At 33.3% G+C, this 127,098-nt stretch overlaps 1 protein-coding gene across 1 annotated transcript; it reads left to right on the top strand.

The window, feature by feature from the left end:
* Positions 1-30,215: 30,215 nt before the first annotated feature.
* LOC143228890 (DENN domain-containing protein 1A-like) lies at positions 30,216-103,658 on the top strand. The gene is made up of 21 exons (XM_076460322.1): positions 30,216-30,422; positions 37,590-37,654; positions 39,982-40,025; positions 43,101-43,150; positions 46,552-46,659; positions 51,439-51,508; positions 55,286-55,378; positions 61,793-61,843; positions 64,518-64,579; positions 67,978-68,076; positions 70,759-70,809; positions 71,503-71,548; positions 73,348-73,449; positions 74,174-74,398; positions 80,331-80,468; positions 81,175-81,213; positions 92,992-93,057; positions 93,482-93,583; positions 94,526-94,608; positions 102,233-102,449; positions 102,706-103,658. The coding sequence occupies exons 1-21, from the start codon at positions 30,406-30,408 to the stop codon at positions 103,513-103,515; spliced, it is 2,538 nt and encodes an 845-aa protein (XP_076316437.1). The 5' UTR covers positions 30,216-30,405; the 3' UTR covers positions 103,516-103,658.
* Positions 103,659-127,098: the final 23,440 nt, after the last annotated feature.

Below are 127,098 nucleotides of genomic sequence, written 5' to 3'. Positions count from 1 at the left end.
TAAAGAGAGCTCGTTTGGGTTGAGAAATTTTTTATGTAGAGGAGCGAACAACGTTTCGACTACTTCGGTCATCGTCAGGTTCACAAAGAAAGAAAGAGGTAACTGACCGATAACTGACCACATGTTTGAACTACACTGACAAACACCACACCAATATTATTTATAAAATACAACGTGATAACAACACTGACAAACACCACACCAACATTATTTATAAAATACAACGTGATAACAACACTGACAAACACCACATCAACATTATTTATAAAATACAACGTGATAACTGCCACGACTTCTATATTAGAGAAACAAGTAGAAAATGGAAACCAGATTCAAAGAACACAAAAAGTCACCTTCACACGTTTTCGAACACTTCAAATCAAATAAACACAACATAACGATAGAGAACCCCAAATACTAAATAAATAAAGAAACGCAAACTTAAAGTAGCCTTACTTATACAACAACTCAAGCCCAAAATAAACCAATACAAAGGAACACCTTTATACCTTTATTAATAAATATAATCAAACATCTAAGCATGCTCTCTACATTTTTACACTTAGTTACACAACCGCCTTCAAACATGTGGTCAGCTTCCGGTCAGTTACCTCTTTCTTTCTTTGTAAACATCGCCCACAAAAAAAAAATTTTCTCAACCCAAACCAGCCGTTTTTACATATATATTTGGTTGGAACTTTGTTATACAATCAAGTGCACATGGTGGGTATGTTTCAATCCTGTGCTGATATACAAGTCAAAGTCCACTGAGTTGCCAGATTTCTTAAAATAAATGCTGTATTCTGAAATTGGTCTATTTATTTACTATAAACATATAATAAATACAAATGCATCGCGTTTAGTAATTTCATGTTTTTATCTATTACAGCATATTGTATTTGTACTTTATGGTAAAACCGCTAAGGCTGTCTGTCTACCGTCGTCCATAAATTTTGAATTCCTGACAAGAAAGAAGGCAGTCCTACCACTAACCACCCACGTTAATACATAGAAATCCAATTCTCTACCACAAGGCCAATCTGCGCCCTTCTGTTACGGCACTAATTGTGAAACGATGACCAAAAAATTTTAAACATTCAAGAGACCCTAGCGGTAATTAACAGAATTAATTACAACATTAGTGGCATGTTTTTAATATTTTGTATGACCCGTATGTTATTAGAGATCTTATAACCATAAACTCATCAATCCGAAAGCAATTTGGTACAAAAATAGTTTTATAAAAATGGGTTTTAAAAACATTGTGCAGTTTAAAAATCCGTCATTACTAAAATAAATGTGGAATATAGTTTTTAAATTTTCTTAACAAATTGGCGTATATACATTTCAGTAAGTATATTCTACAAACAGCCTCAATCAAAGGAGAACTGCATAATGTGTCGTGATAGTAACAATAATACGTTTCGGTAAAGGTATTCATACAGCCTTAACCAAGAAAGAACTGCATAATGTAGCATTATAGTAACAATAATACGTTTCGGTAAAGGTATTCATACAGCCTTAATCAAGAAAGAACTGCATAATGTAGCATTATAGTAACAATAATACATTTCGGTAAAGGTATTCATACAGCCTTAATCAAGAAAGAACTGCATAATGTAGCATTATAGTAACAATAATACGTTTCGGTAAAGGTATTCATACAGCCTTAATCAAGAAAGAACTGCATAATGTAGCATTATAGTAACAATAATACATTTCGGTAAAGGTATTCATACAGCCTTAATCAAGGAAGAACTGCATAATGTAGCATTATAGTAACAATAATACATTTCGGTAAAGGTATTCATACAGCCTTAATCAAGAAAGAACTGCATAATGTAGCATTATAGTAACAATAATACATTTCGGTAAAGGTATTCATACAGCCTTAATCAAGGAAGAACTGCATAATGTAGCATTATAGTAATAATAATACGTTTCGGTAAAGGTATTCATACAGCCTTAATCAAGGAAGAACTGCATAATGTTTTAGCACTGTGTTCATTACATATTGCTATCTGAAGAAAGTAAATATTGGAGAACAATAGAATAATAAAAGTGAATACAATTTACAAGGAAATTCTCACATGTAAATTCAGAACTTGAACTAAAAAACAAATCATTACAAAAAGAAATAACAATATGAAAGTGTATTATTATCTTAGTTTAAAATAAGTTCATTACAATATCCTTCTCTGCCAATTCATCATATCAGTCGTCAAGAGTAATCAGTATAGCTTCAACTGATATGCAACAGACCCATATCCGTGTATGCAGGCTACTAACATTAATTGGGCTGTGAGGGAGAGTAGTAAGCCGACCAATGTGTCTGTCTGTTCGTTTGTTTACGGGATAAAGAGATGCGGACACAGCTCAGGGTCATAGATTAAAATTAGCACATAGGCTTTCCTTGTTATGCCCCGGAAGGCGGCTAGATTGAAGTTCAGACTTATATGAGACTACAGGTTTACAGACGTTAATATCAAGAGAGACCGAATCGGTAGAAAGACAACAAACTTGATACGTCGATCATTTTTCACGAGCAAAGCAAGGTGCTCTGGGACAGACTTGATGACGTAAAGCATATGTCAGTAGCTATAACACATTCGCGTTGTGGACAAAATATTGGTACGCGGATAAAAATTAAAAATTCGATTATACTTTTCTGCCCTGGACGGGAAATAGAAATGTTATGACTTGGAGGTACCCGGCCTGTGGTACTTCAATTATGACCGGGCTGCGATCATATCCACCCAGATGTTATAGTAGCATCAGAAGAGGAATCACTCGAGACACAATCATCACCCACGAAAGGGAAGTGGTAGGGAAATCGGCTTAACAGAAACGTATTATAATCTACTGTTTCTTATTAGCGAGATCAACCGTTTGATCTTCCACCAGACGGTTCTCGTGGAATTTCGTGATTTGGAGAAAAGTGAGGCACCAGACATAATCTCTCTCATTAGAAACAAAGCGTAAGTGGAAGGAAGAGAGTATTTCTCTATGATGTCATCACTGCCATCAGCCCTACGAACCCAAGTTTAACGAATTCTCAGAATTCATGAATGAAAGTATAGAAGAACATACTACAATATATCCCTCACACTACCCTTGTCATACCCAGTGTTAACAAGGCCTTTGTTCAGTATCAGGCGGGGCTCATCAGGCCTGCTGAGACAGGAAAGACATAGTGGTAGTCCATATAAATAAAAAGATAGGGTAGTCCATATAAATAAAAAACCTAGTGGTAGTATATATAAATAAAAGACATAGCGGTAGTCTATATAACTAAAAGACATAGAGGTAGTCTATGTAAATAAAAGACATAGTTGTAGTCCATATTAATAAAAACAGTAGTAATCTGACCGGTAGCTGGCCATATGTTTGAAGGCGGTTGTTTAATTGAGTGTAGGAATATAGAGGTTGAAACGTTGTTCGCTCCTCTACAAGTGCCTTCTCTATCCATACCAGCCGTTTTTAAATATATAGTGGTAGTCTATATAAATGAAAAACGTAGTGGTAGTCTATATAAATGAAAAACATAGTTGTAGTCTATATAATAAAAACATAGTTGTTGTCTATATAATATCAACTGGTGTGACGTAGTTAAACAAACGGACTGCAGTTATTAAGAGTTTTATTGATCTGATAGTTTAATGTTTTGACTTCCTCTAAATCTCTCCAGTTTTGTTGATGTCCGTAACGTTATCGAATCTTTGACAGATTGTTTAGACAGACTATTCATAATGAGTAAACTGAAATGGACGACAACAACTGGTTGTTTTGAAAAAGACACTTTTTTTCTCTCTTTAAATAACCAGTTGTCGTTCATTTCAGTTCGATCTTCAGAATCGTTTGAGTGCAAATGTTTCCAAACGATATAACCTTTTGTTTTTTGCTTTTTCGAATAAAGCTACACGAGTGCCATTTGCGTTAGCTATCCCCTTTATAGTAATATAAGATCAGAGGGAAGGTAGATACCCATCACCGTCCACCGCCAGCACTTGGGCTACTCTTTTGCCAACAAATAGTGGGATTGACCAACCATTATAATGCCCCCACGGCTGAAAGGACGAGTATGTTCGGACCCGTGACCCTCAGACTATGAGTCGAGCGCCCTAACCATCTGGCCATGCGACGCCTGTCACTACCCTTTCTTGGAAACTTACTATGGAACTAAAGTTGTATTCTCGCTCTGAAATCATTTGCTTTGTTGTAACTTTTTATAAAACCGATTAACTGTAACCTTGTCAGCATCAAGAACTACGTATAGCGTTCGTATTGGATAAAATTAATAGTAATAACAGACATGTGTCTAGTTAACGATTTACCTATGTGAATCAATACTATTGTTTGGCAACCAATACTTTCAGAGGAAAACTCTAACAACGTTTTTCAGAAAGTTCTAGAAATGGTACTCGAACATGAGACGAGCATGATGAATTATTAATGCAATACTGTAATGAATCAGTGTAGAGTCAACTATTCATAGGTTTCAATTTACAGTTTAAATCGATGGCATTTTGTAATGACTTTCACATCATTTTTAATGTGATCAGCGTAACAGAGAACACATTCTTAAATCACTCATGTTACACGCTTGTCAACATCATTTGATGGAAAAAGTACAGCTTTCCAATATCGCTCACACAAAACAGTTGTCTTTTTCTTAGAGCTGTTTGCTCAGAAAATTCTAGGTTCTATACGATCGTGTTTGTGACATCTTATGCAATATCAACATACAAAAAATCGAATGGTTCTTTAGGGCGTTCACTTGTTCCAAACTTGGCTTAATATCGTCCAACTGTTTCAAAGTTGCCTGGCATGCCCTGGTTATCAGTGCACACAACTCACAATTTGAGGGTCGGGGGCTCGAATCTCTTCACCGAACATGTTCTCCGTTTCGGGCGTAAGGACGTTATAATATGATAGTCAGCCCTCCACCCCTATTCGTTAGTAAAGAGTAGCGGTGGGTGATGTTCACTAGCTACTTTGTCTCTAGAATATCGCTTAAAAATTAGGGACAAATGGAGTATCTTTGCCCGAAATTCAAAATAAACAAACAATAACTCTCCCAGGCTCCCTACTAACGAAGAAATAAATGTTAATTTTTAGTTTTAAATAACGGGCTCACTTTATTAACTCATTCACTTATCATAAAATTGCGTTTTTGTGGCTTTGTTTGTTTATGTAACAATTTGACTAGAATGTGGTTGAAAGTATTCTTACAAAGTAATTCAGATTAACCTGTTGACTGCCAAGTATTTCAGCTGCTACAATACAACTCTAATGCTTCTTCATTTTGTAACTTTTTTCGTGACGCCATTTTGGATCGAAAGTGAAACAATTTGTACGTAGGTTAAATGCATGTATGGTGTTGACATCTAGCGTTGAAGTTAGGTATTATTGAGAACGAATTAACTCGTCCGTGGCACTGAACAGGTTAAAGAGCTCCCAGTGGCACAGCGGTATGTCTGCAGAGTCACATTGCTAGAAACCGTGTTTTGATACCCGTGGTGGCCAGAGCACAGATAGCCCATTTTGGAGCTTTGTTCTTTATTCCAAACAATCAATCAGATTAAAGTACGTCGAGACAATTGTAACAGCTATTCTGAGGTTGTTTTTTAAATTACATAAAGATTTTTTTTTATATTTATCTGGTATTTGTTTGTTTCTTTGACAACTTTTGGCGTTAGCCGTCCCCGATTTTGAAGAGATGGTCAAATCTTACTATACGATAGTCTAAAAATAGTCCAAGAGTTGACCATTAGTACTGTTAAGTAGCTGCCTTATTTAGTCTATAGGAGTGACTATGTGAAGACAGCATTTCTCTGTGGTTTCAATTGGGGTCCCCACACATACTGACTCAGCAATAAGTCCATTGGCATATAACACTAAAAAAAAAACAAATAAACAAAAAAACCTTTGATTGAAAATTCTGAAACAAACAATCGGACGAACATATTTGTAAGTAAAGTGCAATGTTCCAAGAACACTAAGTGTCTGAGGAATAATTATAGCCAGGTGTTTCGAGGTCAGTTGCTAGGTCAGTTCTGTCAACATTTGACTTAGTTTCATTAGTTCGATGTTACACCACAACTTATTCTAAACACGATGGTGCTATACCTTTTTGAATTGTTTGAAAGTCATATAAGAATCCAATAGTGTAAATGTAATCGCGAAACAACTCAAATCCTTCTCCAAAATTCATAAAGCACAGCCCATCACAATGTGAAAAAAGTGTCAAATTTGAGTTATTGTAATGCACTACTAGTTGGTAGCAGAAACACTACTGTTAGCGAGAATTATTCTTCGTCTGACGCGAATATCCTAAATTAACGGAATAATTTATAATCTTGCTGTCAGCTCTTTAATGATTCTCTATGTTGGAACATGTTTGTTCTGTGCCATTGACTAAATTACTAATGATATAAATTTTCGTAATTGAGCTTAGCGTCTACTTCCTGACCAGATTTATTTGTACAAGCACATTAAATCGAGATACTAAATAAGTTCGAAATTAGCATATACTAGCTCATCTACTATACAGCTTTAGAACTGACTTCACTATCCTTTGTTGTTTCCTTTGTTTTTATTAATGATACAATATATCTCTCGTTTGATGTATTACTGCGTTTAAGACTTTCAATTTTACGCTGACACCTAGCGTCTGAAAGAGATATAACGTGATATTAACCACGGGCCTTAAAATATCACATCCATTAGTTAATTTCGCAAAAATAGTTTATGTTCTTGAAACAAAATCGGCAAAGATTTTTGACAAGTTTCATGAACAACGATGTCCGAGGAGTGTCAAAATGTCCAATTTGTTTAATTGTTACATCCTAGAATGCCTACCTTGTGTTGACCTCTAGTACTGGCGCTGTTTTCATCTCTCTGACCTCTGCAGTATTCAAACAGCATTCCGTTCTTCTCAAGGTCTTCAAGAATGACTTCTGTGAGAGCAGGACCTCTGGTCTCCTCGACATTAGTAAAGGAAGCAAAACTTTGTAGATGTCCCTTGAATATTCTGTTCTTGAAACTACCAACAGCTGCTCTTGATAACTTGATGGTTCTACAATGTGCGAACTCTTGTCAGAGACGTGTGACGTAGTTGGCTCGCGCCTGCGATAAAAAAATAAAAGTATTTAATGTGAGCCGAGCTAGCTGTCAGAGCTTAGTATAAAACAAATTAAATAAAATAATTATCTCATATCTTATACGACAATTATACAAGTCCTAAATTGAATAATTCCTTATTAAAATATTTTTCAGCAATTGAAAAAAAAAATATTAATGGTTATTTCTATTGTACTCTATTAAATCAATGAATTAGGCATAATAGGCATAATAAAGAATGAATATTTCACTTGAAATACGTTTACACTGAGTCAAATAACTCAAAGCCTTTGACATAGTAGAATGTCTTGAAAGCTAGGATCACCCTGTGATTGTTTGTTTGTATAACGTTAAGCACAAAACTACACACAATTGGTTATCTGTGCTTTCCCCATCACGGGTATTAAAACTCGGTTTCCAACGATGCTAGTTTACAAGACATACCGCTGAGCAACAGAGGAACCCCTGTGCTACGAGGACGCTGACAACGGTTCTGATAAATTAACACAAACGGAGCTATGACTGAGGCTCTCTGACGTTTAAACTCGAAGAAATAGAAAGATTTTCAATTAAGGCCTAACAGATGGGAAAAAAAGAAATTATAAAAACTGCAACTTTGTACATTAAGAGAAAAAGAAATCTCAGTAACTACATAGCACAAGATTCTGTTTTACGTTTTCCATTCTTAACGCCCTCTGGGAAGCATTTTGTTTAGTTCATTATAAAACTACGGCTAGGCCCTCATAGGCTGATTTTGTTTTTTTTTCAATTTTGCGCAAAGCTACTCGAGGGCTATCTGCGATAGCCGTCCCTAATTTAGCAGTGTAATACCAGAGGGAAGACAGCTATTCATCACCACTCACCGCCAACTCTTGGGCTACTCTTTTGCCAACGAATAGTGGGATTGACCGTCACATTATAACACCCCCACGGCTGAAAGGGCGAGCATGTTTGGTGCGACGGGGATGCGAACCCGCGACCCTCAGATTACAAGTCGCACGCCTTAACACGCTTGGCCATGCCGAGCGCGAAGGCCACCATAGGCTGATCTCCACTTGACATTATTTAAAAATTGATACTTGGCGTTTCAACCTCGTTTGATACATGGGCTAAGTGATCGGAAAAAGATACATCAAAGTTTAAGCATAGTGTTTCATAATTTAGAACTGCCTGAACAAAAACAGAACAACTACTCATTAACCCCCACCGCTTACATGGCTGCTATTAAGGGGATAGCGCCTCACCTCCAAGTTAAAAGTGTGGAATATGTTCAGCAGCGTATCGAAGCTCGAACCTTGGATCTTATAATGCGCAGTCAGGCACTCTAATCAACAAATCATGTTTGTCTATTATTGACGAGTTAATTAACATGTATTACACATAAAATAATAAATTTTGGTCATAAACACGTAACAGGGTTTTTAACCTTAGAATGCAGAGATATATTTGTGTTTTTTTTTTTTTCATAAAGCTTTCTGAACGGCTTGTTAATAAGCTTTACTCTACTGAATCAACATAAATAAATATTAAATTTCTTATGCCTTCGAAAACCATTAATCTCTTTTGTTATTTTGTTTTTAGGCATAGTCTACTAAAACTTCGTAATTTATAGAGCTTTTACAGAAACATTTTATAAACCAAATTATCCATCCTGAGCTAAGCGATTATAGGTGTCGCTGTAGTCGAAAAATAAGATTGACTTAGGGCATTATCTCCATTAATTTCTACGTTTTATACAGAGGAAAGTTATCAAGATATGAATTATGTTTAACAAGTAAGATTACTTCAACGTGTGATTTGCACATTTGGCTTCTAAGTGGCCGATTAATTTGTTTCTTTAACGCTTAACATGACATTGGAATAGGCCGTTACGAAGGGCGGCACTTACTGAAGTTTTGAATGACATCTTTATGAAAATATAGTTTATTACAATGTTAGTTTTCCCAGGAGGCGTTTAATTTAACCCTGTCATGTCCATGAGCCTCTTCTGGGTCTTATTTCACTCGAGAGCTATCTGCAATTTTCTCTTTTTTTATTTTTTATTATATAACGGAATGACACAAAAATGGCGCATGTTGTGTACTGTAACCGCATTTCCATGTTCTAACGAAGATCTTGCTTGGTATATGTGAATTATAGCTTTAAGGTTTCTCCTGTTTTTCTAAAAATAATTGTTATATATTTGAAATTATTTGACTATAGACTGGAATATCTGTCAACTGGTGGAGAATGTTTAAAACTTAATTAAAACAGTGTTAGTTTAACATCTGTCTGAAAGTAATAAATTTCAATTCAAAAATCCAAAAATAACTTTCTGTTAATATTGTAATTTAACGCAATGAACAAACTGCGTTCTGTTCGAAAGCGAGAGGTTAATTTTTAATATAATCCGTACAGTTAGTTAGCTTAGTAGGTTTTGTTTGTTTGAAGTTACGCACAAAGTTACACGATGGTCTATACGTGCTTTGCCAACCACAGATATCAAAACTCGATTTCTAACGTTGTAAGTCCAAACATGTACTGCTGTGCCACTGCGGACAGCGTGGTAGGAAGTTTCAAATTAACACAGTAGCTCGTAGTGTGAGAAATTTCCTACAAACGCTAATAAATATCCGACTTTCACAGTTCAAACAATACACAAAATGTGAGTTAAAGGAATACAAACATTACTTGAAACGTGTGAAACACTTAAGTGTGAAAAGTGTGAAACACTTAAGTGTGAAAAGTGTGAAATACTTAAGTGTGAAACACTTAAGTGCTAAATGGACTTGAAAAATAATGAATACATTAAACTAGATAAAGTTCACAATAATCTATGTGATGTTATTTCAATTAGGGTTTTTAAATTCAAGACCTGTGTAAGTTTATTTGTATACAGCCTACAGAGGGCCAAATAGTAAAATAAATTGTTGGAAGTTTATTAAGCACAGAAGTAATTTCTTTGTCATATTTCAGATTGATGATGAGATCGATTTGTTTGTTTGTTTTGAATTTCGCGCAAAACTACTCGAGGGCTATCTGCGCCAGCCGTCCCTAATTTAAAGCTACCCGAGGGCTATATGCGCCAGCCGTCCCTAATTTAAAGCTACCCGAGGGCTATCTGCACCAGCCGTCCCTAATTTAGCAGTGTAAGACTAGAGGGAAGGCAGCTAGTCATCATCACCCACCGCCAACTCTTGACTACTCTTTTACCAACGAATAGTAGGATTGGCTGTCACATTATAACACCCCCACGGCTAAAAGGGCGAGCATGTTTGGCGCGACCGGGATTCGAACCCGCGACCCTCAGATTACGAGTCGCACGCCTTAGCCCACCTGGCCATGCCGGGGCCCGAGAGAGATCGAAACGTTGTTGCTTCTTAAGTGTTTTAAAATAAAAGGTTTTTTAGTGTGAGGTGTCTCTATCACACATACACACACACACACATATATACTTCAAGTGTGTTTGTCGTTATCATGAATAACCATGTTCCGGTGATAATCGGTTTCAATCATTCCTGTTTGAAACTCGCCCTCTAGCTATTATTGGAATTTCCTCTGAAATCAAAGTAACAAACAAACTATTCTAGCTGAGCTAAAGAAATGTTATATGAAATATTTTCTTTCTTATTCTTATAAACATAGCTATAATACTAGTATCAATTGACCTTTATGTAATATTTATAAGTATCTGCTTTTGCGTAAGTCTCACGTGATCTTATTTTTAAGGGCAGGTTGATTTATAATTGTGTCTTTCTATTATGCCTCAAAACTGTTCCCTGTGTTTGATTTCACTTTGGTAAGAAACGTTGAATATTTATGTTCGTAGTTAGATACAAAGGTACACAATAGGCTATTTGTGTTATGCTCACCACGGTGACGAAACCTTGTTTTTAGTGTTATAAGTGTGCAGACTTACTGATATGCAACTGAGGAGGGGTTTGAGAGTAGCTTTGAATAAATCAAACCGAAATATATATTTTCCTCAACGATACTTCATTACAGGGTTTTCAATTTCAAAAAAAAAAAAAAAATTACGAACCGCTAAATAATATGCGTTTTTGTGTTTTGTGTTCTACATGCTCAAAAGAGCCAATTAGAGAAAACCCTAAACTACTTTTTATTTATATTCGTGAAAGTAAACTAGGAAAGTGACTTTAAATAGATTTTGAACACGGAAACAATTTTATTTTAAAATGTTCATTTTCGGTATCTTTTTTTTTAAGTTAAGAGATATATATATATTATTTATTATGCTTGTTAAGATACGTATAAGATTTGGTAATGTCAGTATATAATAGGTTCGAATGTTGGAGCAAAAATGTCGTAATAATTAATTCCAATGAGTAACACCAGTCGCTAGAAGTCTTGAGCGTTGTCATTAGTCGCTACAAATTCCTAAGACTCGACAGAATAAAAAATAAACTTTGTTATATCCATTAAGTAAGACAGCCAGTAGTTAATAAAAAAGACACACTCTATTATTTTCTGTCAAATTCCATGAGACGAAACCACCTTTTGATTTTTTATAAAAGTTACTAGTGAAAGTTTAAATCTACGTCGTATCTTTGCTTTGTACACTTGTAACAGTCTTTATACAAATATTATTTACGTTTATCTCAAGTCGTAATCAAACACCACAAACAAGAAATTAGTTGTAACAAAATCTGAGAAAAACATAATTTAATTTGAATCTACATTTATATATATTATGTATAGTCACGTGGGTTTACGCGTTCGACTCCCCATCCTACCAAACATGCACGACCTTTTAGCCGTGGGGAAGTTGTAAAGTTACGGTCAATCCCACTATTCGTTGGTAAAAGAGTAGCCCAAGAGTTGGCGGTGGGTAATGATGACTAGCTGCCTTCCCTCTAGTCTTACACTGCTAAATTATGGACGGCTAGCGCAGATAGCCCTCGAGTAGTTTTGGGCAAACTTCAAAAACCAAACAAGCAAACACTTTTAACATCACTTCTGCGATGGGAGAACGGTAAGTCTGCGGGTTTACATCCCTAAACTTAGGGTTTCATTTGTCTTCGGTGGACAAAAACAATATTATTTGCAATGATAAAAATTTATGTGTCAACATTTCACTGCACTGTACAAACAGATAGCCTGATGTGGCTTTGCTATAAGAAAACATCTTGTCGTTTTTCTTTAATTTCGCACAAAACTACTTCGAGGGCTATCTGCACTAGCCGTCCATAATTTAGCAGTGTAAAACTAGATAGAAGGCAGCTAGTCATCATCACCCACCGCCAACTCTTGGGCTACTCTTTTACCAATGAATAGTGGTATTGACCCTCACGTTATAACGCCTCCACGGCTGAAAGGGCGAGCATGTTTGGTGTGACGGGGATTCGACCTTGCGACCCTCAGGTTACGAGTCGAGTAAGTTAACCACCTGGCCATGCAGAGCCCGAAAACAGATACATACTTAGATAGATACATACATATACTGTACAGGTGATGTCACCTATTGTGAACTCTTTATATTACATGCATATTCACCAGGGCTAAACTTGCATTTCATTCGTGTAAACATGAAGTGATACAAAGTTTTGTTTTATACACAAACGTTAAAAACAGGTATATGCTCGGTAACAACGTTAGAAATAAATACTTGCCACAGGGTGTTGTTAGCTGCCTTGCTAAATCTGTATGTAAAGAGAGATAGGCGAAAAAAAAAATTGTTTGTTTTGATATTATTCACAAAGTTCTACAAAGGGCTATCCGCGCTCTGCCTACTACGGGTGTCGAAACCAGGTTCATAGTAGTTTAATAAATCTGAAGGCATACCACTGTGCCACTGGGGGGCCAAAATTATAGTAATTTGTATCCAGGAATTTTGACAAATAGAAGCCACGAGCGGTTTTGAATAGATTTCATTGGTCCGGAATGATTGGTGACGTTTTATTTATGTTGAGAGCTTCGTAGGGCGTTACTAATTTTGTTTTCAATTAAACAACAGCTTTTACTAGTAAACTCACTCCTTTAATGGTTGGTTAATATGGTCAGATCTTAGCTAAAAACGATGTTTCGTGACCGTGAATAAACCTCTTTTTTTATTTTGTTGTTAAACACGAAGCTAAACATTATAGTGTGCCACCTGAAATACTGAACCCAGACCTGTAGTTGTAAACACCCCCTCAGGCTTACCGCTGAGTCCCTGGGGGTTCGTGAATGAAACAAAATGCCTATTCAAAATTGAACAAGCTTTATATAAGCGTGTGTGTTTTCAATGCAAGGCTATAGAACAAGCTATCTATCTTCACTTTGTCCACCGCGAGAAATCAAATCCTGGAATTTTGTGTACGAGTTTGTAAATCTACCGCTGATCCACTAGGGGCACACGAGAAGTAAAAATTGATGAAATAACAAATTGAAGCGTTAATTTACCAAATATTTAGATATTGTAATTTTCAATTAATTTATAAGGTTTTTTGCAATGGTGTACTTTATTAAATTTGAAAACACAAAAACTATCAAATTTTTAATTTATAATTAACTTTTGTTTGTTTAATTCGGTAAATAAATAAAAAAATTAGGAAATTTAAAAAACGTTATGAGTTGTTCTTGCTGTTAGCATTTAATAAACATCAAGATGTTTAACAGAAACAGTAGTTTGTCTTTCAATTTTACACCCACAGTTCGTAATTTTGGCAGAATGGGCAAGCATGGCATGCGATAACCAGATCTCTCGCCGTTCTATAGAGTTGGCTTGGTTTGCTTTGGCGCCTAATTTCATAAGCATATTTCCATTTTTTGCTTTTAGATACTAAAACTAGCAGGATGCGTCTGTTGCTTGTCTGTCAACGCTATCTGCTGCAGTCTTTAACTCCAAACACACCGAAGCTCAAGAATTAGGCCTAACCAGCCAGGCCTTTGGCTGTCGATACTTTAGCAGTTTCCCTCCAGCATAGAACTACTTTAGGTCGAGGTCATGATTTAAGATCTTTCCCATGAACCGAACAAAAACAACGAATCATTAAGCCTAATTTGATGGAATGTTTTGATCTTGGCTTAAGTTTGGAGGTAACATTATTCAGTTGTTAAGTGAAATAAAATTCTTCTGGAGTTTGTAAGAACTTTATGATGAGATAGGGTATAAAGTTCAACTATATTGAAAACAATAAATTAGTTAATAAGCCTAATCAGGTGAAGACCGTAATAAATCAAACATTCGATAACTTAATAATGATTATGCCCCCCATTGACAAGTTGAGTAGTTGTGTATAATATTCGGTTTCTGTTTCAGGATTAACAAATCCATTTCATTATTATCTTGGGGTTCTACTGCTGTAAGAGCCCTCTTTATATTTCAATGGTACAAATATTACATTTGGAAAAAAAAATCTAATATATTAAAAACGATATTATTTTCAGTATCGAAATAAACTGATAGCGTAATAATTGAACACCCTGAAAAAACGTAACTCTAATTTGTAAATGCTTCACTACTTTATTATTTTATCTCGGTTTATTTTTGAAAAAAATATATATCTTTTCAATTCACTACCATTAAAAAAGTGTCTGATTCTTTCGGAATAAGAACTAAAGTTAAAAGAGCACTCGAGATTTGTTACAGCGCCATCTATGAACATCACTGTAATAAGTTTATCGTATAATAGCTGTAATTCAAAAACTTTGCACAATTATGTTATGAGGCTAAAATGCTTTAATCAAATTGGTAATCAAATGCAATTAATGGCGCCACCTATAGAGTGTTTTATCTGAGCAACTACTCTGATTTATTAAATATTTTGAACATCTCAATATATATTTATATACACATATTTAATTAATTCAAAAGCATTATTTCAATTCCGGATTGTAATAACTAAAAACGCCTTAAATACAAAATTGTAAACATAAAGTTTTCAATTTATTCTTGTCTTCTTCTAGTCGTTAAAATGAACAAATTTTAAAGTATCCATTTTATCAATATCGCACTCCATCCTCAGTATTTTGGTGAAATCACTTTGTCTTTTTCAAAATGCGTATTGCATTCACAAAAACGTGTATGGCGTGAATAATGCACACCCGCAGAATTTTCAAATGACATCTCACTCAAGTACTGCAGGGTGTGTTTGTTTTTCACATTCCACTTAAAGGAAATGCTATTTTTTCACAAATTTGATTTAAAATCCGAAATGGACAAGTTTAGAAAAAAACTCGAAGAAAAACATTTTCGTTTTACGTGATTTATAGCCAACGGTCAGGCCCCCCATTTATTAACAATGCTACGCCGACTTTGGGTGTTTAAACTGTATCCTTTAAAGTCGAAAATGTATGTAGTGTTTCAGATACACACTTTGGTTTTTTAAGAGTCCGGTCGAACCAACGAGTTTTGGTAATGCTCGAAAGTACTCTTGGGCAATGACTTGTATAAGACGAAACACAGGTCTGAAATTCTGCTTTTACACGTTTATACAACTCTGATTGGAACTCTGAAATGAAAAAAAAACGAAGATAAATGTGAAAACAAGTTTCAACATTTCATCAAAAAGTGTAATTGTTTCCAAATGTTGGTCAGCCTTCAACGTTTAAATTGTAATTTAAATATATATATACAATTTTCGATTTGTTTCAATCAGATTTTTCTGTCTAATCTATCTTCATTTTTCTAACTTCACCAGATCAGTGTCTAACTCATTTTTTACATGACAAATTTCCGTTTCTCTTGTCAAAAAATGGTATTTCACAGGAAACTTTGCATCCTAAAACACAACTAAAATCATTGTTTTACAAATTGGAGCGAAGAATATGAGTACCGCCTTTTTAAGTAGAACTCCTCCATGTGTGGACGGACAATCTCCGCACGGCCCATTACCGAGACTTTCGTCGCCAGTCTGCCGGGAATGCAGACAGAAGGAAGCCGGAAAACTCGGTCTTACCGCTGACCTGACTGACATTTTTCATAGTTTGTCTGCTAGGTTTACACACATTACGACAGCTGAATTTTTTTTTATTATTAAATTATCTTTTCTTCAAGCACGAAGAGTAGAAATCCGGCAGATAGCTTGAGAAGAAATTAAAAGAAATGTGTGAGTTTTACTGTCTCTCTCTACACCTTTATTCCATCAACAGCCCTAGCGTATTTCAGAGTTCTACTTAGGTTTCCGTTTCGTAACGGTTTGAATATTCTAAGTACCTTTTAATATATGCGCCAATTACACACATGCGCAATACATTTGGTCTTGTTTATTCTTTGAAACGTTTCCCTCATGTGATCTCCCAGTGAGACAGCAGTAAATCTAAGGACTTACAACACTAAACTTCGGGGCTCGATTCCCGACGATAAACACAGTAGATGGCGCAATTTAGCTATGATGTAGAATAAAGCAAACTCACATGAACAGTGCGATTAGTTCGGCTTTGTTATTAACGTTTCATTTAACTTCGAAATGTTCTAATATTATGATAAGTTCCAGTATTAGTTAGTAAAACAGTAGCCCAATAAGAGTTGGCGGTGGGTGTTGATGACTAGCTACCTTCCCGCTATAGTCTTTCACTGCTAAATTAGGGACGACTAGCACAAATAGATCTCGTGTAGCTTTGCACAAAATTCAAAACAAACCACGACCACTCCCAGTATCAAGGACTGAAAATAACATGTTTCGGTAAAATGTGTTTAAAATATCGTGTGTCATACTCAACAAAACTCTTATGAACATTATATCAAAATAGTGTTTGTTTCGGTCTTCCTCCATGGATTACCGAAATTCTGTCGAAGACAACTGGTAATATAAGTTTTAAAACACTTAGTAGTTCGTTATTTCGTCTATAATATACACAATGAGAGAATGGTACGCTTTTTTCTTCACATATATAACGTTATTAACTGTCGCATCCTGAGAGAAGAAAAAACTCATAAATATAAATTTTAAAAGATAACCTACATAGAAAAAAAAAACATAAAAAGGATTGTCCGTCGTTGGGGTAACGCTGTACTCAACTCAGTTTCGTCAAATAAATTGTGGGTCCCTGCTAGTTAACCTTTGACGCGGTACATCAAGAACCACAGATGGAAGCACTTTAGACAGTCGGTTGTTCTCCGTTCAACATCGAATGATATTGTTAGAATAATAAAAGTCTGTAGCAAGCCGACATGTTACTCATTATTCATAATATAACGTCTCCGCGTGATGTTTCAATCAGGAATAAGAAACAGCAACATTTGTGGGCCTCAAGGAATCGAATTTAGCTGACATGTCAACCACTACTAGACCCTTATCTCATACTTCTGGGTCACGGGAAGACTACAAAGTGTGACATGTTACCATATAAGTTTTTGTTCTTTATGTTAGAAACAAGGGAAGCTACGTCCATCTATCGTAGACATCTAGTTGTTTGTGTGTTTGTACTAAAAATAATAGAACAAAGATGTGGCTCTGATAACATGACGAAGAAAATTATGTTCATAGAGCGTGAAGTATTTTCCCTTGTCCATGCATCATCTATAATAAAAATAACTAATTTTCAATTTTCTTTTATTAGTAAATTTAAAAACTGTACAGTTTATTGATTTAATTGTACTAAAAGGCAACAAACAGTTTCAGACGTGTAAAAAGTATCTTGGTATTGTTCTTCAAGTGAACAATATATTTGTATTGTTCTTCAAGTGAACAATATATTTGTATTTTTCTTCAAGTACACAATGTCTTGGTATTTTTCTTCAAGTAAACAGTATTTTGGTATTGTTCTTCAAGTAAAAAAATCTTAATAATGTTCTTCAAGTAAACAATATCTTGGTATTGTGCTTCATGTAAACAATATCTTGGTATTGTGCTTCAAGTAAACAATATCTTGGTATTGTTCTTCAAGTAAACAATATATTTGTATTGTTCTTCAAGTGAACAATATCTTGGTATTTTTCTTCAAGTACACAATATCTTGGTATTTTTCTTCAAGTACACAATATCTTGGTATTTTTCTTCAAGTACACAATATCTTGGTATTTTTCTTCAAGTAAACAGTATTTTGGTATTGTTCTTCAAGTAAAAAAATCTTAATAATGTTCTTCAAGTAAACAATATCTTGGTATTGTGCTTCATGTAAACAATATCTTGGTATTGTGCTTCAAGTAAACAATATCTTGGTATTGTTCTTCAAGTAAACAATATATTTGTATTGTTCTTCAAGTGAACAATATCTTGGTATTTTTCTTCAAGTACACAATATCTTGGTATTTTTCTTCAAGTACACAATATCTTGGTATTGTTCTTCAAGTAAACAATATATTTGTATTGTTCTTCAAGTGAACAATATCTTGGTATTTTTCTTCAAGTACACAATATCTTGGTATTTTTCTTCAAGTAAACAATATTTTGGGATTGTTCTTCAAGTAAACAATATTTTGGGATTGTTCTTCAAGTAAACAATATATTTCTATTGTTCTTCAAGTGAACGATATTTTGGGATTGTTCTTCAAGTAAACAATATATTTCTATTGTTCTTCAAGTGAACAATATCTTGGTATTTTTCTTCAAGTAAACAATATATTTGTATTGTTCTTCAAGTAAACAATATTTTGGGATTGTTCTTCAAGTAAACAATATATTTGTATTGTTCTTCAAGTGAACAATATCTTGGTATTTTTCTTCAAGTACACAATATCTTGGTATTTTTCTTCAAGTAAACAGTATTTTGGTATTGTTCTTCAAGTAAAAAAATCTTAATAATGTTCTTCAAGTAAACAGTATTTTGGTATTGTTCTTCAAGTAAACAATATATTTGTATTGTTCTTCAAGTGAACAATATCTTGGTATTGTTCTTCAAGTAAACAATATATTTGTATTGTTCTTCAAGTGAACAATATCTTGGTATTTTTCTTCAAGTAAACAATATTTTGGGATTGTTCTTCAAGTAAACAATATTTTGGGATTGTTCTTCAAGTAAACAATATATTTCTATTGTTCTTCAAGTGAACAATATCTTGGTATTTTTCTTCAAGTAAACAATATATTTGTATTGTTCTTCAAGTGAACAATATTTTGGGATTGTTCTTCAAGTAAACAATATATTTGTATTGTTCTTCAAGTGAACAATATCTTGGTATTTTTCTTCAAGTAAACAATATATTTGTATTGTTCTTCAAGTGAACAATATTTTGGGATTGTTCTTCAAGTAAACAATATATTTCTATTGTTCTTCAAGTGAACAATATCTTGGTATTTTTCTTCAAGTAAACAATATATTTGTATTGTTCTTCAAGTGAACAATATTTTGGGATTGTTCTTCAAGTAAACAATATATTTGTATTGTTCTTCAAGTGAACAATATCTTGGTATTTTTCTTCAAGTAAACAATATATTTGTATTGTTCTTCAAGTGAACAATATTTTGGGATTGTTCTTCAAGTAAACAATATATTTGTATTGTTCTTCAAGTAAACAATATTTTGGGATTGTTCTTCAAGTAAACAATATATTTCTATTGTTCTTCAAGTAAACAATATACTGATGTTGTTCTTGGATAATATAATACGAAAACCAAATATTTACATCCGTTTTTTCCACCTTTTCTTGATGGTGTAAATTTCGTAAACGTATTAATTTTTTTTTTTTTTTTCTGAGTACATACTCAAAATAACTTTAGTGCCGTTTTGAAAACATTATAATTACTTTCACTGTTTTCGAGTTTATTACTATTGGAAAGTTATGTGATTAACCTATATAGATGTTAGATTTGTTTGTTTGATTTAGAATTTTGCGCAAAGCTACACGAGGGGTATCTGCGCTACCCGTCCATAATTCAGCAGTGTGAGACTAAAAGGAAGGCAGCTGGTCATCACTACTCACAGATAACTTTTAGGCTACTCTTTTACCAACGAATAGTAGAATTGACCGTCATATTATAGCGTCCCCACGGCTGAATGTGCGAGCATGTTTGGTGTGACGGGAATTCGAACCCGCGACCTTTAAATTACGAGTCGATCGCCCTAACCACCTGGCCATACCGGGTATGGCCCGGTATGGCCTATGGATTTTAGAATATTTGAAAGATGTATATTTATCATCGGTTCCACAGTTCAAGTTTATTATCTTATTCTAGAAAATCGCCTTCTAACTCAGATACGCATTACCGGCCATGTTCTGGTAGTTGTCGTGCCCGGAATATAAATCCAGAAGTTCATGTTTCTCGTCCCTTTGGGATACAAAGGAGCTTCCCACTTTGTTGCTGTGGATACGCTTTAAGAATGGCATTCAAATCCCACTACTTGTTTAAAGTCGCTCGAGCGTTCGTGATAAACGCTTTAAACTAGCTGTCACATCTCTGGTCGATCGGTTCAAAATTACGAATGCTCTTAAACTTTGTGTAGCTCTGCACAATCTCCCCAGTGGTTCAGTAGTACGTTTGTGGACTTATAACACTAAAATTTAGTTTTCAATGTACGTGTTTTGAAAAGTAAAGATAGTCCATTGTGTAGCTTTATCAAACAACCGATCAAACCCTTTGATCTCAACTCTGAAATGTAATTTCCTCGGCAGTTCTTTGACATATTTTTAAAAACTTAAGTTTACTTTCATTCATTTTCTTCGTTGCAATATTTTGTAAATCGTATTGCTAGAAATGTACTACGAGTGATGAAACCAAACTTAAAAAAAAAAAATCTACATTACCCCCACTGATTGCTAAGCATTTTTCTTACAGACTATTGCCATCTATTAGTTGTAACTAGAACTACATTTAAACTGCTTATGAAAAAAAAAATCAGGTCTGGAATATTATGTGATTTTTGTTTTGAGTGTAATGAGCCCAATAGTTAACCAATAAATCATTGGTTGCCAAGCATTTATATTACAGACTATTGCCATCTATTAGTTGTAACTAGAACTACATTTAAACTGCTTATGAAAAAAAAAATCAGGTCTGGAATATTATGTGATTTTTGTTTTGAGTGTAATGAGCCCAATAGTTAACCAATAAATCATATCAAGATAAATGCGCTGTGTTAATATTTTCATATATTAATCCATTCATATTTCGTTTAAAAGAATTATTGCATTATTAATCATCATACAACCAGTTATTTTGGGGCTCTTTCAAGTCTTAGAGTTAAATCTCTAGTCGTATAAATAATCTGAAATTCTAATTATACCAAATAATACATTTATCAAATATGATTCTATAGAATCGTTTCCTAATATCATATTTTTAAAAAAATGAGAGATTGAAATTTTTCTCAGTTCATTTACTCCAATTTTTATAAAAAATGTTTTTCGTTGTTTAAAAGTTTAAAACTAAAATTATTTTAAAATATCTAAAGAATTAAACAGCTCATTTTTAGAAATTCTCCTATTTTCAAATTAAATGTAATTTGCTTTTATTTATTTAATTATTAGTAAAAACTGATAACTTGTATAGATATAACAGTGTAGATTAGTAGTTAAGATATTCTTATTGTTAGAACGTATTTGCAGACTCTAGTTTAATAAGCCAATTCGCGCACCGTTACCACAAAACCAATAATGAATGATAAATTACATTCTCACGTTAAGGGACCATGGATTTGTTATAAGAATTGAGACAAATACCAGTATTCTATTTTAATAGTCCACGAGTTGTTAATAGGTGCTGTTGACTAGATGCCTTCTTTCTAGTCTAGCATTTCAAAGCTATAAAAAGGTATCGCAAATAGGCCTTGAATAAACAACAACATGAAGCGATAGAAATCGGGGCTATTAAAATAATTAATCCCTTTTTTGCTTCTTTTTTTATTGTGGGGGGGGGGAGAAATTTAAAATATTCATTTCTTTACTTTTGTTTATTTTTCTATCTGGTTTCCTCCGTCCAAATAACACGTTTTTGTGTGTGTGTGTTGTTGTTGTTGTTGTTTTTTTCGTTTACTGAGCGTGAAATAATTTTATCCCACACTATCCACAGTACTGATATTTTGGAACGTGTTTGGTATTATATAATTCTGTTATTGATAATAGGTGGCGCGACATCTCAATAATAATCTATATGCAAATTAAAATCGTAATGTTTTCTTTCATAAAAATTGCAACTGCAATCTGGAAGCAACAAGTTCATTAAAAATTACTCGTCAGACGATCCACTAAAAGAGAGTCTCACATTATTAAAATACTTTACATTAAAAAAAATCGAGTTAGATGAAAGCGTGTTTTTTGTGTCTTATATCTAAATAAAAAATAACGAACTAGAAAAAAGAATTTTTTTTAAGTAGCAGCTGCTATTTAGTCATTTTAATTCGTGCTTCTGTTTTTCTCTGTTTAATTATACTACGTTTTTAAATGGCTTCGGTCTCCCAAACTTTTCATGAACTTTTTCCAGCTATTGAACAACTAGTACCGAACAGTTTACAACATACAAACTTAATCGATTGCTAAATAAGTTCCGTATTGTTTAGAACGTACGTAAATAAACCATTGTTAAATAACCAACGAAATATTTACAACATACAAACGTAATCGATTGCTAAATAAGTTCCGTATTGTTTAGAACGTACGTAAATAAACCATTGTTAAATAATCAACGAAATATTTACAACATACAAACTTAATCCACTATTAAATAAGTTCCTATTGTTTAGAACATACGCAAATAAACCATTGTTAAATAAGCTCCTATTGTTTAGAACAGACGTAAATAAACCATTGTTAAATAAGTTCATATTGTTTAGAACATACATAAATAAACCATTGTTAAATAAGTTTCTATTGTTTTGAACATACGTAAATAAACCATTGTTAAATAGTCAACATACAAATTTAATCCATTGCTAAATAAGCACTATACTCTTTGCAACATACGTAAAATACGTGACCCCTGTTAAATGGGCAACGAAACGTTTACAACATACAAACACAACGTATTCTTAAATATGTACCACATTATTTAGAACATACAAACACAACGTATTGTTAAATATGTACCACATTATTTAGAACATACAAACACAACGTATTGTTAAATGTGTACCACATTATTTAGAACATACAAACACAACAAACCACATTATTTAGAACATACAAACACAACGTATTGTTAAATATGTACCACATTATTTACAACATACAAACACAACGTATTGTTAAATATGTACCACATTATTCACAACATACATATGTCACTCATTGTTAAATATGTAACACATTATTTACAACATACAAACACAACGTATTGTTAAATATGTACCACATTATTCACAACATACATATGTCACTCATTGTTAAATATGTAACACATTATTTAGAACATACAAACACAACGTATTGTTAAATATGTACCACATTATTTACAACATACAAACACAACGTATTGTTAAATATGTATCACATTATTTACAACATACAAACACAACGTATTGTTAAATATGTACCACATTATTTACAACATACAAACACAACGTATTGTTAAATATGTACCACATTATTTACAACATACAAACACAACGTATTGTTAAATATGTACCACATTATTCACAACATACAAACACAATGTATTGTTAAATATGTACCACATTATTTACAACATACAAACACAACGTATTGTTAAATATGTACCACATTATTTACAACATACAAACACAACGTATTGTTAAATATGTACCACATTATTCACAACATACAAACACAATGTATTGTTAAATATGTACCACATTATTTACAACATACAAACACAACGTATTGTTAAATATGTACCACATTATTTAGAACATACAAACACAACGTATTGTTAAATATGTACTGGATTATTCACAACATTAAATAAATGTACAGAGTTCTACCTACAGAGGAAGGAAGTTAGGGTAATTGGGTTACCTCCTGGGTCCGGGCATTCAAGGAGGCGTAAACAGCTTTGGCTATTCGGCGAACACCAACATGTTATGTATTCTTGTATATAAAACACACTAATTCAATCTATGTTGCCATTCTGATCATGTCTGTGTGTACACATGTTCTGATAAAATATTTTTCTGTTAAACAACTCTATGATACGCGAAAAAAATTAAAGATACGTGTTTCGTGTGCGTTTTCTTATTGCGAAGCCACATCGGGCTATCTGCTGAGCCCATCGTGAGGAATGGAAGCCCGAATTTTAGCTTTGTAAATCCGTAGATTTACCTCTGTACGAGCGGAGAGCGCGTGTTTTGTCAAAACACGAAATAGAATTTGATAATAGTTCACGACTACGTACGAATCAAAGGACAATTAATTATTGTCGAACTGATGTTTAAAACAACTGTCACACGTGTGTAATCACCATGTTTCTTGTTTTAGAAACGTAATAGCATGTTTAATATACAACAACCACACGTCTACCAGCTTTAGTAAAGCTATTCTACTCGATTCACTGGGTCTATACGATGTGTTGCAGTGTCATAACATGACACCCTATTACTATTACAGAAGCATACCTTATTTCATATATGTCATGATATACCGATATTAAGATTTATAAATCCATTCTTGAACAGAACGTTTATAATATATATATATATATATATATATATACCCGAGAATATATATTACTAGAAAGAAAATATGGACTCTTTGTCTTCTGTCATGTTGTCACATACACTGCTGGCCAAAATCTTAAGGCCAATGAACATAAAGAAAAAATATGCATTTTGCGTTGTTAGACTCAACCACTTATTTGAGTAGAGCTTCGGAAGATGAAAATAAGAAAAGGGAAAATAAAAATAAAAAAACATTATGTTATCACTAATGAATATAGTATGGAGAACTTGGAAGACTGTTTGTTTGGTTTTCAATTTCACGTGAAGCCACTCTAGGGCTAGATGTCTATAATTTATCAGTGATAAACTGGAGGGAAGACGGCAACTGATGGATTACTATTACTCTTTTACTAACGAATAGTGAGATTGACTGTCACACTATAACGTACCCCATGGCTGAAAGACCATGTTTGATGGGACGTGGATTCGAGCCGTGACCTTCAGATTGCGAATCGAACACTCTACCACCAGGCCATGCTCAAGAGAATACCCATCTAAAAACCTTGTGTGTGTGTTTTCTTATAGCAAAGCCTCATCGAGCTATGTGCTGTGTTCATCGAGGGGAATCGAAGCCTTAATTTTAACGTTGTAAATCCGTAGACTTACCGTTGCACCAGCGGGGTACTCTAAAAACTTGTACCTGATATTTCCGTAGAAGGGATTTGTATTTTTATAGTTGTGAGAGCTAAATATGTTTTTATAATTTTAATCTATCAATTTTAGTGATACACAATTTCAACATATAAACATACATATACATTGATTGTATATTTAATTTTATTATACAACAAAATTTTAATACTTCTTGTAATTAAGGAGTTTTGATAAACAATGTTAATTTATATTACTTTATCGTCCTTTATATTAAAAAAAATTAAAGTAAATAAATCCATCATTAATGTCCCACCCCCAATGGCAAGGCGGAATGTCTGGGGACTTGCATTCATAGAAACAAGGTTGCGATACCTGTGATGGGCAAAGAACTTAACTACAAACAAACGAGCCGTCATTAAATTTATCAATACGCTCTGTTGGTGGAGGAAGTTCATTAGAACCTGCAACCCCAGTTCTCAAGAATTAGAGGATAAATTTTTTCTCTCTTGTGAGAGGTGAAGCGGTGTAAGTAAAAGGTCTTTTGTGGGTAACATTGCATACGCATACACTATTTATTCTATTATTTCCTGGTACCAGTTTTAACTGGTATACGGAACAATGCGTATACTGTTCCGTAACAATTAACCATTTGATTGTTTTTGTATCCAGTGTATCTTTTCGAAAGAAATACAAAAAGTGCAAGATTGTATTTTATGTCACTTCACAAAAAGTTTGCATTATTCACGTATTATAATTATTATTATTATTATTAAGAAAAAAGTTTCGATGGTCTTCTTGCAGCGAATTATTGACACCCGAATATTAAATAAAGATTTAATACAATCGTTCAACTGTAATGTTGTACTCTAATTATAACGCATTTGAATTACACCAATGTTGTGGGCCCGGCATGGCCAAGTGTGTTAAGGCGTTCGACTCGTAATCCGAGGGTCGCGGGTTCGAATCTCCGTTGCACCAAAACATGCTCGCCCTTTCAGTTATAATGTTACGGTCAATCCCATTATTCGTTGGTAAAAGAGTAGCTCAAAAGTTGGCGGTAGGCGGTGATGACTAGCTGCCTTCACTCTGGTTTTACACTACTAAATTAGGGACGGCTAGCGCAGATAGCCCTTGAGTAGCTTTGCGCGAAATTCTAAAACAAATTCGGATGTTGTTTTTACAAGTGCCAGTCATAAATCGCATAATTTAACCAATAACAGTCCTTAGCACACTGCTGAAATACTTGCAGTAAATGGCAAAGATAATTTTAATAATTTTATAAATGGACGAAAGAAGAAAAAAAAGAATGTATAACAATATGCCAGCCACATTATACATGCTCCATCAAGTGCCAACAAGTCCTCTCGCCAAGTCTCATCAGGCCGGCTGGGGCACAATAAACACAATAGCGATCGAGACGTTGTTTGTGTTATCAAACAGCATAAACCACAACTGTTATGGTCTGAACCGAACCAAGTTGGTGAGATATAATCATGGCTTTATGAATCACACTTGACATAAGATGCTGAACTGCATCTTTCACTCCTTTAATTCGTATGGTTATTTATTAGTCTATCCTTCTAAATAATGTGTGTGTGTGTTTCTTATAGCAAAGCCACATTGGGCTATATGCTGAGTCCACCGAAGGGAATCAAACCCCAAATTTTAGCATTGTAAATCCGTAAAATAATGTAAGAACTTCAACACTGCGTGTGGCTTAGGCAAGGCTTAAAGATGCAAGTCGCGCTAATTTGTGTGCGTAATGTCGAAATGTTCTTAAATTTTTGATAAATCGTAAACCTGCATAAAAAATAGCTCGAATTTTGAAATTCGATGAATAATTTAAACATTCGTGTATTTCCGTAATCATAACTGACCTAGTGGCTAGGGCGCTTGACTCGGAATCTATAGGTAGCGGTTTCGAAACCTAGTGACATCTAAATTACAAGCCCTTTCAGCTATGGAGCGTTATAACGTTGCTGGAAATTCCTCTTTTTTGTTGGTAAAAGACGAGCCCAAGAGTTGGCGGTGGGTAGTGATGACCAGCTGCCTTCCCTCTACTCTTTCACTGCTAACATTTATTTCAGATATGGTTGCGTGTTATTGGCTAAAAATGAGATATATGAAATATAATTTTATTCCTAATATACAACTTTAAGTTTGTAACTATGCTAAGAAACGTGTATAATTATTTACCTGCCTATTTATTTTTGGCAAAACTAATTTATCTTCTTCACTGTTTTCTTTTGTTTCTGCCCCTCAGCAGCTCAGCGATAAATCTAAAGGCTTACGACTCTAAAAACCTTGTTTCGATAGCCGTGGTGGGCACAAATAGACCGTTGTATAGTTTTGGTCAGGCATGACCAGGTGGTTAGGCGCTATACTCGCACTCTGAGGGTCGCGGGCTCGAATACCCGTCACACCAAACATGCTAGCCCTTTCAGCTGTGGGGGCGTTATAATGTAACGGTCAATCCCACTATTGGTAGAAAAGTAGTGCAATAGTTGCCAGTGTGTGATGATGATTAGCTGCCTTCCATCTTGTTCTACACTGCTAAATTATGGATGGCTAGCGCAGATAGCTCTCATATAGCTTTAGGCGAAATTCAGAACGATTGTTGTTATTGTTGTTTTTAATTAAGCACAAAGCTACACAATTGGCTATCTGTGCTCTTCCCACCACAGGTAAATTCAAAACAAGCAAACAAACAAATTGTATAATTTTTTACTTAACTACAAACAACAAACATTTCTGTTCACATTGTAGCTTAATAAAATTATATGTTATGTATGATCAGTACGCAGGAACGTTTCGTTTTTGTGATTCTGTTTTGTCCATTTCTGGTTCTGAATTCTTATCATTAGATTAGTGAGTTAATGGTTTTTCAACAGCTACCTATCTACTCATTACAGCATATTACGCGTTTTAAAGTAGCCTGGAGATATTTTTAAAAGTAGTTATGGATGATTTAGAGTTTTATGTTGAATGTTATAAATTTCATCCGGGAGTTTTCTTTTTCTCACGATTTATAACGATGTTTGGTGAATTAACTTTCTATACTGCAAATTTTAATTAAGTTATCTCACTTATTTCTATAGTAAGATCGGATGAAAATGTAAGAAATATTGCAATATCGTGAAAATAAATTTTCAAAGCGATAATTATCAATAGTAGATTGTGCTCTTTCCAGGATTTGGTAGATAGTACCTGCCTGAAAAATGACAACGTATAAAAAATTGTTTTGGAGCACTTGCGTTTGTATTCATCAGGTGATCTAACAACACTTTGGCGTCGCTTAATAAAATCAAACACATTTGTATGTAAAAGTTATTCCAGGTGTAGTTTTATTTAAACAATCTTCCTCTCAAAACCATGAATGTTAACCATGGTAATTGCCACTGACATAACAAATTCACGACAGTTTTCTTGAGTTTAAAATCTAAAAGAAAGAGAGTATAGGAAAGAGGATTTCTTTCCTTCGTTTGTTTGTTTAGAATTAATCACAAAGATACACAACGGGCTATTTATGCTCTGCCCACCACGGGTATCGCAACCCAGTTTTTCAGCGGTGTGAGTCCGCACACATATCGCTGTGCCACTTGGGGGCATTCTTTCTTTCAATGTTGTTTTGATGGGTCTATTTAAATAACATAATTATATTTCTTTCTATATATAAACACACACAGATGGATGTGAATATTAAAAATAATTTTGTATGTGTAAATTGAGTATTTCTCTTTGATTTGTAGAGGTTGCATACTGTGAAGTTTTAAGATCATGATCCCCTTATAATCAATCATATATTTCGCAATATCTTACGTGCGATTAAATGCAAATTAAATACTAACTTAATCAAAATGTCTAAGTTTACGTTGATAACAGTTTTATGTAGATTTAATATTAATTTTATAGATATTTATGTAAAACAAAATTATAAATATTGAATCCCTATTGTGATTTATTATTTAACACATAGTTATGAAGTTAAAATGCTATTGAACAGTATCACAGTAGGTATGACATCAGAAAGGTGAAACTTAAAAATGTATAAATAAACCTATTCTGAACTTAAATATATTCTGAAATTGCTGTAGATTATTTTTTATTGGATACTTTGATAAAGTGTTTTGAATAAAACACATAATTCACAAGAATTCTACCAGAGATAATTTTAATAACTTACCGTATATTCTTAATTTCATTGGCCATTTAGGGTCTTTCTAAACCAAAAAGTAAAAGTAGTTTTAGGTAAACGTGTAAACTGTTTCATAAATAATTAAATTTAATGTTTGTTTTAATAAACAGCTTGTGTAATTTTAAACTTGACTTTTTGCACATATTTTATACCATAAATACATTGCTAAAATCAGGGGATCGCTTATTCTTTGTGGACATAGCAGGTAAGTTTATGTGGCTAAGAAAAACACACACAAACTTTAAATTCTGGTTTTAAATTCACCGTAAAAGGCGTGTGGGTAGGTGCTTTCTTATCTCAAAGGCACATCGGGCTATGTGCTATCTGCTGTTTCAACAGAAAATCGAATCCTTAATTTTATCGTTGTAAATCTAAAGACTTAAACTCTGCCTGACAGAGAGACTCGTAAAGAGGCTATTGAAAGTTTTAACCACCTGATAGAACAATATCATATTTTGATTATCTGTATATACATATATCCATACATACACATGAGAGGGGAATTGTGTAACTAAAGAAAACCCTTAGTTTACTTTTAAATCACCATCTTGCTTGCGTATGAGTCTTTAATTATTAGTACGTTGTGTATACAAATAAAAAATATGACATGATATATTGATACATATTTATAGACATAACGGTACAGTGTTCCGAAATTTATACACTAATACACCTGAAAATTCTAATGTGGATATTCTATTGACACTGTCGAAATTAAATGTTTATTGTTTGAAAAATTAAACAAACTAAACTAACATTTGAGGCCTTTGTAACTTCATACTTTTAAGCTTTTGAAGTTTGCTTTATGTTTTTCTTTTTATAATGTCCGTGATATGAGAACTGAGGCCGAGGTTACCAAAACATGAGACTGACGCTAGATAGTCTGTTACTGTTAGTAGAGCTAGAGATGTATGTTAAGCAGTTTTTGTTAAAAGTCTTATAACTTTGTTTGCTTATACAGACATCAACTTAATGCGTGTTAATTTTAATGTCAACATGATTTCAGTGTTTAAAAAGCGTACGATATGGGCTCTAGGATAAGGTAGGCACTAGTACTATTGAGTACTACTACGTCTTGTATGATTATAAGTTAACAATATAACAATAATATTGTTATATACTATTACTTAGTAGGCCTAGCACTGTTTTAAAACATCCAGATAATTAAACATCTTTATGAATTATATGTATATGATTTTAATAACGGTGCCCTCTCCAGTTTTAAGGACCGACAACTATTGTTCTATATATTTCATTGCGCCAGTATTGTAATTTAAGCTGCTTGTCTTCGATTCATTTTCTGTTCTAATGTTATACACGTACAACCACGTGAGGCTCTGTCTACCTCTCTTTTTCATTCGATTTTTTCTATCAATATCTGTGCCAATATTGTTAAAAGTGGTTAATCATCTGTTTCTAGCAGTTATCTTTGTCCTAAGTACATTTCAATCCTTTTTATGTATCGGTTTCTTTCATTCAACTGTAACTTGTAGCACCATATTTTCACTGTTTACAACTTTCGTTTTGTTTCAACAGGTAGGATCAATGTTTCCATCCTGTAGAATAGGACTGATCATATGTAGCATTTTAGTAGTTTCTACTTCATTTCTACATCAATTCTTGAAAATGGAGAACTTTTATTTTTGTATCCATTGCTTTGGGGATTTTTTTTGCTTTTGACCTCACCAGTACTGATATTAATTTGTAAATGAGTAACTTTTTACCTTCTCTTTAATTCATATTCTGGGATCTTTCTCAGATCATAAAATTCATATTGTTTTGTTGGTATTTACTCCAAATCTGTATTTTTTTTGTCATCAGTAAGCTTATCAAGTACCTTTTCATCTACATCAGATCCACTCTGTAATTATTAGTATATCTGTTATTATATATTATATTCTTGTCATAAGCTTTCTTTCTGACTTCAGTGTAGGTTTTTCACAATTCTCATATTTTCTTGTTCTTCACAAGTGCACTGTAGGATCTACATTAACTTCTCATTGTTAACTATGTTTAAAACTGCTAACTTAACCTTTAAAGACTAACTTTTATTACATGCAAGTAATATATTTTATTAATTTTTAGGAATTTCAGCAATATAATGGTTGTCACATAGTTGTCTACATTCAGAAATACAACAAGCTCACAAGGATTTCAATCTTGGCATACTCCAGTATTACAGTTGGCTTTTGACGAATTTTACGATATAACATCATTGATTTATATAAGTCTACGTTATCATCATTTGAAAACAAACGAGTATATTTGAGTGACTAACACATAAATGCACCCCAGACATGCCCGATTTCCTGTCCCAGTGGGTCCATTATGAAGATAAAAATGATGAACAACTTGTAGTGATGCACCAGATTATCTCGTGTTTTGTCCTTTTCCAAAACCATTTTGGTTTCCTGATAGCTCATTCACAACCTGTGTTTGCTTTGAGAATTAATTTGAGAAGTACTTTTGATGTGTGGTTTATACTTGCTAATAACATGGTTAATACTAATAGTGCTAACTATAGTGTAAACTATGGGTAACAAAGGACTATTGCCCCTCAAGATTGTCTTTATTATCCTCTCTCAAGAAGAGGTTAAAATGTACCCTTTATTTTTCAGAAAGTTATCAGGTTTTGTTTTAAACCTGTAAAGTGTTGGCCTTTGTCAGTGCTAATGGAAGCTTACTATATAAACCACAATACCAATTACCTGCCAGAAAAATACAAATCTATTAACTGGAGTCTCTTATGTGTCTTAAAATCTTAAACTCTTTTCTTCTCATCCTATTTACTTCAGAATATAAGACAGAAAAATTAGAGGCCCTTATCTTGTCAGTCTTACAATAACCATGTAAGCATCAATAAGGTCACCTGTTACACCTCTTTTTAACAAGAGAAAACAAGTTAACATTTGAACCTATTCATATAAAATAACCCCTCTCTATACCTGGAGACATCCTAGTAACACTTCTCAGAACTTTTTGGAGCAGCAGTATTTAAGACAAGAAAAAAAAGAGACTGTCAGTCCATTAAGATTGTTTCAACTACTTAAAAATAAAATCCAACTTTGATCAGTGATCATTTATATATTTATTGAACCTTTTTGTTTAACTTTAAAATTTATTGAATTCACCACATCAAAAGGCAATCCTTTCCAAAGGCCAACCATGCTATTTGAGAAGAACTATACAAGCTGAAAGTGACTCCTACCCTATCAAAAACATTTATTATAACCTATTGAATCTCCATTTATACCATTTACTATGAGAAAAATATGATGCATTGATAATATCAGTTTTCTAGATAATCTTGAACACCTCATTTAGATTCATTTTAAAATACCATTCATTTCTAGAGAAAACAGTTTCAGTGACCTTAACCCATGCTTGTCCAATAACCTTTGCATCCCACTTTTCATTTGAACAGTCATATTTTGAACCCTTTCCAACAATTCAATGTTCTCAGGTAAGAAGCTTGAGACTGAACATAGTACTCTAAATGAGGCCTAGTGAGTGACTTGTACAATGAAATTATAACCTTTTTAGACGTATTTAACATTTCTGTAAATACAGACCAAAATCATATTTGTTCGACAACTAGGAACATTACGCTTCTTGGGTACCATAAGACTGATCAAGCAAAATCTGAATATCATTTTCTATAACTGTTAAGTTTGTTTTTATTAAAATTATATGTTTGGCTTAAACTAATGAACCACTTGCACTTATTATAACTGAAAGCCATCTGTCTGTTACTTATCCAGTTATCCAAGTGATATTAGTCCATTTTCAAAGGAGCATTTTCCTCTTCACAACTAGCAACACCCAAGCATTTTTGCCATCACTAAAATTATGCAATTTATTGACTATTTCTTTACTTTTGCTATTGGTGTTAATAACAAAAATAACAACAAAGGTTCTGGCATTGAACCTTCGATATCCAACTTGTGTTGTTATTTCAGTAATCACTTGTTAATATGATCTTAACAGTTTCTTGAAGTACCTCATAATTAAGATTTATTTTAATAATTTTGATCAAAAACATATTGTATGTAATATCCTATAGATTACGTAATGGTATCGATATGATAGTCCTTTTGTTTCTTTTTTATGTATCCTGAGTAGGATGATGGCATACAGGTGTAAGATTTGGAAAAGATAGACTAGGCTGTAGTTAAGACAGTTTTCTTTTTCTAACAGGGAGGTGGCTTATTGAATGAGGTGCTGTTGGTAGTGTTGGTGGTCAACACTTTACAAAAACTTATGAGCAGAATCAGTCACTTTCTTGAAAAATAAAGAGTGGGCATGAAGAGACAATCTTGAAGAACAAATGTTCTCTTGTTGTCTCTGTGCTGAATTATGATGTAGCTATAACACTAGCTCTTGAAACCTTTCGTAGTTTTATATTTGACTTTGGATTTGTGGTTCACAAGTCTTCAAATGACAAAATGTATCACTGTCAGAAAGATGGAGGTTTTGGTATCAGGTGTATTAGCAACTTCTTAAGATCTTTACATTGTTCAATGAATCAACAGAATCCTTTTTGGTCATTAAGTGTTACTGATGGTCTTGTCAAAGCAATGAAAATGAACATGGTATTAGTATCTCAATTTTTGTACATTTTATAAGTATAGTTTTGTATCTGCTTCTCATTCCTCTATTAATAATAGATCTTGAAAAAGCAAAAATTATCTGAACATAATGACAACGAGGAACCTTCAAATATGTCATTCTATATGGATATGAGATTAAAGGTTTAGAATTGATATATCCAGATTTTTAGAAGGCTTTCAGCAAAGTATCACATAAAAGGCTAGTAAAGAAAGGCCTGTGTGTGTGTGTGTGTGTGTGTGAGAGAGAGAGAGAGTTGGTTAGAGGAGAGGGAACTGTTGTAAGAAGTGTGGGACCTTAGGGCTCTATGTTGAGGTTTTATACTTTACTTTAACTGTATATATACTATAACTGTCAACAAATTTGTCAAGTTCACTAATGATATTAAAGTTTTGGATGTAGTTGGTTGTGATACGGATGTTGGTTTATTAAAAGATTTTGATCATTTGGCAAACAGCAAATATATGGCAGATGCCATATGTTTTTGTGTTCTTTCTCATTAAGATTTCTTTCTCTCTCATGTTTTTTTAGTGGAGTATTAGAGAACCCCTGCTTCTATAGCTTTTATCTTAAGGAAAAAAAGTGCCATTTTTACATCTTACATTGCAAAGATTTGAACTGGCTATATCTAGACTTGTCATGTTTAATTTCAGTCGAAGATGAGTTAAATTTCCTCTGTGCTATTATTAGTGTTGCTTAACTGGAAACAGATTATATTTTGTTCATTTGAAGCTTACAGTTAACTTTAAAATATGAACTGAAACATCATGCAAAGTATTTTTAATTCAACCAAAACTGAAAAATTGTAAATGATTTCCAAGAAGATGGTAATTAGTTCTAATTAAGGTAGCTTACATGCATTACCTAGCACTTAACATAATTAAATGACATCTGCCATATATTTGCTGTTTGCCAAATGATCAAAATCCCTTAATAAACCAACATCCTTATCACAACCAACTACATCCAAAACTTTAATATCATTAGTGAACTTGACAAATTTGTTGACAGTTATAGTATATATACAGTTAAAGTGAAGTATAAAACCTCAACATAGAGCCCTAAGGTCCCAGATGTCATTTAATTATGTTAAGTGCTAGGTAATGCATGTAAGCTATCTTAATTAGAAGTAATTACTATCTTCTTGGAAATCATCTCGATAGTGTTTTAGCTTAGTTTAACAATACTTTTAAGCCTTACAGGCAGTGTGTTGCTAGTGGAAAAGCAAATCATTTTGGGAATTATGCGTACAAGAATGTTGAACATCAGTGAAATTAGAATAGCTTCTTTGTACAGATTTCTAATTAGGCCTTATTGAAGTATTGTGTTCAGTCTTTGACTCTTCACTTTAAGAAGGACATTAAATTCTTGAAAAAGGTACAAAGGCTGTGCAATGATTCCTGGGCTGAAGGAGATGTAATATAACACAATATTTTGGAACAGTATGGGACATTTTGGTCCATCTACTGAACTTTATTTTTTTAATTATTTAAAGCCAGCCCTTGTCGTTCATATACTTATCGAGTGTTTTCTTAAACTCACATAAATGTACTCCCTCTATAACATCCTAAGGTAATTCATTCCAAAGGCCAACAACCTTGTTAAAAAAGTGATACTGTTGTAGCTGAAGATGACTCCAACCCTGACAAAATTATATTTGTGTCCCCTAGTTCTAGTGCTCTCACTGTTAAATATGAACAAAATATGATGGTGCATCAGCACTATGAGTATAGAAAGACCCTTAAACTATTTTCTCTTAAGAAGGGTTAGAGGAGCATCAGGTGAAATTTTCATAATTATTAAAAATAAATATGATTAATGCATTGTCTTTGTGTATGTGTGTGTTGAATCTTCAAAGTTATAGGACAAGGAGATATTTAAGATGTGACAGAATGGAAGTCATTTGCTACTTATGGAGTTTTATATTTCAAAGAGGGTACCTTCATATATGGTAGATGCAACAAATTTGGGAGGTATTAAGAGTGGGATTAATAAGTGCTTGAGGAGAGTAGGAGTGGATATTAGCAGATAAATGTTTGATCAAATGAATGGGCAATCCTCAATGGGCTAAGTGGCCACCTCATTGTCTCCACTGTCGTTAACAGCAATTCACTCCACAAGCCAATCACCCTGTTAGAAAAATAAAACTCTCTAAATAGAATCTGTCATGTACCTTTCAGCTCTGAAATTTGTGTCCTTTCCTCCATAGTTCTAAAAAACTTCAACAAAACCCCTGTTAAACATAGTTCATTGCAGAGTAACGTTTTAAGTACAAAGTGAAGTCAGTTTGATTGATATCTCAGTACAGAAGATGCTAAAGATATATAAACTGTAACTAGTGCTACCTAGAAATATGTAAAAAAAATAATAAATCTTAAGATTTTCTTTATAGAGAGTATTTAAACATGTTTAGATCAAATCTGAGCTAATGTGCTACTTTAAATTGATTATTTTATGGGTATACTAAATGTGTTTCATCCTACATAAGTAAAACTTTGCAATCTGCTACTATTGTATTGAAACTATAACTTAAATTTTGTGATGATGAGAAAACATTTGTAGAGAAAATTATATATGTAAAAATGGCTAGTATGGGTAGATAAAACTCTATGTAGAGGAGCAAACATCAAAGAAGGTTGAAACGTTGTTCACTCCTCTACATAATCAGTGATGTCGAGAAAACTCACTTGTAGAAAATATACATGTAAAAACAGCTCGTTTGGGTTGAGAAAATTTTTTACGTAGAGGATCGAACAACGTTTCGACCTTCTTTGGTCATCGTCAGGTTCACAAAGAAGCTGACCACATGTTTGAAAGGGGTTGTGTAACTGAGTGTCAGAATGTAGAGGGCATGCTTAGATGTTTGTATATAATTTTATATTTATTTTATTATTATTATTTATTATATTATTTTTAATACAGGTATAAAGGTGTTCCTTTGTGTTGGTTTTATTTGGGCTTGAGTTGTTGTATAAGTAAGGCTTCTTTAATTTTGCATTTCTTTATGTTTGTTTCTTTATTTTGTATTTGAGCTTCCCTACATAGTTTTTTCTCTACCCATACCAGCCTCTTTACATATATAATAATAATTTAAATTTATTGTAATCTCTTTCAAACAGGAAATCAGAAGAGGTTTCAAGAAACCCATTTTATCTTTAGACAAATAGAACTTTCTTAGCTTAAGACAGTACTATTAGAAACATATTAAGGTTTATCTACGCATATATACTGATATTTCTTGGTTTGCTCTCCCCAACAGTTCTTAACTTGTGTGCATTAGCTGGACATATTTAACACTGTTATGAAAACCACAGAGGTCAACAATCTAGCCAATTATTTTCAATTTTCCAATTTATTAAAGCTATTACACAACTTAAAGCCATGAAGTGATTAGGAAGTGTGTGGGAGTGTAAAACTTGTGTACACTGGAGAAGGATGTTACTAGTGCCATAGTATTTACCAGCAATGACCCGTGGGATAATTTTAAGCAGAACTAAATTTATGTCTGAGTAATATCTTTCTTGTGTTGTTCATTCTATATATATTTTTGTTTATCATTTGTCCTATGCAAGTTTTGTGTGTAATTTTGTGCCTCTTTCAGAGAAAATCCAGTTCATGTGTTTGACTGTTTTTGTGAAATATCAGTGCCAACAAGAGATTGTGAAGGTAATAATTTGTGTAGTATTATGATAAGTGTAATAATCAAACAGTAATGTTGCTACGCTGTGTAAAGTACATACCAAATGGTGTTAACGAGTTAACAGAGGCATTTTCTGAAACACTTCAAAGGTTTGTTGTAAATTGAAAATCTTAAGACAAATTATAATGTTTTACTTTTTATGTTGATGCTAATTGGCATATCATAAAGTTAAAAATTCTAGTAAAAAACATCACATGAAGAACATTTCTCTGTAACATGCTTACACGGAGTCATTTGTGAACGTGTTACGAATTTTGAGGATGCAGAATTAACAGACAGTTTTCATTGAATAAAATTATTTAGAGAACATTTTTCAGTCAGAATCTGAGGAAGAAACTTCAATGATTTTTTTTAAAATTTTTTTTTGACAGTGTAGAAACAATATGAGAATATTGTAAGTGGTATCATAGCAACATGACAGTGTAGAAATAATATGAGAATATTGTAAGTGGTATCATAGCAACATGACAGTGTAGAAATAATATGAGAATATTGTAAGTGGTATCACAGCAACTTGACAGTGTAGAAACAATATGAGAATATTGTAAATGGTATCACAGCAACTTGACAGTGTAGAAATAATGAGAATATTGTAAGTGATATCATAGCAACATGACAGTGTAGAAATAATATGAGAATATTGTAAGTGATATCATAGCAACATGACAGTGTAGAAATAATATGAGAATATCGTAAGTGGTATCATAGCAACATGACAGTGTAGAAATAATATGAGAATATTGTAAGTGATATCATAGCAACTTGACAGTGTAGAAATAATATGAGAATATCGTAAGTGGTATCATATCAACATGACAGTGTAGAAACAATATTAGAATATTGTAAGTGGTATCATAGCAACTTGACAGTGTAGAAATAATATGAGAATATTGTCAGTGGTATCATAGCAACATGACAGTGTTGAAACAATATGAGAATATTGTAAGTGATATCATAGCAACTTGACAGTGTAGAAATAATATGAGAATATCGTAAGTGGTATCATATCAACATGACAGTGTAGAAACAATATGAGAATATCGTAAGTGGTATCATAGCAACATGACAGTGTAGAAATAATATGAGAATATCGTAAGTGGTATCATAGCAACATGACAGTGTAGAAATAATATGAGAATATTGTAAGTGATATCATAGCAACTTGACAGTGTAGAAATAATATGAGAATATCGTAAGTGGTATCATATCAACATGACAGTGTAGAAACAATATTAGAATATTGTAAGTGGTATCATAGCAACTTGACAGTGTAGAAATAATATGAGAATATTGTAAGTGGTATCATAGCAACATGACAGTGTTGAAACAATATGAGAATATTGTAAGTGATATCATAGCAACTTGACAGTGTAGAAATAATATGAGAATATCGTAAGTGGTATCATATCAACATGACAGTGTAGAAACAATATGAGAATATCGTAAGTGGTATCATAGCAACATGACAGTGTAGAAACAATATTAGAATATTGTAAGTAGTATCATAGCAACTTGACAGTGTAGAAATAATATGAGAATATTGTAAGTGGTATCATAGCAACATGACAGTGTAGAAACAATATTAGAATATTGTAAGTGGTATCATAGCAACTTGACAGTGTAGAAATAATATGAGAATATTGTAAGTGGTATCATAGCAACATGACAGTGTAGAAATAATATGAGAATATTGTAAGTGGTATCATAGCAACATGACAGTGTTGAAATAATATGAGAATATTGTAAGTGGTATCATAGCAACATGACAGTGTTGAAATAATATGAGAATATTGTAAGTGGTATCATAGCAACATGACAGTGTAGAAACAATATTAGAATATTGTAAGTGGTATCATAGCAACTTGACAGTGTTGAAATAATATGAGAATATTGTAAGTGGTATCATAGCAACATGACTGTAGAAATAATATGAGAATATTGTAAGTGGTATCATAGCAACATGACAGTGTTGAAATAATATGAGAATATTGTAAGTGGTATCATAGCAACATGACAGTGTTGAAATAATATGAGAATATTGTAAGTGGTATCATAGCAACTTCAAATTGTAGGTTAAATGATTTTTATTTTGAGGCAATTTCAATTCACAGGATAAATTTAATTATGAAAGTAAATTTCTTTGTGAAACATTATTATTGTATAGATGTTTTCTAATGTTTATTTCCTAATATCTTGCAACTTGATTTTGAAGACTGTTAGCTTGAGAAATGCTACATATAATTTGTTTTTGCATTTTCTGGAATTATAGATATCACTGTTCTTTACCTTACAGTGGCTTCAATGCAATGGAGTTATCCTGAAAGCTATAGTGAGGAGGTAAGTAGACCTATGAATATTAAGCATTGTAATAGTTAAAAACCAGGATTAGCAACAGTACTGGAAGCTTTATCGTTGTGATTATTTGAACCAGCAGGTTTTATGAAAAGAGAAGAAAAAAACAAAAAATTGACATTCACTTTGGACAGGGCTGTTTACTTATACCAAAAATTTATTGATGGAATTATTGTTATGATTGCTCGTATCACACAAACATTTTTATAATTAGCTTGAGTCTTTCATTGCCACATGAAGAGGTACTTGCTTTTAATGAAAAAGCTATACAATGTACAAAAAGTGGTTGTTGATACATTAAGTGTAAGGATTATTCTGTAGGGTAATATAAATACTTTATTAATGTAAGTTATATAAATTAAAATTTAGACTCAACCCTGTAACTTGAATTTAGGCCCATTTAAAGACTGAGCCTTGTATTTACTAACTAGGTTGTCAGTTGAAATGACTAAATTATTATGTTTTCATTACATATACATCAGTTATCATTTTAAATGTAAAAGTGAGCAAACTATTAGTTTTTCTTTATCAAAAAGTGTGTTTGTTTATTCTTTTATAAATGTTTTTTAATAAATACCCTGAAGTTAATATCTTTCATTTTTTAAGGTTTTAAACTATTAGCTACCATAAAAGATTGTAAGTAAGAACAATGACATTTTGATCAGTGTTTTTGTTTTTGTGGACAGGAAATATTTTGGACAGTATTTGTATTTTGCATCATTATGTTGAATGACCAGTCTAGTTTCTTTGGCATTAGGGCTCTCAACAGTTTCTTTTGATCCAAAGCAAATAGTTTGATGAGAAAAAGATTTGTATTTCTGTGTCATGAATTAATTGGATAATTTCTTTTAAATATTAAATCCATTTATCTTTTTAAGATGTTCCATACTGATAAGCCTCAGATAAGCAAATGCAGTGTTCCATCCAATTACTCGGATTAGTTTGAATTGCGTTAAAAATATGGTCATTTAACTTGGGTTTTGAATGTAAAAAAAATGAAAGAAACTGTACTAAGGTACTGTTGGGTTTATTTATGTGACATCAAAATATTTGAAACATGTTTGTTTGTCATATGTTTGTGTGTGTATATATACACACACACACACACACAGTACTGGTAAAATGAAATAAGCAGTCATACAGTTGGTGTGGGCGGTGTTAATCCACAACACAGTCTTACAGTTGGTGTGGGTGGTGTTAATCCACAACACAGTCATACAGTTGGTGTGGGCGGTGTTAATCCACAACACAGTCATACAGTTGGTGTGTGTTAATCCACAACACAGTCATACAGTGTTAATCCACAACACAGTCATACAGTTGGTGTGGGCGGTGTTAATCCACAACACAGTCATACAGTTGGTGTGGGGGTGTTAATCCACAACACAGTCATACAGTTGGTGTGGTGTTAATCCACAACACAGTCATACAGTTGGTGTGGGCGGTGTTAATCCACAACACAGTCATACAGTTGGTGGTGTTAATCCACAACACAGTCATACAGTTGGTGTGGGCGGTGTTAATCCACAACACAGTCATACAGTTGGTGTGGGCGGTGTTAATCCACAACACAGTCATACAGTTGGTGTGGGCGGTGTTAATCCACAACACAGTCATACAGTTGGTGTGGGCGGTGTTAATCCACAACACAGTCATACAGTTGGTTAATCCACAACACAGTCATACAGTTGGTGTGGGCGGTGTTAATCCACAACACAGTCATACAGTTGGTGTGGGCGGTGTTAATCCACAACACAGTCATACAGTTGGTGTGGGCGGTGTTAATCCACAACACAGTCATACAGTTGGTGTGGGCGGTGTTAATCCACAACACAGTCATGGTGTGGGCGGTGTTAATCCACAACACAGTCATACACGGTGTTAATCCACAACACAGTCATACAGTTGGTGTGGGCGGTGTTAATCAGTTGGTGTGGCGGTGTTAATCCACAACACAGTCATACAGTTGTTAATCCACAACACAGTGTGGGCGGTGTTAATCCACAACACAGTCATACAGTTGGTGTGGGCGGTGTTAATCCACAACACAGTCATACAGTTGGTGTGGGCAGTGTTAATCCACAACACAGTCATACAGTTGGTGTGGGCGGTGTTAATCCACAACACAGTCATACAGTTGGTGTGGGCGGTGTTAATCCACAACACAGTCATACAGTTGGTGTGGGCGGTGTTAATCCACAACACAGTCATACAGTTGGTGTGGGCGGTATTAATCCACAACACAGTCATACAGTTGGTGTGGGCGGTATTAATCCACAACACAAACACAAAATTGAGCAGGAACATAAAAAGCAACACCTAGTACCTTTTTTCTTTTCTGTGTTCAAAAGGGTTTGTGTTTAGTAGGAATACATATATCATGGACATGAAAGTATTATGAATGATTCAGAGAGTATTACTAGTTCAAGATAAGTTCATATTCACAAGCCAGGATACTGTATACCTAAGATGTGTAAATATAAGTATTATGCATGCATGTCTAGGGGTGGGAGAATATAGACTATAGATATATGAGCATGATTAGAGCAAATTTATCTCAAGAACCTTTTTTTTTTCTTTTTTTTATTAGTTTTTTGTTTATGTCCTGCAGCAATCTGAAGCATGGGGCACACATATATCTGATTTGATTACTCATCAGGATTATTACCGGCCTACTTTCAAATTGAAATTCATTTAGGCAGGATTAGAATCATTTAATCTATGAGATCTTGAGCATACTGAAGTACATCATTTGAAAGGGTTTGACCTCTTTAAGTCCAAAACTGTAATTTTACCTCAAACCGGTCAAGTGATGATGACACTATGAGCTAAAGGCTTGTACTTAACAATAAAAAATAGACTCGGAGTCATTCTGAGAACTGTTATATCATGGCTTAAAATAAATCTTAAAGTTAAACTTTGTTTTAAGTTTTAAGACATATTTTTTAATTTATATTTGAGTTACAGAATATTCAGGTTTCTTGCTTTCAACAAAGTTACTTTTAATGACATTCATTATGAGATTTTTATTGTGATTGTGACTTTTCTATTATTTTCCAGGAGATTCTCAAGTCGGTACCAGAATTTGCCTTTCCATGTGAATTTACCATGTAAGAAATTATTCATATTACATTTAATTTTTAAGTTAAAGTTAAGTTTTTGTTTTGTATGTCTGTCAGTTTAATAAATAATATAGTATTAAAAGTTCCACCCAAATTCTGATACTTAATGTAGATCACACTGAAACAGTTTCATTTCAAGCAGTTTACTAATATAAATACCATATTAACCACTATTGTGTCTGTCATATTCCAATCAGCCTTAAGAAACCTGATAATATTCAGTGAAAGGTCTCATTGGCCTTAGATAAAGCAGATGTAGTGTGGTTGATATATTATTATAAACCTTTCTTAACTTTCACCCAGGAGTTCTCATAATGTGAGGAACACATACAATAATCAAATTCTGTGACAATCATTTAGCTGTATTCAGTCATAAGAGAAACAAATTGTATACTTTTGTTCATCTTAGAGTATTCTTAATAAAACTCAGTGATACAGTTACTGAGAACTGTGAAGTTGCTTACACTCCAAAGATTTGTATAATATATTGATGATGCATTACATTTTACACATTTAAAGTAATGGTAATAGTAATATAAAACTTTGAATTGTTTGAAACCATTTGTGAAATAAAGTTGTAGAAACATTATTGGCACTTCATAATAGGTCTTAACCTACACAAAACATTTTATAATAAGGATCAAACCATGTTCTACTGCATGATAAATCAAAACCATTTTCACGTATCAGTACTTCTAAACAGAGGATAAGAAAACCGTAGTTTAATCATAATAGAACAATACATTTTGATCGCTAAAGATGATGCAAGATGGCATTTAACCTTGTTGATGAAAAATAAAAACCTCATCTTGATGATGATAGATTTGAGTAAACAATAATGCAATTTTATGAACCAGTTGTGGTGAGCAGGTACATCATTTGTTTACAAGTTCAGGGAAAGAAGAACACAACACTTTGTAGAAGTTTAATGAAAGAAAAACTATGTTGTGTTCAAGTTTAGCTGTAAAAGAATACCACATTTTGTACAAGTTTAGCCAAGGAAGAACATCATGTTGTGTTCAAGTGTAACAGTGTCTTGTTATGTTCACGTGTAGCTGCGTGAGAGAACCATATTCCATACAAATTTATAAGAGCACCACATTGTGCCCAAGTTTAGCTAAGAAAGAGTACACTATGCCGAGTAGAAGTTACGCTAATGGAATTGTGACATGAGTCATTCCATGCCAACTCATCTGGGGCTTTCCAGTTCATGTCATAGATTTCCTTGAAAAAAATTCAAGTAAAAACTTCATTTTGGTTTATTCAGCCATGTAAAATCCTAAAGCTGCACTGCATGGCTGAATAAGCCAGAATGAAGTTTTTACTTGAATTTTTAAATAAAAATATGACATGAACTGGGAAAAGTTCTTTTTTCTGGGAAAGTTGGCATAGAATGACCCATATATCAAAGAAAACTGAAGAACACAGATATATATTTAAATAAAGCTTTAATAAAAACATAAATATAAGTAAGTTTAGGATGAGTAAGATATGTTTATCAATAAAGCTGAAGAAAAAATCAAAGTGTGTATTTAAGAAAGGCATTGATGTTTTTAAATGGCAAACAATTAAACTTGTGTCTTATACTTTAACATTATACTCTATGAAACTTCTAACTATGAACTGATTATGTAACAAAATTTAAAATTATGTTATTATTTTACACTAAAGTAAAAAAAAAAAATGTTTAGTTTAGTGCAAAGCTAAACAATGGGCTACCTGTGCTCTGCCCATCACAGATATTGAAACCTGGTTTTGCATTGTACGTCTGCAGACGTACCGCTGTGCCACTGGGGAGTGAAAAAAATAACTTAATAACATTTAGGAGAGTTTTATACATAATATGTAATTGTACTAGGAACAGCATGTTATTAATTATATTTTATGAAATAATAACAAACACAGCATTAGGCTTTGAAAGTCTTTCAACAAATTGTTAAATTTGGCCATTTCAGTACTAGTTACTATTTGTCAAGGAAAAATAAAACAGTAAGTCAGATGGTATAAATCAGATACATTGACCTAGACTTGACTATATTAAGTCTAGAAATTTATATTCTGACTGTGCAGTCAACCACTGATAGTGTGGTGATAATGTATTAAACACTGTGCAAAAAAAAAAGCAAAAAAGCAAGGTCACATAATCTTATTAAACTCTTTGGGCCCTATGAAAAGTAGGCCTGGCATGGCCTGGCGCGTTAAGGCGTGCACTTCGTAATCTGAGGGTCGCGGGTTCGCGCTCGAGTCGCGCCAAACATGCTCACCCTCCGAGCTGTGGGGGCGTTATAATGTGACGGCCAATCCCACTATTCATTGGTAAAAGAGTAGCCCAAGAGTTGGCGGTGGGTGGTGATGACTAGCTGCCTTCCCTCTAGTCTTACACTACTAAATTAGGGACGGCTAGCACAGATAGCCCTCGAGTAGCTTTGTGTGAAATTCCAAAAAACAAACAAACCCTATGAAAAATGAACTAAACAAAATACCATAAGGTGCACAAGTGAAGGTGAATATTGCTGGGGTATGAAAGTTAAAATGTATATTAACATAAAATTATAGGCAACCAAAGACCATTTGGTTTATTAAGGCTGTCCCTGTTTGCCCATACTTGTGAAATGTTACATTTTAAATGCATTCTTATTCAAAAAATGTTTTTTTCTTAAAACTCTTGTAAGGTGCTGTCTTCAAGATGATTTGATCTCCATTGTACGAAGCTTGCTCTGTCTTTGTTATGACAGAGCTACTATAGCTACCATTCTCACCAATTTTGAACTTTGAGCTGCTGATTAGGTGGAAGGAATATGTATGGCAGCACCATATATAGTCCTTTTGTTGTTAGGTTTGAAATGTATTCTTCAATTAATAAGACTGTTGACTAATAAATTAGAAAATACCATTAATCACACAGTTCTAATCCTGATATATGTGGCACTCTAAACTTCACCTGTATCTACTTCCCCTAACTATAATAAAGTTTAGATGGTTTATGTTCTCTTTACCAATCTAGCCACACATGGATTGGAACTTTCACCAAAATAAAGATGTTTCTCAGTCTATATACAAAACTGTAGATAAATATTAATTCCCATTTTAACAAATACTGGTAGTGAAGATAAATCAGCTTGATGTATGAAACAAAACTGGGAAAAATACATTTGAATTTGATTTTACAGTTTAAAAACTGAATATTCTTGATTCTTTAGATGTAGCTGAACCTTGTTAGTGTTGTATAAGAGTTTATAATTTATTCAAATTACCCAGTTTGCATTTTAAGAGTTTAAGAGAATTGTTAACAGTTAAGAAAAAAAAACTTTTGATAGGTATATTTACGTTTGCATTTCAAATCAATTACAAAGAAAAATCATGTATTCTTCTTTTTTCCTTTATCATAGTAAACATGTCCAGCATTTTTCATTTATCCTCACAAATATTGACAGTAGGTGGACTTTTGGATACTGCAGACATGCTCCTGACACCCCTACCTCTTACGTATTTCTCAGGTAAATATTAAAGAAGTAATTTTTAAAGTTTTGTGTTTAAAACATTCTATAGAATTTATAAAAGAATGCTTGCTCTTGGCCCGGTGGTTAGGGCACTCGACTCATAATCTGAGGGTCATGGGTTAGAATCCCCGTATCACCAAACATGCTTGCCCTTTCAGCCATGGGGGCATTATAATGTGACAGTCAATCCAACTATTCGTTGGTAAAGAGTATCTCAAGAGTTGGCAGTGGGTGGTGATGACTAGCTGCCTTCCTTCTAGTCTCACACTGCTAAATTAGGGATGATTAACTCAGATAGCCCTCGTATAGCTTTGTTCAAAATTAAAAAAAACACAAAAGCAATAGTTGCTTTTAACCTGTTGACTGCCAAGTATTTCAGCTGCTACAATACAACTCTAATGCTTCTTCATTTTTTAACTTTTTTCATGATGCCATTTTTAATCGAAAGTGAAACAGTTTGTAAGTAGGTCAAATGTATGTGTGGTGCTGACATATAGCGTTGAAGTTAGGTATTATTGAGAACGAATTAATTCGTCCATGGCACCGTGTTACCGATCGGCTTGGACGAGTGATCTTGTCTATGGCACTGAACAGATTAACTGATCAAAGTTCTTAAACCTTTTCATCACTGTCTTTTATTTGTTCTTTTAAAATTAAAGTGAATCTAAAATATTTATGTGGATTGATAAAATATTAATAACGTAGATAAGTTTACCTAGTGGATGGCAGTGATTTTTATTCCATATTTTTTTTCTACATTGACATAATAAGTAACTTATTTAAATGTAGAGGTTCTTCTCTCCTGCTTTATTATCCCTAGAAATTGTGTTACAACTGATGCAGTAGGTAAATATACACTTAATTGAATGATGCTGTTTACCATTTGAGTTAAAAGAAATGTTTTACTAATTATGAATAAATAAATTAGGATTACTTTATAAGTTTGTGTTAGCATTTTGCTTCAATTTCTGTTTGAAATGATTCAGTTATTGTGAATACATCATCTATTCACGTTTACTTGTAAGCAAGTCCTTTCATAAGGAAATTATTTATACATTCTGTAAGCTGCAGTTACCGTTATTCAAAAGAGTTCCTCTGATAGAAATCCAGTGGGATCTTTAAAAAATTGTAATTTTGGCCATTTTCAGTAAAAGTGTTAAAATTGTTTACGTGTTGTTTGTCAACCCAGTGAAATATAATAGAAGTTAAAAATATTCATGAAAATATTATAGATTAAATGTCTATTATCATTTTGCTAAGAAAACTTTATGTTGCTACTGTTTTTTGAGCTTTTGGTTAATTTTGTTTATACTTACTATTATAGCAGAACCTCAGTTAATGGCAGACATTTTTTGTCTTTCTATATTTTTCAACTGTTTGTACTCAAAATAAATCTTGCAGTAATGGTTATTTTGATATTCCAGAGTAAGGGCAGTGTTTTTGGTCTCATTCTGTATACAGACACTTAATAAAGTGGTCAGTTAACTATGATAACAAGAAATCCACTTGAAGTAAAAATATATTTTAAAGACAGTTGGTATGGGTATTAAAACTTTAATTCAAATAAAGTACAGAACAATGTTTCCACCTCAAGATAGCTGGTATGTGTATCAAAATATTTGTTAAAATAAAATAGACAACAATATTTTGACCTTCTTAGGTCATCTTCAGGTCGAAACATTGTTCTCTGCTTTCTTTTAATACCCATACCAGCTATCTCGAGATACATTTTTACTTCATGTGGGTTTCTCGTTGTCACGAATGTTTCCACCTTCTTAGGTCATCTTCAGGTTAGCCATGTCGTAGCCATTTTAGGGAGTTATTTTCAAAAGTTTATTAAATAATTTTACTATTACTCGTAGCACTTTTAAGTACTTAATTATTTGTTGTTTCTTTTATTTATTTCTCTATCTTTTAAAAATAACTAACATTTAAGCAACTGTGAAAAAAGAGTATTTACTGGTTGATGAACAAGTTTTCTGAAAGGGAATTTAAATGACTGTTTGCACAAATATCTTTGTATGTCTGTATGGTAAACGTCTTAAACTTCAAACATCCTAGGAGGATGACCAGTATTCAAACACTTGCAACATTTATTGGATAAGCTGTGAACTATGTACTGTCATAGCTGTTTGCACAGCTTTAAAGTGCAGTCTTATTACACTAGGGAATTCTTGTGGTAAACACTGTAAGATACATAAACTGATGAGTTACACATCATGTTCCTGGAGCAGGGGTGGTGCTGGCTTATTTCTGTGCATGTGTTTCATTACTCCTGTGAGTGCTGTATTAAAACAACATGCACATGAGTGAGGTTTGTCAGGCATTTAAGAAGCTGTTGTGATTCTAAAAGCAAAAACCTTTTTTTCTTTTACAAAGTAAACGCATAACTGGTGACATATAATAAGAGTATAAATTTGTTGTACACACATTCATGCTAATGACCTTATATGCGTGATGTACAAATGCATCGTAAATTCTTACATGTATATGTTTTCATATATATCAAATTGAAATAAATTTAAAATACATGCATTTCTATGTTCCATTTATTTAATGCTTTTGCAGTGTATGCAAAAACACTGCTTACATACAGGTAGCAAAATAGATTTAAAATCATACAACCAACAAGATGGGTGTCATTAAAATTCAAAAATTTAGTACAATCAGTATGAAATCCAGCTTTTCAAGATTAATTTTTTTATATTAAGAGCATCGTGCAATATGGGGCATTTGGTGCAGTTGGAAGAGTGCCTTTAATGTCAAGATTCTACTATACTTTGTTAATATTCAGGCTGTTGTATTACTTAAGAATAATTGTTTAATAGAAATGTATTGGCCCAGCAAGGCCACGCATGTTAAGGCGTTCAACTCGTAATTCGAGAGTTGCGAGACTGAATTTTGGTTGCACCACATGTGCTCGCCTTACCAGACGTGGGGGCATTATAATGTGATGGTCAATCCCACTATTCATTGCCAAAAGAGTAGCCCAAGAGTTGGTGGTGGGTGGTGATGATTAGCTGCCTTCTCTCTAGTCTTACACTGCTAAATTAGGGAAGGTTAGCGCAGATAGCCCTCGAGTAGCTTTGCGCAAAATTCAAATTCGACAAAGAAATGTATTATAGGAACTTATAGTGTATGTTTTTTTGTTGTTTTCTTTTTGCCCTGATCTTTTGATACCAGAACCACACACTATTTCTCTAAAAAAAATATTGATGACATTATTATTATGCAAGCAGTGTATGCTAAAATGGATTTTTTTTCCTTATCTTGTAATCATTATATGAATTTAACACGACCAAACGTAATTAGACTTCAATGAGTGCAGTTTCTACTCCCACATCTGGTAACCTTAGGACCTGAGCTGTTGGGTAGTCGTATTATAATACTGGGGAAAAAAATTTAAGAAAACTGCCTTTTATTGTACATAGTACTGTACAATGTATTCTAACATTGAGAGGATCGTAAGATGCATGTGACAGTATTTTAATGTAGAGCAAAAAATAAAATAATATGTACAGTATTTAATATTAATATGAAAAGAGAAAAGATTTATGTGTTGGACACTACTGCACTTTATTTTACTGTACGCAGTATTTTCCATCAAACAGAAAAGATATAAAAGTAATATCTGTCCATTTTCCTAAAATTACTTGGAAAATGGATGGTGCAGGAAAAGGGATTACCTGATCTTAAAGGTTCGACTGTGATATACTGTTTCAGTTTTGATTTAACATTTCTTTCCTATAAGAAAAATATTTTAAAGGTGAATTGTATTTCATTCAAGGAATTTGTTTGTTGTCTTATATTGATGTAAACTTAGCACTTGAACTTGTAAATGTGTTTTACTGTAAAAGTAAGTGAATTAATTTAATAGATTATTTTAAAAGTGAAACATCATAGCCAAGCATTAAAAACTGTCAATGTTTGGATGATTCTCAATAACAGACATTAGGAACCATGAGAAAATAAATGTCATAACAATAGTAGTAAAGGACTTTATTGGTCCAAATATGGAAGAATCATGATAAAATAAATGTCATAACAATAGTGGTAAAGGACTTTATTGGTCCAAATATGGAAGAATCATGAGAAAATAAATGTCATAACAACAGTGGTAAATGTCATTCTGAGCTTTTCCTTCATTTACTTCTAAAATCATAATTTTGTAATTTTAACATTCACATCTTACTAATTTCATTATTAAGATACTTGTTAAATTACAATTTCAATTTATATGATACTCTAGAATTTTTGTTTTAATTTTTAATAATTATCAAATTTTGCAATTAAGATTCAATAGTTGTAGCAATTTCAAAAGGTACTTACATTTGTTGAACACTGTAAAAATGTATTTCAGGACAGCTGGTATGGGTATTAACACTTTTACCAAAATAAAGCAGAGAATAACTTAAACCTATATAAACAAACACCTTTAAACCTAACATCTAACTGCAACCCCCCTACAGTCCTGTACCTGTTTACACACTCATCTATGAGATGTGGCCAGCAACAGTCAGTTACAAAATCTCTTTATTGACCTGAAGATTACCAACGAAAGTTGAAACATTGTTCTCTGCTATATTTTGGTAAAAGTGTTAGTTCCCATACCAGCCATTATGAGGTATATTTTTTACTTCAAGTGGGTTAATCGTCATCAATAATTTGTTGAACTCTGATCTCAGTGTAACAAAGTTAGTTTTATAGTAATATAAAGCCTAGTGTGTTTTTGAACTAGTGTTATATTTTTCTCTCTTATGTTGGTGAAAACAACAGTGCTCTCCCTTGGCACGAAACATTTTATAGACTGCTTAATTATGTTTCTGAAATTACATCGAAGAATGAGGTAAGTTTCAGCTTAGAAGACTAGTAAAAGGATTTTGAAACATGTTTCACAAAATAAAATATTTATAATATTTTGTTGTATAGAATTAATGACTAATATTTTTCTTTTTCTGCATTTCTAAAAACAAATAATGGTATAGGTTTTACCTTTCTATATTTGTAAAGAAAGTAATGGTTTACATTTTATCTTTCTACATTTCTGAAGAAAGTAATGGTATAGGTTTTACCTTTCTATATCTGTAAAGAAAGTAATGGTTTAGGTTTTATCTTTCTATATTTGTAAAGAAAGTAATGGTTTAGGTTTTATCTTTCTATATTTGTAAAGAAAGTAATGGTTTAGGTTTTATCTTTCTATATTTGTAAAGAAAGTAATGGTTTAGGTTTTATCTTTCTACATTTCTGAAGAAAGTAATGGTATAGGTTTTACCTTTCTATATTTGTAAAGAAAGTAATGGTTTAGGTTTTATCTTTCTATATTTGTAAAGAAAGTAATGGTTTAGGTTTTATCTTTCTATATTTGTAAAGAAAGTAATGGTTTAGGTTTTATCTTTCTATATTTGTAAAGAAAGTAATGGTTTAGGTTTTATCTTTCTATATTTGTAAAGAAAGTAATGGTTTAGGTTTTATCTTTCTATATTTGTAAAGAAAGTAATGGTTTACATTTTATCTTTCTACATTTCTGAAGAAAGTAATGGTATAGGTTTTATCTTTCTATATTTGTAAAGAAAGTAATGGTTTAGGTTTTATCTTTCTATATTTGTAAAGAAAGTAATGGTTTAGGTTTTATCTTTCTATATTTGTAAAGAAAGTAATGGTTTAGGTTTTACCTTTCTATATTTGTAAAGAAAGTAATGGTTTAGGTTTTACCTTTCTATATTTGTAAAGAAAGTAATGGTTTAGGTTTTATCTTTCTATATTTGTGAAGAAAGTAATGGTTTACATTTCATCTTTCTATATTTGTGAAGAAAGTAATGGTTTACGTTTCATCTTTCTATATTTGTAAAGAAAGTAATGGTTTACGTTTCATCTTTCTATATTTGTAAAGAAAGTAATGGTTTAGGTTTTATCTTTCTATATTTCTAAAGAAAGTAATGGTTTACGTTTCATCTTTCTATATTTGTAAAGAAAGTAATGGTTTACGTTTCATCTTTCTATATTTGTGAAGAAAGTAATGGTTTACGTTTTATCTTTCTATATTTGTAAAGAAAGTAATGGTTTAGGTTTTATCTTTCTATATTTGTAAAGAAAGTAATGGTTTAGGTTTTATCTTTCTATATTTGTGAAGAAAGTAATGGTTTACGTTTCATCTTTCTATATTTGTAAAGAAAGTAATGGTTTAGGTTTTATCTTTCTATATTTGTGAAGAAAGTAATGGTTTACGTTTCATCTTTCTATATTTGTAAAGAAAGTAATGGTATAGGTTTTACCTTTCTATATTTGTGAAGAAAGTAATGGTTTACGTTTCATCTTTCTACATTTGTAAAGAAAGTAATGGTATAGGTTTTACCTTTCTATATTTGTAAAGAAAGTAATGGTTTACGTTTCATCTTTCTATATTTGTAAAGAAAGTAATGGTTTACGTTTCATCTTTCTATATTTGTGAAGAAAGTAATGGTTTACGTTTTATCTTTCTATATTTGTAAAGAAAGTAATGGTTTAGGTTTTATCTTTCTATATTTGTAAAGAAAGTAATGGTTTAGGTTTTATCTTTCTATATTTGTGAAGAAAGTAATGGTTTACGTTTCATCTTTCTATATTTGTAAAGAAAGTAATGGTTTAGGTTTTATCTTTCTATATTTGTGAAGAAAGTAATGGTTTACGTTTCATCTTTCTATATTTGTAAAGAAAGTAATGGTATAGGTTTTACCTTTCTATATTTGTGAAGAAAGTAATGGTTTACGTTTCATCTTTCTACATTTGTAAAGAAAGTAATGGTATAGGTTTTACCTTTCTATATTTGTAAAGAAAGTAATGGTTTACGTTTTATCTTTCTATATTTGTAAAGAAAGTAATGGTTTACGTTTTATCTTTCTATATTTGTAAAGAAAGTAATGGTATAGGTTTTACCTTTCTATATTTGTGAAGAAAGTAATGGTTTAGGTTTTATCTTTCTATATTTGTAAAGAAAGTAATGGTTTACGTTTTATCTTTCTATATTTGTAAAGAAAGTAATGGTTTAGGTTTTATCTTTCTATATTTGTAAAGAAAGTAATGGTTTACGTTTTATCTTTCTATATTTGTAAAGAAAGTAATGGTTTAGGTTTTATCTTTCTATATTTGTAAAGAAAGTAATGGTTTAGGTTTTATCTTTCTATATTTGTAAAGAAAGTAGTGGTTTACGTTTCATCTTTCTATATTTGTAAAGAAAGTAATGGTTTACGTTTCATCTTTCTATATTTGTGAAGAAAGTAATGGTTTACGTTTCATCTTTCTATATTTGTAAAGAAAGTAATGGTTTACGTTTCATCTTTCTATATTTGTGAAGAAAGTAATGGTTTACGTTTTATCTTTCTATATTTGTAAAGAAAGTAATGGTTTAGGTTTTATCTTTCTATATTTGTAAAGAAAGTAATGGTTTACGTTTCATCTTTCTATATTTGTGAAGAAAGTAATGGTTTACGTTTTATCTTTCTATATTTGTAAAGAAAGTAATGGTTTAGGTTTTATCTTTCTATATTTGTAAAGAAAGTAATGGTTTAGGTTTTATCTTTCTATATTTGTGAAGAAAGTAATGGTTTACGTTTCATCTTTCTATATTTGTAAAGAAAGTAATGGTTTAGGTTTTATCTTTCTATATTTGTGAAGAAAGTAATGGTTTACGTTTCATCTTTCTATATTTGTAAAGAAAGTAATGGTATAGGTTTTACCTTTCTATATTTGTGAAGAAAGTAATGGTTTACGTTTCATCTTTCTACATTTGTAAAGAAAGTAATGGTATAGGTTTTATCTTTCTATATTTGTAAAGAAAGTAATGGTTTACGTTTTATCTTTCTATATTTGTAAAGAAAGTAATGGTTTACGTTTTATCTTTCTATATTTGTAAAGAAAGTAATGGTATAGGTTTTATCTTTCTATATTTGTGAAGAAAGTAATGGTTTAGGTTTTATCTTTCTATATTTGTAAAGAAAGTAATGGTTTACGTTTTATCTTTCTATATTTGTAAAGAAAGTAATGGTTTAGGTTTTATCTTTCTATATTTGTAAAGAAAGTAATGGTTTACGTTTTATCTTTCTATATTTGTAAAGAAAGTAATGGTTTAGGTTTTATCTTTCTATACTTGTAAAGAAAGTAATGGTTTAGGTTTTATCTTTCTATATTTGTAAAGAAAGTAGTGGTTTAGGTTTTATCTTTCTATATTTGTAAAGAAAGTAATGGTTTAGGTTTTATCTTTCTACATTTGTGAAGAAAGTATTGGTTTACATTTTATCTTTGTTAGTTGTTTACAAAAACATAATGGTTAAGGTGGCATACTTGTACATTTGTAAAGAATATAATGGTTAAAATTAAATTTGTAAAACAAGTAATGGAGATTTTTATCCTTGTGTGTATCCTGAAAACAATGCATGTGTCCATAACTATTAAAAGAAATCCACAAATCTTTCAGATTGTTTTAATCATTGTGATTAAATATAGCAACAGAATGGTAGGCCTGTTGACTTGTGAAATTTTGAGAAACAGATTAAGATCATTTTTTAACTAAATTAGATTCAGTTAACTTTTTAAAGTGGTCAGGTGATGATACAGTGTGTTTTATTTGTAATATATACGTTTCCTTCAGGAAGCTGTGTGGACATTTCTAGATGCTTTGTATCACATACCTGTTCCAAGTCCTGGGTACACACTTCAGGTTTTGTGGGGTGAAGACCAGAATGTAAGAGAATTGTTAATATTAATTGTTTTTTACAGACACATTTTTCTAATAGTAAGACTTGTTTTTCATAAGTTTACAGGTTCCAAACAAAAGAGTTTAAAATTGCAACTTTAATTAATACATTAATTATCATACATAATGATCTTTCATTGAGGATCAGTTCTTTTCAGTTTTTGTTATAAAATGCTATCTTGACTCTCACAATTGAAAGTTTAACACTCCTACGAAAAGTGGGGCCTAATAAGCCCCAGAGCAACTTGAAAGGTTATTAATATTAGGCTAATAAATTTGTATTTAAATGAAATTGCCATTTCATTTGATTTCATTTCATTAAATATCATTTAAATTTCATTTAAATACAAAATTATTAGCCTAATATTAATAACCTTTCAAGTTGCTCTGGGGCTTATTAGGCCCCACTTTTCGTAGGAGTGTTAATGTGAGACTATTTCCAGATATTTGTACTTCAGACTTGTGTATCAGTTGATCCACTTACTGTTCCATGGACCATTGTCAGAGTGAGAATTGTATATTTTGTAATATTCTAACAACTTGTCAGGAGCTGTTGGCACTATTAAAAAATTGTTTTCACCTTTCTGTAACTGAAATGCCAATAACATTACACAACAAAGGTTTTGCTTCTTGAACACTGTTGGGTGTTCCTTGTAGATTTTTGGCTGCTAATCATGAAAATCACATCCAGATTTGCCCATCATGTACAGTTTTGTCATGTTCACCAGGACATTGCTACAATGGAAAAACGATATCAGGGCAACTGGAATCCGTCAATGCTTGCTGACTACTGTTGTACACTGTAACTTGGTGCACCGGACATTGAATACAAACGAAAATCAGAAGCAAAACACTTTTAATTATGTTGAACTTAATAGGGTATTAGAAACATAAACGCAATTAAATACGTTATTGCCGGTAAACAGTTAACTGTCTATTTCTCAGAGTTCCTACGTGATGAAGCAAAACCAAAACTATACTTGTGCATACCCACCAGGTACCTGTCACAATCAGCAAAAACTTTTCAGGAAACAAGACTTTTCAAAAAAAAATTGTTGTGCAGTGTAATTATATATATTGAACACCTCAGGTTAGCATTAAAAAGTATTAATACTGTACAAAATGCATTATAGTAACCTTACCTGTTTATTTAATATTTGAATTTTGTGATGCTTTGGTTGTATAGCAACACTGAATGTATAATAATAGAATGTTATAGTCTGGCATGGCCAGGTGGGTTAAGGCATTCTACTTGTAATCTGAGATCATGGGTTCGAATCCCCATTGCACCAAGCATGCTTGCCCTTTCAGCCATGAGGGTGTTATAATGTGACAATCAATCCCACTATTAGTTGGAAAAAGAGTAGCCCAACAGTTGGCAGTGGGTAGTGATGACTAGCTGCCTTCTCTCTAGTATTACACTGCTAAATTAGGGATGGCTAGCACAGCCCTCACGTAGCTTTGCGCAAAATTGGAAAACAAACAATAGAACTTTTTTAAAAAGTTGATATTTGTTATTTTTGAAAATAGATATCTTACTTTAAGTAAAATAAATGTTTCCATTTTGTGACTTGTGGGGAGACAGGTTGATAGTTTTTATTATACTCTCATTGCTTCATGAAGCAAGCAGAATATATTAGTTTGTTTCTGTTTATCTATCCCAGTCTTGTAAGTTTTGACCAGTACTGTAAAACAGGTACTGCATATAAAGTTTTAGACCCAGTTAACTTTTGAAGTTCACAGTCAATAGGTCACTGGTACACAAAAATTATTCTCCAATCTTATAGGCATATTTTAATAAGGATTAATTAATTTATATACAAAAACTACATACATAACTTATTAACTCTTAAAGGTCAAGGTCATTGGAGACTTCCTAAAGCCAAGCTGTCACTGTCAGTATGTGGCTGAAAATTCCAATTTATCCCACAGAGGGTGACAGTGTCCAATAACATTTATGTCTTTGACTGAAAGCTATTCCAAGCCATCTTATTATTCACCTATTTTACATAAAGTAGATTGAAGCTTTTATAAGGTATGGTGATAATTATTAGGACATCATGAAAATTCTAGCAGAACAGGGAAAAGTTATGGGCTAAAAACTTAAACACTCAGCATAACATTAGTTGGGACTTAGTTGTTTCATAAACACAGATTAAACTTTTTTTTTCTTATCTGTAAATGCAGAACTAACAGACTTCAAACTCCTTTCTAATGAATCTTTGTTATATTTGTGAGTTCACGTCCTTTAACTTTTTAGCTGAATTTTGTCTCAAAGACCTGTTTCTCCTTTTTAAAATTTATACTTTAATATAATATATATTAGTGTCTCCCAAACTTTTCCAACTAGATACTGGTTTATTTTTTGTAATTTTTCATTAGCCCGATCCTCCTCCAATACCTAATTAGATAACCAACCAAGACATGGCTAAGTCCTAACATCAAGCTGGAAGCAATAGTTCTATCAATACGTCATTGATTATAAAACATACAGATGTTTTATAATATTACTGTATAAAAATAAGTTATTCTTCACTGTTATTTAATCTTTAACTGTACATTTATTTATGCTCTTTTAAGAAATAACTTGCCTGAAAGAAAGGACGATGCTGTTTTTCATCACACAGCAACTTGAAATAAGGAAGAAAAGAAGTCAGTTTGATCTTCAAATCTGACTCAACATCTAATCTGTTTCTGTACTTGTTTTTTTAAGAAAATTAAAGTTGAGAACCCTGATTTGCATTTATTATTCGTAACAAAGGGCATAAGAAATCTCGCTGTTTTTCTGATAAATTTGGGTACTCAGCATAACAAGACTTGACTAAAACAGTCCTTTAGTGTAGTGTTACAGGACAGTTCAGTAACAGAGTAAATTTCTGATTCACTGAGTTGTAATCCTTCCTCATGTACTAAATCAACAGTAAAAGGGTTCCTAATACACATTTTACTGTTGTCAATAAGAGGAAAATATTAATCCAAGCATGATTTTAGCCCTAATAAATGCTCTTTGATTGATAAAGAAATTGTCTCTGGAATATTACATTTTTCACCTTGGTTTTGTAATTCTTTTAAAGTAGAGAAAAACTTATAATTTCTATTCTCAATTTGATGTACCCGTAAGTTAATGTTTTGTATAACTATTTTAATCTTTTCCTTGACTTTAAAAATATTTATGTTAGCACCTTGTAAACTTAGATTTAGTGCATGTAAGAAGCCAAAATTGTTGCACTAATAGGCCACCTTAATTAGCCAATGAAAATTATGAAACCTGTATCTAAATTTAAATATTACATCCTTTGCTGTTGGAGGACGTTGCTCCAAAAACAAGATAACTTCATTCTTCATTTTGATGAGGTTTAAGACATTTATTTCCTTTTGATAACCACCAAACTTCACAGTGTAATGGGAGATGCTCGTGTTCATTTCCTAATTCTTTGTGCAAAGTAGTAAAGATTCAGGAAATCAGTGAACTAGATTTTATATAGTGTATGAATATAACACATTCTTGCATGGTTTAATTCAAAAGTAAGAGCATTTTCTTCACAGCTAGCACCTCTGTGAATGCTACAATGCACCCATTCACAGTTCGGTGCCACTGTTCAGTTTCTCTGGATAATTCCTGTGTGGGAACCTGCCATTGAGCAAGGAACATGAGTACTCAATTCAACACTTCTGTTCCACTGAATACCACTCTGAATTGTAAAATAATTAATTAATTAATTAATTAAAAATTTCATCAGCCATTGTTCTTGTTGGAAGTGGTTTACAAAACACTAAATCTTCATGAATTGTGTTCTTATAATCCCATCTTATGCACCACATTAAATTGACAGTATCTGCTATACCTGTCCTTCCATCCACTTGTAATGAAACACTGACTACAGTGAACCCAATGTATAAGAATTTCTTCAATATATTTTTGCCATATTCATAGTTCTACCTTCACTGTATTATTATACAGAGACAGTAAATCCAACTGATTTTTTTATAAACATGAGATGTAATTATTTTTACTGTCGGAAGTATTAATGTTTCACCAATGGTATGCAAATAACCTGTCTCAACTGTTAGTTTTGAAATTTCATATGAGGCCATAACAAAGTCTTCTTTGGAAGATCTCATGGAAAAAGTATGTGAAATTATTTGTTTGGAAAAACAATTTCATTTTTCTTCTTTATGAAATAAATCTATTGGCAAATTTGAGTATTCTGCTTGTCTGGTATCCAAGTGGTATTTCAGTTTTGATGGTTTCATGCACTCTGTTGATTATGTTGAACAACAAATAACACATAGTGGCAAATCATTATTGTTACCACCACTTATAAAATTATACTTTAAATTTTCATCACTGCTGAGTCTAATAGGTCTTTGTTTTCTTTTCTTTGCTACCAAGCTACATATCACTTAAAATCTAATATATAATTAGGCATATTATTTTCATTAACTCCAGTTCCATTAGAACTAAGTTGCTATTGCACATTACTTTGTGTGATGCATGTTTCTTCAGCCATATTGGAGAGGGGTTTTCTTGAAAATGAATAAGTTAATTTTTTTTTTAAATTAATATAAACTAAGTTACAAAGAATTCTCTCCTCAGGACAAACTGATGCTTCTTGCACTGGCCACCAGCATCTTGTCTGCTGCCACCTGGCACTACCAGGTGTAAGACTCAGATCTCATGTGCCTGTCAATTTCCATTAACAGAGTAAGCAAATTTCACACATTTGGAATAAAATTCCTAAAACTTTGGTGTCAAAGAACTGGTTAACTTAAATGAGCAAGTGGTCCTTTTATGTAAGACAAAATCCCTTCTTTGATCCTGTCTGCAGACAGGGGACAATCTGCTTGGACTCAGCAGGGGACATGTCTAACTAATATGGTTTACATTTACAGCATTTCACAAGAATCTCATAATTATCAACACTAAAATTTAATCCTAGGCTTTCTAAGTTACACTAAGTGTGATCACTAATTCCTGAGGTACTGTAGGTATGAAAGCAACCATCAACTTGTGAAATCTATAGTTTTGTAGCCTTAAGTACAAACTTTCAGTTTTCCTTCCTGCTATATTGGCTTAGTTAAAATACTAAGAAATCAAAGTTAACTGAAATGAAAATTTAAGTTATAATGTATTTGAAAATATTAATTTTATTAGAATATATTTATATTAACTGGTTTAATTACATTTTTCTTGAATATACAACAATAGTTTGGAGAAGGTTTAGAAATGGTGGTCAGTAGTGAAAGGGTTAAAATTTTTAGAAATGGTGGTCAGTAGTGAAAGTAGTGTAGTAGACAAATCTTAGTGAAAAAATACTGTTCTCCCAAGTTGAACAATTTGTTTCACTGGTGTCACAGTAACTAAGGTTACATAATTTTGAACATGTGATACTTATTGTTCATCTATAATAATAAAAGTGCATGTGTAAATGTGACTGCCATAGCTCCAAATGAAAAGAACCTAGAAACCTAAAATTCTGCACACATAGTAAGTGAACCCTGAGGGTGTTGCACCTGGATATTATTACTTATCCACATGAGACAAGCTAGTGAAAAACCATATAGAAAAGAGGTGGTTTATTTTATTACAGCTTCTAATATATAAAAAATCCCATTGCACTTTAGTAATAATGCATTCTAAAATGGCTTCTGTATAATAATTTTGCTTAGCAATAAAAGTACAATCTGATATTGTTGTTAAGGGTTTATGTGCTGAAAGCACAACATGAAATGTATAAACTACAAAACTGAAAACAATTTGTTGTTTTCTAATATAGAGTCTCCATTAACTAAAGAGGTTTGTTTCTTATTATTTGTTTGTGTTATTGAAGTTGAAAATTGGATCTATATTTTTACTTTCATGTTAAACTTTATACAGAATACATATACTATTAACCTAATGTCCTTAACAAAGCTGAGTACCTTTGCTAGTGAGGTATAAAATTGACGTGAAACTTACTGAAATTGCACTTTTAGCCACGCCATAATTCATAAAGTGTCTTATTTTTTGTTTCGAGTAATAAAAAAAATCAAAATATTAAATTATTTTGAACTTTAAAATCTTTATGTTTGCAGGTCTGTCTTACGTTTTATCTCATTCTTTCTGCTGAGTACTTATGTAGTATAACATAGCTGCAATGATAACATTTAGTAATGGTTTGTTTGAACACATTTTTGTGAAATAAAATATTTAAATAACGATATTTTTAGGACGTACAAAAGAAAAGTGCTGTTGGCATGTTTCTGTAAATATACTGGAAGTTCTACTGTCTTGCTCTCATATTCTCATTCAAATATTTCTTATTTCACTGCATTTGTCTACCAGCTTAGTTGTGTTTTGTGTGGTTTTATAGTAACAAGTATTGCCTCTGTTTATATTGCAACTTTGCTTCTCTACAACAGTTCGTGACACAGTGCCCTGACCATAGGAAATTACCAGCTATCCCAGAAAATGTATGTTTGAAACTTTTGCTCTTCAGTCATTACTTAAAGTAATATGTAACTTTTTTAAATGAAGCTCATTGTGTAGCAAAACCAGTTTCATTTTGGTTATCTTTTGATTTTAGTTCAAAATGTAGTATTGCATTTTATGTTTTTTGGTTTTTTTTAAGCTGCAGTGTAAACTCCTCTTACCAAGGAGAACAGATTATTTAATGTAGTTTTAGTATAAACATGGATAAGATTTTGTCTATTGGTTTGATATGTTGACTAAGATATAATATTTATTGTTTAACCATTTCCATTAATTAATAGTTTGGTTTGGATATGTTGACTAAGATATAATATTTATTGTTTTACCATTTCCATTAATTAATCGTTTGGTTTGGATATGTTGACTAAGATATAATATTTATTGTTTTACCATTTCCATTAATTAATAGTTTGATTTTACTGTTATGTCTTATTTCATATTTTAATTATCAGTAAATCAGATAACTACAACTGTTACCTCAGGAAGCAACTTACAACACTTGTACTGCTTGTAACATTGAACGTTATTTTTATAATTTAGAAACATTTTTAGTCTTAAGAGTATGTAAGATATAATTATGCAATTTCTGTAAAATATGACACCTACATACACGTATATTAAGCTTTGATAGCTACATACACACATATTAAGCTTTGATAGCTGCATAAACACCTATATTAAGCTTTGATAGCTGCATAAACACCTATATTAAGCTTTGATAGCTGCATACACACCTATATTAAGCTTTGATAGCTGCATACACACCTATATTAAGCTTTGATAGCTGCATACACACCTATATTAAGCTCTGATAGCTGCATACACACCTATATTAAGCTCTGATAGCTGCATACACACATATATTAAACTCTGATAGCTGCATACACGTGTAGATTAAGCTCTGATAGCTACATGCACGTGTAGATTAAGCTCTGATAGCTACATGCACGTGTAGATTAAGCTCTGATAGCTACATACATGTGTAGATTAAGCTCTGATAGCTACATACATGTGTAGATTAAGCTCTGATAGCTAGATACACATGTAGATTAAGCTCTGATAGCTGCATACACGTGTAGATTAAGCTCTGATAGCTACATGCACGTGTAGATTAAGCTCTGATAGCTACATACATGTGTAGATTAAGCTCTGATAGCTACATACATGTGTAGATTAAGCTCTGATAGCTAGATACACATGTAGATTAAGCTCTGATAGCTGCATACACGTGTAGATTAAGCTCTGATAGCTACATACACGTGTAGGTTAAGCTCTGATAGCTACATACACGTGTAGATTAAGCTCTGATAGCTACATACACGTGTAGATTAAGCTCTGATAGCTACATACACCTGTAGATTAAGCTCTGATAGCTACATACACGTGTAGATTAAGCTCTGATAGCTACATACACCTGTAGATTAAGCTCTGATAGCTACATACACCTGTAGATTAAGCTCTGATAGCTACATACACATGTAGATTAAGCTCTGATAGCTACATACACGTGTAGATTAAGCTCTGATAGCTGCATACACATGTAGATTAAGCTCTGATAGCTACATACACGTGTAGGTTAAGCTCTGATAGCTGCATACACGTGTAGGTTAAGCTCTGATAGCTACATACACGTGTAGGTTAAGCTCTGATAGCTACATACACGTGTAGATTAAGCTCTGATAGCTGCATACACGTGTAGATTAAGCTCTGATAGCTGCATACACGTGTAGATTAAGCTCTGATAGCTACATACACGTGTAGGTTAAGCTCTGATAGCTACATACACGTGTAGATTAAGCTCTGATAGCTACATACACGTGTAGATTAAGCTCTGATAGCTACATACACCTGTAGATTAAGCTCTGATAGCTACATACACGTGTAGATTAAGCTCTGATAGCTACATACACCTGTAGATTAAGCTCTGATAGCTACATACACCTGTAGATTAAGCTCTGATAGCTACATACACATGTAGATTAAGCTCTGATAGCTACATACACGTGTAGATTAAGCTCTGATAGCTGCATACACATATAGATTAAGCTCTGATAGCTGCATACACGTGTAGATTAAGCTCTGATAGCTACATGCACGTGTAGATTAAGCTCTGATAGCTAGATACACATGCAAATTGTGTTTAAGTGTAATAATTTAATTTTCAAAGTAGAAAAATGGTATTCCCTTCCACTCTTACTACTTCAGTCTGCAAGAGAACGGTATATTTCCATAATGAAATTGTAATTTACTGTTTACTTTTCAAAAAAAAAAAAATTCATGCCTTAAAATCAAAGCTGCACAAGTTGTTTTTTTTTGGTTACATGTTCACTTTTTAAAATTTAACCCATGAATTTCAGAATCATTATGAACATTGTGATTTAACAGAAGAACCACTACATGATAAATTAAAGAACTGTTAAAAGCTGAAAACCTCTTTCAAATTTGTTAATTGTTCCAAAATTGGACTCTCTTCCTCCTTGTTGTTTAATGTCACATGGATTCACAAAGAATACTCTGGCTATACTTTGAAACTAAAAGCACAAAGTATGGTATCTGGTATCTTATGGAGCTGAGGTAAAAGACATTGATAGTGTAATTTGAAGATCTAGCATTTCAAGAATGTTTATTTAGACCATTTCTAACTTTACGAAACAGAGAAACCTCATGGAATATTTCAGTGCAGTTGATGTACACAACATGATAACTCTTTTTGCAAGGTAAGTGTTTGTAAATTGTGATATGTATATATAAAATTTTCTTTGTATGTTTTTGGCATGTATCCATCTGATAAAGCACCATAGTAACAAGCGTGAATTGATTTAAAAACTTTATAAAAGAAGTCAAGGTAATCACGTCAGTTTACCTAATATCTTAACTTGTTTTGTCAGTAACATTTTTTTAAGTCATTATCGCTGTAATATTTAGGTAATTTAATGTATCAGACAGTTTAATGTTCTTTTTGGTCTATTCAGCTATGACTACTAGGTTTGAAGTATTTAGAGTGCATAGAACCAAAAACGGAAAGGTTTATATTACCGTTTATTTGTTTGTTATGAGGGCTTGTTTAAAAATGATGCCTAGGGAAGACTGTTTGAAAGACTTAAATTTTTTAATCTTGCATAGTCATTTATAACACAAATTTCTAGGTAAGATATTTTATTTTCAAAGACTCTTAAATGTAAAAGAAAAGGAAAAGAAAGAAAGAATTCCCCTCCAGCTAAGTTTATTTATTTTTAACATTGCCTGATCATCTAATCACTATTAGTATTTGGTATTTGCTCTGTTTTAAGATAATATATCCACCACTTATGTTTCTAATTTTTAACTATCATGGAATACATTCTGCCTTGAAGAAAGAATTACAACACTAAATTAAAAAACGATTATAGATAGAAATTCTGGAGAGAATTCTTCTACATATTTAAAATAAAAACTTTATTGGAGTTTTAATATGTTCCTAAAATAACTCTTTATTTAATCATGTACATTTAAAAAAATGGCTTTGGATTGTATCTCGGAACAGCTGGTGTGGGTGTCAACACTTTTACTAATAAAGCAGAGAACAAGGTTTTGACCTTCCTGAAGATGACCTGAGGAGTGTTAATACCCATACCAGCCATTCCAAGATACATTTTTACTTCAAATGGGTCTCTCTTCATCAAGAATGGCTTTGGATTGACTTCAGCATTTTGCAAGCAAAATGATTAGTGTTCATAAATTTCCTGAAATGTTTTTAGCATAATATGTAGTTTTAGTGGATTAGAAAGGAGAAGTCATAATATGTGGTTTTAGTGGATTAGAAAGGGGAAGTCATAATATGTGGTTTTAGTGGATTAGAAAGGGGAAGTCATAATATGTGGTTTTAGTGGATTAGAAAGGGGAAGTCATAATATGTGGTTTTGGTGGATTAGAAAGGGGAAGTCATAATATGTAGTTTTAGTGGATTAGAAAGGGGAAGTCATAATATGTAGTTTTAGTGGATTAGAAAGGGAAAGTCATAATATGTAGTTTTAGTGGATTAGAAAGGGGAAGTCATAATATGTAGTTTTAGTGGATTAGAAAGGGGAAGTCATAATATGTAGTTTTAGTGGATTAGAAAGAGGAAGTCATAATATGTAGTTTTAGTGGATTAGAAAGGGGAAGTCATAATATGTAGTTTTAGTGGATTAGAAAGGGGAAGTCATAATATGTAGTTTTAGTGGATTAGAAAGGGGAAGTCATAATATGTAGTTTTAGTGGATTAGAAAGGAAGTCATATGTAGTTTTAGTGGATTCAGAAAGGAAGTCATAATATGTAGTTTTAGTGGATTAGAAAGGGAATCATATGTAGTTTTAGTGGATTAGAAAGGGGAAGTCATATGTGGTTTTAGTGGATTAGAAAGGGGAAGTCATAATATGTGGTTTTAGTGGATTAGAAAGGGGAAGTCATAATATGTGGTTTTAGTGGATTAGAAAGGGGAAGTCATAATATGTAGTTTTAGTGGATTAGAAAGGGGAAGTCATAATGTGTGGTTTTAGTAGATTAGAAAGGGGAAGTCATAATATGTGGTTTTAGTGGATTAGAAAGGGGAAGTCATAATATGTAGTTTTAGTGGATTAGAAAGGGGAAGTCATTTAGAATTTCTTTTAATGTCTTGTGTGTTTTTTTTGTTTGCTTGAATAAGTTTTTATTTATAGCTCAGGTGCTTCTGTTATTGTTGAAAGATTTTGTGCAGCTCTGATTCAGCAATAAGTTTGACTTATAACAATAAAATCCAGCACAGATAACCCATTGCATAATTTTGTACTTATCAAGAAACAAACAAACAGCAGTTCTGCATTTTTTTTGTAATATAATAAAAGATTAGACACTTAATTTTGGTGAAGTTCATGTTGTGTTAAAATCAGTAAATTAGGTTCTGCAATTGTTTTCACATAAGCCTTGTGTCAACTGCTGTATTGGCTTACCTAGTATGGAACCCTTGAAGAACTCCCAGTTACTTTTATTTGCATTTTTTTTCTCAGTAAATTCGAAAACAAAACTAAGTGATAATACAGAAGGAGTGAAAAACCTATTAACTTGCTATAAATACTAGGCCTTCATTGCACAGCTTTTGGAAACTTGTTTCATTTTTTTTTTGTACAGAATTAAAAAAATAAAAATTTATTTCTGTGAATAGTGAGATTAATCTCTCTACAAAACTCACTAATAAGTACCTGACCATATTAAAACATTTTAAAAATTGCCAAAAGTCAAAACACGTGAAGTCGAGACATTTAATGCACACAAAATTCTTGCACAAACATAGGCCAAAACTTTGGTCATCTTCAGGTGCAAGTAATTACAACACGAGGTGAGAAAAAAAAAACAGTTTTATGTCCCAAATAATAGCCTTACCAAGCTAGCCAGTTGATTTAGTTCAAGTTTGAAATTAACCAATTTTGTAATCAAAAACTGTTTCTAAATCCCAACTGGATCACAAGTTGTTTATGCACCAAACATAATGCTCTGTGGATTAAATAAATGAATAATGGCTGCTTCTGATAGTGTTGAGTACCTGACCTAGTGCATAGACTGCTGTACCCATAACACTGATATCTGTAGGTTACATTTAAGTGGTTAAGTACCAATCTTTCACAGAAATTATTAATTAATTCTCACATTTTACTTAAAAATGCATGTTCAGTATACATTTCAATATCTTCACTTTGAGTTAATGTAAGTCAGTGGATAACTATAATACAAGCCATTTTTTTCACCTGATTTTTAAGAAGCTTCAAAATAGGTGGAAAACATAACTAACAATTTATCAACTAAATTATTGTGGTAAACTTTTAAGCATAATTTTCTTAATACTGTCTACTTGTTGATACAAAATACATCTGGTAAAGACTAACAGAGCACAATGCTCACATGTATTTTGTGAAAAATGCTATCAAAGATGAATCTGTAGGATTTTAGTAAACATCAGGTTGAAACTTCTGTTTTTTTTCCTGTTTTTGTTTAGTGCCATAACAATCAAAAACTGTAGAAGTATTTTTATGTATTTTTATAACCTTTTTTGCTTATGAATATGTTCCTATAGCTGGTGAATATTAGTAACTTCATTGTTCTGTTTCTGTTTCATATTCCTAGCTTGCTCCATGAAAGGAGAATAGTTATAACATCTAAACGGCTGAGTCGTTTAAGTGCTTGTGTTCAGGCTGCTAATGTTCTTTTATACCCAATGCAATGGTGAGTTTTCATATGTTTTGTACAATGGAAAATTGATACTTTCTTAGTTTAAGAGCATGGGAACAGTAAATATAAAATATGTTCAATGTATTTTAGGTGTTTCTTATTCAAATATAAAATATTTTCTGTATTGTTTAGATGTCTTTTACTCAAAGATAAAATACATTTTATCTGTTTTAGGTGTTTCTTATTTAAAGATAAAATATGTTCTGTGTGTTTGTGGTTGAAGGAATGTATATGTATAATTTTCCATGTTGGACTACAGCAGTGGCTTCCATCAATTTTGGCCCAACATTTGTACATCATGCACACTGTAAAATTTCCCAAAATTTCCCTCCCCCTGCATTATGTATACACGTATATTTTTATTTCCAAACCAAGCCTTAACAACTACAACAGAACCATTGCATATGTTAAAAACATCACCAAGGCAAAGACTGTAATATGGGATACAAGATGTACCCTGAGTTTCAAAGTGACTCTTTAAATAGGATCCACAGAGCAGTAGCGTCATACCACCTATCAGTCTTCACATCTGTTTGCTGGTCTCACATGTAAAAGAAAAAAGAATAAACATAACATGAGTGGGGAGAATAAGAATAAATTGGGAATGCAAGGTGTGGGTGTTCACACTCACAATATCCCACATCTGTAGGAGAGCAAGGTGTGGTTGTTAACACTCGCAATATCCCACATCTGTAGGAGTGCAAGGTGTGGGTGTTCACATTAGCAATTTCCCACATCTGTAGGAGAGCAAGGTGTGGGTGTTCACACTCGCAATATCCTACATCTGTGGGAGTGCAAGGTGTGGGTGTTCACACTCACAATATCCCACATCTGTAGGAGAGCAAAGTGTGTGTGTTCACACTCACAATATCCCACATCTGTAGGAGAGCAAGGTGTGTGTGTTCACACTCACAATATCCCACATCTGTAAGAGAGCAAGGTGTGTGTGTTCACACTCACAATATCCCACATCTGTAGGAGAGCAAGGTGTGTGTGTTCACACTCACAATATCCTACATCTGTGGGAGTGCAAGGTGTGTTCACACTCACAATATCCCACATCTGTAGGAGAGCAAGGTGTGGTTGTTAACACTTGCAATATCCCACATCTGTGGGAGTGCAAGGTGTGGGTGTTCACACTCGCAATATTCCACATCTGTAGGAGAGCAAGGTGTGGGTGTTCACACTCGCAATATTCCACATCTGTAGGAGTGCAAGGTGTGGGTGTTCACACTCACAATATCCTACATCTGTGGTAGTGCAAGGTGTGTTCACACTCACAATATCCCACATCTGTAGGAGAGCAAGGTGTGGTTGTTCACACTCGCAATATTCCACATCTGTAGGAGAGCAAGGTGTGGGTGTTCACACTCGCAATATCCTACATCTGTGGGAGTGCAAGGTGTGGGTGTTCACACTCGCAATATTCCACATCTGTAGGAGAGCAAGGTGTGGGTGTTCACACTCGCAATATTCCACATCTGTAGGAGAGCAAGGTGTGTGTGTTCACACTCGTAATATCCCATCCCACATCTGTAGGAGAGCAAGGTGTGTGTGTTCACACTCGCAATATTCCACATCTGTAGGAGAGCAAGGTGTGGGTGTTCACACTCGCAATATCCTACATCTGTGGGAGTGCAAGGTGTGGGTGTTCACACTGCAATATTCCACATCTGTAGGAGAGCAAGGTGTGGGTGTTCACACTGCAATATCCTACATCTGTGGGAGTGCAAGGTGTGGGTGTTCACACCGCAATATCCTACATCTGTGGGAGTGCAAGGTGTGGGTGTTCACACTCGCAATATCCTACATCTGTGGGAGTGCAAGGTGTGGGTGTTCACACTCGCAATATTCCACATCTGTAGGAGAGCAAGGTGTGGGTGTTCACACTCGCAATATCCTACATCTGTGGGAGTGCAAGGTGTGGGTGTTCACACTCGCAATATCCTACATCTGTGGGAGTGCAAGGTGTGGGTGTTCACACTCGCAATATCCTACATCTGTGGGAGTGCAAGGTGTGGGTGTTCACACTCGCAATATTCCACATCTGTGGGAGTGCAAGGTGTGGGTGTTCACACTCGCAATATTCCACATCTATAGGAGAGCAAGATGTGGGTGTTCATACATCTGTGCAATCTTTCACTGCCTACATAATGTCGCTCTCCAAAAATATGTTCCATTTTTTTGTTATAGGTTTGGTCTTGCTCTTTTCAATACACCCCTTAGTTTTTATGTTAATAGTTACCTAATAGTTGAAATAATCTTTTTACACATACACATAGTTACATTTCATTTTCTTGTTGAAATTCATTAAGATATTTTTATTGAAGCTAAAATAAATAAGATTAGTTTTTGTAGGTTAACAACACGTTATTCTAAAACAAATTATGTGAAGGGCTTCGAAGCTAGTTTATTATTTTGAAATCACATTCCATTTTATTTATTTATTCGAGCGTGGGTTTGATACAATTATAGATTTTGTAGCTAATGAACCAGATTTAAATATGTGCAATATCCAAAAGTATTCAACACACTTTAAGCTGTAAGTACATTATAAAAGGAGTTGTCAATCTCTTAAGATTTTTTAAGTGGTCAGTGTCCATTAATATTTATTGAAAACAGAATATTTTTAAAACAAATCAAACATTGAGCATCCTTTCACATTTTAAATTTCAGGCAGCATATAATTATTCCAGTGTTACCAGTGCGTCTACTCGATTACTTAAGGTAAGGCAGTGAAAGGTATTTAAGTGTTATATTTCAAACGTACAGTGTAGTAAGTATCTGGTATGAACTATGTTCTAATGTAGTAAGCTGTGTAAATATTGAAATATATTTAATCTGGTAATCCTTTCTAAAGTAAAATGTTAATACATTTGTTTGAAATATTTTTTTTCTATAGTCCTTGTAACTGTGATAAAGCACTGTGTGAGCCATATGAATAAATGTATTGATAATTACTCAATTTTAGTGATTTTTATTAAAAAATATTCAGAAATTTGGTTATCATATATTCCAGGAAACAGTCTTTTTCTTTATTCTAGTTGACTTAAACAAAACGCTGGATAGTAAACAAAATACATATAGTGAGCATGTTCAGTATTAAATTTGAATGTCTTAAGTGATTTCTTAAGCTATTTGTTGTTTTTATACTGTGTATAATATTGTTTTTGAACTTTAGACAGTTTTCTTTTGTCTGTACACATAATCCTCTAAACCATAACTTCTAATGTTTCTTTAATTACTTGTGTATTTTGATATACATTAAATGATCATAGCTCCATCAAAGCTTGTCTTTTAATTTGATTCTAATGTCTGTATTTTTTTGTTGAATCTTTCCATAGCTGATGTAATTGGAATAAGAACTGCTTGTGTTATCTTATGATTAGGCATCTAATATGTCTCTTATTTGTTCTCTAGTGCTCCAATGCCTTTTTTAATTGGTGTGTCAGAACCAACAATGTCGGTACGTGTTTGTAGTGTTTTGTCTTTTCAACACTCAGTTATACCTTTCGTGAATGTATTACAGAGTTTTTATTTTGCTAACCTCTAGTAGAGAAATGTAACTGTACTGTGAGACACGTGAAGTTTTTCCTGTTGGGCTATTTAGAGTAATCAAAGGTACACATAACACTAAAAAATATGACTAACAATGAAGACATTGACTGATTATTTTGTGTAAGCCGTTATTTCTTCTTGTTAGTTTTCTGTATATATGTACAAGTCACTTGTATTAACTGATGCTTATTCTATATCAAAGTTATTTCAATTATGAGGTATAGAGTTGCTTACCTTTGATGAGAATATCTTAATAATTGGGATCCATAAAATATCTTTGCATAGAGAAAAACTAGAAAAGTAGTAAGTAATAACATTAAGTACTGTTTTCTTTATGTGATTCACTCTGATAGTCATCAGAAAACATACAGTAATAAGAAGTTACATCAAGGATAGTGTTACAACACTTTACTAAAATTACATGGGCCTGAGAATGTAAACTTCATACAAGTTGTTTTGGTTTTAATAACTGATTTTCCATAATTCAGTTGTGCAGATTTCCAAAACAATATTCATTTTCTTTTTATCACGTAAGGATTTCTGACAAATTTGGAACTAAAAATAAAAACTTACTTAGATTAAATTATTATTTTGTTTACTGCAATTAACTTTTTTTTATCATGTTTGTTAACAAAAGTACAAACAAACTGAAGAACATTGATATCAAATAAATATGCATCCTGATTTCTTTTGTATCTTTTAGTCTCAAAACTGTGCATTATTATTTTTCTTTAAGTATTTGTGATGTGACATTTTGTGAAAAGTCTTTATGTGATGGAAAAAAATGGATATTATGTTTGGATTCAATGTACATGAAGTTACCAAAGAAATGTAAAAATTTGAAGACAATAAAACCACCACAGGCCTGTGTTATCAGTATTATCTTCACTTATGATCCTGTTTCTTTAGTTATAAATTCACACATAAAACTATAAGAGAATTTCATGTAGACTATTATTCTAGTTGAATACTGTGACTTTTTACAATATTATTTCTTGAAACTGTAAATGGAATTTATTATTGAAAAAAACACCAAAAAAGAAAAAACTTTCCTCATCAGTTATCATCGTGCCAGGTCCACAGTTTTGAGTGTTTGAACTAGTTTCTAGCATAAGGACATCATCATACAGCAATTTATGATGTATCAAAATATCTAAGTGATTAAAGTTGAGGATAATTTGAAATAATGATGTAATTCTGTTTTATGTGAAAGTTGTGAACTTTTGAATAACTGAGTTTTTTTTTTACCTATTTTTCATCATTAGTAAAACTACATTATTGGCAAATAAAAAAATAAGATGTACAACTTAATCACTTTTGAAAGATAGACCATTTTTCATCAGGAATAAAATCAGTAAATTAAAAAAAAGGTTTTTTTTCCTTGATGTGTTTGTAATTTATTTCGGTTTACTCTTTGTAGGGCACTTTTAAGAATGTGTTAAAATACCTTTTTTAAGTCATTTTTTCTGATATTAAAAGTACTGTTTACATACATTATGTTTCTTTGGTCTTTCTGTTATGTTTTTATGTAATCCGCTGAATACGACCTTTTCTTTTCTCATGCATTTAATCAGATGCATTCTGATGAAGTGCATTCTGGTGCAATCTTCATGGAATAAAAAAAAAACTTGTTGTGTTAGTATTTAAGGCAATAATAACTTGTGTTATTGGAATCCCAAAAATGTATAAAAGTCATTGACCCTGCAGCAGGTCGACCAGACTGAACTGGGAGATGTTGTACTCTTGGATGCCGATGCAAACAAAATTTCCACTCCTTTTGATGACCTCCAGACACTGCCTAGTGAAATAGTAAGTCTAAGGGCAAGTTAGGGTTAATATAGCAAGTGTTTTCAACTGTTCGTGTGAAACTTGTTAAAAATACTGCCAAATTTTAAAACTTGATCTCATTGGTCAAATAGATAAAAAAAACAGTTATTGTTCTTGAAATGTGCAATATGTCAAATAACAGTCAACCTAAAAAACGTTGTACAAAGTGAAAGAATTTCTAGATAAATAAGCTAATTAATATGTATATTAATAGAAAACAAAGTAATCATGATATTAAAAAGAAGGATTTCAACACTCATTCAGTGACTTTAAAGTGATAATGTTATGTTACGGATGTTTGTTATGAAATACTGCTTTAAACAAGTTTCCATTTTATTTGATAAATATTTTTACTTTGATTTCAAACTATATTTGCCATTTAAAATGTGATTCAATAATTTATATTTACATACATTTGTTACTTAAGTTCACCAAAAACAATTGTTACATTAGTGATGTCGAGAAACCCACTTGTTGAGAAATTTATATGCAAAAACCGCTCGTTTGGGTTCTATGTAAAATATTTTCTCAACCCAAACGAGCCGTTTTGCATATAAATTGTTGCATTAGTTGTTTATTCTAAGCACAAATAAAATTTTCTTTCTTTTATAAATTTTTAAAGAAATAATTTTTTATCCAAGTCTTAAGGTAAAAAATATTTTAAAAATATATATATATATATTTTTTTCCACCATCTACACCAAAGATTACTTCTTTGAAAAAGAACCTGAAGAATCCAAATGCCATGCTAGGAGACGGAGTAGCTCGTGCCTTTTTACGTGCTATGGTCCAGTTGATTGGAGGTTATAGAGTTGCTCTGAAATTGCAATTAGGAGAAAAAATCAGCTTTGATCCACAAAAATTTATCCAGTCGAGGCCTTCTATGCAAACATTTTTAGAAAAAATATTAAATCTTCAGTTGTTTCAACAGGTAATGATTTAATATCATAGAATATTTTAATGTACTCTAAGGACACAACATCAGTTATTCACTGACTGCATGCATGTTGATTTAATATACACATTGAAAAAGGCTTAGGAATAATTAAATAAACCTATACATATGCTAATACTTTGACATTTGGGGGGGGGGATTTAGTTAAATGGGAAGTTTAATAAGAAAAAAATGTAAATTCTAGAAAGAATTAAAATCAAAATATGTTTGTTTTAATTTGATGATGCCAACTTATAGAAATGGGATTTTCTATCTTGTATCTTGGATATTAGTTAATTAGGGTTAAAAAGTATCAATTTAACAAGTCAGCATTGGTCTGCAAACTTGTGACATCATAAAATTTGAACTAAAAATTAAACTTAGAATTCACTTTGTAAAAAGTAGGCTCAAATCGTTATTTAAAAAGAAAAATGCTTTAGAAGAAACAAAATTGTTTGAAACTGCAAAAAAAACAACAACAAAACACCAAAATAATGATGAAATTGGAAACCATGAGGTTTTTTGGGTCAGCTGAACTGTTTTTAAAGTGTGGGTCACAGTTATAAAGAAATTCCAAAGGAAGTCATAGTGGAAGCAGAAAAATGTAACAGATCTCTCTTTTTTGTGGTATTTATGTGAATACTAATGTATTAAAAAAGATATATGTAATCTTCTCAACTTCTTCACAATCTGTCTTGGTTTTTCTTGTTATCTTTCCATAAAGATTGTATGCTCATAACTGTCTCTTAAGTCTGAGTTGATAGATCTTAGAATAAGCGTGTTATTCAATAACACCTTCAAATGTCCCTTTTGCATCTCTTGTATGATTTAAAAATGGGATTTGATTGTCATTGTTATAGTACACAAACAATTCCAAGGTACAGAGTGCATATTTGCAGAAATGGGACACAAGCTATGACTTTTCATATTCACTATCCGGGCATGAGAACCACACATTTTGTGATCAAAAGTTTAAAAGTTATAGGAGGACATAAGATAATGTTAAAATCTTTGTATAGATCTGTGTTATTATACTAGCAATTTTGTTTTTATAATGGTTCTAATCATTTTTATTTTTTGTTATCTCAGATATGTGAGAGTTCTTGAGTGTACCCACTTCCTTACAAATCATTACAATTTGAGTGTAATCATTACGATTTTGGTGTATACATTACGACTATACGCTCATACAGACAAATATTACGACTTGTTGCAACTCTCAAATTATTATATATTATATAGGCCTATACAATAAAGTAATAAATTGTTCCCTTAGGGCTTAAAAGGGGTGAAAAGAAAATTTCTAGTGAGATACAACTAAATTTTGATAATAAATAAAAGACATAGTCCAAATGGCTTCTTGCGATAATCATGTTTGTGCTTGAAATAATAATAAGTATTTGTATCTCCGACGTCTACCAATAGTTTGAGTGCGGTGCTTCTCCATACTGGGTACGTGGGGGGAATCCATAGTTACGTCATCAGTGCTTGTCAGCCAGTCAACACTCGCGTAGATGGGTATTTCTCGTTTTCTAAGCGGCATAGAAACACCAATGCAATCATTCACAAGATGGAAAAAAAGAAACCTCGTTCACCAGATTGTCTTGTTTCTGGCAATTCTAAAAGGACCAAAACTGTGAAAGGGCTCTGTCTACAATCATTACGCTCAGTCATTTGAAATAGTTGGCATCTCTGCAGAAGGAGGTTGCAGCTACTGAACTGACAAGAAAATTGAGAATTACCACTTAAGATTATCTTAATTGTATAAAAACAGGTGTGGGAGTTTTCCATCTTGGGAATTCCAGGGGAATCTATAAAATATAAGAAAAACATTTCTTGTATTACTGCTCATTTAAACTGTATGAAACAAATTTTTGTACTTTTTTTAATGTGCCTCAAGGTTTTGAATATATTTCTGTTAATTTTCGTGTATTGACCTATTTATTATGCTTATTGTTTTTTATTGTATGACTGTATGATGTGCATTTCATTTTGCCAGTTTTCTTGAAACAGAAATGACATGGCACTCAGTGATATATCTGTGAAAAACAAATAGTTAGCAGTGGTGTGAAGAAAGATATTATTCAAATACTCTATGGACAGTGGGTACAGAAAATTAACATATTCCAACACTGTCTTCATATTGTCTATAATTGCTATCTGAATGATAGAAGCAAAGACCTTTCATAATCACCAAATGAAAAAACGATTTGTATAACAATTTATTTTCAGCATGAGTAAGTAACCAAACTCCACAATATCTACAAGTACAGTCATGAAAGCTTGCCTAAGGAAAAATAAGGCAAAGAAAGAAACTACAGACAATTGCTTCAGCCCCCAGTGGCACAGCGGTATGTCTGCAGACTTACACACTAAAATCGGGTTTAGATACCCGTGGTGGGCATTGTGTAGGTTTGTGCTTAATTCTAAACAAACAAACAATTACTTTAACAGTAAGATTCCAAGCAGAAAATTGATGAAAGTCTGTCAATAACCAATAAGAAACAAGACTTGCTGATGTCCAAAAACAAAAGTAACGGAAACGTGCAAGAGAAAAGGATCTCATCAGAACACTGTCAGCTTGTGAACTACCTAAGACAGAAGTGCAAGTGAGAAACCAGGTGAAAAATGCATTAACTGAGGAGGTTACCTTGGTATTGTGGAAGTTACCAGTTAGTTCATTGAAGTCCAAGAAGTCGAGAATGACCTCAGTTAAGGACTGGACTAAGACCACGAAGTATTAACATAAAGAAGACTACAACTTCAACCAATTTCATTCGTTTGTTGGTTAATTTCAAAATCCAATTAATCTATTTCTTGATGAATTCTAAAGACAGCTTCAACAGCATGATTGGACAGTTTTGTTTCAGACACTCGTTTCTCTTTGTTTAAAGAAATGCCTCTTGTTATTGGTCCGAAATGTACCTGTATCTAATTTTCAAATGGCTTTAATAGTGACTTTTTGTTTAATGGTAATAGAAGAAGGAGGTTCTTACTTATAGCACGTGTTTTGGTTTTGGTAATTTCTGCACTGTTTTTGTACAATTAAGTTTTTTTTGTTTGTTTGCAATTATTATGCATATATGCTTATTTGTTGAATATTTCTAGTGAAACTGTTGAGATATAAAACTGCTAAGAATTTCTTACTCTGCTTAGCAGCTTGCAGTTATATGTAAAGATATCTTTATAATGACCACCACTGATCAAACATACTACTTGTCTGAGTTAGAGCTGGGTGATTAGCGGAACTTGATAATTAAGTAATTGTCAAGCTTGTTAATCAGTTACATTCACCTGACTGATTATTCTGGGGAGACTTGAGTACTTAAGTTAAATTTCAAGTAGCTTATAATTTGCATAAGTATAACATTAATCAAGTAAGCTGAACCACATTTAATTCATCAAAAATAATGGTGAGAAATTGGCATTTCAGTCACTTGGATAGTTTGAATAGTTTAAATTAGAATAATAGATAACACTAGTTTTGATTAATCAATTATTTTATGTAACACTAACTGAAGTTATCAGCTAACTAAACTAATTGACCACTTTTAGTCTTAGCTCATACGTGATGTGCTCCTGAAACACATGTTCTCATTACCTAGTTTATTGATGTTCCTGAAACACATGTTCTCAATATCTAGTTTATTGATGTTCCTGAAACACATGTTCTCAATATCTAGTTTATTGATGTTCCTGAAACACGTTCTCAATATCTAGTTTATTGATGTTCATGAAACACATGTTCTCATTACCTAGTTTATTGATGTTCCTGAAACACATGTTCTCATTACCTAGTTTATTGATGTTCCTGAAACACATGTTCTCATTACCTAGTTTATTGATGTTCCTGAAACACGTTCTCATTACCTAGTTTATTGATGTTCCTGAAACACATGTTCTCATTACCTAGTTTATTGATGTTCCTGAAACACATGTTCTCAATATCTAGTTTATTGATGTTCCTGAAACACATGTTCTCAATATCTAGTTTATTGATGTTCATGAAGCACATGTTCTCAATATCTAGTTTATTGATGTTCATGAAACACATGTTCTCAATATCTAGTTTATTGATGTTCATGAAACACATGTTCTCAATATCTAGTTTATTGATGTTCATAAAACACATGTTCTCAATATCTAGTTTATTGATGTTCATGAAACACATGTTCTCAATATCTAGTTTATTGATGTTCATGAAACACATGTTCTCAATATCTAGTTTATTGATGTTCATGAAACACATGTTCTCATTACCTAGTTTATTGATGTTCCTGAAACACATGTTCTCAGTACCTAGTTTATTGATGTTCCTGAAACACGTTCTCATTACCTAGTTTATTGATGTTCCTGAAACACGTTCTCATTACCTAGTTTATTGATGTTCCTGAAACACATGTTCTCATTACCTAGTTTATTGATGTTCCTGAAACACATGTTCTCATTATCTAGTTTATTGATGTTCCTGAAACACATGTTCTCATTACCTAGTTTATTGATGTTCCTGAAACACATGTTCTCATTATCTAGTTTATTGATGTTCCTGAAACACATGTTCTCATTATCTAGTTTATTGATGTTCCTGAAACACATGTTCTCATTACCTAGTTTATTGATGTTCCTGAAACACATGTTCTCATTACCTAGTTTATTGATGTTCCTGAAACACATGTTCTCATTATCTAGTTTATTGATGTTCCTGAAACACATGTTCTCATTATCTAGTTTATTGATGTTCCTGAAACACATGTTCTCATTACCTAGTTTATTGATGTTCCTGAAACACATGTTCTCATTACCTAGTTTATTGATGTTCCTGAAACACATGTTCTCATTATCTAGTTTATTGATGTTCCTGAAACACATGTTCTCATTACCTAGTTTATTGATGTTCCTGAAACACATGTTCTCATTACCTAGTTTATTGATGTTCATGAAACACGTTCTCATTATCTAGTTTATTGATGTTCCTGAAACACATGTTCTCATTATCTAGTTTATTGATGTTCCTGAAACACATGTTCTCATTATCTAGTTTATTGATGTTCCTGAAACACATGTTCTCATTATCTAGTTTATTGATGTTCCTGAAACACATGTTCTCATTACCTAGTTTATTGATGTTCCTGAAACACGTTCTCATTATCTAGTTTATTGATGTTCCTGAAACACGTTCTCATTATCTAATTTATTGATGTTCATGAAACACGTTCTCATTACCTAGTTTATTGTTGTTCCTGAAACACATGTTCTCATTATCTAGTTTATTGATGTTCCTGAAACACATGTTCTCATTATCTAGTTTATTGATGTTCCTGAAACACATGTTCTCATTATCTAGTTTATTGATGTTCCTGAAACACATGTTCTCATTACCTAGTTTATTGATGTTCCTGAAACACATGTTCTCATTATCTAGTTTATTGATGTTCCTGAAACACATGTTCTCATTATCTAGTTTATTGATGTTCCTGAAACACATGTTCTCATTATCTAGTTTATTGATGTTCCTGAAACACATGTTCTCATTATCTAGTTTATTGATGTTCCTGAAACACATGTTCTCATTACCTAGTTTATTGATGTTCCTGAAACACATGTTCTCATTATCTAGTTTATTGATGTTCCTGAAACACATGTTCTCATTACCTAGTTTATTGATGTTCCTGAAACACATGTTCTCATTACCTAGTTTATTGATGCTCATGAAACACATGTTCTCATTATCTAGTTTATTGATGTTCCTGAAACACATGTTCTCATTATCTAGTTTATTGATGTTCCTGAAACACATGTTCTCATTACCTAGTTTATTGATGTTCCTGAAACACATGTTCTCATTATCTAGTTTATTGATGTTCCTGAAACACATGTTCTCATTATCTAGTTTATTGATGTTCCTGAAACACATGTTCTCATTATCTAGTTTATTGAAGAGCGTCTTGAATTACTGAATTCTGGAAAAGGATTTCAAGATGAGTTTGAATTTGAGGTCAACAGTTATGAAGATAAAAACACTAGCGGACTAACAACTCAGTACAAAGAATGGTTGTTTACCATGAAGGTTAGTGTAATATGTGTTTGTAGCTGTGGAGGCTTAATGTATTTTATCTTCAACTTGCAGTTTATTGTAATTTAGCTATTGTAAGTTGTATCCACCCATTACAGGTTTTCTTACAGAAGAGTACATTATCTTTTTAACATTTCAGTGGAGACTGATTCCAATAAGGTTGTTTTAGTTGAAAATTAAATGCACACATATATATTAACTTGTATGTAGCTAATATAAATTTTCCCCAAAGTTGATGAAAATATTGTTATTGTTTTACCATCTTCAGCCTTGTGCCCCATTGTTCCTTTAATGTATGTTCCTTTATTATATCGACCAGGAGTTAATTTTCACTTAAATGTATAAATTTCCTTAGACAAACTAAAAATTGTTAGTTTTTATATTGTCTAGTGAAATTAATGTATCCCTTTAGAGAAATAAACATGCAGTTTAATTGCAATATACAAGGTAAAATTAAATAGAAAAATATTTTTTTAGTACTGAACTCTTTGGACAGTTTGTTGTTAAACTAACCACTCAAATTTTTTGGTTATCCACTCAAACATTTGTTAGTTTAAGTCATTTGAACAAGACTTCATTGATTCATTTCTTATTTTAATAAATTTACATAATTTTATGAAATGACAATTTTGTTGCATTTCATGTAATTGGTTTTTATGACTGAACTCCATAATCTCATTTTAATGGTTTAATTTTTCAGAAAGGTGGTGGTGCATTCTTCAAAAGTGTGAAAAGTAAGGTAAGCCATTGAGAAATGATGATCTATTGAGACATAAGATTAATTTGAGAGAAAAAGTTGCGTGTTTCTTGAGAAGACCTACTTCAAAATTTTTTGTTTGCTCCCAGACTAGTTCTTTTAAAATTTTTAATGGCTTGATCTTAAATTGAGATTGGTACTCGTGTAATTGATATGTATAGTTTCTGAATATATTTATATAAATGGGTTTTTAAATGCTTTAAAGTTTCAAAGAATTTATCCTACAAGAGTTTGCTCACATGTTCATGTTTTTGTAGTTGAATTAAATTTTGTGATGAAAAACTATGTACATAAATAATAATATTACCAATTAAAATTTTAATGTTAACAATTAAATTTTTAACATAACACTAACATTTAAATTTTCAGTGTAATGCTAACAATGAAATTCTTAATGTAATGCTAACAATGAAATTTTCAATGTAACGCTAACAATGAAATTTTCAATGTAACGATAACAATGAAATTTTCAATGTAACGATAACAATGAAATTCTTAATGTAACAATAACAATGAAATTTTCAATGTAACGATAACAATGAAATTTTCAATGTAATGCTAACAATGAAATTCTTAATGTAATGATAACAATTATATTCTTAATGTAATGATAACAATTATATTCTTAATGTAATGATAACAATTATATTCTTAATGTAATGATAATTATATTCTTAATGTAATGATAACAATTATATTTTTAATGTAATGATAACAATTAAATTCTTAATGTAACGATAACAATTAAATTCTTAATGTAACGATAACAATTAAATTCTTAATGTAACGATAACAATTAAATTTTTAATCTAACACTAACAATTAAAATTTTAATGTAATGCTAACAATTAAAATTTTAATGTAATGCTAACAATGAAATTCTTAATGTAATGCTGACAATGAAATTCTTAATGTAACGCTAACAATGAAATTTTCAATGTAACGCTAACAATGAAATTTTCAATGTAACGATAACAATTAAATTTTTAATCTAACACTAACAATTAAAATTTTAATGTAATGCTAACAATTAAAATTTTAATGTAATGCTAACAATGAAATTCTTAATGTAATGCTAACAATGAAATTCTTAATGTAATGCTAACAATGAAATTCTTAATGTAATGCTAACAATGAAATTCTTAATGTAACGATAACAATGAAATTTTCAATGTAACGATAACAATGAAATTTTTAATGTAATGCAAACAATGAAATTCTTAATGTAATGATAACAATTGAATTCTTAATGTAACGATAACAATTGAATTTTTAATGTAACGATAACAATTGAATTTTTAATGTAACGATAACAATTGAATTTTTAATGTAACGATAACAATTGAATTTTTAATGTAACGATAACAATTGAATTTTTAATGTAACGATAACAATTAAATTTTTAATGTGACAATAACAATTAAATGTTTAATTTAACCACAAAAATGTTCTCCAAGTTCCTAAAGTTCTTGATGTTTCAGTATGAGCTTGTTCATGTTTATCAGTTAATCCTTTCGTAACAGCATGATAGACTTCACATCACTTAGATTGTAGAAGGACGTTTATGCAACAATACATATGATATCTCTGAAATATCCTCACAAAATCCAGTAATGTTTTGTTAAAAATAATAAGTATCTTGTACGCAAAAGTGACATTATTTTAATTATATCTTTCTAATAAAAATATATTATTTACCTGTTATAGTTATTTAAACTTGAACTATTAATAGTTTGAGTGAAAGGTGATTTTCATTTTAAGCATAAAAATACGTTTCTTTGTCTTTTGGTTTTAGTATTCCATTTGCATGACCTCTAGAACGTAAATAAATATAAAAAGACATAAGGTAAATTTTTATATTCCTCATTTTCTCTGTGATACCACTCGCTCTAGTTGTTATGATCCATGTAAAATGCAATGAAATGATCAACATTAGGAAATAGGAAAAGAAATCAATAAATACATATATTTTAATGTTTTTGTAGAATAGCCTTAAAGATCTTCTGTTTATGTTCATAATTTCAGGTCTTTTCCTTTTCACATACAGTTAATTTTTAATATTTTATTTTACTATCTTGTCCTGTACCATTTCTTATTCCTCTTGTCTCTTGTCATTGGTGCCGTCTGGCAGAGATGCTCAGTCTAATGGCAAAACTTTCTTACACCATAATATTTTAAGCTAAATGTTCATGAAAATACTTTTGAAGTGCCAAAGATATAAGAATACGTTTTTAGACAAATTATTAATTATTTGTCACTCTTTTGATGGATAAGTGACTGAATATCAGTAATAAATTTGATATGAGTAAATATCTTCCTAAGCTTAGGTGTAATAAGAATTCATTGGTGTTATCATCGTGTGCAAACACTTCAATGCAGGATGGTGCAAGATGTAGTGACACAAGAAGGAAAGAATGTATGATGAGGGTTTTATTGAATAAGTTTTACATGGACAGGTAATGAAGATGAACCTAGTGGGTTGTGTGTTGAATGTGGAACATTGTTGAATAACAGTAGTTTGCATTCAGCAAAGTTAAAATGACATCTAGAAACCAAAAACTCCCAATTAATAAATCCAACTTCCAAGTATTTCAAAAGAAGGTATTTGAAATTAAATGCAAGGAAAGCTACATTTCATTCGTTTGTCCATCAGGACAACGAAGGTGATTTTTTTGCATCATGTCGTGTTAGTTACTACATTGCAAAAGCAGGTAAAGCTCATACAATTGCAGAAGATATGATAAAACCATGTGCAAAAGACTTGATAGAGTGCAAGAAGATGAGAAATTTCTTAAAAACATTAATTCTGTGTCACTTTCTGACAATATGGTTTCTTGAAGAATCAAGGTCATGTCAGCAAATTACTTAATGGAGATAATAAGGCAAGTAAAAGCAAGTACAATTTTTTCCCTTCCGATGGATGAATCAACAGATGTCGCGAGTTATGTGGTGTTGCTTGTGTTTGTTTGCTATATTCATGAAGCTAGTTTTGAAGAAGACATGCTAATTTATAAAACTGCCTACTCAAACAGGTGAAGAAATATTTAAACTAATCCATTTATTTGTGGAAGAACATGAGATTCAATGGCAGCTTTGCTCAAGTATTTGCAGTAAAGAGGGTTGCAGTTATGATTGGAAAATTTCCAAGCGCAGTAGCATGCATATAAAAGAGAAACCCAGACATGGAGAGTATCCACTGCTGTCTTTAACGTCATGCACTTGCAATGAAACAAATGCCAGAAGACTTAAACAAGGTTTTGGGTGATGTGAAAAAAATAGTTAATTTTATAAAATCAAGACCACTCAATGCAAGGATTATCAGTTTACTCTGTGAGGATATGGGAAGTTTACATGAAAATTTGCTGCTTCATACTGAAGTCCAATGGTTTTTGCAGGGAAAAGTGTTTGCTCAGTTTTACAAGCTGTGTGAGGAGATAGGCTATTTTCATCTGAATATCATTTTGAACTTGCATACAAATAAAGGGACGAATGCTGGATACAAAAAGTGGCTTACATTTCGGATGTATTTGTCTATTTAAATGAAGTGAATGCTACAATGCAGGGTACCAGGGTAATAGGAACCTCTTCAATGTATGCTAAAACTTTGGGGTGAATGTATACTGATGGAATAACTTGATTGCTTCAAAAATCTCAGTGGTTGTTTTACTTATGAATAAAATTTCCTTAAGTGAAGATACAAAGGTTTCAGTTTTGCAGCATGTATCTGACTTGTGTAAAACTACTGGGGAAGTACTTTACTCCTCATTTAGAAAAATTGCTGTGGATTCAGAATCTCTTTGTTGACTCTACAAGTACCAACAATTTGCCTTTGAAAGAAAAAGAATAGCTTATAGAAATTTCAACTGATAACACCCTAAAAACAAAACTTCAGCAGGAAGAAATTATGCAATTTTGGATTCAAATGGTCATAGAATACCCTGAAATAAGTAACAGAACTTTGAAAATTTTAATGTATTTTCCAACTACTTATTTTTGCAAACAAACGTTTTCAATGTATACAGCTACAAAGACCAAATTTAGAAACAGGCTAAACACTGAAGATGATTTATGCTTACAAGTAACAACCATAACTCCAAATATTGGACAATTTTGTGAACAAAAACAAATCCATCCAAGCAACTAATAAATAAGTACACTACTTTTTCTGATATAAATTTTGCAAGCAGAAATTTTTGAAGAAGTAAGCAGAAATAAAAATTTGTCTTTAAATATTGATATTTTTAATAAATTTATATTCTGAAAGCTTTAAGTAAACTTTATCTTGTGCTAGTGAACAATTGTTTCTATTTTTAATGTATTTTTTGTGTTGATGCTCCAGAATGATCTTTCTTTCTGATGTGAAGCTCTACAGGTCCAAAAGGCTTTGGGGACCCCTGCTATAGATGATCATGCAGCCAACAATACTGTAGATAGTTGCATAACATAATGTTTAGGGACAACAAGTGGCATGTTGGTACATCCCATCCTTTAAGCCAAACTGAAACTATTAAATAAATTTAAAAAAAATAAGCTAGCCTTTATTATTCATGTAACTATCAAGCTTTCTTTTAAACTCATTCATATTTACTGCCTTCACAACATAAGAAGGCAGCCTATTCCAGAGGCCACCCACCCTATTTGAAAAGTAAAATTGTCTCAGCTGAAATGGCTTCAACCTAGCCTTAATCTATATTTGTGTCCCCTAGTTCTGTAATTCTCACTGTTAAGTATGAAAACTGTTAATACATCAACATTATCAATTATTCTTACAAACTTCAATCAGATCCCCTCTAACCCTTTTTTTTCAAGAGAAAACAATTTTAAAAATTTTAATTTCTCCTCATATGACAACCCCTCCATCCCAAGTACCATTCTAGTAATCCTCCTCTGAACTGTCTCCAACAGCTCAATGTCTTTTTTAAGGTAACAATACTCTAAATGTGGCCTATACAATAAAATTATTGCCTCTTTAGGCTTGTATTCAATATTTCTTTAGATATAACCTAAAATCCTATTTGCCCTACAACTAGCAGCAGCACACTGCTTGGATGGCTTAAGAGACTGATAAACCATTACACCAAGATCCTTTTTTTTTTATGACACTGTTAAGGTTATTCCCATCCATATTATGATAATCTATATGCATTGTCTTACATTTATCACAGTTAAAACCCATCTGTCATTTATTTGTCCAACTTACTAAATGATCCAAATCATTTTGTAAAGCAGCTGCATTTTCTTTGTAGCCAGTAACACCTAAGACGTTTTTCATAAGCAATTTATTGACCATTCTTTGAAAAAGAGCAGTGGTCCTAAAACTAAGCCCTAAGGTACATCACATGCAACATTAATCCAGTTTGACTGAACACCACTTATAACAATACTCAGCTTTCTTCAGTCAATCCAGTTAGTTAAACCTATAAAGAGAAGCTTCTCTCCAAGTCTTTTATCTGGCACTTTATCAAATGTGCTCTGAAACTCCAGGTACACACACTTACCCTCATTTATGTATGCCATAACATTTTTAAAGCATGTCACAAACTTGTAGAGGAAGATTTTTACTCTAATGAAACTATGTTAACTATCAAATAAAATAGTAAACTTTGTTAAATGACTTTACAAAGTATTTTTTTATTAGACTATACAAAACTTTTCCCACAGCTGATATAAGACTAATAAGCCAATAATTACTGGAACAATTGTTTTATCTCCCTTGACAGGAGTAACATTAACTAACCTCCAATCTATTGGTACTTGTCCACGATTCAGAGACTCGCATATATAATCCTTGACCTCTTTTAAAATCCTTGGGGAAATATTATCTGGTACAGGAACCTTATCATTCTTTAAACATCTTAATTTTATTGTAAGAATTTTTTAAATTATTGTGTTCATCCTTGTTTTAATCTATCAATTGTTCATGATGAGAAATACTGCTTAAGTCTTCATTAGTAAAAACTGAAGACAAAAGCAGGATTTAATAACCTAATCATTTCATAACCATCAGATAGTTGCCTTCTTTATCATCCCTTAAGGGTCCTCTCCTCATCCTAATGTTTTGTTTACTCCTAATGTACTTTTAACCCTTTCATCGTGGTTGGTGACCACAGTTGACTTGAAGGCTCAGCGCGGCAGGTGACCTTCCTTTTTTCCTGTTATTCTTATGTATTGAATTTAACATGTATAGTATTGGGTACAATCACTGAATATTTCAGGGACTTTTGTTGAGTTATTGCCGAGATATCATGCTGTTAGTACTGATACTGTAATTAGTTGAAGTATCAAACATATATATTCAGCACCATGCCAAACATTAAAAGTTGTTATTCAGTGCCGAAAAGGTTTAAAAAATCCTTAATGTCAGTTTATATGCTTTCAGCCAAATGTTTTCTTGCATCCTTTGGATGTCTTAATTTTCTATCTAGCAAACTTTCTTGATCTTCAGTAATCTTCTAAATCATCAGTACCCCTCTGCATGGATTCCTGTATGTGGTGAGGGGACCTCTCAGGCAAGGTTCTGTTCTTTTAGTTTACCTCCTCTGGGATCTAAACATCCATAATCGTGTTTGCTATACGTGGGTACCCCTGAAGGGGAGGAGAGGATCCTGGTGGTTTAGGGGTCCAACCCTAACACACCACTTTGGCCTTGAATTTCTGTAGACAGGAAACCTTGGGGTAACCCCCCCACATAGGGTCAGTCAGTTGCTCCTCTTGAGCTAGAGTCAACCAAGTACCAGTATTGGATGTTTTCAGCAGATGTTGTGGGCATTGATGCTGGTGTTTGGGTATAGTGCTCACGAAACCCTGGCATTGCTGCAGTGTCTTTGTTTGGCAATGTAGTTTGTCCCCCCTTAGGGCTCCATGGTGAGTGGTGGGGTCAGTGGTTACAGAAATTTTTTTTATTATGGATCCTTCAAGTAAAAACTTAAATAGTGAAAAAACAGTCCATAGGTAAATGATTGCATCTTGAAGATTCTGAACAGCAATATTCAACATCTGTAACACATGTACCTCATTTTCATATATTACATTCTCTCTCAGATAAACCTTTAGGGCAAATGTCTCCCTTTTTCATTCAGAAGGGATTAAAGGGACTTGGTGGTTCTCCAAAGTCAGTCAAAAAGCTTTGCTCTGGCAGCATATTGGTGGAAACATTCACATCTAAACACAGTGATCTCCTTTTACATTTAAAGATGATTAGGAATATACCTATTGAGGTTATGCCCCATGCTATTTTGAATTTGTCATGAGGAGTTATTGTTGAGAGGGATTTGAAGAACATCCCCGAGTTGGAGCTTCTCACTGGTTTCTATACCCAGGGAGTTTCTGCAGTGAGGTGTATCTCCACTCTCAAAGATGGAATTATGATGCTGACCTGTATCCTCAATTTAACATTTACATCACCCCATCCACCTGCCACCATCAAGGCAAGTTATTTTAAGGTAAGGCCATACATTCCAAACCCTCTCAGATGTTTCCAGTGTCAGTAGTTCGGTCACTCGAAGACATCATGTCGTGGTTCCTTGACACGTGTTCATTGTGGTGGCAAGGACCATGATGCTTATGAGTGTGAAATGGACCCTCATTGTGTCAGTTGCAATGGCTCTCACCCATCATACTTTTGTTCTTGCCCTAAATGGTTGGTGCAGCATTTGAAAATGATTCAAAACATAACTTACCCTGAGGCTCGAAAGTTGCTGTCCACCACTTCATCTCGGATGTATGCTGTTGCACTTTGTTCCACGACTACAGTGGGAGTTCAGATGGATCTCTCTGTTCCACCTGACCCATGTGCCTTGGTGAAAGCTGGATCAAGCCAACTGGCTCTCTTTCACTGCTCTTGCAGAACTTGATACCGTCATCATCTGTAAGCCATCAGTTGACAACTGCGTAGCATCAGTAACTGACTGTATTATACGAGCAACTGCTCAACATATTCCTAAAACCTCAAAATGCTTTTCACAATATCCTCTCTCTGGAAGGAATCCTGCCTGCCACATGACACAAAAGGCTCAAAAATGGGCCTGGGATACTTTTCGTAGGTATCCCACACTCTCAAACTGCATCACTCTCCAGCAGGCCCATACACATGCTCAGTGAGTAAGACATCAAAGCTACAAAGAATCTTGGATTAAGTTCACAACCAGCATATCTTATTTCACCAGTTCCAAAGTCATATGGGACAAGATTCAAAAGATCAGTGGGCAGTATAATTCTGCCCCCTCTTGATCTAGCTCTCTGATGGCCAGGTAGTAGTTGATACCTGGACTATTGCTGATATTCTAGGTGAAAGCTTTTACCAGATATCTAGCACTTCTATTTCATCCTCCATCTTCTTAGCCATCAAGACTCAGGCAGAGCAATAGTCTCTTTCCTTTTGAGCTGATTGTCTCTATGACTATAATTGCCCCTTTACACTGGAACTCAAACTGGCCCTTCATCAATCTGACAGTACATCAATTGGACTTGATTATGTACACTACAAGATGCTGTGCCATCTATATCCTTCTTCTCTTACTATTCTTCTGATTGTATTTAACTGGATCTGGCAGGAGAATGTTTTTCCTGATGCCTTGTGCCAGACATATAGTCCTACCTTTCTCTAAGCCTGGGAAGGATCCAAAGATTCCTTCAAACTACCATCCAGTTACTTTGATGAGCTCTCTATGTAAGACCTAAGAGAGGATAGTTAATGCTTGTTGATTCTGATGACAGTGCTCCACCAAGGACCACCTGATTTGACTTGAAATGTCAATCAGAGAAGCATTTCTTAAACAACCACATCTTTTATCAATATTCTTTGACATTGAGAAGGCTTATGATACTACATTTTGCAAGACCTCCATTTGTATTGGTTACATAGTCATTTGCCCATTTTTATTGACAGTGGACAGGAGATTCCAAGTTTGTGTGGGTTTGACACTTTTCCGTTCTTTCCTGCAGGCACTTGGAGGCCCTCAGAGCTGTGTTTTGAGTGTCACACTTTTCAATATAAATATTAATGCCATCACTGAACAACTCCCTCTTACTGTTGGAAATGGACTCTATGTCAACAACTTTCACATCTCATGTTAGTCATTGGACATTAAGTATATTGAGCAGCACCTACAGGCTGCCCTCAGTCACTTACTGAAGGTGGACCACAGCAAACAGTTTTAATTTTTCTCTCAAAAATTGTTTGCATGCACTGTTGTTTCCAATAGGGTATTCATTCTGATCCTGAACTCTGTATCGGTGAAGTTGTGCTACCTGTGGTCTCTAAAACAAAGTTCTTGGAGCTTATCTTTGTCCATAAACTAACTTTTATATCACACATCAAGCAGCTACGAGTCAAATGTACATTCCTATTTATATGGATGGTTTGAAATCAGGTGACTGTATGGGTTCTGCCATGGTTTGTTATGGTTCAGTGGTTGCACATAGAATCCCCTCTGCTGTTTCTGTGTTCACTGCTGAACTCTGTGCCATTTCTCTTGCCCTGGATCACATACAAGCTAAGCACTACTCAAATTACAATATTTATACTGACTCGCTTAGTTATCTACTGGCCATGGAATTGTTTCACATTAGTCCTCATCTTGTTCTCACCAATATTCAAATCTGACTGGTCCATTTCTCCTTAACGTCCATTTCTGTCCAGTTTTTCAGGACACCAGGCCACATTGGTATTTGCAGGAACGGGCTCACCAACACCACAGCTAAGTCTGTCTGCTCTTGCACTAATACTGTTGTGTCTATTCCATGCATGTACTGTGGTCCTGTATTCAAGGCTCGGCTCCATGCCAGTTGGCAGTTGAGTTGGAGTGAGAACGTGACAATAAGCTTTTTCATATAGAATCATCTATTAAACTTTGGCCAGCTTTCTTCTGTAAGGATTGGAAAGAGGAAGTTGTCCTCACTAGAATACACATTGGTCAGTTTTTTGGCTCATTGTTTTCTTTTTATCTGGGACTGATCCACCAATGTGTTGTCTGTATAACACTCAGGTCACAATAAGCCACATTCTACTGCATTGCCATCATTGCGACTCTCAATGATGGCACCATTTTAAACATTTTATCCCAAGGTTTATCTGTAACATTAGACAGTGTTATTGGCAATGGTGACACTGTCCACCTTACAAATGTGTTTAGTTTTTTAAAGGCCATTAATCTTTTTAATGCTATTTAAGTTTTTAATTTATAAGTTAGGCTTTTTTTTAATGTGATTCCCTTTTAAAAATTGAAGTACATCTCGCTCAATTTGAAATTAGAAAACAGCTATATTGTCAAATAACTTGAAACCAGGACTGGAAAGGCCAACTTCAGGTGACTAACGCTGATATTTGAACTACCCGTTAGTCATCCTGGTGAGTTATAATAATTAAAATTATGCTACAGAAAGCCTTTTAAAACTTGTATTACTTTACTTTCTGAAAATGACCATAACGGCAAATAACTCGAAACTGGGACTGGAAAGGCCAACTTCAGGTGATTAACACTAATTTTTTAACTTACCCGTTAGTCATCCTGGTGAGTTACGATAATTACAGTTATGCTACAAAAGTCATTTACAACTAGTATTACTGTAGTTTCTCTCTTACTGCTGTAAACTAGATGTAAAAATTGGATTGAATGTTATTTATGTTTATTATTTAAAAATTAAACTTTTTGTTTTACCTTAATTTCTATTTATGAATTTTAATAATTTTACTGTAATTTTTTAACATTTCACTGGATGTTTGGCACAGATAGCCTAGCTGCTTTGCACCATGAAACAAGAAGCCAACCATCCAACTAACTAACTCTTCAGTAATACCAGTGAATTTAAATTTCTTAAACTTGGGATTCTTTTCTTTAATTTTATCTCATACTCTTTGTGAGCCAACCTGGTTTTTACTTTCAGCTACTCTTTTCCTTTCTGTAAGGAATATAATTGTTTTGAATATTGAAAAAGTTTTTTATTTAAAAATATTCCCCATTTGCTAAGTGTCTCAATACATATTTACTTCCCGAGATGCCAATTTGGATGCTTGTAATAAGACACCGTAGAATAATGGTAATATTCAGTGTACTATTAAAACAGTACTTATAATGTTGTATGTTTCAAACTTTCTTTCAGTCATGTAAAATGTAAATACGAATTATATATTTTTATCAAAATTAACCCAAAATTTATTATGCAATAATTAAGTAATTGACTATTGATTACTGATTTTTTGAAAATTGACTTAAAAGGCTAAAACAGATTTTTCAAAATATTACTGATGGAGAAGGAATAGAAAATGACCTGAAAAACAAATATTTAAAAATTAGGAAAAGCAGTAATATTTTGAAGTTTATTCAAAACTTGTCTTTTCACCTTGAAAATAAACAAGTGTTTTCCCCCAGTTAGAAATACTAACTGTATTGATGATAGCACAGTAAGCTTCCATTTTTGTTCCTGAGATAACTATACAAGAAAACTTTTAAATTGAGAGAACTATCAAGAAAGTTTACTGTCATTGTACCTTTAAGGCTATTGAATATGGCGTTCGAAACACTGAATTATGCTGTGCAAGCCATTTCATCTTGGAAGTAAACAAAACCTTTTAAATATGGAAAGTTTTGTGTAAGTTAATGGCTTTTTTCTTTTCACTGTTCCGTACTTTATACAGTATCTACCAGTTTCATGTGATCATGAAACAGAACCATGGCACAGATCAGTTTTTATTAACAGTTTAACATTTTATCCTTTGTGGTTATATAACTAAAATCAATAAAATAGATTGTTTTTTGGTAGTTCAAGGATAGAAGCAAACAAGTCTACAAGGATTTCAAAGTGAGAACTCAGGAAAAGCATCACAAGGTATTCTAAATAACTATTTTTCCAACTAGTTTTATGACTAGATATTCAGTTGATATGATGGGTTTTTAGGAGTAATGTATTAATGTTGTGAGTAAAATTATTCATAACTTTCTTCAACTTCACTTTTACTTGCAGTAAATTGGTAGCCGATATATGTTGTCTGACTGAGACAACACGATATAAAAGTACTCACTTATTGCAACAAGAAAAATTTAGAGATAAAAATGTGTCTCCAGATTCCTGGTATGGACATTAAAACTTTTATTAAAATAAAGTAGATAATGTTTTGATCTGAGCATGATGATTTAGTCGAGATTCTATGATGGTTGTGGATTACTGTTGACAAGTGCTTGGGTAATATGACTTGATATGTTTAAATATGTATTGCTTGTGGTAAAGCTAATTTTTTTACAAAACTTTACAGGACAGTCTAAAAATAAAGAACCAAGATGATATGCAACCAAAAAGTGCTCCTTCAAGCCCAACACTTCACCGCAATCGTCACACAGTACATGCAACTAGTAAGGTATAAATGTTTTGAGGTGACACTCATCAGTAGTTAGACTGGAATGTAATCAACAGTAATATAAATATTTAGTTTACATGTAAACTGTAAATTAATGAACCGTAAGATGTTTCTAGTAAGATATTCTGATCATAAAACAAAAAGAAAAATTCTTACTTCGAAAATATTTATGTTTCAGACATAAACTGAATGAAAGTTTTATTTTACATCTTACCAATTAGGCTTCCAAAATAATATATTTTTTACCTCATATTTTATTCTATGGTTGACCTTATATAAAAAGTATTTAATAAACTGCATATTCCTTTCTAAAAGAAGTTGTGCATATAGACAAAGAAAGCTGCTTTTTTTTTTTGTACTAACTTGTAAGAATTAAAATATACAAGCAATTTTTTTTTAATATTTTCTGACACATATGATTGGTTCACTTTAAGCTTATGTGTTTCTTACAGTTTGATTTTAAATCATTTATATTTCTTATCCTTATTTATTTAGATTTTTCTTAATTTGTTTCTAAGGGAGAAATTTTTTTTTAATTTTTGGAGAGATGTGAGAATTGTCATTGAAAAGTGTGTTTTTTGTAATTGTGGATCACAGATAAGTATTCTTTTTCCAATTTCCATAGACGTTTTTTCCAAACCTGGTTCAAGTACTTCAAGTTTTAATGTATATTTTGTTATGCTAAATGAAATATTTGTGAACTGAAATATATAGAAAAACCTTGATAAAATCCTCATAAAATTGATTTCAGTGTCTGGTATTAAGGAAAAAAATGTAGGCTTAGTTATCATTGGTGGTTTGTAAACTGTTAATGAGCAAAAAATAAAACATTTTTTCTCTGTAGCTGTGTTTCAAGAGAGAAAATATTTATTTTGGCTTCTGCTTAAAAATTAAATATATTGAGAATTGAGAGTTGTTGTTTTTTTTCTTATTTCTTTCCAGATAAAGTATACTAAGAACACCAGGTTTTCTTCAACGAGGTCAGCTAACGAACTTGTTAAGGAACAAAATTCAAGTACATCTAGGTATATTATTTATATATTGTAACAATGTTGCATAATTATAAAGATTAATGTTAGTGCAAAACATCACATAGTGTTTATTTTTGGTACTAGCTGTCCCATCTGTTACTTATGGTTAACATGTGGATTCTGATTTTATTATTATTATGCTTATTTAATCATTCAAGAGTTTTAAGTATTTAAGTATTGTGACAATTAACATACCTTTATATAACCATTCAAGTTGGAATGAAAGAAGCTGTTTTTTCCTTGTATAAAATACAATACCTGATTTTATTTTCAGTTCAGTTTTTTTCATCATTGTTATACAAACTGAAATTTAATGAAAGTTCTAAATTTTTATGAAAATAAATGAATTTTACCCTTTCCAAACGACAGTCTTGTTTGTTTGTTTGTTAAATTTCATGGAAAGCTACACGAAGACTATCTACACTATCCATCCTTAATTTAGCAATGTAAGACTAGAGGGAAAGAAGCTAGTTGTCACTGCCCATTGCCAACTAGTGCCAAGGTGGTGAGGGGTAATGAAGTTCTCAGTGTAGTAGAGGTCACCTCTCAAACAAAAACTAACACGTCTCCCTCGGTGTGGATTCCTGTACATGGTGAGGGGACTGCCCAGAAAAGGTTCTGTTCTTTCAGTTTACCTTCTCTGGGATCTAAACATCCACCCACATGGTTGCCATGCATGGTGACCCATGAAGGGGAGGAGAAGATCCTGGTGGTAGAGGGGTTCAACACTAACACACCACTTTGGCCTTGAATTCCTGTAGACAGGCAGCCTTGGGGTGGCCCCCCTTGGGTCAGTCGGCTTGTCCACTCGGGCTAGGGTCAACCAAGTACCAGTGTTGGATGTTCTCAACAGGTGTTGTGGACATTGTATCTGATGCTAGTGTTTAGGTATAGTGCTCACAAAACCGAAACCCTGACATTGCTGCAATGTCCTTGTTTGACATTATAGTGCTTCACCTCTTAGGGTGCCATGGTAGGTGGTGTCAGTGGGCACGAAATTTCCCTTTCTTTGTTATGGGTACCCAATTAAAAATCGTAATAAAATAGTGAAAAACAGTCTATAGGTAAACGACTCACGTCTTGAAGATTCTGTACCACCTGTTGTACCTCATTTTCTTATATTGCATTCACTTTCAGACAAATCTTTAGGACAAATGTCTCCCTTTTTCATTCAGAACGGACTAGAGGGACTAGTCAGTAGAGAAGCTTCAATCTGGTGATATATTGGTGGAAACATCCACATCTCAACACAGTGAACTCCTCTTGCACTCAAAGGCAATGGGGATATACCTGTTGAGGTTACACCTCATGCTACTTTGAATTCATCATGAAGAGTTATTGTTGAGAAGGATTTGAAGAATATCCCAGAGTTGGAGATTCTCGTGGTATCTCCACCCAAGGAGTTTCTGCAGTGAGGCGTATCTCCACTCGCAAAGATGGAATTATGATATTGATCAATGTCCTCATTCTCACATTTATGTCACCACTCCAGCCTATATCTTCAATTTAACATTTACATCACCCTGTCCACCTGCCACCATCAAGGCAGGCTATCTTAATTGCAGAGTATGGCCATACATTCCAAATCTTCTTTGATGTTTCCATTGTCAACAGTTCGGTCACTGGAAGATGTGTCGTGGGTCCTTGACGTGTGCTCATTGCAGTGGCAAGGACCATGATGCCTACAAGTGTGAAATGGACCCTCATTGCATCAATTCCAATGGCTCTCACCCATCCTACTTTCGTTCTTGCCCTAAATGGTTGAAAGAAAAAGAGGTGGAGCGTTTGAAAATGATTCATAACATTACTTATCCTGATGGTTGAAAATTGCGGTTTACCACTGCATCTCTGACATATGCTGCTGCACTTCGTTCCACAACTACAGTAGGAGTGCAGATAGATCTCTCTGTGCCTCCAAAATAATTGTTCTCCAAACAAATGAAAAGTCTTTTGACCTCCATGGTTAAAAAAGTTGATGAATCAATTTCAACACCTATCTCTGTCCCTTACATACATTCCAACAAATCCAAGATCCATATCCTTTGTTTCCGGGTACAGGCATTTCCTTGGATACATCTTCTCCCACTCCAAGATGCAAAACAGTCATTCGTTCACATCCTCAGTCACCGGAATCCCCTTCCAACAGCTAAGACCTACCCAATTGACCCAGGGCAGTATCCATGGAGGTTGATAGACCTCCCTCGAATAAGGATAGTAAGAAAAAAAGATGTGGTCATAAACAGAAGGGTTCTCCACCCAATTTGCCTACATGTAAACAGAAATGGCCATCCTGATACAATGGAATTGTTGAGGTTTATGTTCTAATCTGGATGACATCAAAACACTGATTGCTTCCTACCATCCTGTATATCTTTCCTTACAGGAAACATTTCTGAAACCTGCCAATGCAGTCACCTTATGGCAGTTTTCTTTGTACAGAAATGACAGGCTGTGTGATGGACAAGTGCATGGAGGGGTGGCACTGTTGGTTGATCAGCATGTGCCCACCCTGTCTTTGCCACTCGACACATCCTTGAACGCTGTAGCCATCTGTGTTTCCTTGGGTCATACCATCACTGTTTGTTCTCTCTACCTGTCAGCTGGAGAGATATATGATCAATTAGACCTTGATGCTCTCATTGAACAGTTGTCGTCTCCCTTTTTCATCCTGGGGGACTTTAATGGACATCATCCCCTCTGAGAAAGTTCTGATATTGATAGGAGGGGTTGCTCCATAGAGTGTATGCTCTCTGATCACAACCTTTCTTTTTTCAATACTGGTTCTTCTACTCATTTCCATGCAGCTAGTCAGTCCTCTACTGCTGTTGATCTCTCAATTTGCTCCCCTTCATTATTCTCCCGTTTTTTGTGGAGGGTTGACAATAATCCACGAGGCAGTGATGATTTTCCAATAATTTTGAGAGAGACTAAACGTGATTGATGCCACCTGATCCACGTGCCCCAATGGAAGCTAGATCAGGCAAACTGGCCCTCTTTCACTGCTCTTGCAGAACTTGATCCTGCCATCGTGTGTAAGCCATCAATAGACAACTGTGTGGCAGCAGTAACTGACTGTATTAAATAAGCAGCTGCTCAATGTATTCCTAAACTCTCAACACATTTTCCACTATATCCTTGTCCATTCTGGAATCCTGCCTGCCACATAGCATGGAGGGCTCATAAACGGGCCTGGGATACTTTCCATAGGTATCCCACACTCTCGAACCGCATTGCTTTCCAGCAGGCCCATGCACATGCTTGGTAGGAAAGACATCAAAGCCAGAAGGAATCTTGGATTTAGTTCACAACCGGCATATCTTGTACCACCAGTTCCAAAGTCATATGGGACAAGATTCAAAAGGTCAGTGAGCAATATAATTCTGTACCCTTCTCAATCTTGCTCTCTGATGGCCAGGATGTATTTGATACCTGTAGCATTGCTGGTATTCTAGGTGATAGCTTTTGCCAGATATCTAGCACTTATACTTCATCCTACACCTTCTTAGCCATCAAGACTCAGGCAGAGCAATTGCCTCTTTCTGTTCGAGCTGATTGTCTCTATGACTATAATTGCCCATTTACATTAGTGGAACTCAAACTGGCCCTTCATCAGTCTGATGATGTACACTATGAGATGCTGTGCCATCTATATCCTGCTTCTCTTGCTATTCTTCTGATTGTTTTTCAACTGGATCTGGCAGGAGAGTATTTTTCCTGATGCCTGGCGTCAGGCTATTGTCCTACCTTTCTCTGAGCCTGGGAAGGATCCCAAGATTCCTTCAAACTACTGTCCAATTGCTTCGAGAAGATATCTCTGTAAGACCTTAGAGAGGATGGTTAATGCTCATCTTGTTTGGTTCCTTGAATCAAACAACCTCCTCTCGCCCACCCAGTGTGGGTTCCGAGGACAGCGCTCCACCATGGACCACCTGATTCGGCTTGAAACGTCAATCAGAGAAGACAACATCTTGTATCAATATTCTTTGACATTAAGGCTTATGATAGAACATGAAGGTATGGCATTTTGCGAGATCTCCATATTTATGGGTTACGTGGCTATTTATCCATTTTTATTAAAAATTTTTAAATGGACAGGTGATTCTAAGTTCGTGTGGATTTGACATTTTTCCGTTTTTTTCTACAGAAACTTGGAGTTCGTCAGGGCTGTGTTCTGAGTATCACACTTTTCATTATGAAAATTAATGCCATCAGTGAACAACTCACTGTTGCAAACAGGCTCTATGTCGACAACTTTCACCTCTCCTGTCAGTCGTTGAACATGATACAGTTACAACAGAAAGTGTTCGTACCCCTGTGTCATGAGTAGTTTTTTCCTCATAACTTAAAAAGTATCACAAATAGGATTTTGAAAGTATAGTGTATTATAAATATTTGTTGTTTAATTTACATAAAAATTTATGTAAATGTGTGTTAGTATAATATTTATAATATATCATACTTTTATTAGCCTAATCATGATACGTTTTAAGTTATGAGCAAAAAACCACGCAGGGGTACAAACACTTTCTGTTGCAACTGTATATTGAGCAACAGCTACAGTATGCCCTCAATCATTTACTGAAGTGGACCACAGCAAATGGCTTTAACTTCTCTCTGCATGCACTTTTGCTACCAATGGGGTATTCATCCTGATCCTGAACTTTGTATTGGTGAAGTTGTGCTGCCTGTGGTCTCTTAGACAAAGTTCTTGGGGCTTATCTTTGACCATAAGCTGACCTTTATACCATACATCAAGCAGCTACGAATCAAATGTACAAGAGCACTGAATATTCTCTGTGTCCTCTCTTCCACCATTTGGGAAGTGGACTGACATTCTGTGCTAAAGATATATCATGCTCTTATTCGATCAAAACTTGACTATTGATCACTGGCGTTTGGCTCAGCCAGACCATCAGCCTTAAAGATGCTGGACTCTATTCATCATCAAGTATTTCAGCTCTGCACTGGGGCTTCCCACACTTCCCCCAGTTCAGATCTTATACGTAGAGTCTCATGAACCTTCTTTGCACCTCTGTTGTTTGCAATTGTCTTTACTATATGCTTTGAAACTTCGTTCCTTACTAAAGCATTCCACCTGGGGTTGCTTTCCTGCATCTGTGGGCCATACTTTTTCAGAACAGATGGTCTGCCATTGCTCCTTTTGGCCTTCGTATCCAGGCACAGTGAGATGAATTGGGTCTGTCCTTGGATAACATTACTCTATCCACTGGTCAGCCCATCCCACCATGGCTTCTTACTGCCCCAAATGTGACCTGTCTTTAAATCATCTGAGAAAAGCAGACAGTTCCAATTGGAAATACTGTCTACTTTTTGCTGAACATTTTTCGAACCATCCTTCCATTTCTATTTATACTGATGGTTCGAAATCAGGTAACTATTTGGGCTCTGCCATGGTTTGTTGTGGTTCAGTAGTTGCACACAGAATCCCTTCTACAGCTTCTGTGTTCACTGCTGAACTGTATGCCATTTTTCTTGCCGTGGATCACGTAGAAGCTAAGCAGTTATCAAACTGCACTATTTATACTGACTCGCTTAGTTCTCTACTGGCCCTGGAATAGCTTCACATTGGTTCACACTCTGTTCTTGTCGATATTCAAAAAACTGGCCCATTTCTCTTTAACATCTACCTCTATCCAGTTTTTCTGGATACCGGGCCACATTGGTGTTTGCAGGAACAAGCTCACTGACACTGCAGCTAAGTCTATCTGCTATGGCACTATCACTGCTGTGCCTGTCCCATACATGGACCATGGTCCTGTATTCAGCTGGCAGTCGACTTGGAGTGAACATTGCAAAAACAAGCTTTTCCAAATAAAACCCTATATTGGACTTTGGCTGTCTTGCTTCGATAAGGATCAGAAAGAGGAAGTTGTTCTGACTAGACCACGCATTGGTCACAGTTTTTTAACTCATCATTTTCATTTATCTGGAACTGATGCATCTGTGTGTAGTTTGTGTAACACTCAGATCACAATATGACACATTTTACTTTCTTGTTGTCATTACAACTCTCAACAACGGCACCATTTTAAACATGTTCTGTCCCAAGGTTTGTTCATACCGTTAGACAGTTTTATTGGTGATTGTGATACTGTCCACCTTGGTAATGTTTGTTTTTTAAAGGTCATTAATCTTTCTAATGCCATTTAAGTTTTTTAATTTATACATTACACCTTTTTAATGTGGTTCCTTTTTAAAGATCACAGTTCAACTAGTTCGATTTGAAATTAGAAACTGGCCATACCATTAAGTAACTCAAAACAAAAAACGGAAAGGCCAACTTTGGGTGACTAACACTGCTGTTTGAACTACTCATTAGTCATCCTGGTGAGTTATTATTATAATTTAGCTACATGTCTTTTAAAACCTCTTTTTACTTTCCTTTTTCAAAATGGCCATAACGTCAAATAACTTGGAACCAGGACTGGAAAGGCCAACTTCAGGTGACTGACGGTGGTTTTTGTACTTACCTGTTAGTCTTCCTGGCGAGTTATGATAATTAAAGTTATGCTACAGAAAGTCCTTTACAACTTGAATTACTGCAGTTTTTCTCTTGAAAAACTTTTCTCTTTGTAGACTAGGTATAAACATTGGTTTTATGCTATTTATGTTGGTTTTTTTTAACTTTGTTTTGTTTTATCTTAATTTCCTTTTATGAATTTTACTGAATTTACGTGTAAGTTTTTACCGGATGTTTGGTGCAGATAGCCTAGCTGCTTTGTGCCACAAAACACTAAATCAACCAACTAGCATGCCTTCCTCCCATATCCAGAGCCTGTCTGTGCATGTGCTTGGACAGTCACGTGCTCATTCCTTGTGACACTAGGCAGTCTTTTGTCTCTATCCCCTTACATCCCAGGCAAAAATTATACCCTGGTTGAGACAAAATGAGGTCTTTCACAGGTGTGCCACAATAGATCCTCTGCCATTGGCTATCACATTCAGTGAGCTTCTTTCTGGGTACTTTCTGAAGGAAGTCTGTGTAAGATTTGTAAATTTGCAAAGCTAATGGTATGCAAATCTCATAGGCAGATGTGTAAGGAAGATAGCATTTGTATGTGGAGGTATTATGAAAAATACATACCAGAGTAGGTAAACGTTAACTTTCAGTTGGTAAGTTTAATTTTAACAATTTCACTGACCAGAATTTTTAATTAAAGAAGTTAGAAGAGTATTTTCTGTTGTTGTTTGCTTGAATATTTTTAATTTATGTTTGGGACTCCCAGCTGAATGTAGGTTCAAGAAAAAAATATGCATTGTATCACCCTTGGTCACCTTTGCAAATTGAACTCGTAAGAATTGGTGCTATATCATCATTTTTGATGGTTTACTCAGAATTAGTAATAAAAATAGTAGAATATTTTCTTAATGCAATGTATATATAATTATTTATTTTTTAAATTAATATACTTAATTGCAAAATTGTTTTTCCCTTAAGCTGAAATTGCTATAAGGATATATTTATTTATAAATAATTGTATTATTTAAATTCTTACAACATGATGAAATTATGTCGGTATACCTAATTTGTTTCAAGTTTGTTTGTTTTTTTCCAAAGCTGCTGCTAAGTAGCTCATATATAAAATATTTTTGGTAGATTACAGCAGACGAAACTGTTAGATGTTAATGAATACATGGAAGGAACAGAAAATTCTATGTCTGACAACGACACTAGTCCTTCTCCAAGTCTTCAAAGAATAAACTTGGACCTCATGGGGGACCTTCAAGATCTGATCTTCAGTCGACAAACCCATGGATCTCTGGAGAGTATTGCAGCTTCCTCAGTAACAAGCGACTCCACCTCTGTTGACCTGGTAATCTTTCTTTTGGTTTGCTTGAGACAGTATGGTGTTCGGTAAAGTTTTATCACTGGATTGTTTTTTTCGAAATATGGTTATTACTTAAATATTGTAAACTAACAAATGTCATAAAGTACATGGTGTTGCTGTTATGTTGGTTAAATGTGCCTTGAAAACATTTTGTTTGTGTTTTATTTAAATACAAAGAATAAAGTAATTACTTTGTGTGATTTAACTTTTTTTTTTTGTTTCCATTACTCTGTTCCTGTAGGTTCAAGCATCCTGTAGTATGGAGAAATTTTATATTGATTTTCTTTCTAGCCAGGATGATCTTTCCCACGATAACAGACCAATTCCTCCACCCAGGTCTAAACGTAAAAATCAGTTAAGTTTGGCAACGACGCACCAGTCTTCCAAAAGTCAGCCATTATTAGATAAAGTAAAAAGTAAAAGTACTTCTATTATTCAGCTACAGTCTCTTACTTCTGATAAAAAAGTTGAACAACCAAATTCCCACAAATTAGCTTCAGGATCCACAATGTCATTAGTGGTTTCTGATAAGTCCACTGCCAACTCTCAGGATCTCTCTGATGCTCTGATGAAAGAGAGACTAAACCGTCCAACAACTTGTCCTGTGAGGCAACAAATAAATCCTGTAACAGTTAAGAGGTTTGACAGTTGTAGTACTCCACAGCATTCCAACCAGTTAAAGGATTCACAGAGTTCTCCACGCACGTTCGAAGGGTGTAATGACGCCACCCCTTCCCCTCTTTTCTCTCCAACACCCGCCAATGATATTGAATTGCTCAAAAAATATGGTCTGAACTTTTCATCGATGCCTTTAAAATCTCCAGGAGCCTCTGCTCGTCCTTTCTCTTCTTGTATGCTCTCTCCTTCCTCTAAGTCAACCACGTGGTTTACGTCAGACACTTCTTTACCGACAAAATCATCCATGCTTTTGTCGTCTTCATCGTCACAGTCACATTCTCTTGCTGACCTTGCTATTCAAAGTAGTTCTGATAAATCTATAAAGGAATCTGAAAGTAAAGAAAAACATAAGAAATTATTGAATATTCCTTAAGTTTTGTTTTATATTACGGTTGTAGATAGTAGATATTAAAATTGTATAGATATTTCTTTTTTGAATCTAAGTCATTAATGGTATTGGATATCATCACGAAAAAGCTACTATGTTTGAAGGTTAGTTAACTGCATAGAAATTTCTGGATGGGTGGGTAGTTGGGTTTTAAATAACTATCCTGTATGTGCTTCCAAAAGAAACTGTTCTGTATAGAAAAACTCAAAGACAGTGATATTGTTTGCTTAGAATATAAAGACTTAATTAATATTATCTGAGTATTGAGAAGACCAACACACGTATGGTAAAATTAAAAGTAATGGTAATGGTTACTTTAGGTATAAGGACATAAATAGTAAAATATAAGTTTCAATAAAGCTTCTGTGTAGTGCAAGCAGAATGTAAGGGCGTGGATAACAAAGGTTCCAGAATTCCTATGTTTGTGAATGTTTGGTATTCCTGTAGGAAGATTAGTATTTTCTCAAGGATTTGATCAGTTTGGTTTTATTACTCAAAAAACTCAGAAAATGATAGTTTTACCATGATATGTAATGTAGTTATTTGGAGAAATAGTCATGGTTCATGTACTGAAGTCAGTTCTGACTGTTTCTATAACATCTATTCAGTAAAACTTTTCAATAATTCATGAGTCATTATAAAGCACAGTAAAATTGTCTTTACCTTTCATGTATGTTACTGTAAATAGTGCTTTTAGATCAGTATTATATATATATACAATTGCTGGAATGATATTTTGAAATTTAGATTCAAAGTGAAATTATTGACTTTGATGTGTTTCTTACAAGCTAGGCTATAGTTTCTAGTGTAGCAATTTTTGAAATAACTTAAGGTTACCTTTAGGATAATATTTATTAGTGTAAACATATTGATTAAAACATTGATCACTTATGAAATCAAAGGCTGATGGGCATTTTGCTTTAGTTAACACATTTAAAATATTTTTAATAAATTAAACTTTAAAATATTTATTCTAGAAGAGTTTGTTAACATCTTCATACTGATGTGTTACACAGATGCTGTTTTTCTAGAGAAATGTTAAAAAGCTCCCCTTAAAATAAAATAATCCTTCTATCTAAAGTAGTAATTGTTATTTTATAATATCAGTGCAGATTGGTTTTGTACACTATAGTTACTTTTAACTAACACAAAAGCATTTAGAAATTGTTTTAAAACTATATTTTACAGTTCTGAAATTCTTTTGCCTTTCAAACCATTAAATACTCTTTTTCTTAACTGACAAAAAATCTGATCAGTAGAAAATAGTAAAACTTCATCTGTGAAATTCAACCTGCATCATAAGAAAGATTTGTAGCATTATGAATAATACCAAACTTAGAAAATCTCAAAATCCAAAATGGTAGATAATATTGAGGATTTGTTACAAATATTCAAAACAAATTGATTGAGGTTAATTTTCCTGTTCCCATTTTTTTTCTTGGAGGTTCAGTAGTAAATTGAGGATGTGTAGTGTTGAAGACCAGGCTTCGTTACCTGTGGCTGGCAGAGCATAGATCGTCCATTGTATAGCTTTGTGCTTAATAGTAAACAAACAACTTTATATTCCTCAAATAGCTTTTACTCTATATGATATTGCTTCTAATTGAAAAGTCTGAAGGTTTTAATGTACTAAACAGCATTGCTTATGAAATATTTCTCTTATTAATTAAATGCCTGTAAATATTAAGTTTCTTCCAACAGGTATTCTAGGTCCCAATTTCATTTGAAAGGGCCCAACAGGTGATACATACTAGCATTGCTTCTTATGCTTATCCAGAACATAATTTCATTAGTACTCTTTTTAAAGTTGTGGGTATTGGTTTTGGTTTTTTTTAAATAAAGTAAGAACAGGCATTGAATGCCTAATTTTCCATTAATAATTGATGAAAAATTAAAATATTGTTTTCTAAACGTTTTACCAGTTGTTGGTTGATAAAAGACTGAAGCAGTCTTTGAACATTCATAAAGTATGGTTTGTAAATAAATGTCGTTCAGCTTGCTTCAGTTGTAACATATTAAAGCTTGTTATTTTGCTGTTGCTTTTAGATCAATGTTACAGTTACAACATTGTACACAGAGTTATTTTTAATAAATTGAACTTTTTTTAATATGCAGCTTATATGAAAGTGTTTTGTACGTTAAGTTATGAGCTTAGAGTTCAGTATGGTGTGGAAAGATAGTTTGTAACTGATGTGTGAATCAGTACTTTTGTTCTTCCTTGTTGTAGTGAAGTTGAAAGTATATATATATATATATCATAGTTGTCTTCTTATATTTGTACTTGTTTTTGGATGTGTGCACTTCGAATTCAAGACAGTGCATCGTGTATATTATTGGAGATGAATACAAGAAATAATAATTGACTAGTATTAGGACAGATTTTGATGAAATGATATGAAAAAAAACAACAGATTATTACGTTGTATTCAGTGAGTGTTCCAACAAAATATGGTTTAAAACGTGTAACTATGAAAACTTTCACAAAACACAGTTTCTAACAAAATCATGCCACTAAGCTATCTAAATTTTACTATTAGAGTTGTCAATAATAGACATCTTGATGGTAAGTTGATATTTGATAAGCTGAGGAAACGTATTCCAAATAACTAATTAATTAAAAGTCATTATTTGTAGTTGGTATTGATGTATAGAAGACATTTCAATCACAGAAATAAATTACCTTATATTTCCAAATTATTTTTCATTAATTGGGCACCGTGCTTTGTTTTACAGCCTTGTTTGGAATATTCCACTAACACACATATGGTGTTTTGTGGAACACCTCTGAAGAAACTGTAAAGTGAAAACTTTGTTACCTAATTTAAAAAAAAAAAAAATTTGAGGTTATAAGGTCATTTGTATCTTGTATTATAATTTAAAATGTTATTGGACGAATTGAGTTTGAGTAGGTTTATTATGAGAAAAATACTTTTTTACATTAAAATGTTTGTCAAAATTGAGAGAAAAATAGCAAACACTGAATAATAATAATCTAACAAGAAGACTACAGTTAATGGAAGATATTTATAAAAGCTGTTAGCTCCATACCAGTGTTTAGTTTATTTGTTGGAGTGCTATTATTGTGTTGTTTTGGTTTTAAGTAATGTTTTGATAAAAATTAGATGCAAAAATGTTCAGAAGTTTAAAACTAGTAATTGTCATTTTGTTCTTTTACGGTTCTTATCTCAAATAGACATGTGGGTTTAAAAGTAGGAAGGCAGAATATGCTAATATGAGAACCTAAAGGGTGTTTGAAATAAAAAATTACGAACTGAAGAGGCCTTATAATTATTATTCTAAAATATATTGCAGTTGCAAATTCATTTTACAAGCCCTTGTTTTGCTTTTACAATATGATTTTTAAATTAATGGGTAAAAACACTATGTGATGAAAAATATTTAAAATATATCTTCAGTGTAAGTTCGATATTATTTTATAAACCGACACGAGCTCAGTGTTACATAAGTTGCCCTAAATTGGCTGTTGTTCTAAATTGTGACTGTTTATTGTTATCTATATTTATTATCTTTTAAATGCTGAGATGGAATGCTATATGACACAAACCATTTCATAACAACGTAGTTGGAGCTTCTTGGGAATGAAACTGTTTTAAACTTTTGTTTTATAAATACGCTTTAGAAAAACGGTCACTAAACCCTAATGGTTCTATTATCACTTTTGAAATAGACTGATAACACATAATGTTTATGATTTAAACTACATTAAAGAAAAGTGGTTGTTGGAGACAAACTTTTATTCGTCATTGAATTTTTAAAATGATAACTTAGTATTTTTGTTTAATGTCAGAAGTTATTTCCCATTCTCTATGGATATTTATGAATATTGGTTTTTACAAAAAAAAAGGAAAAAGGATGGTTATCATCTGTTGTTCGGTGCATGTTTTATGTCTGATGTTACATTTTGTTTGGTTCTTATACGAGGTAAAAGTAAGCAATCAGTTCAAACTTATTGTTTCAGTAAAGCAAAAATTAACGTACAGTGTCGTATATCTCGACGTAACTACTCGTAGAACAACTGCGGTAGAACAAAATGATTTTTAAAAGATATTTACTGCTTGACACACAATGTTTTTATGAACGTAATTTTAAGGATGTGTGTAGCAATAAATTGTGGCTGAGTTCAGTAAGGATTCTTTGATAAAACTGTGATAAAATATATTTATTTTCATTTTGTTTCCAAGCAATAAAATGTAGCATCACGGTTTCTTTTTTCAGTCCACCAAAGTCATGCTTGCAATTTGTGCCACAGAACGTAATGCAGATACAATTTCTTAAAACCCGGTAACAAAGGATGTGTTCATAGTTACCGGTTTTTAAGCCATTTAATTATTTGTATTGTAAATGTCTAGTAGTTTAAAGACTTTGAACGATTACGTTGCGGAACACAATAGCTTGTGATGCATTACAGGTGTGTTCGCATTTCTTCCTTATAAGTTTTTATAGAACGGTGTGTGTACACAAACAAGTTCTTTGTATCAGTATGCAATTCACATTTTCTTTGAGCAGTTACGTAGCCTCATTCAAAACGTACACGAGGTTGCCATCAATGTTTGTTCAGCACACGTACTTGTATATACCTAACATGTATTTGTACACAAATAATTAAATAGCAACTTTTTTCATTTCGTCTTCTTTTGATTAAATGCTGAATATTACTAAGAATTCAACATGGAATCAGTTTTCGAAGATTTAACTTGAATAAGAAATATTTAGAAATCCTAATCAGTAAATCTTTAATAATGCTGTCAAAATGTTAACGTACTTTTCACTTGGGAATACTTTAGTGTTTTCTAAACGATGAAAGTTTCCATTCTGGGATTTTGTTTGATTATTATTCCCATATGATTTGTTATAACATTCGTCATCAATGATGTGTGTATTTTAAACTGCACTTGACGTTCAGATGCCAGTTCCTGTTTCACTGTAACAAATAATTATCTTCTATAGTTTTAATTACCAAAAACCGTAATAAAGAATTATACTGTGTATTAGTTGTTCGATTGTTTATTAAGTTCTTGGTTATTTTATATCGAACTATAATTAATAGTCTTGTTTACTGTTACAAGTATTCAAATCAGTTTTGCAATTTTTTTTTTTTGTATATATATATATGTGTATATATATAAAATATTCAGTGCGACGAAAAACGAAATAAAATATATTAATGTAATGATTAAAATAATCGCAAATTTCTTTCCTTCGTAATAAGTTCAAAATTTATTTTCTCAAGGTTTTTTTTTTTTTTTTTAGATTATCGTATAGATTTCCTGCTCATAGTATGATATTCTTGTTGCATATAAGGATAAATTCCTATGACATAATGATAGGGGGAGTTGTTTTGAGAGAGTCGTGAGTTTCTTTTTCCTCCTCTTATTTAAAGGCTTGGTTGTGTAAACGATCCTTTAACTATGGATCGTTTGGACAAGCGTTCGACTCGTAATCCGAGGGTCGCGGGTTCGAATCCCGCTCGCACAAAACATGCCCTCCCAGCCGTGGGGGCTTATAATGTGACGGTCAATCCCGCTATTCGTTGGTAAAAGAGTTGGCAGTGGGTGGTGATGACCAGCTGCCTTCCCTCTAGTCTTATACTGTTAAATTAGGGACGGCTAGCGCAGATAGCTTTGCGTGAAATTAAAAAATTCGATTGAATTAGTTTAGACAACCAGTGATTATTGAATTACGGATTGATTGTAGTTTATTTGATGATTTAGCTACAATCAGTCCTTAATTCAATAATAACTGGAGCATCCAGAGTTACCAGATCCACAAATATGATCCTTCTATACAATTACACCAACGTTCTTATGTTGACAGACACACTGTTTCCGGATGTTTCAAACAAAATTACTGAAAGAACTTTATCATTTGTCGTGAAAACGGATGTAAATACGTCTTACCGCTAAATGTTGTACATTCTTTAATGTAACATGTGGCCACCTAGTGGTGGACAAACCAGCAGCTAGATATATTTTATTTTATAAATTTACTTTTATCGATATTTATTGAACTGTTTGAGAGAACATGAGTATATATTCATAACGATCGAAATAAACTGAAATATTTGCTGGAAAAATATATGTATGTGTTTCTACATTCATGAACATGACCTGAAAAGGGTTCACTCGCGTGTCCGTTAACCTACGAATGAATTGTGGTGTTATAACGGGTTTTCATAGCTACTGGACCGAAAAATATCGGAAAATAATTTAGGCCTGCTTTACTATGTCGAAGTTATGAAACAGTACCCAAGGAGGAAGATCCAGGGTGCGCATGATTCTCTCAGGTCAAATAAACATATATTCTCGTGCTCAGTTGAGTTTAATTTTCAGTAACAGCGTTATATAAATCTTATCCGTGCCACTGACATTTGAAAATTTCATTTTTTACAGAAATTTGGAGGTTTGTTTGTTCGTTTTTAATTTCGCGCAAAGCTACTTGAGGGTATCTGCTCTAGCCGTCTCTAATTTAGCAGTGTAAGGTTAGAGGGAAAGCAGCTACTCATAACCACCCACCGTCAACTTGTTTGTTTGTTTGCTTTGGAATTTCGCACAAAGCTACTCGAGGGCTATCTGTGCTATCCGTCCCTAATTTAGGAGTGTAAGACTAGAGGGAAGGCAGTTAGTCATCACCACCCACCGCCAACTCTTGGGCTACTCTTTTACCAACGAATAGTGGGATTGACCGTCACATTATACGCCCCCACGGCTGGGAGGGCGAGCATGTTTAGCGCGACGCGGGCGCGAACCCGCGACCCTCGGATTACGAGTCGCACGCCTTACGCGCTTGGCCATGCCGAGCCTGTTTGATGTGACGGGGATACGAACCAACCTGGCCATACCGGACCAAATTTGGAGGTATTGTGAAACTTCAAAGTTCTTTGCACAGTTGACTGACTTTGTTAAATTTTGGAAACTCAATTAAAACAAAAGGAAACGGTGAATGGGTGAAATGCGGTTGTTCATTGGCAAACCTATATTTAACCACTCTCACCACATTAAAGTAGTGTTGTCTGTAAGTCGGTAGACTTTAAAATTACGTCACATGAAGGACGCCTGAAACTGAAATTTGTGCTGTCGTGACGTTAGTAAAACGTACATATGCTACGAATCACGAATATAATTAATTATGCACTCTCTAATCTACAACACAACATAGCAAATATGAGCTTCAAAGGTAAATAATAAAATATTTGCTACTCCTAATTTTGGTCCTATTTACTCTTGAAACAGAACATTTTCGGGGACCTAGCGGAAGTACACGTACTTTAACTGCAAAAACAATTCCTCAGCGACACGTTTGCAGCTTACGACGCTAAAATTGTGGTTCGGATACACCTGGCAGGCAGAACAGAGCACAAATAGGTCATTGTGTTTCTTTGCGTTTAAGAACAACCAAACCAAATTTAGATGTAAAAATCTGAAAAACATACGAAGAGGTTGTTCCGGTTATAAGTTTAAATACACATTTTCCCTTGTTTTCAGTGACCCAACTTGGCCAAGTGGGTTAAGGGTTCGTATCAAACACGCTCGCCCTTTCAGCTGTGGGGGCGTTAGAATCTGACGGTCAATCCCAGTATTCGTTGGTAAAAGAGTAGCTTAAGAGTTGGCGGTGGGTGGTAATGACTAGTCTCACACTGCTAAATTAGGGACGGTGAGCGCACATGGCCCTTGTGCAATTTTGCATGAAGTTCAAAACAGGCTGCAAATAAAATTTTACACTTAAAATTTTTCTCTCCAGAATCAGTATCTACCTGTCTGTGAGGTTTGTTTAAGTCTATCAGTCACTTTAGCAGTTAAAGAGATTGATACTAGGGGCACTGAAAAAATATTTATCAGTGTTCCTTTTAAAATATCGTGCTTGAATTTATTGAAGGGGATCCCAAATCCCAATTAAATCGGTCAATTTGACCGACCATGTAACTTCTCCATACTCAATCAAAGTCTTTATACTTTTGATACTGCTAACTTTTAATATAGTGTGTATATCTTACAAAATTTAGTAGACTTTCAATTAACATACAAAAATTATACTTTTAGTGAAGTATTTTCAATAAAAAAATAAGACATTCATGAATATTATCGAGTAGATGACCATGCATCGTAATATTTGTTGTCTCTAAGCTCCATCTCTCTCATGCACCTTGTACTACAAGAATGGCCCTGTATATTTCTTTCTATGGCAGAAGATCGTTGAAAAATATTAAGAAAACAAAACGAAGTAAAGTTAAAAATCTGTGAAATTTAAAAAAAAAACACCCCTGGTTCAAATAAGGTGATCGAATGTTTCATGCTGTTCTCTTATTAGGCCTATTTTATTGTTTGTATTCCTTGGCGCTCAGCCACTAGCTGTGACGTCTAACTGGGTGAACTACGTAAAACTGCTTTTTGATGAGATTGTTTAATCTTCGTAATTCTCTGTTCTCGTTTCAACTTCATTATGCAAGATATGAGTCGCTCAAGTTCACAGAACTGAACTTTATTTTTACCGTGTTTAAAATATATATTCGTCAGTAAACTTGGGTTTGTGACGTATTTGATGATTTCTCAAAAGTAATGTAAAACCAACTGCATATGAGGACTATTAGCACACTGGTATGTTTGCTCACTGATACTTAGCTTTGTGCTTAACTACAAACAAGGAAACAGCGTTGCAGTCAAATATGAAACCACCATTTTCTACGAGATGTCATTTTTTTTGTATTTCTATTGTTGTCTGTCTCGAACAGTAATACATTTGAGGGTTTGAATTTTGCTATTTTATCTCTGTGAAGGAGCATGTCCCAATTAGAGAGCTCTGCCCCCTCAGCTGAGAAATTAGGAGTTAGTCTTCAATAGTTTTAAATTATTCCGTTATCCGTCTGCTATTCGGTTGTTAATATGTCTTCAGTAAAAATATATCTCAGGACGGCTGGTATGGGTATTAACACTTTTACTAATAATCTAAAGATGATCTAAGAAGATCGAAACATTGTTCTCTGCTTTATTCAAGTGGGTTTCTCGTTATCACAAATCATGGATATCTCTGTAGACTTAGAACGCTAGAAGCCGGATTTCGATACCCGTGATGAGAAGAACGTAGATAGCCCATTGTGCAGCTTTGTGCTTAACTACAAAACAAACAAACAGTCAGTGGGACAGGTAATCAAACTATGCATCTTCAAGGGAAAGAAGTATCAGATGGAACGTGGGTGAAGGTTTAATGATAACAAGAAGGACATCAGACGACCACGAAGCTGTGCAAAGAGAGCCTGGTTTTTTGTTATTAACAAAACGAATTGACACTTCTTAAATTAAAAGCGAAAGAAACAGTTTTATTTTGTATGAAATAAAAATTTGACCCTATTTCTACCACTCTAAATAAAAGTCTTAGATATAGCAGGGTAAGATTAGAGGGAAGGCAGCTAGTAATCACCACCCACCGCCAATTCTTGGGATACTCTTTTACCAACGAATAGTGGGATTGACAGTCACATTATAACACCCCCAGGGCTGAAAGGGCGAGCGTGTTTGGTGTGACAAGGATTCGAACCCGCGACCCTCGGATTGCGGGTCGAGTGTCTTAACCACCTGACCACGTCGGGCCAGTTTTTCTAGTCACGTATACTGAAATTCCTGAACTTCGTAAATGAAATAATTTCCTTTTACACGCACTGAAAGCTTGGAGTGGAAGTTTAACTTACGTTATAAAAAAATTAAACATTTTGATCTCTGATAACTTAAGTTACGAAACATTTATTCGTACTCCTTCATGTATATACACACACTATGCTATGAAAACGCACTGAGAATTTTTGTTTGCAATAAATATGTAGAAGTAACATGGAAATTAAATATTTTACTACGCATGAGTAGCCATTATTACAATACTGAGGGCTTTTGCTTTCCGTAATAGAGCTAATGACGAAACTACGTGATGTGCGTGCAAGTATATATGTAAACAAATTGTTGAGAATAAGGCATAAGTGGAAGAAACGTTCTTTATAGTGCTCGTTAAAATGCTTAAAGGTGTTGTTTTAAAAAGTATTAAAGCTGCAAGTACCCACTGCATGTATGATCCATTTGCCGATGACGAAGAACAACAAACGCCAGATACCAGACAAAGAAATTCAACGAAACTATCCCTAAATGATAACACACACGCCATAAACCATAATGACGTGTTGAATTCGAGGGAAGCGAAGACTGCTGACGTGTCAAACAGCGGGAAAGATCCTGACTTCAGCGATGGTGGTTTAAGTTCTCTCTTGAACAGACGAGTTATCGGTGTTGTTGTTTTTTGTGCCCTGCTCTCTGAACTCATAATTAATTGGGCAAGCTATAGCAAGTTATTAAATATATGAGACGAGGGCTTAATCAAATAGCACTCCTCGAAGTTGAGGTGTTAATATGGATTAAACTGATTATACTTAAGTTTATGTCGGTTTAATATATCGGTATTTAATTATCTTTTTTACAATTGTTCGACTAATACTGATAACATATAATGATATTGTATGATGTACAATTATTATTCCATAACCGCATGCTTTGTCTGAAGAATATTGAATTTAAAGTTTGAAAAGTGGCTTATGCAAGGTTTACGTGTATCACATATTTGTGTAAAACTATGTTTTCTTATGGTGATTTTTCACTCGATGTATACTTTGTAGTTAAATTTGTATTTTTATAAATGGCTGCTTATTCACGACTAGTTTATTGATAGTAGTGGATAAATAGTGATGTATTTCAAGTGCTATTGTGTCATGTGAAAAATGTTTAGACATAAGTAAGACTATTAAAATTTCAGACCATAAAAGGAAAATAAGTGAAGTATTTCAAATTCTATTGTGTATAACTTACGGTGTGATATGTCATCGTCAGAATTTTTTAAAAATAAACTATCAAAGTTCCACTAATTTATATTCCCTTTTACCAAACAAGCGTTGATAAATAATTGTCTATTCTGTTCTCAGTTCATTTCGATACTATATTTCTTTGCCAGTGAGGTGCATATTTATATAAACTTCCATTTTCCGTGTAATTTTTCAAATTATTATGTATTTTTAAATTCTAACCAGGTAACAATTATTATTATTTAGTCATTGGTTAAAGTTTTAACGAATAAGCAACTATGTACTCAACACTGGTAGGTGTCCATAACGCACATCTTGTTGTTGTTCAGCCTGTACCAAGTTCACATATTTTGCTTAAATAATAATAATTTTGATACGCAAAAGAAACAGTTTTCATATTTAAAATTGATATACTAATAATTAATAAACAAATTAAAGTTCGATTCTCCACTTGTCACAGAGTTAAAACCAATTTCGGAGAATTCGACTTCTATCACTAACCCCAAGCAATAGCAAATTGGAAGAACACAATTAGACTTTTTATACTAATGGGATGTCTTTTTATATATCTTTTGGTTCATTGTGGTAAATAAAAGACAACTAAAAACTCCATACATATGCTGTACTAAATTTTTATTTTAAAAACGTTCTTACTGCTATAATCATCTATTTCTTTTCATTTTGAGTAATATGACAAAACAATATATAAACAAACACAACTTGGAAAATATTTTAGTGGTGCTTGGTCGTTTTCGGTGCAGTTATGACGTTGATATCCCAGTGTGCACTATATTAGCTGATGTCTTTAATATTCATATTTAAATAACAGAATTATCATATTCACCTCATTCTTATTAAGACTTTAATACATATCTACATTTATAATATGTGGTACATTGTGATAAAACTAAACCAATGGAATAGTTCTGATGAACAATAGGAGTTTTGGTCAAGATATTTATTAAGAAGTAATGCTGTATCTTTTGAATGGTGAGGATAAACTGGACAAGAAATGGACAATCTTTATTAATATATATTTAATACAAATGCAGCGTGTGTACTTGCCTTATTTACATGGAACTATCGCTTTCACTGAATATTCTAGCTTCAACTAGTCAGGCTGAACTCAAAGATCAGATAATCTCAATCAAACGTTTCTCACTTCATATAAAATGACACATTTTTTACAGAGTAAATAATAATACCTAAATGTCGGGTATTCTTTTTGAAACATAAGTGAGGCTGCAACTTGATTATCTGAATTACCATTGAAGAACACTGGTGAATGTATCTTGGCACAACGTGTAGCAATACAACAATACTTGCTATGGGCAAACCAGATATCATCTGTTCAAGAATAACAAGGGAACAAAATAAAAGCAGCTAGAACGAAAATCAACTTAACGTCTTTCTCAACCACCCATTATATACAATTTGCACATAGAAATAATAAGTTCAGAATAAATACTAAAATAATACAAGACGACAAAAACACGCGCTAAATTCGTGTAGTACAGTTACTTGGTGTCTCAGGAGTTTTCCAGAGTAGCATGCTATATCATTCATAAACAAAACCTCAATATTCCAAAGAAAAATGCAGCTCAATTCTACTGAAATTATACAAATGATGTGACTGTGAGCTTCTGTTAATCTAGTGCTAATCTTTACTCTTCAAAGCTGTTTTTTAGTTAAATAAGGTTTGTGACAAACATATCAACTGAACTGCTACTTTAAGTAATAAGCACTAGTCATTATAACACTACAAGAGTGTGTAATGCTGAAATATTCGTCTGAACAATTGATAAAGAATTTTACTTGGTTTAACTAATTATATTGTGATAATAGAAAAATACTATGATTGTTTTCTCTTTATTCCTGGCCTGGCATGGCCAAGCGCGTAAGGGGTGCGACTCGTAATTCGAGGGTCGCGCCCGCATCGCGCTAAACATGCTCGCCCTCCCAGCCGTGGGGGTGTATAATGTGACGGTCAATCCCACTATTCGTTGGTAAAAGAGTAGCCCAAGAGTTGGCGGTGGGTGGTGATGACTAGCTGCCTTCCCTCTAGTCTTACACTGCTAAATTAGGAACGGCTAGCACAGATAGCCCTCGAGTAGCTTTGTGCGAAATTCCAAAAAACAAACAAACAAACTCTTTATTCCAGAAAGGTGAACAGTTTAGTTCATCAGACCTCCAGCAAAGTGTCACACGTACACGTATTCGTTGCACACATTGTATTCGCGAGTATTTCCCATGTTAGTCACTTATTGTCATAGGTCACTTCCCCACAGAAGTACTGTAGGGTCTTTGGTCATATTCAATTTTAAGAATACTGAACGTCTCGTGTCTTCTCTTGTGGTTTGACTAAATGATGTGGTGTTTGGTATACTCTATACATATTGCCTGTATTGGGAAATTAGATAATAGTTAGCTCTCTCAGTCTTGTTTGTTTTAGTCTTATTCAGGTGTTATACTGTGATGGTCAATCCCACAATTTATTGGTAAAGAGTAGCTCAGGAGATGGCGGTTGTTGTTGACTATTTACCTTCCCTCTAAGTCCAGCATAGCCAGGCGGTTAAGGCACTCGACTCGTAATCCGACGATCGCGGGTTCGAATTCCCGTCACACCAAATATGCTCGCCCTTTTAGCAGTGGGGGCGTTATAATGTGACGGTCAATCCCACTATTCGTTGGTAAAAGAGTAGCCCAAGAGTTAGCGGTGGGTGGTGATGACTAGCTGACTTCCCTGTAGTCTTACACTGCTAAATTAGGAACAGGTAGCGCAGATAGTTCTCGAGTAGCTTTGTGCGAAATTCAAAACAAACCCTCCTGTATATCACTTGAAAATTAGTGATGGCTAGTGTAAATAACCTTAAGTAGGTTGACACAAAATTCATTAAATAAACGCAACTAAAATCCAAGTTTGATCTACCTTTCTCTCAGCTAGAACAGAACTAACATATGTGTTACTTCCATAAATTTACTGAAATAGCTGGTCATGAGCTGCATTGGCAGCTTAACTTCAGAATTATCTCTTCCACCGATATAAAGTAAATTCAGTGTTATAACTATTTTTAATGAGTATGCATATCAAGATATACAATTCAACCTTGAAGAACAGTAGTAATTTAGTAGTTTCATTCAACTAAAATAGTTATTTATATCAGATATCACAATATATATATTGCTGAGTACGTTATATTGAGACATGTGTGCCCCGGCATGGCCAAGCGTGTTAAGGCGTTCAACTTGTAATCCGACAGTCGCGGGTTCGAATACCGTTCGCACGAAATATGATCGCCCTCCCAGCCGTGAGAGTATTATAATCTGACGGTCAATTCCACTATTCGTTGGTAAAAGAGTAGCCCAAGAGTTGGCGGTGGGTGGTGATGACTTGCTGCCTTCTTTCTAACCTTACACTGCTAAATTAGGGACGGATAGCGCAGATAGCCCTCGAGTAGCTTTGCGCTAAATTAAAAAAAAAGACACTTGTAAGATTTGTCTTAGTACAATTTTTATAGAATAAATGATGTTAATTATAAACGTTTTCATCACATAACGTGACGCATGTTAGACAGCCTTTATAACAAAATGAGAGGTTCTTCACTTGGAGGTTTGACAAGTGTATTGAAACCTCGGCAAATAAAAATGGTAAGACGTTTAACTTTCACATTCTGGTATGTTAACGTGTACATAGTTTGTGTTTGCACAGTAGCGAATAAATTTATTCAAGACGTAAAAATTCAAAGTATAAACACATCACTTGACACAGAGAAATGAGGACTTAGAATTCATACAAATATGTTAAGAAATAAGAACTTACGTAACAGGTAAGTTTAAATTATCAACTAGGTTTTAATGCTAAACTTATTAAAATACATAATTAATAAAGATTTTATTAATAATCTGAATGCAACTGTAGAAGGATTATGACATGCACACTGTGAGTGAGCCATGATCACAAGTTAAATTTGGTTGTCTAGTCAATTTCCGATTTACTCTAAAATTATCCTGCACAAATCTCCTGTTATACAATCTAGTAATATTTTTTGAAGAAATAAATTCAAAAATACCACAGAGTGCATAAGACGGAGAAATTATTGTGCCACGAACACAGAATATATTGTACAGTTTTTTGTTTTTGCTAAAATGCACATCGGCCATTACTTGATCTCTTGTATTAAGCGAACTTAAAGGAATGTCCTAACTTCAAAGCAAAGGTTCTCATGACAAAGAGGGAGGTCTGCTGCTATATAAAGATGGGTGTAAAAGAGAGGTGTTGAGTCCTGGACAGAGGACTTTGATTATATCGACAATCTACAGCTGCAGACTTGGGAATATTGTCTGATGTCTATTACATCCAGACCTTGTCCACAAGAATTGATCTTAGTTCAAAGAACGTCAGTTATTTTACAAACTGGTGTTTGTAAAAGTAGAATGGTGCCTTGTGAGTCTGAGACCAGCAAGAATACCACAGTTCTACTCCGATTACGATCACCCATAACCAACTATAAAGAAAGAACAGTGATGTTGGCAGATTAATTTCACCAGCAGGAACTGATTTCCCAGCAGGTGAGAGAGGAGGCACCCATCAGCACAAACTACGAATCAGTGGGCAGTTATGAACTTTGTTTTTTAATCAGGGCAGTATCTCACAATAACAACCTTAGATTTCAGTGAAATCTGGAATTATGCTACACTAAATTAGGCACCGACTACGCGTCTGAGTGTTATGGTCTCTATGTACTAACCCATGATGACAACATTGGCAGTATCTTAACCAGACATTGGCAGATAACCTATAAAAGAGGATCTCTAACTAGCATCATTGGATTTTGTGAGCAAGACAAAACAGATTCTGCCCCAGTGGTCAAAAGTGTGGCTCAAGAAGACCTGCACCAATTCCTTGAAGCACTTCAGACAGATACTTGCTTGGAATAGCTGAACTCTGTATTTGAAGCGTTTGAGGAATTTTGCATTATTTTGAAATGCTTCAAGAAATGATAAATATAGTTTTATAAAGTTACGTGTATGATGTACATAGATGCAACATGAAGAAACGATGGTGCATTTAATTAATGCAAAGGTGCTTGACCCGAAAAAGAAAGTATATGCGTCAAGTACATTCTAAGGTGTATACCACAGGTGATATTGAAAATCACCTGTTTACATCATCTACAAAACTCAGCAAAGAAAAGTTAAGAGATAATTTATATTAACTTTATTATAGACTGGACACAAATTCCATAAAAGGAACTAGAAAGAAGATCAGAGACTCTGGGCGGAACTCTTATCTGAATAGGACGGAAAAATGTGTGCAAATAGGTTGCCAATCTACTGTCTTTGATTGTAACTAATTGATGAATTAGCTTTGATTGCAGTTCCGAGAATTACTATGAGTCAACAAAATTCATCCATTTCAGTGACGTATCTCCTTGAATGTGTACACTATTTGTATATCGTAATAATACCAAAACAATCCATGTAAAAAAACAACAACAAGTGTTTGGGCTAAAGTTCAGTTCTTTGACTCATAATGAGAAATCATTGGTATGGTTACCAGTTTGTCAACGTTCTTTGACTCATAATGAAAAATCATTGGTATGGCTACCAGTTTGTCAACGTTCTTTGACTCATAATGAGAAATCATTGGTGTGGTTACCAGTTTGTCAACGTTCTTTGACTCATAATGAGAAATCATTGGTATGGTTACCAGTTTGTCAACGTTCTTTGACTCATAATGAGAAATCATTGGTGTGGTTACCAGTTTGTCAACGTTCTTTGACTCATAATGAGAAATCATTCGTATGGTTACCAGTTTGTCAACTGAAATGCTTACCGTATCCTGACTCAAATCAATAAGCCACTGCTGCTGTTTGAAGTTGCAGCCTGATTCCACCACGCCTCAACCCAGAACAAACTCAAGAATGTCTGTGCTGCAGGATACGAACATTTTCCACTCAAACTCTATACAAGTAATTATTTATATATCTCCCAGTCGAATAATGTAATTAAAATTAAATGTATTGTGAATTAACGAAGTTATGTTTAAGGATATTTCAATCAGTATATTAGTTTAAAACTTACTGGTAATGTTAAGTAATTTAATGGGTATTATAGAAAGTCTAATTGGAAAAACATTTACCTTCTCAGATTGTATCATTTAATAACTATAACAGTGAAATTTTTCAAGACACATTCGGTAATCGTGATGAATCTCAGTCTTCGAGTTAGTTCCTTATTGAACCGTAAAATTCCTCGAGGTGGTGAATTATGTGCTCCACTTGTGACTGTACAACTTGAATTTTAAATAAATGTAATGATAACTGGATCAAAGTGAACTCTAACAACTAGCCTACATGACGTCTACTTTTACACAGTCCAGTGCCTGTTCTTTATCTTGGATGAACAGGCTCTGAACACCATCAAACATTTGAATGAGGCACAACAAGAGGTTTAAGATGCAAAGGTAACCGATTTGTACCACAGTTTTGATCCTATGTAGAATCAAGTAAACCACTGGGCTGAATTTAAGGCTCAGACGAAGATTGGTACAAAGGATCTAGCAAGCATTCTCAAAAAAAACAATTGAATTGATGTGTATACAGAACTAAAGACAGTGCTCTTACTGTATAACTAATTCTTTGTGCTCTCCTAAAGTGCACTTATATCTTTAATAAGAATTAATTAACGTTAAACTTGTAGGAATAGTTTTAGGAACGTATCACTTTTACACTGAAAGACCTTAAAATTTCACTTGCGAACCGAAGGTTTAAATTTAAAAAAGTTGACTCTGATACTATATTCTCAAGATGGTTTTGATCAATCTCATTGAAACATAACACAGGTCGTAACCTCTACATATCACCTGGACTACCTGTTGTCGACACCCTTGTGCAACATACAGCATTCTGCAGCAGTACTCCCCATGAGCAAGAACAGGTATCATCGCCAGCAAATGACAGAAAAAAATGAAAACAACGAGACTGAGATCAGCCCCCCCCAGAGGCTCAGCGATATGTCTGCGGACTTACAACGTTACAAACCGGGTTTCGATACCCGTAGTGGGCAGAGCACAGATAGCCCATTGGGTAGCTTTGTGCTTAATTCAAAAACAAAAACAACAACGACTGAAGTCAAATTTATAGCTTTCACAAGCACATGTTATGTGAAACCTACACATACAAGAGAAACTAATAAATTTGGAATAGATACTATGATAGCATAAGAAAATAGAAATGTTTGATATATTCACGTACCACAGGCTCATAATGAACATGATATATTTCTACTCTGCTCACTGCGGTAGCTGAACAGATTGCATATTACGGTAGAGCCAGTCTTCATGGCATACAGCTATATCTGAGTTTTGCAGCACGTCACGTTACTTAGGTGATCCTACAAGTCTCATTATTTGTTTACTTTTTGAATCTCGCGCAAAGCTACACGAGGGTTATCTGCGCTAGTCGTTCCTAATTTAGCAGTGCAAGACTAGAGGGAAGACAACTTGTCATCAGCATCCACCGCCAACTCTTGGGTTCCTCTTTTACAAACGAATAGTGGGATGGACCGTAACATTATAACGCCCTCACGGCTGAAAGGACAAGCATGTTTGTGGGACGGGGATTCGAACCTGCGACTCTCAGATTACTAGTCAAACGCCTTAACTCATCTGGCCATGCCGGACCAAGTCTCATTAACAGAAAGGAAAATGATATCAAAGGAACACGAGGTGAAGAATATCTTGTTCGTCTAGAAATTTTGAATAAACAGAAAAGTATGTGACAAATGTAGACAATATCAGAAAATTTAACTATATTTTAAGTCATAATGACCTTTAATATCTGATTTTGCATATTTCACAAGTTTCTGTAATTAGTTAAGCCTATATCCAATCTTGAACTGTAATAATATTGTCCTTACATTAAAAATGAATGATCATTGGCACGTGCATTTCGCAGCATGTCAACTTGCTCAACGTGTTGCTGAAATGATGATTAGATGCGAAGATAGAGATGTAAGAAAGCTTGTTTTTCCTTAGTTGTCACTGAGTTGGTTGAATAGACACCGGTTTCAAATCTTTCGTAGAGCTGCATATTTATTATCATTCATAATATAAATCTCACTAAAATTAAAATTCGTAGGTCTAGTTTGGCATCTATATCAAGAAATTGTATAATTTCCTTTAATGTTGGACAAAGGGTAGTTATTAAACTCTTGTTTATCTGAATCCAAGTCAGGAGCCAAACACAATGATAAAATAAAGATAAATCTTTTTATCATTCAATATTTTTCCTTTGCTCATTACATTTGTTTGTTCAGTAAATTTTTTTCCTGTCCAATCACTTTATAATTTAGTTGCGTTATTTTTCATTATATTCTGCTGTTGTTGTGGTCTAATAACTTAACTGTTTCAGGCTTACAGTGCAAGGCTTAGAACACTATACTTTTGCATAAATCATTTACAAGGTACCATATATCATGATGAATAATCGATTACCTAACTTAGAGTTGTAAGGTAAAATATGTTATAAAGTATCACAACAGGACAGTGAATTAACATTAGTTGTTCATCTCATACGGATTTCAATTTAAAATAATATCCTTCATTGTAACATTTCAATTATACCATTATTTACGAGATTTGATTTATTCCCAGTATAAAGTGTCCCAGCATGCCAGGTGGTTAAGGCACTCAATTCGTAATCCGAGGGTCGCGGATTCAAATCCCCGCCACACCAAACATGTCCGCCCTTTCAGCTGTGGGGGTGTTATAATGTGACGATCAATCCCACCATTTGTTGGTAAAAAAGTAGCCCAAGAGTTGACGGTGGGTGGTGATGGCTAGCTACCTTCCCTCCAGTCTTACACTGCTAAATTAGGTACGGCTAGGTCAGACAGCTCTCGTGTAGTTTTGTGCGAAATTCAAAAACAAACAAACAACACAAAAGTACATCAAAGTAATTGGGTTACAATATGATTTTTTTTACTTATTTAAAATGTTTATATATTATTTTTTCCAATAAATCCATATTATGAAGATAATTCAAAGGTGATTGAAACAATATTAGTGCAATTTTATTTATATTTTATAACATCCGTTACCTTAGAAATGTAGTGGTATTTGCTTTAAAGTCCAACTGAATATTTTTAAGTAAATGTTTTTATGTGTTCGTGTATGTGTGTGTGTTTCATGTAGCAAAGCCACATCGGGCTACCTGCCGAGCCAACCAGGGGAATCGAACCTCCTGATTTTAGCGTTGTAAATTCGAAGACTTACCGCTGTACTAGTGGGGGAAGGGAATGTTTTTATACACGTCTATCTTTATTACAGAATCTCTTTAATTCGCGAACAGTTTAATGGGTAAAATTAATATCATCAGGAATATTCCCTAAAAGCGCCACCATCCCAGTAATTTATTAAAAACGTTACGCAGTTAGAAATTTAAAGTACTTAGCACTAAATTCTCACAAGAAATAGTTTTAAGTTGCGATAGAAAGAGTTATAATACGAAATCTATTATCAGTGATGTAACACTTGCTGGAGAGTCCATGTGTTATTAGGACTACACACTACTATTTGTAATTGTTCCAAATCTCCGCTTTTATTTGTGTCGAAAATTATAGTTCCATATTTCAAAAGCCAAATAAATAAGTAATAAATTTAGTAGCACAATTCTTTAAATTACGACTTATTAGTAAGAAAAGCAAACTTGTTAAGACCTTATAAACTGCACAATAAAAACATTTCATATTTTCTCGAGTTTTCCTTGTGCCGCTGGCTGGGACGGAAACTTGTACAGAAATGTTATTTTATTTTTACTTTTCAGACATTTTTCTACTCGAGTGGAGCATTTTTGCCAAGATAGCGCGCGCAAGATGAAGGATATCAAAGCTGCTTAGTCACGGTCTTTAAATCGCGGAAATACGAGCGTGTGTATTAAACACCCGAACATTAATTCTTGTTACAAGACGTCCTAAACACTCCTAAAATTAACGTTTGTACAAACTTTATTTTGGTAGATTTCTGTTACACACTTCGTTGGAGTAACTTCAAGGTTTTTAGTTTGACTACATATATGAACACAAATTAAGGAAGAAGAAGTCAAACATGCTAGTGATTAAGTGTTAATATATTTTAAATATCTGATGTGAAGTTAATTTCTCAAAAAAAGATCATGGATCAGTAGATTTTCCCCTTTTATTATTTTATTATATACACTATGAAAGTTCGAATCCCTCTAATTTTAACATATATTTAGAAAACAAATTTAACTTTTCTATAACTACTATACGTATAGAAATTATGTGACTTTATTTTTATAAAAAAGTAAAAAAATCACTTATTTGTTTTTAGTGTTGTTGAAAATGAGTTTATTTTTAAAGGAAGTGTAGTTAAACTACTTCAGTGGCCAGGTGAGTTAAGGCATTCTAATCGTAATCAGAGGGTTGTGGGTTCCAATTTCCCTCGCACTAAACATGCTTGCCGTTTCTACTGTGGGAGCGTTCTAATGTAACGGTTAATCCCAGTATGTGTTGGTAAAAGAGTAGCTCAAGAACTGTTATTCTCTGTATTTTTACACTGTTAAATTAGGGACTGCTATAGCAGATAGCCCTCGTGTGGCTTTGCGCGAAATTAAAAAACAAACCAGCAAATATTAAAGGAGAATAAAGTTTATCAGCGAATAAATAAACATATGCTCGTACTTGATCAATCACAAACGACATAACTTTATAACATATTTTATATCAAAAGCAATTATTAATTGTATGCTGGCATTAATACATGATTTTGTTAGAGAAATATTTTTACTCGTACTTGGGCTTGATAACAATAATATAGAATGATCCTGTTTTAATGCAAAGCTACACGATGAACTGTCTGTTCTCCATCTACCGCAGGAATCTAACTCCGGATCTCTACTATATGTGTTCGTAAATGTACTGCCTTCCCTCTAGTCTTACACTGCTAAATTAGGGACGGCTAGCGCAGATAGCGCTCGTGTAGCTTTGCGTGAAATAAATAACAAACTACTTAAAATGTTGGTTGCTGAAATGTGTCTTTCAGAATAAGCTGATGTGAGAAGTGTTTTTTGATATAATAACATCCTAGCTGATTAACAACGCCAGAGAGCTGGTTTCAATACCCGTGGTTGGTGGATCACAGAGAGTCTTTGTTTATTTGTTTGTTTTGAATTTGGCACAAAGCTACTCGAGGGCTATCAGCGCTAGCAGTCCCTAATTTTTAGTGTAAGACTAGGGGGAAGGCAGCTAGTCATCACCACCCCCCGCCAGCTCTTGGGCTACTATTTTACCAACGAATAGTGGGATTGACCGTCACAATATAACGCACCCACGGCTGAAAGGGTGAGCATGTTTGGTGCGACCGGGATTCGAACCCGCGACTCTCGGATTACGAGTCGAATGCCTAAACACGCTTGGCCACGCCAGGCCCACAGAGGTGTCTGTTGTGTAGCTTTGTGCTCAGTTTCGTGTTAAAAGTATTAGTTTTATAATAGCGCCATCTAACCAGCAATAAGATAAACATTTTATTACCGTAAAGTGTTACATTTAACTATTGCACATGAATTGTTGATTGAGGAAGCATTGATTTTTTTCTTTACCTCGAACATGCAGTACAAAAGAATGCTACTTTTAAAATTAAGATGATGAACTTTACAGAAAAATAAATACGTTATCGGCGGTACGAAATAATTCATTGGTAATGATAGTTATAAAAATTTGTGAGGAATATTTTTGGTAGCATTGATGGTTTATATGGATATATATATCGTATTAGGTATGACTAATTGCTTATTATTTTTTGTTCTTTCGGCCGATTTACTTATTGAATATTTTATGTTTAATATATGTTTATGTTAACATAATTTATTTACTTATTTTCGGTCGATGTTTCTTTACATCACAATTTTAATTAAGATCTACCCATCCATGCATAAATAATTGCTTCTGTTTATGTGCATTATCATGTTTTTCTGAACAAGTGGAATATATCCCAGTTAACAGCTTTGATCATCCTACAGAGAGAGATACCCCATTAGTACAAGTCTAAGGAATTATCTAGTGTCACATTCCGTGAGAATGTTCAGAAAGATCAAAGGAAGAATCAACCGTAACATCTAGTGACTAGATAGATAGAAAGACACCTCATTCAAAAATTGGATGTTAGTAACTGCATATTATCGAAACTTACAAGTATGAACTTTCTGAAAATTCTGGTAGACAAGAAAAATTCGCCTTTCTAAACTATGAAACACGCCCGAGATATTTAATATATCACTGTAATAAGTTATACATTTGAAAGTAGAGCAGTTTAAATTGTAAATTAAATTTATTTTCATTGGAAAATATGTTACTTAAAACTTACGACAATTAAGTTTGCTCATTTGTGGTTAAGTTCAAAGTTACGCAATGAGATATTTGTGCTATGCTCATAACAGGTATCAAAGCTTGGATTTGGAAATTTGAAGTCAGTAGACGTACCGTTGAGCCACTGGAGGGATGCAACATTTGAGAAAGGTAAAATTACAAATAATTAAATAAAGTAAAAATTATTTTAATATGTAAAATTAGAGAAAAGGAATTATTTAAAAATTAAAATTATTATTAAAAATAATATTACGATTCAAAAATTAGGATAACTGAAAAGACGAAAAATTGAATGAACAAGTATGAATATTAAAAAAGTTTACTGAAAA

The sequence above is a fragment of the Tachypleus tridentatus genome, chromosome 10 (assembly GCF_004210375.1).
Source record: "Tachypleus tridentatus isolate NWPU-2018 chromosome 10, ASM421037v1, whole genome shotgun sequence".
Lineage (NCBI taxonomy): Eukaryota > Metazoa > Arthropoda > Merostomata > Xiphosura > Limulidae > Tachypleus > Tachypleus tridentatus.
This window is presented reverse-complemented; position numbering and strand designations above follow the sequence as displayed.

What these genes read in the sequence shown, in the direction of transcription:
- LOC143228890 (XM_076460322.1), top strand. An exon ending in TGTCAGAACCAACAATGTCG is followed by an intron (nt 71,549 to 73,347) that starts GTACGTGTTTGT and finishes TTGACCCTGCAG; the next exon opens with CAGGTCGACCAGACTGAACT. An exon ending in TCAAAAGTGTGAAAAGTAAG is followed by an intron (nt 81,214 to 92,991) that starts GTAAGCCATTGA and finishes GTTTTTTGGTAG; the next exon opens with TTCAAGGATAGAAGCAAACA.